The 144,179-nt window shown below is 40.3% G+C and overlaps 3 protein-coding genes across 10 annotated transcripts in view; 1 reads left to right on the top strand and 2 right to left on the bottom strand.

Moving 5' to 3' along the window:
- The window catches only part of Cnmd (chondromodulin), a 24,732-nt gene extending 1,384 nt beyond the window's left edge, over window positions 1–23,348 (top strand). The window contains exons 3-7 of one of the 2 annotated variants that reach the window (XM_060391491.1): window positions 4,201–4,341; window positions 10,225–10,335; window positions 15,044–15,197; window positions 18,937–19,100; window positions 22,863–23,348. In XM_060391491.1, coding sequence (XP_060247474.1) covers window positions 4,201–4,341; window positions 10,225–10,335; window positions 15,044–15,197; window positions 18,937–19,100; window positions 22,863–23,075 — 783 coding nt within the window. In that variant the 3' untranslated portion in view covers window positions 23,076–23,348. Of the gene's footprint in view, window positions 1–4,200; window positions 4,342–10,224; window positions 10,336–15,043; window positions 15,198–18,936; window positions 19,101–22,859 lie in introns of both variants that reach the window. The other variant, XM_021642813.2, reaches the window with a different exon arrangement.
- A 9,213-nt stretch (window positions 23,349–32,561) lies between these two features.
- Window positions 32,562–77,885, bottom strand: Sugt1 (SGT1 homolog, MIS12 kinetochore complex assembly cochaperone). Of its 2 annotated transcripts, XM_060391490.1 has the most exons (14): window positions 77,702–77,781; window positions 77,557–77,614; window positions 75,407–75,471; window positions 68,049–68,139; window positions 65,858–65,927; window positions 65,220–65,290; window positions 61,898–61,951; window positions 61,435–61,451; window positions 57,635–57,666; window positions 55,724–55,820; window positions 54,464–54,571; window positions 41,698–41,788; window positions 36,381–36,562; window positions 32,562–32,687 (listed from the first exon to the last, which is right to left on the bottom strand). In XM_060391490.1, exons 3-14 carry the CDS (start codon window positions 75,443–75,445, stop codon window positions 32,586–32,588), a joined length of 954 nt encoding a protein of 317 aa, XP_060247473.1. In that variant the 5' UTR covers window positions 75,446–75,471; window positions 77,557–77,614; window positions 77,702–77,781; the 3' UTR covers window positions 32,562–32,585. The 2 variants fall into 2 exon arrangements, with proteins under 2 accessions (XP_060247473.1, XP_021498485.1); XM_021642810.2 differs by lacking the exon at window positions 75,407–75,471 and having other exon boundaries at window positions 77,702–77,885.
- Window positions 77,886–82,484: 4,599 nt separating this feature from the next.
- On the bottom strand, window positions 82,485–142,905 carry Elf1 (E74 like ETS transcription factor 1). 6 transcript variants are annotated; one of them, XR_009594275.1, is made up of 10 exons: window positions 142,685–142,870; window positions 121,148–121,427; window positions 102,088–102,265; window positions 98,122–98,229; window positions 96,336–96,500; window positions 93,906–93,989; window positions 92,756–92,948; window positions 90,206–90,655; window positions 83,241–84,593; window positions 82,485–83,205 (listed from the first exon to the last, which is right to left on the bottom strand). XR_009594275.1 is itself a non-coding variant. In XM_060391487.1 (10 exons), the coding sequence occupies exons 3-10, from the start codon at window positions 105,688–105,690 to the stop codon at window positions 83,996–83,998; spliced, it is 1,800 nt and encodes a 599-aa protein (XP_060247470.1). In that variant the 5' UTR covers window positions 105,691–105,801; window positions 121,148–121,427; window positions 142,685–142,860; the 3' UTR covers window positions 82,485–83,995. The 6 variants fall into 6 exon arrangements, 5 of the variants coding, with proteins under 5 accessions (XP_060247470.1, XP_021498479.1, XP_021498474.1 ...); XM_060391487.1 differs by adding an exon at window positions 105,667–105,801 and having other exon boundaries at window positions 82,485–84,593; window positions 142,685–142,860; XM_021642804.2 differs by having other exon boundaries at window positions 82,485–84,590; window positions 142,685–142,895.
- Window positions 142,906–144,179: the final 1,274 nt, after the last annotated feature.

Raw genomic sequence — 144,179 nt, 5'->3', positions numbered from 1 at the left:
CTCTAAATACCTGACTGTGTCCACCTATGTAAAAGGGGCCATTTTATCTTGATGACCATTGCCACGCCAGGCGTAAGCTTATTTCAACTAATGGAAAAGAATTCCATCTCCAGGGTGCACACAAAGGGCTCTTTCTTAATCACTGTCCTCCGAGCCTCGCTGACTGCTGCTGTTTCCTCCTCTTCCCATGAAATTCAAAGCATGAACGAATTCCAGTACTTAGAGAAAATGGTGCTGAAAGCAATTCAACCATTTTACACATCACATCTTCTGCAGTCACTGCATAATTTGTATTTTTAACTCAAATGCCTAATGTAGATAAGCATGCCATTTAGCACTGAGTCTGTTTTAGAGAGACTATATCAAATTTACAAGCATCAATTTGTAAGATCAGAATTGCGCTGTATTTTGTGCGGATTTGAAAAGTGCCTTAATGTATTTGTGTTTTAAATATAGATGCTGGGCCAGATGCTCATACATGAAAGCAGGGAATCTGAACATGAGAATGTTTTCGATGTCTTCATCCTCCTTAGGAGCAGGGTTGAGATCGGCACCCTTTGGGAAATTTGATGGTGTTAGAATGTAAATGTCTTTTAGCTAACAAAATCTCAATAATGGAAGTCACCTGGAAACAAAAATAACTTTGCTTTTTAAGTTTTGGGTTGTTTTTTTTTTTTTTTTTTTTTTTTTTGGTAAATATTTTGGCCATGAAATGCATGAAAGCAATGCCATTTGGCATTTAATTATTCAAGATGAACATGGCTAGCCGACAAGCTTCTTAGAGAGAGTGAGCCATCGCACTGAAGAAGCGGGCTTCCTTTCCTCAGAGCTTTCATTTTACTGTAAGATGTTTGGTTGTCTGGTTCAAGAGCGCAGTATTAAATTCTAAGAATACAGAGGAATAGTGAATCACATTTTTATTGTCAACAATCAAAGTTATTGCTATTTCCTACGCAGACAGAACGATGAAGAAAATCATGGCAGTTCTTTTTTTTTTTCTGGAAAAAAAAAATTGTCTAATGCCCGTTCCATATTATTTAAGTCTGGGAAACAAATCACAAAATTTGAAGTAGAGTACATTTGGCACTGCCTATGCGCTGCACAGGCGCAGGCATGGGTCTGCTTTCTTTGAATAGAAGTCTAAATAACCCCAAGACCGCACAGTCAAAAAGGATAAGTCTCTATCAAACAGAAGCAATCATCAAACTAATGGACACTCCATTCTCTGGAGAGCTTCCTGTGCTTTCTGCATCAGTTTACAAAGGAGAGCCGGCTGGGAAGCCCCCGCCCCTCCCTTTCATATGGCTCAATCCCCAACCACAGGTATGCTGAAATTTAGCTGGAGGGCTACCAAGCACGGGGTACTAATAATGAGGGGATCACTGACTGAGCTCAAATATTGAGGCCATTTTTCATCCACATTATTGTAAATGGAACAAGGCACTGAAATATGGGAAATTCCCATCAGTGCCAGATAACTGACAAGTCTACTCCTTCAGTGAGGGAGGAGACAATTGCTTGGGGCCCTTTTCTTAGATTAATTTTTCCAGACATTTTCCCAAACAATATGTAATTAATCTTATAGAACCAAGGCCTTATTAAAAACTCATTAGCAAATATCCTTGGCCGTAAAAGGCACCATATTGAGCAGAATTTTGGCAAATAATAAACTTCATTGTACTAGGCGAGAAATAGCCTGAGGTGCCAACAGCTCCCTGGGCTTAGAGCAGTTAATGTAATCACTGCTCCAACAACTCAGCTTCCTGCCCTGCTCAGGGCCCAGAACTTTAAAAAGTGCAGACTGCCTTCTACCCTCCCCATCACTTCAAGAGGGCACAGGCATTTCCTGTAGCCACCATGATGAGCATGCAAGGTAGGCCAACTCTGTATTTAAGGGATGGAAGCTGTCGCTAAGGAGCCTTTGCTGAGGAAAAAAGTGGAAGTGATGGAAAGAGAAATTAGGACTGGAAGGGTCAAAGCCAGCCTGGCTACATAATATGATAAACCCAAGGCCACTTTGGGCTGCATATTGAGACAGAGAGAGGGAGAAGAGGGAGAAAGGGAGAAAAGGAGAAGAAGGGAAGGAAGAAGGGGTGGGAGGAGAGGGAGGGAGGAAGAAGAAGGCACTAACCAAAAAAGAATTTCTAAATGGTTAACTTCTTTGATGTTGCACTGCTTTAGTTTGTTGTCACCTGAGAGGAGGACAATGGTGCCAGCGAGAACTCACAGGCCAGGTTCCTCTGACAGTCATGGTTAACCCGTGTGTACAATGGTTGCTCTTAGCTCCTGGGGCAGAGCAGAGCCCTCTTTCTCAGCTGGGCTGTGTGTAGAAAGGCCTGGCTCCACCAAAAACAAAAAGCAAAACTCCAGGCTTCCCTAACTAGGCTGCTTCTAAGGGAGAAGGTGAAACAGGCTGTTGGGCTCCGCTCTATCTCTGCTAAGTCAGAATCCGACAGATAGCCCTGAGGTCAGGGCAGCAGCACAGGCAACTGGAGGTGTCTGAGTCCCTGGAAGGAGGCAAGTGGGACCAGGATGTGAGGTGGTGCTGACATTTCTTCTCTTACCAGACAAAGACGTGAAGAAGAGCGGGAGTGACAAAGCCATTTCCACATTTCTGATGATAAAGTAGGGCTCTACAGATCTAGTAATAACGAGCTTTCTTCAAGTGATGATCCAGTAACAACAGCTACGTTTACTAGTATTTATCCATGCAGTCGTCTCTCTTCGTAATGAGGGAGAAAAATCAGACTTGAATAAAATCACAGCTATTTGCAGTTCTGACTGGCCGACCCGGCACAAGGTGGAAACTCTTTCATCCATTCTCTGTCTTTTGCCTTTGAAGACTTGCACATATGTATTTGTGCAAGAGCATGCATACACATTATATGTCAGATGGATAGTAACTAGATAATGGACAATTAATGAAGACAGGTAGATAGAGAGCAAAAGTCCAAGAAAGGAAGAAAGAAAGGAAGGAAGAAAGAAAGGAAGGAAGGAAGGAAGAAAGAAAGAAAGAAAGAAAGAAAGAAAGAAAGAAAGAAAGAAAGAAAGAAAGAAAGACAAGCCCCACCACATACAGAAAGATCTAGCAGGACAGCAGCATGCTGGGTGGGAGCACTGTATAAATTATTTTAAGCTATTGTAGTGATAAGCTGTCCCAACCAAGAAAGCCCTTTGGAGTATGTAATTTAGTGATACAATTTTGTTTTGTTTTGTTTTTTGTTTTGTTTTGTTTTCAGAGATAGTTTCTCTATGTAGCCCTGAATATCCTGGAGTTTGCTATGTACATCAGGCTGGCCTTGAGCTCACAGGAATCTGCCTGCCTCTGCCTTCCAAGTGCTATTTTGTAAAAGACATATCCGTCCTGTCTGCAGTCCTTGCCATATGCTACTCTTTACATCTAATCTTAACCAATGAACTTTAAAAATCAATCTTCAAACAAAGACACCTTTTTTTTTTTTTCAGCGAAAGCCTTTCCGTCTCTCCGTGGTTGGTTCTCAGTCCATCTGCAAACAGAATTAAACTTTAGAAAACCAAAGATGGATGCTCAACTCCTAACTGCACAGGCTTTGGCTTAATTGGTCCAGAAATGGTTGCTTCTGATGTATAGCCAAGATCTGGTCTTTGAGCTATTTAAATAGCTATCAATACCACCAAAGATTTTACTTAGAACGTATTTTAAAACAAATCAGACTGGGGAGATGGCTCATTTGGAAAAGTGCTTGCAATGCAAACTTGAGAAACTGAATTTGATTTCCCAGAACTCACAGTGTAATCCTGTCACTGGGGAGGCCAAGACAGGCTTGCTGGCCAACCAGTCTAGTTGAACTGGTCAGTTCCAAGTTCAGTGAGACAACATGTCTCAAAAAAGTAAGGTGGTTAGTGATTAAGGAAGACACCTGACATTACTATCTGGCTTACGCACACACACACACACACACACACACACACACACATGTACATGCACACACACAGGGGGCATGCATTTATCCATGTACACAAATACATGCATACTTATACACACACACAAGAAATTATTGTATTAAGTGACTGGTGTATGAACAGAGTCCTCAAATGTATTGCAGTTAATGGTGTCTTCATGTATTTGTGAAAAGATGACCCACCTCACACATTTTGGGCTTAAAGATAAGCCCCAAATTGCTGGGAGAGTGCATCAATGACTCTTATGCTCACTTCTAGATTTACAATGTCCATTACACCATGAGTATCAACGGGAAATTACAAGATGGGTCAATGGAAATAGATGCTGCGAACAACTTGGAGACCTTTAAAATGGGAAGCGGGGCTGAAGAAGCGATTGAAGTGAACGATTTCCAGAATGTAAGTACATTTTACGCATTTAGAGAGTCTGGCAGGTGAGCCCTGGCTTTTCCGGTTGGAGGAGAAGCAGCAGCTCTCAAATGCACACAGTGGTGCCTGTTTTTCACAGCAGCTTCGGTGCCACCAACCCATCTGTATTGTGTAGCTGCTGCTCCTTGAGAAAGGGCCTGGCCTTGCCCTCCATGTTCTCAAGAGGAAAGAGAAACATGGGAGAATACACTAAACAACAAAACCCCCTTGGGTGCAGTAGGCCCCGCTGTTAGGGAGGATGACACAGGAGGACATCACTCGAGCCCAGGAGTTTGAAGCAGCCTGGGCGATATGAGAGTCCCATCTCTAAGCAAGAAAAAGGGGGGATTTAAAAAGGAAGCAAATAAGGCAAGACAAAACAGTTCATGCCCTGTGAGAACTGTTTGAAAAGTGAATTTATTTCTAGAAAATAAAAGATACATGAACTTGGAAGTCAAAACAAAGCTTAATTTTTTTTTTATGGGAAAACAATGTCATTGACAAGAACAGAGTCTTCTTGGAACTGCACAAAGTTCTCAAGAAGGACTCATGAAAACTATGTCACTCCGAGTGATCTTCTAGAACTTGGCATACAAAATGCTCAAATAATCTTCCAAGACAGTAAGGGCAAAACTTTGGATTTCTAAAGAATCAAGACATTTTAATGCCTAGATAGTTTGTCAACAACGATGAGTTCTACTTCCACATTTTTCTAATTTCCATTTAATCCAGAAAATAAGCATGGATGAATTCCTATTAACAGCCCAGGTTTTTCTGGCATGGCCTATTAGAAAAGAAACATTTGAGTCCCTTTTTTGTTTTGACCGAAATATAATTTACAGGCAATTTGAGACATGGGCCTGTTCACTGATGCTTCAGTGTGCATCTGCTAACAGAATTGTCACTCAGGCTGACAAAATCTCATTCTCTTATGTTCTGTGATGAGGAAGAAGCATCAGTATTTGCTAAATCTGCAGACGAAGGAGGTGAAGCTTCATAATGAAGGAGGGCTCTTGAAAATAATGTCTCTTCTGATAGTTTATTGGTCTACAAACATCTCATCAACCCATCTTTCTCTTGTTGATGAGACAAACGAAAGAAGCTTTTCATTTACACCAAAGCACTCCTCTTGTGGGAACCAAAACACGCTTCCCAGGTCTTTGTGAATTCCCAGCAGATGCTAGCGTTAGTGCTCTGAGCTGCTGAGCCTCGACGCTGACAAGGCCTGGCTGTGTCCATCGAGGGCCCTGCCCCGGGGACAGGCTCTGCAGCTCTGCGTGCACCCAGCTGCACTTTGTTTGGTCACCACACTGCAAATGGTTCTGGTCTGTGCACAAGTATAATTTCTCTGGACCTATTAAATGCTTTTACTGCAAAACCCAGGACAGGAAAAAAACATTTTTTTTCTCTGCACTACTCAATATAAACTCATAAAATGCGGCTCCACCACACGCATCATTCAGTCCAGAGCAAAATGGAATACCTATGCTGTGCCACAATGCCAAAATATGCAAAGAGGGCTGTGAGGATGAATCACAAAAGGCCCCTCACGCTGCAGAGGTCAATGTGTCAAGGACATTCTCTGAAAATATTTTAATCCCAAACCTATATATCTGTTTTATAATCCTTTGGTTCTTTCTAATAATGGTATTGATTGTGTTTTGTTCTCATAGACCAACAGGACCACAAATATTTTATAAACTGATCAATTCTCTTTGATAGCTTCTACATTTCTCTAAGTCAGAACTGGTGAGTGGAACATTTTTTTGATGGATAGTGCCTGTTATGGGTTTAAACAAGCCTGGACTTCTGAAAAGTCATGAATCAGCCTCTGTGGTCATCTAATATTACTTTTGCCTCTATTTTAAAACATCAGTCAAACAAAGGAAGTGTTGATTGAGGCTCACTGTATGTGGGGATGGTGTTAAGCACAAGGGATTCAAGATGACTGACGTTTATCCTTCAAGGACCTTCTGGTCCAGTCGAGAAGAAAGACGTACACCCAGACATGTCTTAGGTCAGCCCAGAAATGTGGCATGATGAACTATGGGCAGAGGGAGCTTGGTCCACACGCAAAGGCATCACTGCCAATTAGAGGCTTTGCACAGGCCTGGCAGAGGTGAAGACACAGTAATTGAATAACGTCCTGAGGAATGATTTGTGGTGCTGGGAACTGAAGCAAGGGCCTTTCTCATGCTAAACTGGCACTCTACCACTGAGCTATAGCCCCAGCCCTTTTGAGAAATGGCTTGAACTTTAACAGGGTGGGCTGGGAAGGATACTACGAAAGGATTAGCAGTCTGCCTCCCAATGCGGTCAGCTCGGTCAAGGATGGGAATGGAGATCGATGGAGGTGTGGGTGGGGCTAGATCGTGAACAGTTCTGAACCATGAATTGGTACCCAGGACCCCAGTTTTTTAACAGAGCTCAACAGAAACAGATGCTTTAAGAGAGAGGAGCACTGAAAAAACTAGTGCTCTAAACTTTGTTCCCTGAGACAAAAGCAAAACAAAACAAAAACAAAAAACAAGACAGGGGTTGATTCACAGTGCGTGATTTATATTCTAAAAGATTATGCCCTGACAAGCATCCATGCTATTGGCTAAAGCCAAGTTCCTCAGACCTGAAACCATATTTTAGTTAAAAAAAAAAAAAAAGGCCATGAGTAGAAACTAAAAATAGACAGTAGCAGTAAGTGAGTATGAGTATTCTGGGCTTTCAGAAAACAATTCTTTTAATATGTGGATATTTGAAATTTGTGATTTAAAAGCTAGAGGGGGAAAAATACAGCATAACGGTAGGCTATTGATTTCAAAAATCAATATAACCCTCAACTGTAATATAAAGGAACAGTAAGATGAAGGTAATTTATTGTGAAATATGGATTTCATATGTACATGCTCAGCCAGACACATTAGCTGACGTTAATAAAGTGAAGTACATGCCCTGGTCATTCAAGGACTGTCAGTGCCATGCCTGCAAATCAGATGGTCACACGTGTGCTTTGACAACTAAATGTTACGAATCTTTCTCAAGCAGTAGGGCTCAGTACTGAGCTCTGGATAGACATGGCTATGCATGCCTGCCATTCCGGAACTTGAGAAACTGAAATAGGATTGTGAATTTAAGACAAGCCCGAGAGCCTGTCTGGAAAATAAAACAAAGACTAATTTATTTCCACTTCTAAGCAACTGTTTACAGGAACCTCACTGTGCTGTGAGCTCTGCCCAGTCACTTTCATATGGAAAATGAAAAGGGCCTTCTGTGCCAGGGGGACACCTACAAACAGCTTCGTTTCCGAGGGCCCAAGACAGCTGGTTCTATGGGAATCCGGGGCTATAGGGCACCCACCAAGGCCAGAATACCCCAATCTTTATATCAGACTTTCCCAAAGATCTCTGAAATGCCTGTTTGTGGAGAGCAGGACTTCCTTCCCTCCTTGAAGTCCTCCCTTAGGAAGACAAGCCAGAGTGATTATCATGTGGCTCTTTTGATGAATAAGTGTTAGCTTTTTTGTTTTTTGTTCTTTTTTTTTTTTTTTTTAAATCTTCACTTGTTGCCTTTGTTAGCAAATCTCCTCATTATCACTGGCTTCTAGGGCCCTATATGCTTGCTAACACAGGCGGTCTGCTTGACTTTCTTGTACTTCTCCATATGTTTAATCTCTTACTATATCTGTCCACTTGTAAATTTGCAGCTAGGCAGGATGGCTAAGTGTGAATTTCTTTCCACTGGTCCCACCCTGTGGGCTGACCCGTGCAGTGTGTGCACCGTCGGAAGTAACTCAGTACTAGGTCCACTCTCAGTGTAGTTGATCTGCAGTAGATTCTGCTCTCTCCAGGCATGCTGGAATGATGTATGGTTTCCTCCCAACACATCTCATATTCAGAGAGCATGTGTATTTGAAGCTAGAAAGCATACCACATAGGTTCAAAACAAAAAACAAAAAAAAACATTCTCTCATTTTTTAGGCTGCAAGTCCTAGATTTCCATGCAGAGCAGGAGTGGCAGAACTTTGGGAAATAGCATAGCGGACACCAGATACCTCAAGCTGTATTATTTGAGGTAGCAGCAAGGCAGCCTCCGAGGGCTTGCTGCAAATACAAACTTCGGACACACTGAATCAGAAATCCTCCCCTGGGCTTGAGACCCAACCCTCTGGGTTTTGTCCCAGTAACTCTGGTACAAACAGATGTTTATGAGCCCCAGGTACAGGAGAAACTCGAGCTAAAAGACTGTTACAGTCATTTGAAAAACTACTCTGAACAAGTTTCCTTTGCCCTAAGCTGCTGGGCCTCAATTCTAGCTGTCCGTCATTGACATCTGGTAGGTTAAGAATACTCGGAGACGGAGCCCCACATTACAGTGCAATAAGACTCTCTTGGGACAGCCCAGCAGCTGGGTTCTGTTTTTAGGTTGCTTTAGCTTGTTTATTTTGACAAGATCTCATATACCCTAGGCTGGCCTACATACTCAACTATATAACCAAGGATGACCTTGAATTTTTAACCCTCCTGCCTCCACCTCCCCAGTGCTGTACTGCCAAGTCCGTTTTTGCCCACTATGTTCTTAAAATCTCTCCAGGGGACTTTGGTGCCCGAAGTAGACCTCTGTAGTCAGACATGCCTCTGGCCTGTGCAGGAGCTGGGTCAGGAGAAACAAGATAACAGGGCTTTTAATGGATATATGATCAAGCAGGCCTCAAGGCAAAGAATGGGCCATGCAGGAAGACTCATCTTCCTTCCTTTATTCCAAGTCAGCCTCTGTAGTTTTCAGGTCCTGAGTGCGACTATGGTTGGCCCCTGTGATTCTCCTCCAGCATGACTTCATTGGAGGTCAACTTCATTCTCTATTTAAGAATCCCGAGCCCACAGCACTGGATTTGTGCTTTCCTACTCCCACTCATTTGCATTGACTCAAACAGGTTCATCCTTGTCCTATACTGACCTCAACATGACAGGTGGCCATCAAGGTTCAGACACGTGGTGGAATCTACACTATTAAGTATACATTTTATGACCTTTAAGAATATTCAGATGCCTCTAATTCATCATGAGCGGACATCAGCAGAGTCAAAGCAATCGCTCTCACGTCCTCTGCAGGTGAAAGCAGTGCCCAGCCATCAACTCAAAAGGAGCTTGGTGCCAATGCGTCCCTTAAGGCTGGTCCCCAGCCAGGAGGAGACATTGTTTATATCTCAGAGGGGACAAAACAAAGCTCTAAGTCCTTGGGTAAGGGTTATCTCCTGGTGCTGTGTAAAGCTTTCCTGTTTACATCAGACTCAGCAACTTGGGAAAGCTCGGAATTAAGGGAATTCATTAATTTGACCAGCAGCTCATGAGAAGCTTTGCAGGATCACAGATGCGCACACGCACATGCACACACCGGATGCTGAGCTCAAGAAGTTTACAACTGAGAGCCGTAGATCAAGTGCCAAATGAAAGATGAAGCTTTGGAACAGTCAGAGATCAAGAACTCACCCAGGCCACGAGCTCAGAAAAGGCTGCGTGGACAGAGGGGCAGTTCATCCGAGCTTCGGGATGGATGGATGGAGTAAACTTGAAGCACGTGGCCCACATAGCACCCCCTCATAGCCACGCCTCCTGAGTGCGCTCTCTGAAGCACCCTCCTCTGCCTCTCCTAGCCTTTTCATCAGGCTTATTTTTCTCTACAACTCTTCTTTCTACCACAATTTATAGTTTCTTCTTATTGGAGAACAACACTAAAGGTTGTTGTTCTCATGGTAGATTCCATGAGAGTCAGGATTTCGTCTTATAAGTTTATCCCTATTCCCAACACCTGGGATGGTTGGCGTGTAAGACACATAATGAACCGAGTCAATAAGTGATGGACGGATATGCTTTTATCTCATAGGGTATCACCGGGATCCGATTTGCTGGAGGAGAGAAGTGCTACATCAAAGCACAGGTGAAGGCTCGCATCCCTGAGGTGGGCACTGTGACCAAGCAGAGCATCTCTGAACTGGTGGGTACCACCACACCTGACAGGCGGACACTGAAGACACCATCTTTTTCCTGGGCAGGTTCATGACTACAACCTACCTTTTATTTCTTGTCTGCCAGAAGAATGTAGCTGTCCTGCTGGCTCCAGGCCATCTTTCTGCCATGGTGCAGCATAGTTAAAGGTTGGGGAAAGCCATGTTTTAAAGTGCCTTAGGTATGACGGCTCAGTGAGTAAAGGCACTTGCTGCCAAGTGTTAATCCTGAAACTCAAGAGAGAAAAAAAACAGTTCCACAATTTTGAGCCAAATTTGAAGCAAGCTTTAATTAAATAGTGGCCACGTTGATGGACTCTGGTCAGGTCCATTCCTGCCTCTCAGGGAATGACCACAAGTCACATTTTGCATAGGCTTAAAAGAGGCAAAACCCACAATTCACCGCATTTCCCATCAGGTCCAATCTGGTCCAAGCTTACATCGTGATGTATTATTTCCTTCCTACAGACCTCCATCCTGTATCCACATCTGGTACAAAGAAACTTGTTTAGGAAAGCAAAAACAAGTGGCTTGGGCAAGCAGGGCTTACAGGTTAACTTTGTCTCTTACACAAGCCTGACAGCTTGAGCTGGATCCTGGAACCCACATGGTAGGAAAAAGAAACCAGCTCCCTCAAGTAGTTCTCCAAATGCCACTTGTGTGCTGTGGTCACACACACACACACACACACACACACACACACACACACCCGCGTGCGCGCGTGCACAGACACATGCACACACACATACATTCAAGTGCACACACACAAATAAACAAAAAAAAATGTTGAGGTGCATTAGGGCCTTGGCATTCAGATGGCCCTTATTTATCCAATGTTAAATGCTATCAAATCAGTGGTTAGAAGTCCAAAATAAGTAAATTTTAAAGTCCACAAGGGAAAATCTTCATTAAAGGGACTTTTAAGAAGTCCCCTGGCCTCAGCCCCACAAAATGTAGGAATTCTTCCCAATATTCTGCATAGCTGGTCATGCAGCCTCTTCCAGAAAGCTGGGGCAGAGCACTCTTTCATGGGTGTTTTGTCCAGCCCTGAAGCTGTACACACCCTGTGGGTTGTTTTTTTTTTTTTTTAGCAAGAAAATTGAATCAAAGGTCTTGCTAGCAGCGCCTAAGCTATATCCCCGTAAGTTTTTTTTTTTTTTTTTTACACACACAGGCTCTCACTAAGTCACACAGTGTCGAGGTTAGCCATGAAAGCTTAGGATCGGATAGAACTCACTACATAACCGAGGCTGACCTCAAACTCTCTACACATAAAAAGCACACTCCTCCCATTGGTTATGAGTAGCTTGCCTGGTGTTTTGTTGGTTTTGTGTCACTGGCAGTTGAACTTAAGGCCTCACTCATACTAGGTAACCACTCCGCAAGATACACACACACACACACACACACACACACACACACACACAGCAGTCCTAGACGCAGTTAATAATAAAGCTTCCCATCTTACACCTTTAGGGCTTACAGAGTAGTCACACCCAAGACTGTCTTTCTGAGCCGAGGCGGGGTGGTAAGAGGAAGACACACTTGGGCACCATCAAAACATCCAAACCCCAGCTCCGCCACCTGCTGCGAATGTGGCTGTAACTCTTTGAGCCTCAGTTTTGTCATCTTCAAACTGTTGCACACACACCGTGCGCATGGCCTTAGAACCAACTAGAAGGAGAATGAGAAGACTGCTGCTCATAATTGCTAATTTTATTATGATCATCTCTGAGCCTTCAGTATCCCAGAGAGGGAAGTGAACAGAGCTCAGATCCCTCAGGGCCACAAAGGGAAAAGGTGCCTGGAAACCACCTCATTGTTTGTTCCCATGGGAGCAGCAGCAGGTGATGTCAAAACAGAACAAAACATAAACTACAGACAAATCTGTGGCCTTTGAAAGAGGGCTGGGATGTCCCCTGTCACATCTCGTGTACACCCAGTTACCACAGTGTTCTCACTGTGAGATGGCAGCCGGACCTCCACTCTCTGTTCATTCTCCCTGTGAGCTGTGCTACTCAGAGTCAAAGGCCATGTGCTCAGTAAGAACTCACAAATGGCAGCCTAAAAATGGGTGGGAACCACCTTTGCCATAGCCCTGGCACTTCTTTTCATTGCCCTACATTACTGTGGAGTTCTGTGGCTCTGTTGCTATGACACTGTTTTTCTTATATGTGGATATGAATTCAGTCTCTCTCCTGCAAAGAATCAACTCTGCCAATTCTAGATTACTCAGTTTTGACCATAACTTCATAGCATGTAACTTTACACGTGTGTGTGTGTGTGTGTGTGTGTGTGTGTGTGTAACAGGACAACCTGTGGAGGCTGGTTTCCTTCTTCCACTATGTGGTCCTGGAGATTGCATTGAGATCATCAAGCTTGGTAGCAAGTGCCTTTACCCACAACATCAACTCAATATTAACCCACAACACCAAGCCAACATCAATAATTGGCTTTAATTATTTTCTCTTGAAATGTAAAACAATACTTGGATACTACAGAAACTTGATAAACCAGGCAGTGGGGGCATGTGCCTTTAATCCCAGGACTCAGGAGGCAGACGCAAGTTTGAGGCCAACCTGATCTACAAATCTAATTCCAGGACAACCAGGGCTAGACAGAGAAACCCTTGGTAAAAAATTGATAAATACATGAAAGTGTAGAGATGAATATCACAACTACATAATGTTAATAGTTGATGAATTTTGTGTTCCTGTATGTGTGGTAATCTCTTTAGAAATGAATTTAGGCTGTTACAAGAGTCTTTTGCTTTGTTTTGCTTTTCTGAGATTGGGGTTCTCATGTAGCCTTGGCTGTCCTGGACTCAATTTGTTGACCATGATGGCCTTAAACTCACAAAGATCCACCTGCCTCTGTCTCCCGAGTGCTGGGATTACAGGCATGCACCACTCCAACCAGTTAGATTACAATATTCGTATTTTCACCTTAGTTCTAAATTGAAGGTTATAATGTATAAATGATAGACCAGCATGTGATTATACTTGTTTGTTAGGCAGGTTCTCATCACTATATATATACATATGTATGTCTGTCTGTCTGTCTGTATGTATGTATGTATATATAATCAGAACTCACAGAGAGCTGCCTGTCTCAAAAGCTGGGTGTGAGCCACCATGCCCAGCTATTGTGCCACACACAACAGATCTGGAATAAAGAAATTTATTTGGGGGAAGGGGAGAGGAGAAGAGTTAGGGCCTAAGAGGGCCATGAGGGTAGAGAGGGAAAGAGATAGAGACAGTGAGAGAGCATAGGAAAAGAGAGAAAGGGATATGGGGTGAGGTGCCTCAGAGAGGGAGAGAAAACCAAAGCAGAGAGTGCAAGAGAGGAGAGAGACAGAGAAGTAAGGGGGGAGGGTGTCTTTTTCTCAGGCCCCTGGCAGGCGACAGCTGATGATGTCACAGGTTGCCAAGCAACCTAGAGTCATAATTGCCTACATGCTAACAGCTATGACTAGACTTTTGAAAGTCTTTTAGCCAAATATTTTGGGTACCCTCAATTTCAGATAATAGTACTTGAAAGTAATTATTCAACTATGGTAAATTTTTGTATTTTAATTTTTGCACTTGCTTCTTAGATGAGAGTAGATTGTCTCATCTTTTTGTCACTTACAGCATGCATGGTGAATCCTATGATAGATAAAAATAAATCCGCGAAGTACAGTGGGGTAAATCAGCCATGTTCGTGGCCCACATGCTCCAAGACTGACAGCACTCCTGGTTCACAGAATGCATCTGCGTGTAGCATCCAATCACCCCCATCTCCACACTCTTCAGGCTATGACGGGGCAAATTTATGTACCACTTGCTCTCATAAATTTTTCAGCAGTTTTGAATAACTTTAAAAGGTTCCTGTGCTCAAAGAGCATTCATTTCCTAGTTGGAGCCATTTAATTTAAGGTAAATAACTGGATTACCTGAGTGTTACCTTCCTCCAATAACTTCAAGTTGCTTAATGCAGCCCTATGCCTGAGGGAGAAAACACAAGTGAAGTGCTGCTTTTACCTCAAGTGAGGAGAAAATATTTTAATTTCTCCAACCTACTGTAAAGTAATAAATACATGAAAGGAACAACCTGGCAAAAATAAATTTGTCTCCTGGGTTATCAAGCAGTCCTCAGCATCTCGCCATAGAAGGAAATCTGAGGCTTAGCTTTGAAATCTCAGTGGCGCGCTTGATGTGAGGAACATCTGAGATGTTTTGCTATAGCTGGGAACCGGAGAAATGGTTTATGTTAAATAATACTTTGAACTGGAGACATTAAAGAACCAATCACTTGCTTTTTCCATTGTTGTTTGGAAGCTGCAGAACAAAACCCCCAAAAGATTTTCACTTCAAATGAAGGGTTCCTCTCTCCTTTATAGGATTTCAGACTCTGTTCAATTGCTTTTCCTCAAAAACATCTTTGATCGAAAACATCAGATTAACCTAAATCTCAAAGTTGGTATCAAGTAATTTTCACTTCGACTCTAAACACATCTATTCACACATTACAGCTGTCAGGAAGCAGGGTGTTGGGAGGTGTGCTGACTACTGGGAGAGAGCTAGACACTGGACCCCTAAAATGTGCACACACAGAATTGCCCCCGAGTTTGCACAAAGCAAAATAATCCTTCTGTAGTCTGATTCAACAAGCAGCACGCTCCACCGTCCTCTGCTCACATGCATTTTCTTTTTACAGGAAGGCAAGATCATGCCAGTTAAATATGAAGAAAACTCTCTCATCTGGGTGGCCATGGACCAGCCCGTGAAGGACGACAGCTTCTTGAGTTCTAAAATCCTTGAACTCTGTGGCAACCTGCCTATTTTCTGGCTTAAACCTATGTACCCAAAAGGTACGGTTTTACATAATAGTTTCCTGTATAACAGGGCTTGGAATTCTCCCTGTCACTATGGCTCTTGGAAGCCCCCTCCACCTGAGCATGGGACCAAAAAAAAGGGGGGGCAACCTGGAACATTTGTTGGCTGAGTGTTGGTAACAGACAAGAGAGATAAAAGAAAAATGATGGGGTGGGGATGAGGGAATGGGGATGGGACTGAAGGGGTGGGGTGGACTTGCAGTGTGGAAAGAAGCACAACGGGGTTCACAGGAGGCAAGGCAGGAAGACAGAGCACCTCTGTATACCTGCGGCTTTTATTTATGACACCCCTGCTTTTTCCTGCTCTGCCCCTTAATCTCAGCTGTTTGCACCTTCCAATTTTACATTTCTTTATTCTCAGAGTATAGCATCAGGGGACTAAGAAGCTGTCATGCTGCTGCTGCTTTATTATATTCGAACCTAGAATTATGGGACAGCCAAAAGCTGCTGTGGGTATAGGCTGAGATTCTTCAAGTTCAAGGCTTGAGCATCTGCTTCAAACCCAAAGAAAATAAGTGCAGGGTCCCCATGGTGTCAGGCTGAAGCACACCTTTGGGCCATTTCTGGGTGACAAAGGGCAGGTAAGCCCAGCGGGCCTTACTTTCTCTCATCCCCAAAGGGCCTCACACTTCATTTCTACCGTGGTCAACACACTGCTTTCCCCAAGGCCTACTTTGCAGCTGTGGCTCAGGTGGAGGGGGAGACCATTCTCCTTGCACATATGAGATAGGCTGTTTTCAGAAAGGTTTTATTAAATAGTAGAAGACAGCAATGAGGGAATGGGAAAATGCAGGCATTAAACCCATTACGCTTGGTAGGGCACTGTTTAAAGAAGAAAGAACCATATACCTTAAAAACAAACAAACAAACAAACAAAAAAAAAAACAACAAAACCAGCTCCCTGCATGGAGGGTGGTGATAGTTATATAGCAGTGCTGGTGAATGTGCTTAATGCCCTGAGCTATACAGCTAAAACTCACTAAAGTGAGCCAGGGCTGGTAGCACTGTTGTTAACCCTGGCTCTAGGAAGGCTGAGGCAGGATCCTCAGTTGGAGGCTATCCTCAGCTACACAGTGAGTGAGGCCAGCCTGTGCTATATGATACCCTGACCCTTGCTATGCTTGCTTTACCACAATCAGAATAATACCCTACCAGTCATAGAAAGTACAGATTTCTGATTCTACTATGATTGACTAACTTATGTTCACAAGTCTCACCTTGCTCCAAAGTGTAGAGAAGATGGCTACTCAAAGCCCACATCAAGTAGTACCACGTCACACCCGTCAGAGGGTAGAGAAAGACCCTGAGGTCACAGGCAAGGCTCAGTAAGAAACAATGGCCCAAGACTGTAGAGCTAAAGCAAGACCACAGAGTGCACTCGCTGCATTCCTGCCACCTCTGTCCATGTATCTCAATCCCATGACCACAGCCCGCTTGCCAGTCCCCACTACTGTGATCCAGTTGAGACTTTTTGCTTTCTACCACCCAGAAATATCATTTTCTCCATTCAAGGGCTAGCGTCTCCTACCCACTACCACGTAGAGCTCTTCATGATCTCAGGATGAGCCTCAGAACTACTTTGCGTTAGCTCACTCATTTACAAAGTGTAATTTACAGACTTACATTTATGAAGGCCTATCCTGTGCCATGTCACCTGTTCTAGGTACGAGATGCATCAGGGACCACAACAGAAAGCAATCTATACTCTCAAAGAGTTTCATGTTGCAGGGCTGGAAAGACAGTTCAGTGGATAAGGATCGTGGTGAGCACCAGGTCCCAGTAAGAAACCAATATTTAAGAAAATGCAAAAACAAAAAACAAGGTTGATGGCTCCTGAAGAACAAAGTTAACCTCTGACCTACACACATGCGAAAATATGTAGACTGTATAGTAACAGGAGACGCTAAGCAAAATACACTGCAAGCGACAGGGAGTGAAAATGGAGTCTGGACAAATGGCAGTACCAAGATGAACGATACCACCCCTAGAAACAAGCTTATTCCCCGTGTCTAAGATGCCCCTTTGACCCTTCTAGCATAAACACATGATAGGATCTTACACACTCAGTCAGTACAATATCTACACAAGATTTACTGAAGGTGAAGCCTGGAGGTGGAGAGCAGAGTACTTGCCTGGTTTGATACCCAGCACCATAAAAAATATACATGACAATGGAGACTTTATATAAAAATGCCTCAGATTAGCGAAGGACTAAGTAAATGTGCGCATGTGCATAAGAATATCACAGGCATTAAAATGAGCTTCCCCCAGTCAGTGATAAGTGCAGTTGTACTTTATGATAAAACGAAGAAATTAAATCTCTCCTCTGGGATGGCCATCTCCTGTCCGGTTCTAGTAAGTCTTGCAGCCCGAACGTTGTTGATGGCAACAGGTCATCAACATCACACTGATGGATAATCAAAGGTGGATGGTAGGTGGACACAGAGCAGAGATGGACAGCCAATGTCCTAGAGCAACACACTTTGTCCTCATTTATTCTTTACCAACAACTGCCGACACAACTACTCATAGACCCAAGATCCAGAAAAAAAGATACTGAGATGAAGAGGGACTAATTTGCCTGAGGTTCTTCAACTAGCTGAGGACGTGTGAGCTGAATTCAAGTCTGCTTGGTGTTTCTCCCATCAGGCTAGCTACGGCTTCAAAGCACAGCTAACTTCTCCAAAATAACAAACCATAGGAATGCTACCAAACATTTGTATGTTTATTACATGCCAAGACCCTTAGATATGGTTTTCTTTAGCCCTACTACCTATGAATGAGGTACTGTCTCCATTTTAAACAAAGAAATTAGGGCTCAGAGAAACTGCAGTACATGGACCTTTCCTCTCTGTTACTCACCTGTCAGCTGCACTGCAGGATATGTGCCGAGATGCTTAACCGGAGCACTGGGTTGGAAGCAAGGGTTCCCATCTAGTCCTTGCTGTCATTTAGTCTGTGATCTTGGCCAGCACCTTGATGTCTGCACCTTGCCGCCCTGATACATAAAAGCATCTGATTTTTCTATGCCATGGGATTTGTTTTTGAAGAATTAACCTAGACAATGTCTCATGAAAATGTACAGCTTTATATCTATGTAATTGAGTATATATATTCAATTAGGATTACATAAGGCTGCGGGTTATAGCATACTTGACCAGCATGATTTCAGCATTCAAGCTGTTTTGTATATTTATAACCCAAAGTCAGTAGATACAAGGTTTCTGGCATTGTGGCCACTCCATGACACCAGAAGTCTCCTTTTAGCTTACCATTTTGCTCTCTGTAGCATCTACCTTATCATCCTTGTGCTTATTTATCAACTCCCAATTCTAGATAGCACAGCTACACCCAGGAAAAACACACAAAAACAACTTTCTGTCCTCTTTTATCAAAAAAGCAAAAGCTTTCCCACACACGGCGCTAACCTATTCTGCTTATATCTTAGACTTAGAAATAGCTTGCTGGCTGCTCCTCGCTGCAAAGAATGCAGAGAAAATGGGTAATGTTTTATTTTCCCCTATAGCGAAGTGAGGAAAAGAAAGAGGGCTTGTAACAAAAGCCTGTCAAACAACCACCGGTGTCTGCTCCCATCGGTGTTACAGGGCTGAATGAGAAGCCAGTGTCTGGCTCATACTGCAGCTGTCACTGTATGACGCAGGTCTGACTGCCTTAATTGTTCATGTGAAGGAATAATTAATAGCAACTTTTGCAGAAACCCAGAGAGAGAGAAGAGAAGTAGTGAGAAACGTTCTCTCTACCACGAGGCGACCACAGAGTGAATCTCGAGGCAACCCAGGCCCTAGAAGACGGAATAATGAGACCAGGCCCAGTGTTCAGGACGACGCAGAACCTTTCAACCCGGACAACCCTTACCACGTGCGTACCGGTGTTTTCATGCTGTGGCCAGACAAATGCATTGCATGTGATGCTGAAAGGGCATTTCTAAGTGGATAGACATTCTCATGTATTTGGTGCAAATTCAAAGTTGTTTCCTGTGCCTTTTGGGAGGGGGGCGGAGGAGAAGGGTGTTGTTTGTTTTTATTTGGTTTGATTTTTTTTTTATCTGAAGGAAAATCCATGAAAATAAATACTACCAGGAATCTGATCATTTAAAAGTGTTCCCAAAAGTGTGCCCTAAGGCAACACACAGAATGAAAGTATTCTCTTTCCCTGCTTACATCCATTTTCTTCATCCACTCCACACACATTTGCGGATTTCCTGATCTTTCCCAGGCCCTGTGCCCAGAGTCGACTCCAACTTCTGCCCTCGGGGCTCTCAGTCCAGACAGGGGATAGACTCACACTGTAAAATACTCTAAGCTGAAGTGCTGAAAACTGGGGCTTGTAAGAATGGCACTAACGTATTAAAACCCCAAATCTTTTAAGAGATATTATTTCCCATTACTATACTTAGCAGAGAACAAAAATAGAATATTTATGTGTGTAGCTAGTTTTAAAACTAAGTATAAGCACACTTTAAAAAAACAGAATTAAAATATACAGTGAAATTGAGCTTCCAAAACCTTCTACCCCAGACATCTTCCCTACAACAGCTTATTAATGAGTATTTGTTCAATTTCTTTGCAGGAGTACACACAGAGAAAAGCACACCCTTTCAGTACAAAAATTCCCTTCTGTCTTTCAAGTAGAATATAGTATTTTTGAGAAGTCCTCTGTCCCGCGTATATTGTACCACACTCAGTTAATGGCTTTTATCCAGTTAGGAGCGTTCTAACAAAGAAACAGGCATGTGCTAAAACTTAACTCACTTGGCTTTAGTGGGCTAAAAGCCGCTCCTTCTCATTCGCTACTGCTAATGCTGTTGCAGAACACCTCTGCATAAGATCTGAGCGTAGAGACACTGTGATGGAATTATGTGGCTGGCACAAATACCAAAGCATAGTTCTGACACATACAAGTAGATGGCAGTTGTGGATATCGCTGGAGGCCTCCAAACTGTGTTCCAAGAGACACACCATCTATGTGTCTGTAGAAGGGAAGGGAAGGTCCCACTTCCTACCGACTTTCCTGGACAATGGCATAGCAGGGACTACTGAATCCAAGCATCTTGCTTGCTAAGTATAGGCCCTACCTCTGGCTCCGCTCCTCGTCCTATTACACCTTTGCCACTCTCTTGGGTATATAAATTATATCTTCTGCCTATTTATCTTGCCTGTCTTTAATTATATGTAAGGTTGAACATCTTTTTATACACCAAATCATTGGTTCTCAATCCATGGGTCAAGACCCCTTTGGAGCTGAATGACCTGTTCACAGGGGTCACCTAAGACAATTGGGAAACAAAGATATTTACATGATAATTCACAAGAGTAGCACAATTACAGTCATGAAGTAGCAATGGAAATAATTTTATGATTGGGGTCACCACAACACAAAGAACTGTATCAAAGGGCCTCAGCATTAGGAAGGTTGAGAACTGCCGCACTAAATCCTTTGTGTATTCTCTCCCTGCCCTAATAGTTTATTCAGTCCTACACTGCTTCGCATATTACAAACATATTTCTAGTTTATCATTTTAGACTAATGTATTTTAGAAGGATTTAGAGCAAAAGGCATTCTCTAAATAACCCAAGGCTTATCAGAAAATTCAGAACACCATAGTACTTTATTCCCTAAGCTCTGAAAATAACAGAAAGTATAATCTGAATAGGCAAACAAAATTTAATATCATCTATTCCCCAGGTAGCCAGGTAGATGGATTTGTTCCCGGTCTAAAGCTATCAGGCCTTTTCCAGAAGGGCAGGGTGTGACTCTGCCCTGGCTACTGATTTGAGTAATCCACATCCCTTAACAAACTCCCAACTACAACTACATCAGTTTCCTCCTTTATCACATGCTGAGTTTTAAGCAAAAATATTTCAAGCATTTTCCTCAAGATCTGTCCTTCATATGCTCCTCTAAGGAAAAACCCTAGAGCAACAGCTTGAGATTTCCTCCCAATTTTGTGAATCCTAATGAGCCTCCCTATGAGGAAACACCTCCATTACCACCTCCATCCCGCACCCCCAGAGGTCTACGATTAATCAGGGGCTGTCTGATTGAGCTCCTATTTCAGGAGGGAAAGTGGAAAGTGGTCCACAAAACTGACAAATGGTCCGAGGGAACCAAATAGGCATTCTGCAAGCAGTACCTGAACGGATGCCTCAGACAGTGCTTAGGAATTGCTCACTCTCTTGGGTGTGACAATGGCAGTGAAGTTGTGTAAAAACTATTCATTCCTTTTAGAAGTACTTACTTCTTCTACTTAGGATTGAAATGTCACGATGCCTTCAACCTTCCTTAAATTCATATCAGAACCCTCTTTACAGTACTTAAAAAAAAAAAAGCAAATAAACTTGATAACAGGTTAGCAGCTGTCAAAATAAGCAAGTGTACTGATGTTCCATAAAGCTTTTCCCACTTTCAAGAAAATTTTAACTTTCCTCAAATTGCCTAGACTTTAAACAACAAACCAATTCACAGGTTAAAGCCAGCTACCTCCAGGATGGGTAATTAAATAGAGAATTTAAAAAATAAGGATTTTTCTGAGTGTGGTACCCATATTATAGCCCAGACATTCAAGAGGTTGAAGCAAGGACTGCTCCAAGATCAAGGCCAACCTGGACTACAGACTAAGTTCAAGGCTAACGTGGGAGAATGTGAGATCCTGTATCACCCCATAAATGTTCCCTAGTAAATGGGAACAAGGGCTTCTTGCCAATATATTCAATGCATATTTAAAAACATATAGAAGCCTGACCCGTAGATCCTTGAAAGGATTAACCAGATATAAAATCGAGCAAAAGGCAAGTCCCTTCCAGTATTGTGATCTAACAATGTCAGGGGAGTTTTATTTCCATATGACCATGTTTGGACACATTGGAGGCCTCTTTTTCCCCATGTGCTCTTGCTGATATACAGACAGGAGGAAGTAAATGGCCCAGCAGTGTTCCGGGAGCAGTGGGGAGTGGAATTAAAATATAGTCTGGCAGCAGGGTGTGGTGGCACACACCTGTAATCCTAGCACTTGGGAAGGCAGGGGCAGGCAGGTCTCTTTGAGTTCAAGGCTAGCTGGTCTACTAAAGCGAGCCCAGGACAGCCAAGGCAAGGCTACACAGAGAAACCCTGTCTTGAAAAACCAAAAACCAACCTCCTCAAAAAAGAAAAAAAAAAAAAAAAAGAAAGAAAAAAAGAAAAAAAAAAATAAGAAAGAAAGAAAAAAAAAAGAAAAAGAAATTTAGCCTGGCCCCAGATCAGTGAGTTTAAAATGTGCACCCAGAAACCACTGGCCACTGCCTTACACTTAGCAGTTAGAATAATCCTTTTGATTATGCTTCCTTTTTGTGTTATTAAAACAAAATGAGCCACTACTGAGTGATAACCATGGCTTCTTACAGGCACAGAGGAACTTCAGGATATCATTAAAACACAGCACAACTTTCTGCTGGTGACAGCTTAAGTAGGCAAAGGTTCCTTGATGTCAGAAGGAATTCTGAGGGCTGTCAGGTTACAAGTTTGAAAACTTACAACTGATTGTGGTGATTTCTTGGGAACTCATTTTAAAATAACATGCATGATGTAACCTTAGTAGAAGGAAGAAAATAATAAAAAAAAAAATTGTCTTTCATTACACAGCAGCAGGAAGGAGAAAGCATGACATTCGACCCTAGACTGGACCATGAAGGCATCTGCTGTATAGAGTGCAGGCGGAGCTACACCCACTGCCAGAAGATCTGCGAGCCACTGGGAGGCTACTATCCATGGCCTTACAATTACCAAGGATGTCGTTCAGCCTGCAGAGTTGTCATGCCATGTAGCTGGTGGGTTGCCCGTATCTTGGGCATGGTGTAAAACCATTTCATCTATCAGGTACTGTCAATCATGAATTAACTTTAGAGTTGACAACCAAAGAAGTGTAAAGCATGTTCAGGCCAAGGGACCACAAAGTATTTTATATCAACCTGAATGATGCTATCGCAAGTGCTGCAACAGAACCTCTCTACTGTGTGTGCAAATATACTGAGAGGGTAGTTTAAATCTACAATTACTCTTTGCTTTGCTAATAAAGCCCACTGCAAGTCTTTAAGAGCTACTTTTGAAATAAACATGAAAAGTTATTTACAATTTGTCCCAGATCTGTCATATACTTGAATTCCTTTTAATCAAATCATGACTGAAATCATCCCAGTGGTTCTATTGTTTATATGAAGTTCAAACATTCTTAACCTTCATTGTACTGTTATTTTCAGTCATGCAAATATGCCCAGAATTCTGAGGTGGGGCCGAGAGAAAGAAAAAGAAATAAAAAAGGAAAAAAAGAAGAAGAAAATGAACTCAAATAAAAAGGGGAAAAGGGTGTAGAGACTGGAACTCACTTAAAAGCAAACACTGGAACCTTCAATGGGTACCTCATCTGGAATTATTACCTATAGTTCCCACTGGCAAGTGATTAACAAGAGGCAAAACTATGTTAAAAGCCACCTTCCAAGCTGGGTGGTGGTGGTGCACACCTTTGATCCCAGCACTCAGGAGGCAGAAGTGCAGGCAGCTCTGAGTTCAAGGCCAGCCTGGTCTACAGAGCGAGTTCCAGGACAGTCAAGGCTACATAGAGAAATGTCATCTTGAAAAAAAAAAGCAAAGAAAGAAAGAACAAATGAACATCACCCTGCAGAAAGGAAGCAATAGGATAAAGAACAACACACAAGAGGGTAAATGAGACACATGGGAAGGACTCAGCAACATTCTGAAAGCACATCTTCACACTCCTGTCGATCTGTTTTCAATGAGCAGCCAGAGTAAGCAGTGCCATGGTTTTACCACTGTAGTCCAATTACCAGGCAGTTACTCTCCTAGAGACGGGCCTGGGAGAGTGCAGCTGGAGAGGAACAGCTTAGAATGACACAACGGAAATCCCTCAGGAACAAGCACCGTCTTCAGATATTAGATCAGGAGGATACGGAAGAATCTTGTAATTGACATTTTAGTTTTGAATCCCATAGTTTGAGAGAAAAAAGAACAACTTGCCTGAGAGGAACTTTTACCCAAACAAAATTCTGAGATAATAGAAGGATCTTTTTTTAAAATATTTATTTATTGTATGTAATTGCTCTATCTGCATGTACATCAACATTCCAGAAGAGGACAACAGATGCCAGTATAGATGGTTGTAAACCACCATGTGGTTGCTGGGAATTGAACTCAGGACCTCTGGAAGAGCAGAGAGTGCTTTAACTGCTGAGCCATTTCTCCAGCCCCAATAGAAGGGTCTTAATGCTAACACATTCTGAACAAACCTTGTCTTTTTAGTGTCAATTAAAATCTGTAAGACACAGAAAATTTAAAGCCTAGTTATCAAATGCTTTTGGTTAATGGGATAATCAGATCAGTGCCTGAAGGAGGAAGAAGGAAGGGATACGTGTGTAATGGTGTCATGCTGTGCTCGGGCAGAAGTTACTGTCTGAAGTTCAATTTTTCAAGCCTAATCTTTAAGGTGGTTGCTTTCCTACTAACCACGCAAAACATGGGCCGTATAGTTCTACCCATGTTTGCACACCCACAGTGCCTCGCACTCGGTTCTAGAAACAAGATCAAAGAGATACAGACAGTCAGGATTCAAAACCCTGAAGATGGAGGCAATGGGATTCTTGGAGAATTCCTATGTGGAGGGTTTCACGTTAGCAAGAACTAGCCTATGAAGTGAGTGAGAGAGCGGGTATTCCAAGCAGAGGCAATACGTTGGGGGAAAGTAGGAGGTGTGACACCTTGTGGGACAAGCTGAAAATGGAGCACTTAGGCAGGAAATCTCAAGATGGAATAACAGCCAGAAGCTACACCTATGTCAGCTTGATACAGAATTGGGAACCAATCAGATTCCAGATAGGGAGATGGCTGGTTAGATTTGCATGTTCCGTGAATAGCCTGGGTAGCTTTCCTTTGAATGGGGGCAATCCAGAAGCCAAGGAGCAACTTAGCAAGGAGCACAGGTCACAAGACAAAGCTGTCTCCTGCAAGAGGCTTTCCTAGATGGAAATAGAGGTAGGTTGCTTATATTTATTTTTACAGATGAGGGATCATTGTTATAAAGTCACTGAATACAAAGGACATCAATAGTTGGAAAAAACAAAAACAAAACAACTGTTGGTTGGATGATAGGGAGACCCAAAGTGGTCTTTAGGGGAAAGGAAAAAAAAAATCTAAGTTCTGCTTTGAAAGAGAAGAGTCAAATGAGAAGAAACACGTTAAGAGAGGACACAAAAAGCAAAAGTTTCCCATGAATTTTTACTAATTCCCTATTGCCTCTAAGCATGCCAATCCCAAGCTGCAAACACAGCTGATATTTCCCATGTTGAATTTTGACTGAAACATATCAGTGCGTACAGATAAGACACTTGTATTGATATTAACATTTTAGACACTTACTTCTCAGTGGTGGTGTAGGCTGGTTTTCAAGGTCCTAATGTGACCCAGAATAGAACGGTGGGCTCACTCAGCCTTAGATGTGGTAGATGTCAATGGACACAAAGAAACGAAGGAAAGGCCCTGCTAGGTTTCAATCAGAATTGTGGTCATATTAACTTACATCACTGAAAGTACGCCAACATTCACCGCAGCCTGTTTAAAAACGCGTGGACCTCATCCCTACATTTCTTCTACCATCTCAAACAATTCTAACATTGAAAAGATACACTAAAATTATTCAATCCACTCAACCATTTATTTTACATCAGATTTTATTACAGTGAAATACAGTCTCCATTTTACAAAACACAAATGCTTTGAGTGGTTTCTGTATAAGCTGGCTATATTGATTAGTTCAACAGTGTGTACTTCATAGAAATGACCACACTTTTAAAGGGAGCTGATTTATCCGGGAGTAGGAAGGAAATGACAAAAAACCTACAAGCACTGCTGGTTTTGAAAGCGTATCACAAAGATGCAAATCTGAGCAATGACTAACCTTAGTAAAAAAACACTTACATGCAGAGTGCTTTGGTTGTGAAGGAAAGGTGAATTCCCTGTTTGTGTTTTGTGTGTGTATACACATGTATATGCATGCTCATATTCTACATGAATATGCAAGTGTATTTCATTTTGAAATAAAGATTTAGTATTAGAATCAAATTTACAAAACAAGTTAGTTTTAACTAACTGGAGGAATCACCATAGGTTTTATTTAAACTATGCATATTCAAAAGGACTTAATTTAGTTTTTAGATATTTAATGTGAGGAAATATACATATGTATATATATATACAAATATAGATTTTTGCATGTATAATCTAAGCTTAGCAAATAGTTAACAGTATTTCCCAAGACATTTATATCATTGAACCTTTTATACTTAGTTGTCTTTACATAAAAATATAGGAATCAGTCCCTTGTACAGTCCTATATGTTATCAACAAAAAGCAAAGATTATTAATGGGACTAGAAATAATATAACTATACTATGCTAAAATAAATCAATATTGAAAATGCCAAATTGAAAACTGGGAATGGGGGTGCACACTTTTAATCCCATCAGTGGAGGTAGAGGTAGTGTTGAGTTCAGGGCCAACCTGGTCTACACAGAGTTCCAGGACAGCCAGAGCTACAGGGCCTCAGGCAACAACAAATTTAGACATGGCTCAGGCAGGAATGAAGAACTTGCTATCCTTGCAAAGGACACTGTTTGGGTTCCAGGACTCACTTGGCAGCTAGTGACAACCCTGTCACTCCAGTTTCAGGGGGGATTTAACACTTTCTTCGGGTCTCCATAGGCACCAAGCATGCACATGGCACTTATGTATACATACATACAAGTATTCAGTCATGTAAAATCTTTAAAATAAGAACTTGAGTGGTTATGCCCCAATTGCTGCCAATTCACTAAAAACAATGTTTCCTATTTCTGCTCCCCTTTTGTGCCTGCTCCTCTGTAAATGTTTCCTTACCTATGATTTGTAACAATTGGTTTGGGAACCCCAAAAAACTAAGCCTTTTTTCCTACCCTCCTCTGTGGATAGCTATGGAACTTCCAAAAGCAACAAGGAAGTCTGGAATACCTTTTAACTGACCTGTATGCAACTTTACTTGCAAGTACTTTGCTTTTTGAAACATGGCTTTTGTGGCTTTCTATTATTCTGCTTTCCAAGTTGTAAATTATTTAATAGCTAAGAATTTTATTCTCCAAAGCCTATATCTTTACTTAGCCACACTCTTACCTATCTTTTTATGAGTCTAACTTACACTGACAGAGTCAAAGACCTGGAACAATTAGTCAAGCATGAAATTTCTCTTAGCAGGACATAATGTTACTAAATGTAACTAGTTTGTTTTCCGTTAATATCATACTCTAAAAACCAGGGATGACCCAATGTTCGTAATCACAGCAAGTGGGAGGCCAGGCAGGAAGACTGCTAAAAGTCTGATGCCAGCCTATTGCAGAGACCCTATCCCAAAATCCAAAACAAACCAAACACATTCTATTACTAAGGGACTATTAAAAAAATATAGTATATATATATGTGGAAAAGAGATCTCTGTAAGGTGCACACTACCATGCTACTAGCCCACTCAACCATCATTCACACATTAAAATAGTCACTCTGTCTGTACCTATGCAATAATGAGAGTTGGGAAGAAATAGTGCCTTGTTACAAATCAGTATCATGGCACGGCCATCTGCTGTTCTCTGCTCAATCTAAATACAAGACACTGATAAACTTCTGTCCTGCCCAAATGCAGAGGCAAGTTTCCTTTCACATGTAGTGCCAGACACCGACTCAGTGATTTCATCCTAAAGTCCCCAAAGATCAAAGTAACCACTGAGCAACTCTCCTCTGTCTTACAGGAACAACAAAAGCCCCTCAGTATCACTGGGAATTGAATCCAAGGCCTCAAACACTAGGGCAAGTATTCTACCAGTAACTTTTATCGTCAGCCCTTACTTATTTAATACATTTCCCTACCCGTGGGTATGTGCACTACATGAATGCCTGGTGCCAGGCAGGACAGAAGAGGACCTGGGTCCCCTGAAACTGGAGTTATAGCTGGTTGTTAGCTATCATGTGGATGCTGGGAATTGAACACAGGTACTCTCCAAGAGCGGTAAGTGCTCTTAATTCCTTAAGCGGTCTTCCTTGCCCCCCCCCGTCATTTCCATTAATTAGCCTGAGCCAAATTCTTCAAAGCTGTACTTTTTTACTCTCTTCTAAAATGGCCAGAAGGCCCTAGAGGTGATGAATGTGGCCTTTTTTTTTTTTAACCTTCTCCTTTACTAAGTGCTCTAAATGCCACTCTCATGGGCACCTGCTTCCAAATCCAATGACCCAAATCTTCAGGAGAGAAACCAAAGTGTACATTTCAAAATGAAACAAAACCTCTACGCTTTCCTGATGAACCCTATAGAAAATATTACGTGCAGCACCTTCCCAATGTCATAATTCCAACTGTCTGGTATTTTGAGAACTGTGACATCAGTTGATGATAGATGATAAGGTGAGTTACATTCAAGAACAGTTAGGAAGACAAGGCCATGACTGGGTGTGTGTGGAGGGCTGTGAAGGCATCTGTAAACAAAGGTTTGGACTAAACAGTATTTACGATCCACTCTAGCTCTAAAATTCTCCATCCGTTTTTCTTTTGTCTCTTCATCTTGACAGGCAGGGAATGCAAAATAGTTAAGGGAATGAAAGATTTCCAAACTACCTTTAGTCTTAGCAGATGGGCCATAAAAATGTGCTCTGCTGATATGGTTTTAACAAGACCTTTAAATATAAAATCCTATACCACACTTATCCTTACAGCCCTGCTCACAACCAGTCATTCTGTGTAATCCAATTCATCTCTGTATTTATTCTGTTACAATGGTACTTACACTGCAAAACAACTGCTTTTGTAAGCAAAGCCTACAATAATGTGATATTACTTGTCATTTGGTATGTAAGGAAGGGCAGAAATAAGATTCAGATTTCCCTGAAAATACACCATGAATTAACTTCTATACAATTAGGGTATTCAAGGCAGAGTAAAATCACACTTTAATTCCCGATAGATGTACAGATTCCAATTTTTATTCCACCTTTGCCACGTTAACATTTACTCTCATTCCCAACACTTCTTGTGTACCGACACTTGGGCAGGCATGCTTGTGTGCGTGTGTGCACTTGCACACAGGCTTGTGTATCATGAAATCTATGGGGCTCATTTTCCAGATTTGCTCACTATTACAGCTTCGTAGCTTCCTTAGCATGTGGCAAACACATCAGGCAACCTCCAGCTTTAGGACCTGCCAGGCAGGCTTTGAACTCCTAAATCCTGAGGCAGGACGGTTGCCTCACGTTCAAGGATAGGTTGGACTATGTTAATAGCAGGCTAGCCTGTACAACACACCAAGATCTGACCTGGGAGAGGAGAGGAAGAGCGAGCAAGCCTCACATCAGCATCATATATTCTACCACGAAGCTCTACCTCCAGCACCAATTCTGTTTACCTAAGCCACTGTCTTAGGTGTACAAATTATGTGTACAAATTATGTCTTCTGCCAATTATCTTGCCCGTCTTTAATTATGTATAAAGCTGAACATCTTTTCACAGGCTAAATCATTTGTGTGTTGCCTGGCCCCCACAGCTTATTCAGTCCTACCCTGCTTCACTATAAATATATTTTCTAGTTTATCATTTTAGACTGATGTATTTTAGGAGGATTTGGAGCAAAAAGTATTCTCTAAATGACTGAAAGCTTATCAGAAAATTCAGAACACTGTAGTAGTACTTTATTCCCTAAGCTCAGAGAGAGAAAAATGGAAAGAGAAAAGGTGTACAACAGATGTGGTAATACCAGCACTTGGAAGGTAGAAGCAAGTAGGATTGGAGTTCAAGGTCAATCCTGGTGACAGTATACTTGAGACTGATTTAAGACACTAAAAGAAGCAATACTTGAGAAATAAACAGGGAAATCTAAAAAGACAACAGTTTTTTTTTTTTTTTTTTAAAGGGGTATCAGTGAGAGATGCGTATTTAGAACTCTGTGGGAACTTAGAGGCTTCCATTATCTGAAACAGGAAAGGAGAAGCAGTACTCTGGGATGGGCATTTTTGGATAAGTCTGGCCCATTTCTCAAAATTCCTTTGATGGATAAATCTAATGTACTTAGGTACATTTTATAATGCTTTTAGTCATACATTAGGAAGTCCATTTACTCCAGCAAAATCCTGAATCTCAACAACATGAAGCAAATGTAGTTAATGGATAAGCATCTGTATATAATATAGCTTTAAAAATAAATGCAAAAATATTACTAGCTATTAAAAAAACCTCTTAAATGGTAAAACTGACATTTACAAATTTTTAATTAATTCTAAGATGCTGGATATTATTTAATAAAGGAATTAAAATTAACAGGCTTAAAATTGGGGCTGGAGAAATGGCTCAGGCCTTAAGAGCACTTGTTCTTGCAGAGAACCCAGGTTTGGTTACCAGCTCCAACACGGAGGCTCACAAGTGTCTATAACTCCATTTCCAGTGTATACTGTGCCCTCTTACGGCCTCTGTGGCACTGAGTGTGCACACATGCACAAATATACATACATTCACATGACACACATACACACAAAATAAAAATATCTTTTTTTGGGGGGGTTTTACTCTGTTGAAAATTATAAAGTGAAGCTGGGTGGTAGTGGCGCGCCCCTTTAATCTCAGTGCTCATGAGGCAGAGGCAGGTGGATCTTCTTGAGTTCCAGGACAGCCAGGGAAACACAGAGAAATCCTGCCTTGAAAAACCAAGGGAGAGAGAGAGGAGAGAGGGAGAGTGGGGGAGGAAGATTATGAAGTGAGAGAGATTTGGACTTCAGATTCTTGTACAGTGCTGGAGTTGTCCTGGCTTCATTGCCTCTGTAGCAAACGTCCTTTCCCCTTAGGATCAATAACACTGAGAAAATTTAACATCTAGAACATAACCCACTATCTTGTTTCCTGAAGCAGAGAATTCTTGAACTCCACTCAGCAAGAAGTCAATTTTACCTTTCCCTTTAAGGCTCAAAAACAAAGATGTTTCACTGCAGCTTTATGTGGGCAAAAGGACAGTTAGAACCCCAGCATGGACAACACTAATAAACAAAACAGATGGTGTGAATCTGAAATGCCAATACCAGCACTTGGCAGGCACTGGAAGGCAAGGCAAAAGAACCAGGAATTCAGAGACAAGCTCCAGTGTCCTTCCAGAAGCTGTTAACAAAGGGTCTGGGACCAGCTCACTGAACCTGTATGAACTCTCTAAATATGTCATACTGAAGGGTGAAGAGGAAGGAACTAAATTCCTACGCTTTCTACAGCTGAAATGCTTGCCATGTGTTTATCCTTCACTTCAGGATCAGCTCTGAGGTCACAAGGGAGTGCCTGGCCACAAAAATGATGCTGACTCTGCAAGTCACCCGTGATATGTGTAGTATTACAGAAATAATTCTAGTCACAGAATGCAGTTTTTGGTTTGTTATAAAAAATAAATTATTCTTTAGTCCAGCATTCAACCATTCCTTCTCTCAGCTGTTAAAAACTCTGAACTTAATGACATCTTTCCATTTTTGTTACCCTAGAAGTATCTACAGGTACTTTCATTATCTTTCAGGCACAAAATAGTAAATACATGCATATTGATTTACTCTTGAAATAGCTAAAAACCAAAGTATTGAAACCAGTACAAAGGTGGAATCAGTGGAGTTCGCTTCCCTAGAGCCTTCTTAGGCTCTGCTTAGATTACCGCCAGAAAGTTAAATCTGTGTGGTGTTAAACTCAAGGATCTATGCTTTATTCCACAATTTGGAAGGTAGAAGCAAAATCTCACTGCAATTACAAATACTCCTCATAAAAACTAAACGAAGGAATTCTCTGCAGTAAATTTCTCAAAGTTCTTAGTTAAAAACCTAAGAGAAAAAGTAAATAAAAGACCCTTCATAGAAAAATTTACAACACTCATTCAAAAGCAGCTCTTAAAAGTAAATACAACACTGAAGAGGAAAATTTTATGCCCACAAAAGTTGCCAGGTCTAATAAATTATTAACAGAACACCGCAACAAAAATAAGGCAATTATCCAAGATGTCATTAGAGATTTCTTCACTTCATAACTAGACAGAGCTGATCTATCTAGGAGCAAATGACATTTCATTCAGTTTCAGGACATATGAAATCCTTAAGGATAGAAATGATAATATGTGATCCTCACTCTTTAGAATATTTGCAGGAAAATCATTTCTAAAGCACAAAGAGGCAAGGAGGTTTAATCTTTCAGAAAGATACTGTTTGAAACTCAAGAGTGTGATAAAGCACACAATGGGCACTCGCGAACACACGCAATCCAGTGATAGCAAATAGATTTATTTAGTACTGTTTCCATTCCATGTCATCAGGAGGGTTGATTTCAACTTTTCTTTTACCTACATCAGACCAGTTGGTACTCAAGACTGTACCACCAGACTCCATCTGCAATTAAAAGAAAAAAAAGAAAGGTTCATTTCTGTATTACATATCAAAATACAATCTTTCCTTTAAATGAACCAAACATGCTCTCCCAAATATAGGCTACTAAAAATAACTCAGTATAAACAAAATACTTTTATTATCTTGGGCTTTCCAGAGAGGTCAACAAGTTTGAAGACACCTGGCTAAAGACAATCCTAGAGTAATTAGGTAGGCACAGCCTGTACACATACACTGCCATATTCAAGACCACATAGTCTTCTATTGGTAGAAGCATCATATGGAACATTTCCCTTTAATAGAAAACTAAATTCCTTTCCCCCCAAATTACATAATTTTATTTTGCTGGAAACAGTAAAAGCCAGGCAAAATAAACTTTTTATGCCAGTTAAACAGAACTTTAAGGATCTACACTTAATGCTCCCTCTTTGCCAAATACACTCTAGTGTACTCTGAATTTTAATCTTTTTAGTTAAGACACATACAAAAGAGATACGCAAAGCCAACACCTTGTGACCTGGTTATCTACTGACATTGCAGTGAATATACAACCCACCAATAATCCTTCGTGCATGTGCACGAAGCCATACCTTCCTTTAAACTGTTTTGGTCAACAATGAATTGTACTTACAATTGTGATGTCATAGGATTACAACAAACAGATGAAGAATTCTGGCTGCATAGTGATATTGTAGCCATTTATAATATCCATAATATAATACACAACTCTAGTGTCTATGGTGATGCTCATGTAGTCAAAATCATTGAACTGCTAAGCCATATATAAGAACAGCTTGTGCAATTATATACAGTACATAATAGGTGAAAACAAATATTATTAGTTTATTTACTAAACTATATTTTTTGTAATATTAAAATATACTTCTACACTTACAAAAAAGTCTACTGTCAAATAATATTCTGTTACAGTTGCTGTAGCCTCAAACATCTTATATTCACGAAAACTCTTGATGACATTGAAAAGTCACCTCAGGCTGTGGGTACAGATGAACACGACAGCACAAGCCTAGCCATGGGCAAACCCCAGCAACACACACAAAAGAGGCTACATCAAGTGACTGACCTATACTATCCAGATGTATGAACACACCCAATGGTGTTACCTAACAAGGAAAGCACCCAACAACAGAGTTCTCAGAACATGGCCAACTGTAAGCAATACCTAGCTGTGTCAAAGACTTGGACTGGAGAGCTAGTTCTGCTGTTAAAGGCTAAGGTTCACACTTCGAAAAAAGACAAAACTTCTATGTATTTGTGATAAGAATTCACTGATGTGGATCAAAGCAGAGTATAATGTGAATTCCTAAAACCTACAATCTTTTAATTACCTGTATTCTGACACATGCAGGAAGTTATTCACCCTTCTGAACTGGAACCTCAAGATAACCAATGCCTTTTGCAAAACTCCTTTGAGTTCCATTGCATGGGTCCTGGTTTTTAGACCTTATCTTCCCCGCATGAATGTCTGCACCTCTTGGTGGGCTTTGACTCTTATTTTTAAATTACATTTAGTTAGTGCATGTGCAAGTACACCTGTGTATGGGCCTGGGCATGCCACAGCACAAATGTAGAGGGCAGAGGACAACTGGTAGAAGTCAGCTCTTTCCCTCCAGCACAAGTGGACCCAGGAACCTTATCTGTTGAGCCATTTTCCCAGCCAACTTTCTTAAGATTCTTAACTACCAGGCTGTACTCCCAATATATCTGCTATATAACTACCATTAATATACATGGCACCTTTGCAATTTAAGGATTCCTCTCTCTCTCTCTCTCTCTCTCTCTCTTTCTTTTGAGTCTTGCTATGTAGCTCAGACTTGACTTTGAACTCAAAACCCTCCTGTCTCAGCATCCCAAGTGCTGGATTACTATCATATCCACTTAAGAGTTTGACTCTATATGTCTACTTCTCATTATTGACTAGAACAACAACAACAACAACAAAAAAAAAAAAACACAGTTCTTCAAAGGCATGAACTATATTTCACTAACATAAATATCCCTTGCTATCGACGGAGGATCCAGGCATATCTTCTTCCACATACAACACTGTCTGCAGATGCTACAAACCTCTTATATAAAATGGTTCAGAATTTTCATATAACCTAGGCACGGCTTTTCACTATGCTACAAATCATCACTAGAGCACCCATAATATCCAATGTTGTAGAACTATCATGTTGCTGACATATAGTGTTATTTGTGGAATGACAAGAAAAAAGTCTGTATAATAGGTACTCAATATGAATAAAACTCTTCCCCCTAACACTTTCAAATCACAAGTTAGTTGAACCCACAGATGTGGAATCCATGCAAAGAGCCGAATGTACTTACACTGCAGTCCTAATCATATGGCCAGGCACATAGCAGGCTTCAAATAAAATGACTGAATTAAACGTGACAAGTCTGTAAAATAAGCTACTCCTAAGAGGACTCTCAATTCTAAAACTCACAGAAGTGACTCTAGTTGATAATCTGGTCATATTTACTGATGACAATTTTCCTTTCTCTCTTTATAGAATTTAGCACCTCCTCATTATTTTGTATGTTGGTCTGACACAATTAGACTGAAGAAAGGACAGTCTTTTGTCTTCCCACAGAGACAGAAGCAAGCTCTGCATTTAAGGTCAATGTTGCCACACAGATGGCTTACTTTATGGATATATTTCACTCTCTTAACTATCAATTTTCTGTATGAAAATAGATGTGGATTCTGTAATGCATCTTTCGACCTGACATATGGTCATTTTCTCTGGCACACTTTTTAAAAGTCAATAGTAAGGGTAAGTTTCTTGCCTGGAAAGACATGAGTAGACAATAATGCTCCTGGTAAAATTCATGGTTATATCTTTAAGAAAAATAATTATTAGGTAAGATGGCCCATTGGTCCCTGGGAAATGGAGGCAGGGGATCAAGAGATCAAGGACATCTATAGCTATACAGCAAACTCAAGGCCAGCCTGGGCAACAGAAGGGTTCAGTTCCCAGTACCTAAACAGCAGCTAATAACTGCCTGAAATTCTAGTTTGAGTAGCTCCAATTCTCTTTTCTGACCTCCACAGGCACATACATAAACACAGACATGCATGTGCGCCAAACAAACACACAACCTTATGTCTAAATAAACAATTTATGCAGTGTAAGAACAGTCAATGGTCAAGACCTCAGAACTGGAGGCCTGAATCAGATGATAGTTAGGCTACTCTAGCAAAAGCCCAGATTCTCTTAATCAATTGAGAAATTAAGCCACTGAATAATAAATGGACACTTTCTACTAGGCCAATACTATTCTAGAAATTTCCATGCCAGAATGTTCTTCATTTTAAAGAAGAAAACATATGTATGATTCTAGAAGATAAAACAGAGGGAGCTCATTGAGCTACTGTGACAAATTCAACTAAACAGTAAATTTCCACCAATGCCCCAATCTTAGTATTTCTTTGCTTTCTAACTCCTAATGCACAAGCGAGTTAGAATAAGCCACTTGTTTCTCATCCCTTCTGTAAGTTTCGGACTTCTCCAACTACTACTTTTAAGTCTAGAACAAGAAAAAATAAATGTTCAGCCAAAGTCTATCAAAAAACTCTCCCAGGTATCTGGGTCATGCAGTTTGGCCACAAGCTCACTACTTGTTCTTACTTAAAATGTCTAAAGTTCACTCTTATAAACATATTCTTACAAATGATTTGTTCATGGCACGCTTCACTTCATCAGAACCATCTGAGTAGATCTGCTGAAATAACTTGTTTAAAGCTGCATCGCCCTCCAGCTTCTCATTTTTTTCTTCTTCTTTGATTTCACCAACCAATTTATCCCAGTTCCTGGTATAATGAGATGATGATGGATACAGGTTCTTTACATCTACAAAGTGAAAAGACAGAAGCGATTAGTCAGCAGGTTTGATTATGCCCAGAAATATGCAAATGCTGTGACCACGGTGTACAGCACATCTTAGCAAGTAGTTTCGGTCACTGAATTCCAAGTGTGCACTAAGTGCCTCTTTGCCATACACATCAATAACTAGATCTGCATTTCAAAAACAATCAGTTAGTACCCTACAAAATCTAGGACTTCCTCTAAGCAAAATAACAAAGTGGATGCTTTTGATACAATACACAAAGCTAGACTAAAAACACTCTGTATGCTAATCACAGGAGAAGCTGGGTTAAGAAGACAGAACTCCTTATATGAAAAGTTACTCAAGAAGCTGGAACAAGAAAATTGTAATGTAGTCAGCAGGCTGGGCTACATGATTAAGGTCAGACTGCACTTAATGAGAACTGTCTCAAGAAAAAGAGAGGGGAGAAAATTAAAGTTAAAAGCTGGTTGGAGATGGGTGAGGAGCCCCACAAGCCTAATAACCCAAGTTCAATCGCCAGAACCCATAAAAGACAGGGGACAATGGACTCTACAGTGTTGTCCTGTGACCCCCAACAAGTAACCTTTAAAAAAGAAGCAAAGGCTTGAAAATGGCAGCAAAGGGTGGCTCATAACCACTCATAACTATAGTTTCAAAGCCCACTTCTGACCTCTGGAAAAACCAGGCACACAAGGTGCACTGGCATACCTGTGAGCAAAACACATACATCAGATAAGCAAACCTTTTTTTAAAGGTTTAAAAGGTTTTTAAAATACCAGTGCGCACACACACCCTTTTAGGATGCTCCATATAAGAGGCTAGGGATGTTGGTCAATGGCAGAATGAATGCCTCCCATATGCAAAATACTTATGTCCATTCCAAATACTACCAAAAAGCTTACCTCATCTTAAAATGCCTAAAGCTTTTTGTAGAGAATTTTAATTCAGCAACATGGCTGCTTTGTTGGGAATACAGACATGCCTTTAATCTCAGGAGACAGAGGCAAGCAGATCCCTGAGTTTAAGGCCAGCCTGGTATAGGTCAAGTTTCAGGTAAAGAAAAGCTTAGGTCTAGGAGTGGTGGTGCACACCTTTAATCCAGCACTCAGGAGACACAGGCAAGCAGATCTCTGAGCTCTGTTCAGGGAGTTCGATTGAGTCTGTGAGTTGAAAGGCAGTGAGTGCAGTTGGAGGTGGGTTTGTGGCAGTTCAGATTGTGGAATTCAGAGACAGTTTTAACAGGACAGTTATACAAAGACAGGTTGAAGAGAGAACAAGCTAGACACAGGCAAAGACAGAATGAGCCAGAGAATAAGAATGAACCAGAAGATTAGAACAAATTTCTAGAATTAGTTTAAAGCCAAACAGAGCTATCAGTGAGAAACTGAGAGAAGCCAGTTTGAATCAGTCAGCTCAGAAAGGAGTTTAAGCCAGAACCGCTGAGTTGAAACTAACAGCCAGAGTTCAGAGAGAACTGGAAAGGGTGAGCTTATTCAGCAGTGAGTCTCAGGGGCTGAAACATTCCAGGACTAGATTAAATTGTACAGAGGTTAGAAGCTTCCAGGACGAGGCCTAGGCTAGTAAGCAAGCTAACAATTAAATCAAGTAAATAAAAGATATTTTTACAGCTTTTTTTTTTAAGGTTTATTTGTACCTGTGTATTACATATGTGCACCTTGTGTATGCAAGTGCCCTGAGCTAGAAGGTATCAGATGCCCTTAGAGTGTTGGGTACCAAACTTGGGTTTTGTATGAGAATAGCGAGTGGGCTAAACCACTAAACCGTTTCTCCAGTAAACCTCTCACGATTGTAACATTCAACATGTAGCTTTTCTATGAGATACTTAAGTATCTTCCAAAGCAGAAAAGCTCTAAAAATAAGTGTTACCACATATGGAGTTAATGCTCCCTCTCCTAAACATGCACACAGATCTTACATCAATAGAAAATATTAAGTAACTCTAGGAGGCTGGAGAAATGGCTCAGATGTTAAGTTGGCTGCTCTTCCATAGGACCCAAATTCGATTCCCAGCATCCACAGGCAGCTCACAACTGCCTGTAACTCCAGTTTCAGGGAATCCAATACCCTTACACAAACAAAAACGCAGGCAAAACACCACTGCCCATAAAATTAAAACTAAATACAAACAAGTAATGCAAGTAACTACTTAAAAGTAATTCACTTACTTGCACACATCTTCATACAGCATCTAAAAATAACCTATAAACTTATCTACATATATAGAAAACAACAGAATTTGTGTATCTACTTGGATAGAGGCTACTTTCATACAGAAGCTACTGGCCCAGCAACTCAAGGGATCCTCTAAGACTAAGGAAATAAAGATTTTGGCACATAAATAATTGGAAAACAGACAGACAAACAAACAAAATGACTAGGACGTCTAAGACTGCTCTGTTCTTAGAAACTACAGTAAAAGACAGAAATGTAATCCACATACACACAGGACTTAACAATTTTAGTACTGTGTTATTAAACGGAGCTGAGACAGTTTTACTTCACTTTAAAAATTACATGTATTGGGGATTGGAGCGATGGCTCAGCAGTTAACAGCAACTGCTGCTATTGCAAAGGACCAGGTTCAGTTCCTTGCACCCACCATGGCAGCTCACAACTGTCCTAAGTCCAGCTCCAGGGGATAAACCACTCTCCTGACCTCCACATGCAGCAAGCACAAACATGGCACACATACAAACATGCAGCCAAAACACAAAAAATGAAAAAAATAATTGTTTTTAAAAATTACATTTATAGCTGGGTGGTGGTGATACCTGCCTTTAATCCCAGCACTTGGGAGCCAGAGTCAGGCAGATCTCTGAGTCCAAAGGCCAACCTGGTCTTCATAGTTCCAGGATACTCAGGGCTACATGGAAAAACCCTGTCTCAGAATAACAAAACAAAACAAAAAAATTAAGTTGGTAGGTTTTTTTTATTTTGTTTTGTTTTTCCAAGACAGGGCCTTGGCTGTTCTGGACTTGTTTTGTAGACCAAGCTGGCCTCAAACTCACATAAAATAAAATTTTAAAGCTTCATTCATTCATTCATTCATGGGGGAGGGGTCCTTACACTCAAACTCCTGCCATTATCAATAAGCAACTGCTTACTTAATCATCACCAGGCCCTTAATGTGCTCTTTAAACCTAATAGAGCAAGAAAGAATAGTATTTCAACATAAAGTCAACCGGAAAATACTAAAACACATTATGCTCCTTTTTTTTATATATATACATCTTAAGAATTGGGTATGCATTTCACATCTCAATGCAGACTAATCCTCCTTCATATGGTCAATAGCCAAGTAGCTACAGTAGCAGACAGTGTTGCTTACAGAGCTTTAAAAAAAGAGAGAAAACAAAAAGCTGATTCTAAGTTTCCCTGTCACACTGGAACACACCTACACTAATCTAAATGTTCCTTCTTTCTATTTCCCTTTTCTAAAAATGATTGAGAAACTACTAAACAAACATATACCGCTTTTTCTTTACCCATCCTCCATCAAAATAAATTCCAGGAAGACCTGGTATAGTTTCACTCAGGATATACATATTGCTTTGAAGAGCTTAAATGTCACTTCCCACTACTGGAAATGCTATTTGTACATTTTACTGGTAGCCAAGGAAAACAAAAAATACATGACACGGTTTAGGAGCTGAGAACATGGATTTAATTAATTCTAATGCTGACTCCCAGGAAGAATGGGAATGAAGTTTTAATCTCTACTCCACAGATAAGAAAGCTGGCCCCGATAGGTTAAGTGACTTGCCCTTATCTACAGTTTCCAGCTTGCAGTACACAGGATCGGACAAGCATATTAATTCTTCACAAAACACAACAGGACAGGGAGTGCATCTTGAATTTCTAAAAGATTCAGTTTAGAAAAACTTTTACGTACGCACGCATCCACCTACACATGCGTGAACAACTTGAATAACTGGAGAAGGTAGGTGAGCTAGTGAGAGCAACCTACGCCTCTGTTCACTCACTTTTCAGACAACTGTGCCAGCAGAGATCACCTCTACTGTTGGAGAAGGTATGCCATAGGAAGCAGCAGCAGTTACCAGAACCACACCCACACTCTGTAACCCTGCATTCCAGTCCTCCACAAACCCACTAGGTGATCTGAGCCTATAAAAGGAAAGAGCTAATACTGGGCTGCCTTTTAATAAGAACACTGTATTATACAGCTGTTCACTATATAAACCTCAGCCCCAAACCACTAGGAATCAGTCCCAAGAGACGGCCTTAAAGCATTCACCCTTTGAAGGATCAACTAGAATCATCTTTGTTGTTTTCTCCTGGTTTTGCCAACTTTGCTGCTGATTAGTTAAGATGCTATCACTGGGTGTTTCAACTTCTATACAAAGATGAAATTCTGAGACATACACACATAGGAACTGTTAATAATCCACTTTCTAGAAGTTGTCACAAGCAAATGTGTTTTCTACTGTAACAAAAGGGTTAAAAATCTGAAAATGGCTGAAATGCAACATTGTTCCAGCCATCAACTCTGAGTATTAAATAACAAAAAGAACATTTTCCCTATTCAGCAATCAGGCAATCACAATACACTCTTAGGTTGCAATTCTAAGAGGGTCCTGCAGATTAATTATTCCACTAGTAAAAAGATGCTTAACTGCTGATTATATATGCCCAGAATGAACTTCAACACATAAAGGGCTGCAGAATCAACTCTATTTGTCTCTTCTTCTAGGCCCCCCTTCACTGGCTTGTATTAATAACAGAAATAGCTCAAATGCCCTACTCTGTGAAATCTTGAAATTCTAGGAACTCAGAGATGAGAAATCAGCTGGGAAAACAGAGAGGAATAAAGAAGGAATAGGAAGGGGTACATGAGCGATGCAAACCACCTCAGCATGGATCAGGAGTACAATAGGCAGCACAAACAACTCTCAGTGTAAAGTAACGGCAACAGGGCAATTCCAACGCTGGTGGGGCTTTACCACCATTTGTCTCTGTTCAAGCTTTGGAAAGGAGAATGACTTTCTTATGCTCAAAGCATCTTTTCTTCAGAAATAATGAAGTAGGGACAATGCTCATTATTATTTAATTTCAGCTGCACACTGAACTTAAACCCCAGCAAGGCCCAAATACAAACCTGCTGTGAACTGTTTTGGTGTGGGCACATCTCCTTGTCCCTCTAGCTTTTCCCATCTCACAGCCTCTGGCTTTTTCATTTTAATTTCAATCTGAAGGAAACACCAAATAAAATCCATTACTCAATATAAGATACATAAAACAGTAAAAAATGCAATTTTCTTAAGTCAAAGTTTTATAAGGATTAATAGTGTCTCTAACAGTTTGTCTAAATCATATAAAGTTAAATCTGAAGAATTATGAACATTGACTTTGTTTCTACTTTTAAAAATTTACCCCTCAAAGACAACACCCATATCATAAACTACAATCAACCGTCTTGAAATTCAGGCCGATGAAATTCAGGGGGAAAAGTCATGTGGCTAAGACTGACAATTCATGGAACCCATGCGGAGGAAGAAAGAATTGATTTCCAAGGTTGTCCTCTAACCTCTGTATGCATGTGTGTGTATGCTTGCTCTCTCCAAATAGTTTTTTAAGGGTCTTTATATCTAAATGTTTTATTTTTCTTCTACAAAGGTGTTCTTAAGCAGGAAGGAGTCTGCCATTCAAGGCACATTTGACAATAGCAATAGATACGATCTCTGCCCTAAGGTTGGTAAGTGGAAGGGGGTTACAGACACCCAATGAAGAGGCTAGGGAATCCTCCCAACCCTTGCAATAGATTCATACAGAGTAAAGTTGGCAATGCCATCCGAGACACTGCTCTGAGGCTTACAGTCACATTTCACTTGCTTTAAGGGAGCTTACTCCTTGTATAAAAACAGTACTACTAATGTTGACAACTGTATAATTAAACAGATCATTTCAAGCTGAGACTCTTATTTGTTGGAATATTTGGAAGTCTAGACTTTTTTTTTTTAAGATTTATTTATTATTATACAGTATTCTGTCTGGATTTATGCCTGCAGGCAACAAGAGGGCACCATATCTCATTATAGATGGTTTTGAGCTACCATGTGGTTGCTGGGAATTGAACTCAGGATCTTTAGAACAACAACCAGTGCTCTTAACCTCTCAGCCATCTCTCCAGCCCCAAATTTTGTACTTTTTTTTTTTTTAAGAGTTTTGCTTTTAAATAATATGTCTTAGGATTAGGGCAAAAGCTAAAACAGGTTCATTTATATTTCAGATAGATACACAGCTTGCCAATCATTTTATACAATATAGCTGGGCGTGGTGGTGCATGCCTTTAGTCCCAGCACTTGGAAGGCAGAGGTAGGTAAGTCTCTGTGAGTTTGAGGCCAGCATGCTTTACAAAATGAGTCCAGGACAGCCAAGGCTACACAGCGAAACTGTCTCAAAAAAACCAAAACAAACAGTTTATATAATAGTTTTAGGTATGCACCCTAAAACTATTGTATAAAACATTTTACTTTGATTTTTTAGTTTGTGTATATGATGTGTGTGTCTGTGTGTGCTCTGCGTGCACATGTACACCTGAAAAAGATAAAGGAGGGAGCCTAGTCCCCTGGAGCTGAAGTTATAAGCAGCTGTGAGCAGCCAGGTTGGGTCCTGGGTACCAGGTTGGGTGCAAGGCACAGAGGTTAAAAGCACTGGTTGCTCTTTTCTCTAATCAGATTAGGGTTGGGCCCTAGAACTCACCCCTTACTCCTTACACACTAAATGCTTCTAGGGAAACATACAGCAATTGACCTCAACCAGGGTCTTTCAAGAGACAAAAAGATTGCATACAAGTCTAGCTTGGTGAACTAACGACTCCCATCACGTTCATGTACATACTCATTAAAAAGTTCCTGTTTCACCTGAAAAACAGCACATATTAGCCCTCACATTTACTGAAAGCTACTGTAACCTGAGCATTTGTGCATTAAGAAAAAAGAGGCCTTATAAAGCCAAATCTCTTAGCAACAACCTGTTTCAACTGAAACAAGCTGACTTGAACTTGGAGGTATCCTTAATTCATTATGACAGAAGCAAGCATGCAACAAACCATTTAAGACTTTTTTTTTTAAAGTTTAAAAGGTGGGTAGAGCTGTGAATTCTTTTTTATTCAGAATTTTCAATTTGTACATGCTTTTAAAACTGAATTTTAAGTCTTGATGATTCTGGTAGAGACTTCTAGAATTACTTGCCCAGTTTCAGAAATATTTTCACTGTAACCATTAATAAACCAACTCATTTTTACTTAAGTAACATTTCCTTAAAAGTTTGAGAAGATGGCTCAGTTGGTAAAGTGACTGCAGGTGCCCCCACAGGCCTAAGGACCCGAGTTTAGATCCCCAGCACCCATGTACAAATCTGGGCATGGAAACATGTGCTTGTAACGGCAGAGGTAAGGAGATGGAGACAGGGGATCACTGAGCTCCAGGTTCAGTAAAAGCCCCCGTCTCAGCAAGTGAGATGAAGGAGACAGCAGATGTTGACCTTCATACACACACGTCCCACCCAACACAAATTATCTTTGGTAGTTTACGTAAATATTACTCTCAGGTGCACAGGAGGTTTTCCAGATAGCGTATCTCAGAGCAGTGTCTGCAAGCCATCTTTAAGAGCCCGCACTGCTGGGTCACCAGTTCTCAGATCTACACCACCATCCCCTTCTGAGGGCTCTCTCTGTATATGAGAATTTATTACTTTCTCCCAGAGGACAATTCCTCCACCACTACTCCTAAGTAAGCATAGCATTCAGACACTGCCTTCTTAAGAAGCTATAAGACCCCTCTCAGCAGCCAGTATAGACTGGTGGTAGAAGGCTCTTTCTCAGGGCCTGAAGAGCTGCGGCTATTTCCTGGCAAACTTTGCAAACCATTTGCTTCACAGTTGCATTTATCGACTGATTGTTAGTCTTCAGGAGAAGCCTTGCAAGCATTTTCTTACTGGTCCTTTACAGTTAAGTCCTTTGCTGTTAGAATTGTAGCTCAATTATCTACCTTTATTTTTAATATTGAATCAATTAATCTTTTTTTTTTTTTTTTTTACATTTTAGTTTAGCTTTCCATTTTTGTGTGTGGTAAGGTTTGCATAACCATGTACAGGTCAGAGGGCAATTTACAGAAAGATGGTTCTCCCCTCCTCTTCTAACTGCTTCACTCTAGTATTTACTAAATGCCAAGACAACTATCAGTTGTCTAAATGCCAGGGCAACCTATCAGTCACAGTACAAAGCTATCATCATATTCTTTCCTCCATTATACATTATGACTTAACACAAAATCCTTGTTTCATATTACTCTTCTTGAAGACTCTGCCTTACAGCAACGACATTCCAGTGCATATCATGCACACTGAGAAACAGCTGTTTTTAAAAAGAATGTATACCAAAATGTCATCAGGGACCACAGTATACGATAAGATGCAGATGTCTAGATAGAAGCATGCTAAAATGTCATTAGTGGTAAAAGGGGTTACCTTTCAGTGCTTTTGTATGCTTCTCTGCCTTTCTTAAGCTCTGCATGTACTATTCTGTAGCCTGAATATAAAAATCTGAATTATGAAGGTATATAGTATTTGTTGAACACTCAGTATGTCCTTAGTGCTTTACATATGCCAGCTTATTTAACAGAACCATCTAAGATTACTATCTACATTTTATTTGCACGCCAACATGGCGTGCGTGCGTGCGTGTAAAATGATATCAGGTGCCCTCCTCTATCATTCTCTACCTCTGTCTTCACTGAACCTAGAGTATGGCATTTGAGCTAGTCTGACAAGCCAGCTTACTCCCTACCTCCACCTCCTGTATACCGAGTCAAAAGCAGCCACCACACCCACCTGATTTAATGTAGGTTCTAGAAATCTGGTTCCTCACATGAGTGTGGAAGATCTTTACCCATGGAGTCACCTTCCTAGCACTAATGTACGAAACACTGCCTCCCTCTGCTGTTTGAAAAGGAAATAACCAAAGATTTCACCACATATTTCCCTACAGATACAAAATTACAATAAAATTTCAACTTGTTTTTTGTAGAACAGCAGTCTAATGATTATATATGCAAAATATTTTGATGCCAGAGTCAGAACACAGCTTCTTCTAAATGCAGGTCTCTCAAACCTGTATCCAGCTGTGTAACTGAATTCAGGAGCCACAAAAGCTTTGGCAATACAAATGCACAACAACCAAGTTAATTTAAAACCAAATGTGAAATGAGCCCAGGGCATTTGAGTACCCCTTGCCAATACTACTTTATACATATCACTGCAGCCTTGACTCTAAAACACAACATGCACACTGTCTGCCCTGTGCATACTGTCATTACATGCTACATCAACTGAATACTGCCTCAAACACTTCCGCTGAGATTCAAGACTAGTGTATGTTACAAACTGCAGTAATTTTACTACACACATATTTTTTCTTTTTCTTATTAGTTACATTTTGTTAACTCTGTATCCCAGCTGTATCCCGCTCCCTCATTCCCTCCCAATCCCATCCTCCCTTCCTCATCTCCTCTCTGCCCCTTTCCAAGTCCACTGATGGAGGGGACCTCCTCCCCATTCATCTGATCCTGTTTTATCAGGTATCTTCAGGACTGGCTGCAAAGTCCTGCTCTGTGGCCTAACAGGACTGCTCCTCCCTTGGGGGTGGGGAGGCCAAAGAGCCAGTCATTGAGTTCCTGTTAGAAATAGTCCTTGTTCCCCTCACTATGGGAAACCAATTGGTTACTGAGCTACTACGGGCTACATCCGAGCAGAGGTTCTAGGTTACATCCATACATGGGCCTTGGTTGGGTGTCTGTTTCAGAAAAGACCCTGTGCCCAGATATATTTGGTCCTTGTGGCGCTCCTATCTTTTCCATGTTATACTAATTCCCCCTTCTTTCATATGATTCCCTGCACTCTGCCGAAGGTTTGGTTATGAGTCTTAGTATCTGCTTTGATACACTGCTAGGTAGAGAATTTCAGATGCCTTCTGCAGTAGACTCCTGTCATACATTCAATGCACATCCCATTTGTCTTTCTAAGTGAGGATTGACCATCTTACCCTGTGTCCGCTTTCTAGATTATCTTCTTTAGGTGTATAGATTTCATTGTGTTTATCATATCTTGTAACACACATATTTTCTAATACTAAAAAAATGGTGTACTTACAAAAATCAAAGACTTTAACATACTCCTTCTATCATACCTCAGCATTAAAGTATCAAACTATCTATCCTTGGACTTTATTGTTACGTTTTATTGTTGTGTTTGAGTTGCCAACTTGAGCACCACTAAACAAACAAACAAATAGATGAATTTTGGCTTGGGATTAGAACAGAATTTCCAACACTTTCTGAAATGGCCCTAAAAGTACTTGTCATTTTGCACTATGTATCTATGTGAAGCAGCATTCTCAGAACTGACAATTACAACTTTTACAAAACATCTGAGACATTCTACACATCAAGTAACAACACAGTTTAGCTCTTCATGCAAAAACAAACAAGAACCTCAACCTTAAATTTGTTTTTATTTTAGTAAATGGCAAGGTTCTATGTATAACGAAAGAGTATTTTTTTAAATAAACTCCTTTAAACTTTATTATCAATAAATGCTTGAGTTATATGGCTATATATGCCCAGCACATTTCTCAAGCAAAATGGTTTAAAAAGCTGTAGCTCAATCTGGGCCAGAGGGGTAGGGTGCAGAGACTGATGAATCAACCAAGGACAATGCATGAAGAAGACCTAGACCCCATGCTCAGATGTAGCCCCTGGGCAGCTCAATCTCCCCATATGGGTTCCCTACTAAGGGGAGCAGGGGCAGTCACTGGTATGAACTCAGCTGTCTGCTCTCTGACCACCTCCCCCTGGCAAGGTGGCCTTACTAGTCCACAGGAAAGAGGATCCAGACAGTCTCGATGAAATTTAATAAGCTGGGGGTAGATAATAGGGGAAAAGGACATCCCCTATCACTGGACTAGAGGAGGGACACACACACACACACACACACACACGTATAAAGAAAAAAAGGAAGTTCTGCTTCAGAACACAACTTTGGAATCCTAAGTTCCATTTAGAACAAAGAAAACCTTAAAAATCACTGCCCATAGCTAGCAGTCAGAATTTAAATGTGCATCCTGGGCCAGCACAGACAACTGCTTATTGATTGGTTTCATTTGTTTGAAACTCGGTCTCTACATAGTCCAGCTGTCCTGAAACTCACTATGTAGGCCATGCTGGCCTCACACCAACAGAGAACTGCCTGCCTCAGCCTCCTGAGTGTTGGGATGCGTGTGTGCCACCATGCCCAATGAGCAATTATTCACTACAGTGTAAATTTGGGGAAAGCATTTAAAACCCACAAGGCTGTTTTCTTTCTCTATTTTGTAAAACTAATAGAACATTTACTCTATAAATCCACAGGGCTAATATCAGACTCCAATTCAGATTATCGCAAGAATACCATGTATATTGAAGGAGTATCATCAAGTTTAGCAAATAAAAATAAGTGTGAACATACTTAGAATAAAAAGTTATTTGGTTACTTGAAATACAAACTGCATTTGGGTGTTAAACATTACATGAAATACAACTTCTTAAATTATTCACCATCTCTCACAGAAATCAATTCTTTTGTTGTATTTATGTAGTGTTTATTAGAAACATGGGCCATACATACTGTCCACCTGTGGAATAAAAGGATATAAACAAATTAATTTTTGACACAGGGTTTCATGTACCCCAGGCTATCCTAGAGCTATGTGTGTAGAGAAGGATGACCTTGGACTGATGAGCCTCCCACTTCTATCTCTGAAGTGCTGGAATTCCACAGTGAGCAGCCACCATGCCCAGCAAACAGCTGTGAAGCTGGTATGTGAGCAGCAGTCTGTATGACTCTTAACTGTCTACGAGACTTAAAGACAGTCTTCAACTTGCCATTTAATATACTGAGACTTTTATTATAGTGATCACACCTTTTTTGGGCAATAGCATCTAATGTAGCACAGGCTGGCCTGAAGTTTTTGTCCATGGATAACCTTGAAATTCTGATCCTCCTGCTTCTACCTTTCTAAATTTTTATTACAATTTATTCACTTTCTATCCCCACTGCAGCCCCCTCTTGTCTCTGCCATGTCCTACCCACCCTTTTTTGCCCCTATGCCCTTTTCCTACACCGACAGGGGAGGAACCGTTTGACTAACGGTTTGTCTATCTTGTTTATTTTCTCAAAGAACCAGCTCTTGGTTTCACTGATTCTGTTTTGTTTCTAGTTTATTAATTTCAGCCCTGATTTTGATTATTTTCAGCTGTCTACTCCTCTTGGGTGTCTGTTTCCCCCCGACCCCCAGGGCTTTCGGGTGACCTGTTATGTTGCTTGTATGAGAGGTTTCGAATATCTTTATGAAGGCACTTGCTATGAACTTTTCTCTTAGCACTACTTTGTGTCCCATTAGTTTGTTGTGCCTTCATTTTCATTGAATTCTAGGAAGTCTTTATTTCTTCCCTGAACCAGCTGTCATTAAGTAGAATTGTTCAGTTTCCATGTGCATATGGGCTTTTTACTATTTCTGTTGGTGTTGAGGTCCAGCTTTAGTCCATGGTGGTTATGAAAGGATACAAGGGATTATTTCAATCTTCTCGCATATATTGAGGGAGGCTTGCTTTGTAACCAACTATATGGTCTATTTTGGAGAAGGTTCCACAGGGTGCTAAGAAGGTAAATTCTTTTGTTTGGGTGAAAGGTTCTATAGATGTCTATTAGGTACATTTGATTCATGACATCTGTTAGTGTCATTGTTTGTTTTGTTGATCTATCCTTTGTTTAGAGTGGGGTGTTGAAGTCTCCCACTATGAATGTGTGGGGATCTACATGTAGTTTAAGTTTTATTAATGTTTCTTTTACAAATGTGGGTGCTCTAGTATTTGGAACATAGATGTACAAAATTGTGATGCCTTCTTGGTGGAATTTTCCTTTGATGAGAATGAAGTACCCCCCATCTCTTTTTATTGGAGAGTTGAGTCCACTGATGTTGAGATTAATGGCCAGCGGCTGTTAGACCCTTTCATTTTGATGCTGGTTACAGTAGTATGTTCCTGTGCTTGGCTGCTTCTAGTTTTGCTCTAGTGAGGCCTGTGTTTTCCTGAATGTAGTTAGCTTTCTTGGGTTGTATTGTTCCTTCTATTATCTTCTTTAAGATTGGCTTTGTGGGTAGGTATTGTTTAAATTTTGTTGTTGTTGTTGAATATCTTGTTTTCTCCATCTATGATGACTGATTAAGTGGTGGGAGGATTTCTTTTCGGGTCTACTCTACTAGACCTCTTTATAGAGGGTTATAGGCCTCTCCTTTAAATTGGGAAAATTTTCTTCTATGATTTTATTAAAATATTTCCTGGGCCTTGGAGATGGGAATCTTCTTTTTCCTCTGTTCCTATCATTCTTAGGTTTTGTCTTTTCATGTTGTCTTGGACTTCTTGGTTTGTATCAGTAATTTTTTAGATTTAACATTATCTTTGACAGATACATCAATTCCTTCCATTGTTATCTTCCACACCTGAGCTCTTTCTTCCATCTTTTATAGTCTGTTGGTTATGCTTACCTCTGCAGTTCCTTTCTTCCCCAAGATCTTCCTCTCCATGATTTCTTCCATTTGTGTTTTCAATTTTTCCAATTCTACCTTCAGATCCTGAACTGTTTTTTTAATTTCTTTCACCTGTCTGACTGTATCTTCCTGCTTTTTCTCCAATTCCTTCACTTGTTTGTGTGAATATTCCTTTCTTTTATTTCTTTCAGTGATTTAATTATTTTCTCTAAAGGCCACTGTTTGGCTGCATCTTCCTGTATTTCTTTATGGATGGCCATAATCTGTTGGCCTTTAACTTCCTCCATTTCTTTACGGATGGCCATAGTCTGACTTTATCTTCCTCTATTTCTTTACAGATTTCGTTTCCTCCATTAGCCTCTTCATAAGCATAGATGTAAAGTCATCTCGAATTTCACTTACATTAGGGTGTCCAGGGCTACTTGCATCTGGATAAGTGGGTTCTGGAGATGCCATATTGCTTTGGCTTTTGTTGGTTGTGCTTTTATGCTGGCCTCTACCCATCTGGTTGTCTCAGGTGTTAGCTGTTAGTTTCTGGTGCCTACTGGAATCCTGGGGTGGGGAGAATCCCCCTGACAGGAAGTTAGTTGTTCCTGGAGGAGGCTTCCTCACCTTTTTGGATATGGTCACAGAATGGCTGGTGCTTCTCAGGGAACTGCCACAGCTCACCTCAGATTTATGGACCTGTGGATAACTGGGCATTGGTAGTCAGGGGGCTCTCCTCTCACCAGGAGAAGTCCTGGAGACAGCTGCCTTGCCTCTGGGTTTCTTGCTCTGAAATTAGTGAGCTGCTGCTGCTGCTGCTGCTGCTGCTCTTAACCTATGTTTGCTGGGCACAGCCCACTTGAAGAACCAGGAAGCATCATGGTTTGGTCAATTTAAGTAGAGACAGGTTACACCTTGAAGCAGTGTCTGGGGGCTGATCCCATGGATCCCAGGCTTCTGTAGATCTGAGGTTAGAGCTCTGTGCCATAGTACCCAAGCGTTAATCAGTGCCAAGTGAGCACAGCACTCAAGTGTGTGGTAAGAGGCTAGAGCCCAGAGCTTGTAAGAACCCAGGAACTTTTCCAGGGATTAACTGGGTGTTCTAAGGTTGGACCTGAAGTTTCCCTCTCCATGGGGTTTCCTCCCAACAGGGAAACCAGTCTACGCTGTTTTGGGATCTACAGTTCAGTCTGGGATGGTGAGTAGAGCACTCAGGTGCAGATGAGTAGCTCTGTGCTGGCAACTGGGTGTTTTCAGGAATCCAGGAACTTTTCCAGGGAACTTTTTGTGGTGGTGGTGGGGGTTCGGCCCTGAGGTCGAACCTGATTGTTTCCTTCACTGTGGGATTTCCTCCCAACAGGGAAACCCAGTCTCTGCTGCTTTGGGGCCCACAGTTCTGTCTGGGATGGTGAATTGGGAGCGCAGGTAGGTCTCTGGGCTGGCAGCTGAGCGCCAGGGCACGCGACCTTTTCCAGGGATTGTATAGGTGACCTGATTGCTTCCTTCCCTGTGGGGCCCATAGTTCAGTCTGGGATGGTGATCAGAGCACACTGGAGTGTGGTTCTGGGCTGGCGACTGAGTGCCTGTGAGGACACCCATGAACTCTTCCGGGTTTAGCTGGGTGGCCTGAGAATGGACCCGATTGCTTTCTACACTGTGGAGTTTCCTCTCACCTGGGAAACACAATCACTGGTGTTTTAGGGCCCAGAGTTCAGTCTGGGCCAACAGAGTTCTCTTGGTTGCTGTGCAGTCACTGCTGTCCTGCTCTTCAGATACAGTGTCCTCTCAGCCATCTTGGATAGCCCCAGAAATCAATTCTTATTTAAATTACTTCAAATGGACATGAGTAAGAACCTCTCGGGCTGGGAATATTCCTAAGTGTAGCGTATCTGTGACCTTGCACAAGGCCCTCAGTCCAATACCTAGCAATAGGAGGCAGGAGGAGGGAGACAATAACAAAGAACAGTATCTGAATTTCAGCATTCAAAAGGCCAATGCAGGAGAATGAGGAGTTAAGAGGGCAGTCTTTGACTTAAAAACCAAAACAAATAAAAAATGTTTAACAAAAAATACACAAAGCCAAACTCATCATTTCTTCACCTGCCTCAGTTTTGTGACTGACTGCTCAAAATTCTATTATTAAACAAATTTAACTCTATGTGGATAGGACTAGTAACTAAAAATGGTCAACCCTTTTTTTTTTTCACTCTGTATTATCCCACAGAGCGCTGTGTCATGTAGCTGCCCATAATTAACCACCTTTGTTCCTGACAAACCATAAGATTCTTTAAAGGGAAAAAAAAAAAAATTTTAAGTAAATGCAAACACTACTTCTAAGCTTTATTCTCCCCACTCCAACCCTCTGCCTCTGTTTTTTATGAATGAAGGTCATCATCCTAATTCAAGGAATAGAGAAGCTATGTTGGTTAATAACAGATTATATTGTAAAATGCCCACCTATACAGTTCCTTTTTCATTAACTCCTTTATGATATGCTTTTATTTACGATAAACTACTTCATAGTTTTACCTGAATATCTCAGGATGCATTTCACCCATATTTTTTATTTTCAGTTACACAAGTCACATGCTTTATATACACTGTATTTTTTTCTTCTTTTTTGGGGGGAGGGTCTCACTCTAACCCATGATGACCTGAAAATCACTCTGTAGCCCATGCTTGCCTCAAACTCATAGCAATCTTCTTACCTTAGTGTCTTGGATGCTGGGATTACAGGTATGGTCAACATATCCTATAGTTTTTATTTTTAATTTTATATTCTTTTCTAAATTATACTATCACTTACTTCTTTGGAATGACATTTAAAATACTGCAAAACTTATTCCATTGTGTATTCTTATTTTTTAAATATATAGGAATCTAAATTATATATTCAAACTACAATTCAAATATATTCATCATTTCCTCTTAATAAAATAGTCTAAAAGCCGGGTAGTGGTGGTGCATGCTTTTAATCTCAGTACTTGGGAGGCAGAGGCAAGCAGATCTCCGAGTTCAAGGCCAGCCTGATCTACAGAGAAGGTTCCAGGGCAGCCAAGGCTACACACAGAAACCCTGTCCTCAAAAGAACCAATAAATAAATAAAATAACCTAAAATAAGATTGACTAATAAAATAAAACAAAATGCAGATTTATCCTTATAGTACTTTGTTATAAACTGTGTGAGAGAGTATTCGTGTATCAAAACAGACCAATTTGTGAGTATCAAAACTTAAGAGGCTAGTTAGAACTGGCTCAGTGGGGTACATACTGTTCTTGCAGAGGTTTCTTTTCCAGAATCCATACTGGGTGACTCACAAATCCACTCTGGCCTCCTTAGGTTCCTGCACTCATATGCACGTACCCCAACACAAATACATACATGATTTTAAAAACACTAAAGTTTAAAGTGTTGGCTCTGCATGCATGGGGACATGAGCTTAGCTTCCCAGCACCCACAGAAAATGGAACTCTGTCATTTGTTCTTAACCCCAGAGCCTGCACGCCAGAAACAGGTAGATTCCAGGAGTTCACCGGGCTGTCAGTCTAAATAAAACAGAAAGCTATGGTACAGTCAAAGACCCTATGACAAAAGATAAGGTGAAGAGCAACAGAAAAAGAAACACAGGCATCCTTAACCACCATCCTTGTAGGCCAGGAAAGTATCATATGCACACGATAACTAAACAGGCTGGAGAATAGATCTACGTTAAATAGAAACCTTTTTGTAAAACTATTAATCTATGTTAACAGACACATCAACAATCACATAAGCTAACTGGATTGCTACATCCATTGCACTAAAATAACAACAGACAGCCACATCTAACACTCAAAAATAATTGTTCTTGGATCAGTGTGATGGCTCAGTCAGTAAAGGCACCTGCCACTAAGCCTAGCAACCCAAGATTGATCCCCTGGACACAAACGGTAGAAGAAGAGAACCAATTCCCACAAGTGTCCTCTACCCATGAATGCATTCATGTAACCACACATACACACACACTTATAGGCACACACACATTTAAAATTTTAAATGTAATTTTAAAATTTAGGGAAAAAAAATCCTTGTTCTTACCTACCCATTTTAACTTAATGGTATGTGTCTTAAAAGGAGACAAGGTCTGGGATGTAGACTCACGGCAGAGTGCTTGCCTAGTGCACACAGAGCTCTGGGTTTCATCCCTAACACACTGGGATAGGGGCAATAAGCCAATCATAATTTTATAATTTTGTCTACCAGTATTTGTTTTGCAGATGGTACCTTTTTCATATTGCAATTTTTCAGCTTGCTTACCTTTGTTGAAAGTACTTTAAATGTGCTCTGCTCTGGTATTATAGGGTGAAGCAGCCTCAGTTTCAAACTGTAATCTTCTCCAGAAGGAAGTTTCACCATAGCAGACAACTAAGGAAAATAAAGTTGGTTGTACTTTGTAAAGGTCTAGAAGGCTAAGCACTTAATATAAATACAAATTTAGGCAATGTTGCAAATTAAGGATTCTACATTGAAATCATATGTGTGGGGGGGTTGTCACATGACAGGTTTCAGGAGTCTGCTCTCTCTCCCTCTCCCCCCTGTGAAGCCCTGGCACTGAACTCAGATGGTGCGCCTCACCAGGCTCTACAATGTCAAGTGTAGGCACTTCAAAAGAATATTTTTTCTCCACATTTTATCTTCCATTTGAATCCTCATATACAGAACCAAATGGCAAGAAATAATGTTGCACAATATTAACTACTGATCTAATTACATATACTTAACATTCAAATCAAGAAAGTATAACACACAAGAACAAAGTTTATATAGCATATAGCTTTTTAACAGAGCATGTACATACAAGCCAGGAATGCTGGCCTAAGTAAGAGAGTGCACAGTGACATGTACTCCAGAGGCAGGAGAATTACAACAGGTGCTAGACCAGCCATGGCTACAGAGCAAGACCCTATCTCAAATCAAGTACAAGCAAGCACAACTAAAGGCAGCCTACGGCATACATGTTCTTAGCTCAAATTTTTTTTTTTTTACATACAGATTTTGATTTTTTTTTAATTTTTCATCAATTACACTTTATTCATTCTGCATCCCCCCATAAGCCCCTCCCTTCTCCCCTCCCAATCCCACCCTCCCTCCTCCCTCTGCTTGCATGCCACTCCCCAAGTCCCCTGCACAGATGTAGCCCAGGGCAGTTCAGAGTCCAATTGGGTTACATAGTAATGTGAAGAGGGACTGCCTCTGACATAATCTGATTGGCCTGCTCTTTGATCACCTCCCTCTGGGGGGGAGCAGCCTTACCAGGCCATAGTAGAGGACAATACAGCCACTTTTGATGTGAACTGACAGACTAAGATCAGAAAGGAGAGGAGAACCTCCCCTCTTAGCTCAAATTTTAAAATACTTCAAATGAAAAGCAATGCTTCTAATTCATTTAATATTTTCCATATTATCTCAAGAAGAAAACGAATTTATCTACTAGCCTGGTATAAGTTGTTCTGCAATATACTAAACTTACAAACAGTATTAAGTGTCTATATAATGTAAGGTTCAAAGACTAGTTACCTCTTTTTCTGAAAATTCCACATTTACATCATTCTTCTGAACATTCTTGATCATAAGCGTAATGATTACTTGAGATTCTGTTTGATACCAGTCATACCTATTTAAAGAAATATCTTAATATAATTTTTTTATTTTCTTAAAGTTGCTTGACAAATTAATAGTCTGATAAGCAGCAAGAGCACCACCTTGAGGAAGAAAATGACAAAGCAACTGTAAATAACTAGTATCACCAATACTGATAGTGCGCTCTAGGTAGCTGACATCAAACCTTTCCAGCAGGTGCAGCAAATCCCCATTTCCCTAACACTGCTGTGCTTAAGCCAAGCAGAAGATGAAAATTTAATAGCTACCAGTTATAGGTACCACCAACACTATCTTTACACCTAATGCTAAGATAAACACCGTCACCTTTTAACTCTTAAAATCAGATTTTTGAGAATGCTAGCTAAGACGAAGCTTCTGAATCAATCAGCAGCATTGATACAGCTGACACTGGTCAGACGAAGCTTCTGAATCAATCAGCAGCATTGATACAGCTGACACTGGTCAACCTGCATCAACACTCTTAAGCTCTGCTCACTGAAAATGGGAGCAAATATAAGGAGGAAAAAGACAAATGAGTACAAATTACATAGCTCTCCCACAGTGCCAACACATTATATATCGTTCCCTTTAATTCAAGTTATGAGGGAAGACAGCATGTCTAAAGAGATGTATTCTACATGTCCTCTCACAATGAAAAAAATGCGGCCACTCACCTCCAGACTATAATCTCACAGCAGGCAAAGCCGATTATCCTGCACTATTATATTTCTAAGAAGAGAAAGTGCCTGCTTCACAATATACTTAATGAACTGTTCTGAACTGCCTCTCACCTTCTTAGATTAAAATAAAAGCATCTTGATTAGAGAAATGCAATTCCAGAGTCTCAGCAAAGAGCTTCACAACTCAGCGATAGTCCAAATTCTATGCCAAACCATCTTGTGTTTCTGTTATAGTCTTAAGAATAAGTTGTTAAAAAAAAAAAAAAAGAATAAGTTGTTTACATGGCTAGTGAATAATTTGTGTCTGCTGTGTGCATGTATGCATGTGGACAAGTGTATATATGTTATGCATGTTGATCAGTGAATGGGGTGTCTTAATTGTTTCCTACCTCATTTTTTGAAACAGGAGTTTCTTACTGAATTTGGAGTTTACCAGATGTCTAATCAAGCTGGCTGGCCAGTAAGCTCGAGGGATCCATCTCTCTCTATCTACTCAGTACAAGGATTGCAGATGTGTGCTACCATGACCAGTCTGTTTGTCTGTTTTTATGTGGGTGACAGGAATCCAAACTCAGATCCTCAAGTTTGCAAGGCAAGCACTTTATTGACTAAGCTACAGTCAAAGCCTTCTTTTTCATTCATTACTGTAATTACAATACTAAGCGAACTCACAGACAACATTCCTAAGAAAAACTGATCCAAATTTAAGACGCAGGACAAGGGCAGAGGATAGAGCTCATCTACATGACATTTGCATGGGATGCATGAGGCCTTTGCTGGTTCAGTCCTCAGCACCTCTCTGTCATTCATGTGCTCACACACACACACACACACACACACACCAGTAGCATGGCAAATTTCAATTCTGTATAGCCTACTATTTCTTTACATATATGAGTATCAACTTTACAGGCAACATAATACAGAACCAAGCTAAGCAAGTTTAGAGATAACAGTTATTTGAATTCATTTAAATGTTAATACTAATTAGTAGACAGCCTTAAAGTTAAAATTTTCCAAGGACTGTAACACAATTTTTAAATTAGAAAATATTTAAAATCTCAGTTAAGGGGCAGCCTTCTATGAAACCAGAATTTTCTCCTCTTTAAGCACATTTACCACACACTGCTTTATAAGAAACACTTACTTGATTTTTGACTGAGTCCTCTGAGATGCAGACTGGTTTTAGCAAGTTGAAAGAGAAAAATTTTACATGTTAGTTTAGCAGCTATATTAAAAACTCGTGTATTATTAACTAAGGCCTACAGTTCTTTAATATGGAAAAAGCACAAAGTTATAACCCCAACACTTGGCAGGCTGCTTGGGAGGAGGAGTGGGGTTACAAGCCAGCCTCATGTACACAGTGAGCCTGCAACAACAAACAACAAAACTTTCCTCAAGAATGACAGGAAAAACGGACTTATGTAGTATAGCCAGTATTAAGACACAGAACTTAAAAACTGATCAGGTTAACATTCTGAGGAACATTTTTGGCAGTACACACCTATAATCCCAGCACTTGGGAGGTAGAGACAGGAGGAACAGGAGTTAAAGTTCATCCTCAGCGACAAGGCAAGTTCAAGACCAGCCCAGGTCACGTCACATGAGACTATCTCAAAAAGAAAAATCATTTTAAAAAGATGGATTATATATATATAATCTATCAGGATTAATCACAACTATCAAACACTGTTCTAGAAACTATAAAGGATCATTTCAAGGATTAGCTTCAGAAGAACATTTTACTGTTTAAATGTACCTCTGCAATAGTCTCACCATAAGATAAAAAGAAATGATTCTTATTTCTTGCAATTCTCACTCACAGCCTAGGCTGGCTAAATTCCTGATCCTCCTGCCTCTGCCAGCTAAGTACTGGAATTATAAGGATTAGATACCATTCCCCACCAGCAAAATGAGTCTTCCCTAAATCACACCCTGAAACTACATATTCACTAATTAAGGCTATATAAAGGTAAAGAAGATGCCCTGAGTCATGGGTTGCCCCTAACTTGTTCATAAATGAAGATGGAAGCGACCAAAGGAGTAAGCAATATCATTCCTTTTTTCATTTAAATTTTAATTTTTTATATTAGTTTATTCATTTTGTATCCCAGCTATACCCCCTCCCTCATTCCCTCGCACTCTCATCTCCTCCCATGCCCCTCTCCAAGTCCACTGATAGGGGAGGAAACCCTCCCCTTCTATCTGACCCTAGCTTATCAGTTCTCATCAAGACTGGTGATCAAAGAGCAGGCCAATCAGATTATGTCAGAGGCAGTCCCTCTTCCCATTACTATGTAACCCTCTTGGATACTGAGCTGCCATGGACTATATCTGTGCAGGGGTTCCAGGCCATCTCCATGAGTGGTCCTTGGTTGGAGTATCAGACTCAGGAGAGACCCCCCGGGCCCAGATTTTTTGGTTCTGTAAGCAATACTATTGTTGAGTTATGAAGCCAACTTGGAATTACTCTCCAGTATTAGTTCACAAGAAACAAGTGCAGACAATGACTAGAACAATTACAATTTAAGCTGGAACCCGGACAAAACTAGACTGTCAGGGCTAAAAGATGGCTCAGCAGTTAAGAGAACTGGCTACTCTCCAGAAGACCCAGGTTCAGTTTACAGCACCAACACACAGCTCACAACCATCTTTAATTCCAGTTCCAAGATATCCATCTGGCCTCTGAGGGTACCAGACACAAATGTAGTGTACCTACATGTACATTTAGGAAAACCACTCAGGCACATTAAAACATCTTAAAATATAGACTACCAGCCAGACAATGGTACATGTCTGTCATTCCAGCACTCAGAGAAGCAGAGGCAGGCAGATATCTGTGAGTTTGGGGTCAGCCTGGACTACAAAGCTAGTCCAGGACAGCCAAGGCTGCACAGAGAAATCCTGTCTCAAAAAACATATATATATACATATTGATAGATAGGCAGACAGACAGACCGATCTTCTGACCCACTGACCAAGCTACAACATGACAGAATGCACTAAAGCTATATATCCTTTATTACTGGACAAATAGAGTTTTAGTATCAAATGTCTGTTGTTTGCAGCCTTTTACAGTTTAAATATAAAGTATCTCCAGATCCCAAAGGTTACATATCCCAAAAGAGGTAGGGCCTGTCTGGAAGAAAGATGTCCCTGGGGATGAATGCCTTTGGAAGTTGTATTGGGTGCCCAGTCGGCTCCCCATCTTCTGTTTTCTGATCTCTTTAAGAAAATGAGCCAAAACAAACCTTTCTTCAATTAAATTGCTTTCCTTAGTTCACAGCCCTTACAAAGGCCCGGCCCATTCACAAACCTAGACTCGACCTCAAATATTCCAAAGCCTGAACAGAAAACTGTATTAACAGGTAAGTTACAAAGTCAACCTGTAAAGACCTCTCCCATAAATTCATTTACCACCCAGTCACCTAGGAATAAAGGCAAGTATGGATATGGAGATGGTTGAACAGGCCTTCAATTCTGGAAGCTGTTTAAATTTTCCCTATACATATGCATTGCCCAATGCTCCCTAGAAATCTGTCTGAAGCAGATCAGCTCTGTTAGCTGCAGTTTTTGTTGTTGATGATCATTTGTTTTGTTGTCGTTGAGGTTTTTGTTTGTTTGGGTTTGGTATGGTTTGGTTTTGGTTTTTCAAGACAAGGTTTTTCTGTGTAGCCTTGGCTAGCAGCTATCTGCCTGCCTCTGCCTCCCAAGTGCTAGAATTAAGGATGTGGGACACCACTGTCCTCCTGGAAATCTTTCTTAACAGATGAATGAGAAGGGCTGGAGAGATGGCTCAGTGGTTAAGAGCACTGTCTATCTTCCAGACGACCTGATTTCAATTCCCAGCAACCCACATGGTGGCTCACAACCATCTATACAGGGATCTGATGTCCTCTTCTGGCCTGCAGGTGTACATGAAGACAGAGTACTCACACAAATAAATAAATCTAAAACTGAATGAGCATCTCACAAAGGTAACAGACTAAATACACAGTTCCCAACTCACTGTGATTTTTTTTTCCTTGACTATGTATGTGACAACTACTACTAAAACAGTAGCTCTATAATATAAAAGTCTAAACTGATAAAAAATTAAGTTGACCCTGGGGTTAGAGAGATGGCTCAGCAGTTAAAAACACTGGCTGCTCTTCCAAAGGACCCAGCATCCACATGGTAGCTCACAACCATATGCCAACTCCAGATCCAAAGATCTGATGCCCTCTTCTGACTCCCACAGGTATCACACACATATATGGCACACATGCATACACACAGCAAAAGTCATACCCATAAAAGAAATTTTCAAAATTAAATTCATCAAATATTTTAAGTTACTTTTCCTTACAATTTCACCATAGTTTTTAAAAGATTTATTCAAATTCTATTTCTGTTATATGTGCATGCATAACTGTTCACCACTTGAGAATAGATGTCAAATATCCTGGAACTACTAGATTTACAGGTGGTTGTGAGCCATTTGAAGATACTGGGAACTGAACCCGAGTCCTCTAGAAGAGCAGCAAGTGCTTTTAACTACTAAGCCAGCTCTGCAGCCTTGGCACTGTAATTTGTAACAATGTTTTGGACATGAAAATCCTTAACTATTAACAAACATTATGAATTAACAAAAAAGAAGCAATTTACTTTCAGCCTACTGTAAAAAAGCTCTACATGATGACACCTATTTAATTTAATAGGTGTAGATACTGGTAAAAAAAAAAAAAGATAGGAAATAATCACTTTGATGATTCTAAAATACAGTCAGCTTAAATTAAACACTAATAAATCTGTAGCTTTTACTTCAACAAAATGATTTCAGAAAACTAATATTTAAATGAAATTGTTTAATATTTATAAGAGCTCATTCCCAAGCACTTGCTTAAATATATCTGATTCATTAAGTTTAACGTGACTAAATAAACCGTAAAGGATGAGAGGACTTACCGCTTCAGATTCTGATCCTATAAAACACAGAATAGAAAGCATTTTCAGATAACAGAATGTGTACAGGCAAAGCTACAGACACGATTTCTATAGCAAACACATCAATCAAGAAAACTAATTCTTTATATATTTAAAATGAAGAGAACTGTTTCCATTGTGGATTCAGGGGTTACTCTTTTAGATTCCTTGATCATCTTTAACTGGTAATAACAGTATCTTGGCAAAGCTATAACTTTTTCTGACTAACACAAGCCTGAAAACAAGGGCCAATCGGGAACAGTCTATTCCTGGGGCTAGAGTGTAACTTAGTGGCAGAACAACCATTTGCGCGGCATGTACAAGGCCACAGGTTTGATCTTCAGAACCAAGAAAGATTAAAGATAAAATTTCTTTAAACCAAAAATCTTGAAATGTTTATTTTAAAACAATAGACTATGTAAGCCTACCTAACAAACATACTTACCATTCTGAATCTCTTGGCACCTCTTAATCCAGATGGCAAAATTTGCACCTGCACCTAGAACAACAACAAAACTTACTATATAATCCCTAATGTGCACAATGTAGCATATTAATTCAACAAAATATTACTGGCCACCCATGCCCAAAGTAGCGCAGCACTGTGTATTCAGCAGTCAATAAAATAGAAATTACCTACCCAAACAGAGATTACAGCAGCCACAGTGGTAAGTACGTATGCTCTAATGTAATAATGGAGTGCCACTGATCCGTTCATCCTAGAAAACTCTACAACCGCAGCTACCAACTGTCTACAATTTCCTGAGATTTTTGTCTATTTTCATACCTTATGAAAATGTTCTATCTCCAACATCTGAGAAAATGAACATAGTGAGCTGCATATTTAGAGAACAATGAGAATGAATCAACAAATCATTTACCTCTGAAGACCTAGCACAATAGCTAAGTAGTTAATATGCCTAGTAAAAGGTGTTAACTATTAAATGAGCAAAAGAAAAGCTTACTAAATAATCTGAAAATACAACGTTGTAAATTGTCTGATTTATAAAATTTATCTATTTATGCCTTATAAAATGTTAGGTGCGCATGCACTGTATTCTCCTAGGGAACCATTGTATTAAAACACTAGTCTTAAATAACCTATTATTCACACATCCAGTAAAAGCCTTTTACCATACAAGAGGAAGAAGGGACAAGGCAAATGCAGAATACAGAATGCCTCCCGTCACAGAATTAGAAAACAAGATTCTTTACATTTACAAAGAGCGATATTCTGACTTCTTAAATGAACAGCTAAAGAATTCATGTGCCTAAACTGGGATATACAAATTTAATTAAAGACTACTGCTACCTAGAGATCTACCCTTCCTAAGTCATTGCTTCTATTTCCGTGTTGGGGACAGCTCCTTAGTTCTGAGAAAACAAGTAGCAAAAGAGCAGTGATAACGCATTACAGGGTAAAACTTGAAAACATGCAGCACTTTAGGGGCAGAGTGTCAATTCATTAACAAAGATACTCCTCTGTGGGAACACTCATGTGCACTAGAGGACGCAACTCACAAACTCATCAGGAGCCCCTTTCTTAGGTCATGACTAGTCAAAAACCTCTTCAGACACTGGCAAAAGTCTTCCTCACTCACCCACCCCCGGAGCAAAGCTGTTTCCAGTTAAAAACCACTGCTGTGGTAACTTCTACCATAGGAAAAAGATAAACTAATACAACTTGGAAGTTTCCTATAATTTCATACAAGATTAATCTACCTTTTAGCAGTTTTCTCGCTCTCATTATTTCTCTATGTAAGTAGATCCTGGCATTATGAGAATGTTCAGACACACTTAAAACCACAGCAATCTGGAGAAAGCATAATACTCTCAAAGCAATTTTTGCCTAAGATATAAGCTGAGTAGAGTGGTGCCTGCCAGCAATCCTAGCAGGCCAGAGGCAATAGCAGGAAGGTCACAAGATCAAGGTCATCCTCAGCTCCATAATGAGCTCAAACGCTTGACTCTGTCTTAAAGTTTCCATTTTCTTCTGTATCTCAAGATTTTCAAGCGTAATAATTGACTTCATAAAAAGACAGTGGGACAAAATCTTTTAGCAATCTGAGTAACTTAAAATGAACAAACATTTAAATTCTTTTTATTTTATTATTTATGTATGATGCAAGTATCTGCCTGTAGTATGTCTGTACACCTTGTTTGTATCTGGTGCTCTCACAGGCCAGGGTACAGAATCTCCTGGAACTGGGGCTACACATAATTGTGAGCTACCATGTCAATGCTGAGAATCAAACCTGGGTCCTCTGGAAGAAGAGCCAGAGCTCTTGACCTCTGAGCCATCTCTCCAGCCCTATTAACTGACTTTAGAACAAGAAAGCAATTTAAAATTTCACTTTCTCAGTAACAGAAATACAGCCGGATTCTGGAGGTATAACTCAACTTGGAAAGTGTTTGCCCTACAATCAGAAGGACCTCCATGTGACCCCCCCCAGGGCCCATGTAAAAAGCCAGGTGTCCTGTTGTGAGCTAGGAATCCCAGCACTGGGAAACACGTAGAGACACGGAGATCCGGCAGCTGGCTGGCAAGGCAGCCTAGCCTAATACAGCAAGCCCAGGTCATATCTCAAAAATCAAAGACAGTTCCTAAGCAACGTCACCTAAGGTTAACCTCTGTTGATACATGCACTCAACAAATATTCATGTACAAGAACACATGGGGGTGGGAAATCCACAGCTAGATCAATAAGAAAAGAAAACATACTCATTGTTTACCTGAGTTTTTTGGCTTCTTTCCTTCCTTTCCCTTTCTTTGTTTTGTGTGTGTGGGTAGTATGCCAGACCATGTATGTGCATATTTAGAGGTCTGAGGTGATGTCAGCATTGTGGAGAATGTCAAGGAAAGCCTTTTTTAGAAGCCCATACGGCATGGTGAAACAGTGAGTGAAGCATATGCAACTCCTATGGCTCCCTGAAAGGTCCCAATCCACTGCACACAGTGATGATCTACTAGGGATTCCCAGCACACTAGTGAAGCCTCAAAATGGATCCGCTAGGGCGGTGACTATTCCCCCCTTCTTTACGGAAGCCTCCTAAGGAGACCTTTCCCCCTCACCCTAGATTTCCCTCATTTCCTTATAGTTGCACCCACCTACTGATTGTTACTGGTACTTGAGGCTAGCATGGAATGGCCTGATTAGCCTTTCAATCATTTAAAGGCTACACTAGACAATAAAGTTAGATCTGCACCATTCAGTCTGGTCTCTGGAATTTGATTCATGGAATTCTGCGTGGGCTCCATCACCACTCACCCCCCCCTTCCCCTCAGTTCCTAATTCACACACAGCATCTTTCTCAACTGCTTTTCCACCTATTCTTTGAGGCAAGATCTTTCAATTAAACACAGAGCTCACTGATTTGGCTAGTCTAGATGTCCAATTTGCTCCAGAAACCCTCTGCCCCAACCACGCCAGGCTGGAATTACAGGCAAGCTACCAGCCCCACCTGACATTGAAAGGTCCTAGGGATCTGAACTCCAGTCCTCTTGCTTGCACAATACGTGCTTTAACAGCTAACCCATTCCCCAGACACTAATTTTGGTTTCTAATGGCAAAGCTTATCTGCGGTTTATTTAAATGCTAAAGTAAGGTTAAACTCTAAGTGAATTCAAATTCTAAAATCAACACAAAATGATGTTAAAAGAAAAGGGGTATTGGATTTCTGGGACACTGAGATTTCAACAAAATTTAACTATGCTATTTACAATCTAGAAGGTATATTTATTATGAAAATGTAACTCTAATACTTACTATCTAATTTCTGTCCTTCAGCAAAAGTTTCTAAAGCAGAAGCATAGTCTTTTTCATGGTATTCACATATCCTGTGTGAGAATATTAAGGATAAGTTAATACACACACAAATTTGTAGAAAATACCCTCCTTTCTAAATAAAATATTTCACTTCTATATGCTGAAAATTTATTTCAAGTATATATTTAAAAAGCCAGAATTTTTTTCTTATATATTGTAACTTTTAGTGTAATGGTCATTAAAACTCAGCTTTAATACTCAGTTCAGAGGAATCTGATAATAACTGTATAAATATATTGATATCTATTTCAAAACAATTATGCAAAAGAATCGGTTTCTCAGTTCAGTTTATCAGTGATAATAAATAGTGCTTAACAAATACAAACAAAATAAACTTAAGTTTTTCATTATTAAATGCAGCTATCCAGCTTTGCTGACCGAGAGCATCCATCAATTTCATCCACTTTGCAGCTATTTCAATCATCACTACTTTAAAATCACACATCTATATTCGATTCTTCAGTTAATATAGTAACTAAGTTAGTATCGCATGGTTACAACATGAATAAATAGCTCACAGTAAATTACTCAGGAGATAACACCCACTAACTATAGTCCAAATCCAACACAATACATACCCTTTCCTTAGGAGAGCAGTAGAATTATTTGGATTGAGTTCAAGAGACTTCTTTACATCAGCAATACCATCTATACATATATATAAAAAGGTAAGATTATCTAGTCAGATATTTACAGATCCAGCACATACTACACACAAAATTTGAATCAAGGTCAGCATAAGGGTTCAGCTGTTAAATGTGACAACCTCAACTCGTTGCCCAGAACTCACCTGGCAGAATGAGAATGGACTCCCTTAAGTTCTCCTCTGCCCTCCCTGTATGTTCTGTGGCACATAAAGGTGGCACACAGACACACATAAAATAATGTAAGACAAATGAGTTAGTACTCTACTTTTAACCTTTCAAATTGGTGAAAGGCCAAATGGTTTTAAATTAGGAGAAATCAATCCAAGAGAAAATTTAAGTATTATTATTATTATTATTATTTGGTTTTTTGAGACAGGGTTTCTATGTGTAGCACTGGCTGTCCTGGGCTCCCTTTGTAGACCAGGCTGGCCTTGAACTATCGGAGATCCGATGGCCTCTGCCTCCCCATGTGCTGGGATTACAGATGTGTACCACCATGCCTGGCTTAAGTATTACTTTCATATTTTCCTTTTGGTCTAATATTTGGTTTCCTTTTCAAAAATAAAACAAAACCAAACCCAAAAAAACGTACTTTTTAAATTGTGCGCGCCTGTCTGTCTGTCCACAGAGTGCAGGTCCCAGGGAAACCAGAGAAGGGTGTCAGACCCACTGGGGCTGGAGTTCCCAGCAGCTGTGCGCTCTAACACGGGTCCTCTCTCAAGAGCAACACCCACTCTTTCAACCGCCAAGGCCTCTTTCCAGCCCCCTTGAGCTTTTTTTAAGTTCATCTGTCCTTAGTAAATGAAGCTGCATCCCAGAGCTCATCTCTTTTTCTTTTCTTTCTTTTTTGCGAGGGTCTCTCTGTGTAGTCTTCTTGGCTGTGCAGAACTCTCTCTGCAGGCAAGGCTGGCCTGGGATTAAAGGCGTGTGCCACCACCGCCCAGCTTCATCTCTTTTTCTCATTAACAATATTTATATAATTTAACATAAGGGCACATTTTTGCCCACACAGATACTCAATTTTTTAAAGTCACACAACTTAAATACATCCCTTTTTATTATAAATTGCTACCAAAAGAATTACGATTTACATGCTGTATTAATAAAGTATTATTTATTAGTGAATACAGCCACTATGAATTACATCTCCTGTAGAAAAGGTATCAGTAGAAAAGACATCTGTTAAATCAATGTTACCCGGCATGCTTCTCTCATGACAAACCATGCTAAAAATCCTCAAAGCTGGCGATGGGGAGATGACTCGGCAGGGAAGAAGGCCGATATTTGCAGTCCCCAGCACCTCTATTAAGAAGTCACCAGGTATGGTGACTTCTCCCTGGGGCTCACTGGCTAGCAGTCTAGCCTAACTGGTAAGCTCTAGGCCCATGAGCTGTCTTAAAAGAGACTGACAGCATTCCTGAGTGGACCCAAAGTTTTCCTCTGGCTTTCACACACTATGCAAGTGTACGAACATGCACACTCATGCACACATCCACACACACACACATTCACAAAGACTCTATTTTGACATTCTGACTTGGGGAAAAATTTATATGTAACCTATAAAAAGACAAGACAGCTTGAAAGAAAAGTTATCATGTAGAAGTGTCCTTCACACACTGTATTAAGGTCTCTGTATATTCAGTTGTTAATTGCTGAAGCTGACAGAGAGCTAAATGCTAACAGATTCTAGTATTGTCATTATCATTGAAGAATCTCCTGTCTCAATGCTGTATAAAAATTGTTCTCCATCATCCCAGATTGGTTAATAAAGAGCAAGCAGGAGAATCAAGGTAGGACTTGGAATCTCGTGGGGGAGGGAGGGGAGGTAGATCCAAGTAAAGAAGAGAGAAAGAGGAGGAGAGGAAAAAAAATGAAGAGAGAAAGAGGAGGAGAGGAAAAAAAATAAAGTCTCCAGGAGGACAGAGATGGAGCAGGAGTGGTCAGGTTAAGACTGCAGGGCATGTGGCTGGGAAGTAGGCCAAGACAGCATATATGGGTTAGAGTAGAGAATCTGCCCTGCTATAGTTCTTTAAGCTTATTATAGAAATGTAACAGGTCTCTGTCTCATTATTTGGAAGCTAGAGTGGACATAGAAAAAAAAACTTTAGTTCAACATTACCACAGTATTTCCCAAGAAGAATGTGACAATAAGCTCTCTGACAGTAATACTGTGCGGCATCTGGATTCTGTTCCAAAGCTTTAGTCAGCTCCTACAAATACAAACATGTGGAATATCAGTAAATAATGTTTAAAACCATCAAATTCTCATTAAAAAAAAAAAACTTAAAATCAAATAACCTATTGAAGATAAGAAGGAAACAAGTATAAAGCTTGTCATTTAAAGAGGATCATTATTTCTTCCTTCCCCTTCACCAGGCTCAAAATGTAATACTTATGGAAAGCACTCAGCAGTTCTTAGTCCATTGTAAAAGCTCAATAAATTGCAGTTATTATGATCTCATTTATTCTATAGAACTCTGTTGATAAGACATAGACCAGCTCAGAATTCCTCATTTGGAGAAGGCCAAAATACCAGGTAGAATTTGAGGAGCCTAGAAAATGTAAAGCTAGTTGGGCAGTGGTGGCACACAACTTTAATCCCAACACTTTGGAAGCAGAGACAGGTAGCTCTCTTGAGTTCAAGTGACTTCCAGGACAGCCAGGGCTGTTACACAAAAAACCCTGCCTTGAAAAACCAAACCAAACAACAACAACAAAAACAAAAACAAAAAAACAAGAAAATATAAAGCTATCCAATTTAAAAGCAAGTAGAAACAGCTGGGCGAGATGGTGCAAGGCCTGTAATCCCAGCACATGGGAAGGCAGAGGTAGGTGGATCTCTGTTAGAGACCAGAATGGTCTACAAAGTGAGTCCAGGACAGCCAAAGGCTACATAGAAAAACCCTATCAAAAAGCAAAAAAAAAAAAACAACAAAAAAAAAAACACACAAATAGAAACAAAATTTTAAAAACAAAATGACAACAATAACAACAACAAAAAAAACATCTTAGAAATTAAATCTATAGTTCATGGAGGTTAACAGGAGTGAATGTACAATTACCTAGGTAGTTATCAATTCCAGAAAACCAAAATAGATCACAACATTCAGCTCAAGCTGGGATAGGTAACTGATTAAGAGTTAGTATTGGAGATGAAAACATTCACTACGCTGGGTAGTCACTATTCACGCAGCAGTTGGACCATTAACTGTAAAAAGAACTTTTATTTGTTTCAATTGCTGTCTCAGAGGATTACTTCCTCTGTCTGCTAACCTAGGCCTAGCCCTGGAAGCTTCTAGCCTCTACATAATCTAACTTAAACCTAGAATGTTTTCATCCTCCAAGACTTACTGCTTCATAAGCTCACCCTCTCTTGTTCTGAGCTCACACCTGGCTGGCTCAAACTCCTCTCCCAGCTAACTTACTCAATCTGGCTATTCTCTCAGCCCCTGAATTGCTCTGCTTGGCCTCAATCTCCAGACATCAGCCCTAATATTCTGGTTCCTTCTCATTCTCTGGCTCGTTCTGTCTTCACCTATGTTCTTCTCTGCAAACCTGTCTCTATTACTGTCCCCGTAAAACTGTCTCCTCTCTTCTCTGCATTGCTCCTTAAGTAACTTCCCTTTCCTCTTTCTTCCCATGAAGATTGGACATTCCTATTCTGTTAAATCTTTCCTGTTCACTTGTTCTGCTATTCAATTAGATATCACTTTCAAACATGGGTGCTTCCTTCTATAAACTAACTTTACCTTCATTGTTTGGGATTAAAGGCATGTACCACCTTCTATAAACTAACTTTACCTTCATTGTTTGGGATTAAAGGCATGTACCACCACACCTGGACCTACACTTTTCTTTGCCTGAAATTTGTTCTATACTAGGCTGGCCTTGAACTTGAATCTGCTGAGGGAAAAGGATGGAAGTACCATAGATGTCCTCTGAAAAACTCCTCCCAACAAGGGATTGAAACAGATGCTGAGACTCACAGCCGAACTTTAGGCAGAATGCAGAGAATTTTATGAAGAGTGGGGGCATAGAAAAACCCAGGGCAGGGGGAACACAGGTGCTCCACAAAGAGACCAACAGAGCCAACAAATCTGGCCCAGGGGCCCCTGCAGAGACTGATGCACCAAGCACCATGCATGGAGAGGACCTAGATCCCCTGCCCAGATATAGCCTACAGGCAGCTCAGTCCCCTTGTGGGTTCCCTAGTAAAGGGGAGCAGGGGCTATCTCTGACATGGACTCCATTATCCACTCTTTGATCAATTCCCCTGGCAGGCTGCCTTGCCAGGCCACAGAAGAGGAGGATCCAGGCAGTCCTGATGAGAATTGATAGGCTGGGGCCAGTTGATAGGAAAGGAGGGCTCCCCTTTCTGAGGACTAGGGTAGGGTAATGGGGGGGGGGGGTAGTGGGAGGTGGGATAGGACTGGAAGGAGGTGAGGGAGAGGGCTACAATCCAGAATTAAAAATAAATTTAAATTAAAAAAAAAAAAAAAGAAAACAAAGATCTGCTTGCCTCTGTCTCTTGGAATAAAGGCATGTTTGTATTCCAGCTGGATCACACAGACCTAGAAAGTCTTTGGATGTGATCTCTTGCCAGAGTAGCCATGTTCTGAATCAAAATTCTTCTATAATTAACAACACAAGAAAACATCACATGTCAATAAGGCCAATGCCAAGTGCAGACAAAGGACGGATTCTCTGCTCAATGAACCCATACAATCGTAGTTATAAAAAGATATATTTAAACAGGCACTCACCACTGATTTTGTTTAATTCTAACGATTCTCAAAACCAATGTATACCAGATAACCAAAACAGACCTAAAGCCAAGATGGGCAATAGCTTAAGTTCATAGAGTGCTTGCTTAACACGTACAAAGCCTTGGGATTTAACCCTAGGCACCTACAAAACTGGATATGGTGACATATGCCTGTAATCCCAGTACTGAGAGTTCAATTCAAGGTCATCCTCAGATACACAGCAAATTCCATATCAACCTGGGTTACATGAAACCCTTATCTGTAAAAAAAATTAAACAAATTCTACCAAAACATACCTATAATCAACGACTTCAAAAGCACTAAATATGTAGTACAACCAGGAACTTCAAAACCCTTTACTGTGTCTCTGCATAAAGCTGTCCAGCTGATGCCAAGCAAAAATCTAGGTCCTTCCAAAAGGCTCTTAACAGCCTACATCTCTGGCTAACACTGTGTCACTCTTCCCCCCAGCTCATGTCCAACCACAACCATCTAGAAGTTCCTCAAAACCTGTTGCTTCATCTGGCTACAACAGCAATTCTCAACCTATGGGTCGCAGACCCTTTTACAGGGGTCACCTAAGACCACTGGAAAACACAAATATTTACATTACGATTCATTGCAGTAGCAAAATTACAGTTATAAAGTAGCAACAAAAATAATTTCATGGTTGGGTTGTCACCACAACATGAGGAACTGTATTAAGGGGCACAGCATTAGGAAGGTTGAAAAGCACTAGACTAGAATGTTCTCTTTCCAGAAGGGTACAGGAAATTCATTCTTCCTTCTTTAGAGACTAGATCCAAATCCAGGTCTGTCAAGTCCCAGAGTAGTACTTACACAAAACAGCAGCACCTCTCGGCTCATTTTACTCCAAGGAACTCTCACCATCTCACTGTATTGATGTTTTCTAGTGTTGTGTAATCTGTAGATTAAGTAAATCTTACACCTAATTTTAAAAACAATTTGAAAATAGCAAATAAGCTGGGCATAGTGGCCCACACCTTTAATCTCAGTACAGAGGCAGAGGCAAGGGATCTCTGAGCTTGAGACCAGCCTGGTCTACATAGAGAATTCCAGGATATCCAGGGCTACATAGAGATCTTGTCTCAAAATGAAAAAAAGAAAGGTAAAAGAAAACAGGATTATGACCAAAAAGGTTATTACAGATTATACTGATGTCAAGAGCATCAAATTCAAAAGTATTTTTAGAAACATTATATAAGACATAAACCAGATACCAGTTGGAGGGGAAAAATATTTTTAATATACTTTTTCCCCCCCGGCTAAGTATGTGGCTCAGTAGGCAGAGTGCTTCCACACTGAATACAAAACCCTTTCTTTTTTTTCCCTCTTAAGAAAAAAATTCCAGCCAGGTGTGGTGGCACATGCCTGTGTAATCCTAGCACTCAGGGAGGCAGAGAAGCATGTGGATCTCTGTGAGTTTTAGGCCAGCCTGGTCTACAAAGTGTCCAGGACAGCCAAAGCTACACAGAAAAACCCTGTCCGAAAAAAATTTTAAAATTTTTTCCGTATGTTTTGATCATGATTTTAAGCTTCCCACACCCTTCCACCTCCCTACTCATCCAACTTTTTAATCTCTAGACAAATAACTTTTGTGTTAACTGAGTGATCACTCCTGGGCACAGGGCTTGCCCTGGAGGGTATATAATACACACAGGGACTCCATTGGAGAAAACTCACTTTCCTTCACCTACAGGTATCAAGTGCAAACAAGTTTCTTGCTTGGGAGTTGGACCTCACATCCATTTCTTCTCAGTGCTAGGAGCCCATTTGTCTTAAACCTGTGTAGGTCTTGTGCACGCTACTACAATCTGAGTTCTTATGTGATTTGTCCAGTTGTGTCCCTGGAGTGCCTCCATCACCTCTGGCCTATCTTTCAGCCTCCTTTTCTCCCTAGATCCCCCATCCCAAGCTTTTCAGAAAGGGGCTGGATAAATATATCCCACTTGGGACTGAGTGCTCCAATGTCTCTCACTCTTTACACATTGTCCAGTTGTGGGTCTCTAACAAAAGCCCTTTTCAATACCCCAAATTATGTAAAAAACAGGTAGGTATGGTGGTATAAGACTGTAAGAATATAACCTCAACAACAGAAAAGGAGAGGCGGAAGATCTTTAGTTCAAAACCATTCTTGACTACATAATGAGTGCAGGGTCAACCTGGCTTCTGTGTTTTGGTTTTGGTTTTGGGCTTCTGTGTTTTAAACTAAAATTAAAACACACACATCCTAAGAGAAACTGAAAAACAAGAATAAAAATGTTACTACTATGTAATTATGTATATAGTGACTACTTATAGCTTCAAACTCGCAGTCCCCCTCCTTCAGGCCCCTTGAGTGCTGACATTAAAAAGTCAAGTAAAAGCTCAGTATTTCAAAACACTTGTAAATGACCTTTAAAACCACTAATCATTTGTTAGTTAAGGAAAACAAGTTTCTGTTCAGTTTCATAAATCTCCAACTGACTTGGTAAGGCTGTTACTAAAAATAACTTTCCAAAACAATCATACAAACAAACAAAAAAACAATAACAGCCAAACTTAAAAGAATGACAAATTTACAAATGGTTAAAACATGATTTGTGAATAAGCAAATTATAATAAAGCCTGAAACAAATCCAGTTAAGATAATGATTTGTGGTCTTAACTACATGTATCTAAAAGTATGCTTTTTAATGCACCATTGTTTTTGAAAAGTTGCTGCCTATAGAGAAGCCTGGTAGTCAATGGAAGCACCTGAGGAGACAACATGTCTTCTGTGCCAACACTGGAGTCACAGCAGCAAAAGGCTATTAATAAGTGCAGACCTAAGCCAAGCACATTGTAAACATGCCCAAAATTACACCTGCAGAAAATGAATTCTGTGGGTTCGGTGGCAGGGTACTTGAATAGCATCTATCCCACCACACAAAGAAAAAAGCAAGCAAAAACCACAGTGAGAGGTATGCCACTAACCAGAACAATAATAAGTAGAAAAAGTGGAAGACATTAAAATTATGACTTTAGACAGGTTGGGGATGGAGCTCAGTTGGTAGAATGCTTGCTTAGCATACATGAAGCCCTGGGTTTGTTTCCTAGCACACATCATAAAACTGGGCACAGTGACAAGGCCTGTATACCAAGGCATATGAGGGTCAGAAGTTCAAAGTCATCCTCAGCTACATATGAGTTGAGGGTAGCTTGGGATATGTGAAACCCTGACTCAACAAATACAACTTTATAACTGGAGATGTAGGAGGCATGGTGATAGATCATCCACTTTTCCTGCATGAAGACCAGGGTTCAAACCCCAGCAAGGCTTCTAAAAAATTTTTTTAATTAAGAGTAGCTCTTAATAAATTAATTTTGTTTTGTTTTGTTTTGTTTTTGTAACCTTGGCTGTCCTGGACTTGGTTTTGTAGACCAGGCAGGTCTGGAACTCACAGCTATCCACCTGCCTCTGCCTTTTTTAATGCAGCATTAAAGGCATTCACATGGGCAGGCTAGGTATTTAAATTTAAGCCCTTTAAAAATGCTAATTAAGGGGAAAAAAGCTAATTAAGGATCAAAGAACACATGATTTCTCTTCTTTTCCTTACCTAACTAAGGTCTAAGCACAGAAATATCAATCCATTTGTTTAAAACCATTTAGCACTGCTGAACAGAAAAACATCAGAACTGATTGCCTCTACACATTAATCTCAGTTGTGCTCTCAACAAAGTGACTTCCAAGTCAGCTACTAGTAGCTATATCATATAGCTCCAGTCCCTCCCTACCAGGTGACCTTAATCCCTTGAAACTAGAAACCTGTTGCTCCCAAGGTTCTTTGCTTTGAGCAAGTTAACCTTATTACTCTTTACTTCAACTCCCTACTGAGTAAAATGTAGACAAGTGTTACAAGAATTCAGTAGAACTTGCCCATCAAGTGTACCAAGTGCTTCACTGAGGACGCCAGTAATCAAGATAGACAAAACCCATGCTATCTTGAAGCTACTTTCAGGCCCAACTTAGATTTAAACAGAAACCTAGTTCCTTTGGACAGGAATCATTTCCCATGAAATCTAAAGAAATAGACACCCCCAAGTCAAATGAGATATAGGCCACGTGTATTTTGGGCAAAAGAAGCAGAACTGAGCTAGAAGTTGTCAAAACAGTGTACCTCTATAGAGAAAAAAGGAAGTCCCAAGATGTCCACAGCACCAGGCACTCCTTACACACCCGCTAAGGAGTTTGGATCTTCAGTGAGGGAAGGACATGCAAAATTTTATAGGAAAGTGATATGCTCCAACTGTCATTCTGGCTACTAGATCATTAATACAGTAAAACAAAGCAGGGCCAAAAACAGTATCAGTCCCCCAAGAAATCCCTTTTCCCAAAATCCAGCACTTAGACAAAAGCAGTGTTCTTTCAGGGGCCTGAATATAGTTCCCACTTGCTAAATGAAGTTTCCTCCCCAACTCTGGAAAAAGGAAAATACGGATCTTCCACTAACATACAACAGTGGCGCCCACTAGCAAGGTCAACGATAGCCTCTCACTCCCTCATTCCCTACTCACAAGGCCCTTACCACAACTCACAAGCTCCCTTTATCCCAGGTACCACTTTTCAAAAAACCCAGCAGATGCGGTGCATACATTCCCATCACTTCTCTCTCCTATCCTCTGAGAAAGCCTTGGCAGTTTGGAATAAACTTTTACCCTTTTCACTCACAATTGGTTGGTTGGTTGCTTTTACTGTGCCCATTTTCATTCAAACAGAAGAAAGTCCACAATAAGCTGGAAGTTAAAGAGTATTACATGAAATACATTAGAAGGAGCAGTAATACATTAGAAGGAGCAGTATCTGTCAACCATCCTGGGACTGGGGAGGGGGCTGCCTGGATCTATATCCAGCACTCAGTAAGCTTTCAATGATTATTCATTTCCTCCTCCTTTCTCAGTCCTCCTCATATGCTCCATTTTGCCTTTATTTCCTTTGGCAGAAAACATAAAAACATTTGCCTCTGTAGTCGTAATCTCAGTCACTAATGCCTTGGCTTTTGTTTTGTTTTCTGTGTGTAGAACTAGCCGTCCTGGAACTCACTCAGTAACGCCAGGCTGGCCTCCAACTAAAAAGATCCACCTGTCTCTGTCTCCCAAGCACTGGGATTAACGGCGTGTGGCCGCAACCAGGACACTCACTGATGCACTGCTACAGAACCTAATCATCTGTCTGACCTGATAATCACTCTGGTCCTAACACAAAACTGAGCTTCAAACGCCCAAGCAACAAAGTAGCTCTACTAGCCTGCTAACCTCTAGAAGAGTGGTTTCTCCAAGGCTCAGAATGTAAAAATGTTTCCTTTTCAGAGGCCCTCTTGCTTAGCTGCTTTAGCTGTACAGATTTTCCCTATAAAGGGAAGCGGCTGTCTCTGACATGAACTCAGTGGCTGGCTCTTTGATCACTTCTCCTGAAAGGGGTGGGGGGGGGGTGTGGAGTGCAGCCTTACCAGGCCACAGAGGAAGACAATGCAGCCAGTCCTGATGATACCTGATAGGCTAGGGTCAGAGGGAAGGGATGAGGACCTCACCCTTCCCTCAGGGAGGGCCTCAGGGAAGGGCATGGGAGAAGAGGAAGTGAGGGTGGGATTGGGAGGGGACCAGGGAAGGGGCTATAGCTAGGTTACAAAGTGAACAAATTGTAATAAATAAATAAAATAAATAAATACAAAGGAAAAAAAAGTTTCCTTTTTCCAGGGTGATTCTTTGGGCTCTGAAACTTCAGGCAGAGTTTCACAGATCCAAGGCTAGCTAGCCTGAACGCACTATGTGGCTCCAGATGACCTTGAGTTTCTGACCCTCATGCACTAACCTCTTGAGTACTAGCATTACAGGCCTGTGCCACCATACCTGATAGGTACTGACCACTCTCTGTGGAGTCCAGCCAGCGCCCCTAAGCAACAACCATACAAAGCTAGTTTATTCTAAACTTCACCTAAAAAGGCCCAAAAGCAACTTATCTAATATTTAAGATGTAGGCAGGGCCTACTGGTCCATTCCGTGCACTCAAGGGATCCAAAGTTTGAGGCTAGGTTAAATATAAAACACGTTTTTTACAAACAATTGTATAAAGAACAAGCATGGTATTCCATACAGTTTCAAGAACAGAAGGGAAAATGTTAGTTTGTTCGTTGTTGTTGAGACAAGGTTTCTCTGTTGTCCTGGACTCTGTAAATCAGCCTGCCTCTGCCTCCTGAGTGCTGGGATTAAAGGTGTGTGCCATCACGGTCAATTTTGTTGTTTTTCGAGACAGGGCTTTTCTGCGCAGCCCTGGCCGTCCTGGACTCAATTTGTAGACCAGATTGGGCCTGGAACTCACAGATTCACCTGCCTCTGCCTCCCGAGTGCTGGGATTAAAGGCATGCGCCACTAAACCCAGCTGGGAAAATAACTTTTTAGTAAACTTAACTAAGGAAACTTGGCAACACCTGGCATAAAAGGGCAACCGTACCTGTCAAAGTAAAAAAAGGGTACATTAAGCCCTATTTTCGCTTTTTCCTTGATCATAAACGCCATTAAAAAAAAAAAATAGTCGTTTCAGGCCAACACAATTTATTTCTTGGCAACTAGGCGTCTAAGAAATAAATCGGAGGGAGGTGCCCTCACCAGGAGCTTGTGGAGTGCCTAAATCTGGGGAGTGGAAGGGCAAGATCTGTGGCAAAAGGGTCACTAGGGGACAAAGAAATGGATCTCAGGGTCTTAATTTTGGGACTGAGACATCTTCGTGGATTTTTGAGCCAACGAAGGTACTGCTGGGAAGAGGCAGGGTCTGTAGGAACCGAACAGTCCCAGTGCGAATGGAGCAGAAATAAGCTCACTCACCTCTAACGCCGCCTGAGGGTCCTCGTCGATCAGAGCATCTGAAAAGCTCTGGAAAAACCTGCCAGGAAAACAACGACTTCAGCAGGGCTCACTAACCAAGGAAAGAAAAGCAAGACAAACAGCAAAGGTGAAGAAAATCACGCACCGCTGGGACGTTGCAGGTCCTGCTGCAGCTGCCGCCATCCTAAAGAGCCACTAAAGCTTCTCTGCCCGAGCGTTTTCTACCTTGGTTACCAGCCCCGCCGCCGCCGCCCAGGGGGGGAAACTTCTGAAGAAACACCAACAGAGCTTCCGTCCCCGGCAGCCAATCAGCAGTCGCGCAGCACGCGGCCGCGGAAAAGGAGGCGAAGGGCGGGCAGGTGGGCGCGGGGCCCGCTGGGAAAGAGGAGGAAACGCTCTCCGGCCCCGCCCTCTCCCCGTGACGCGCGCAAGGCCCCGCCCCGAGGGCGTGGCCGGGAGGCCTGCCCCCGCCGCCTGCCGGTGGGCGCTCCCGGGCGGCTCGCAGGTTTTCTGACACTGGCTCAGAGTCCCCGCTGGAAGGTTCCGGGATGGTTCGGGGGAGCTCGCGCATCTGTTAAGGCGTGCCGCGTTAAGCCCCGTTTTCTCTGGTTTTCATCATGGCTGCCGCGGGCGGCCGAGCTGCGCGTGACGTCATTCGTGGCTGCCAGGTCTTTTCCGGCGGTAGAGCCGGGTGTGGCGCGTCGTCGGTTCGCGGACCAGGCCGTGGAGAGCCCGGACGGGCTGGCTCGCCGGAAGTCGTGTGACCGGCCTGGAGAATGGAGTTTCCCGAAGGCGCTGCCAGGTCGCAGCCGTCCACACCCGGAGCTTCCTTCCTGGTCGACTTTCCAAACCAAGAAAAGCCCGTCCTGGAGGCTTTGTCTTGGTGCTGCCTCGTGAATCTAACTAACCGGCCAGGCCTTCCCTCCCACCCCCGCTGTCCTTAGAACCAAACAGCAGGCTGGAAAGCTTCCCGCGAGTTCTTTGAGATTAAGTGGTAAGGGTCAACCGGGAGGAGTGGAAATGAGAGGCTCTGCAGAGCGAGTAACAGGATTAAAGTATCCGCTGCATCCAGACTGTACACCAAACTTGATTTAAAAGCTGTTAATACGCTCAGAAGGTCATTTTTACCAAACCCATTCCAGCAGATGAAGAGGTGGTCAATGCCTTCCTCAAACATGACATAAGACCTCAATCTGGAAACATGAGACTGAACGGAGAAAAATAAATTAAGAGTTGATTTGCTTACATATCCTCACTGTTAAGCTCGACCACTTTGCTGAATTTTAACTTTAAAAGGCCTAACTTTTATCTTCCCCACCTTTGTAGCACTTCCCCCCCCCCATACAGGCCAAAATCCTCAGTTTGCTTTTCCCATGTCTTAGAATTCTCACTTTTTGTTAAAACTCCTAACCACTTAGCCCATGCAGCTGAAAAAAAAAAAAAAAAAAAGGGCGGGGGGAGGAGAGAACTACAAAGAAACTTGAGCCCATATTTAAATTGGAGAAACAGAAGGTACAAGGATTAAATGTCATCAAGAGAGGTGTGAAATACTTCAAAGTTTAAAATGTTACATACTTGCATCCTGTACCATAGCCCGTCTACAATGTAAATAGACGGTTAGAGAGGGAGAAGAGAAGGGCTGATACAAGATAGCAGGTCCGAGAAAGGAATCTGAGTCCACTGATTGTAGGAATGGAGGTGAGAGACAGACTTAAGGCAGAACAAGGCCATTTGAACACTAAACTCAGAGATGCAGGTTTCTGGTTTGAGTGATTGCTGACAAGACAACAGCTGAACTAGAAAACTGAAGCTATTGAGAGGGAATGAGGGAGGGGGTTACAGCTGAGATACAAAGCGAATAAAATGTAATTAATGTAAAAAATAAAAATTTAATTAAAAAATAAAACTACTTTCCATTGCAGAGAAAACTGAAGCTAAGGGGATTTTTTAAGGGAAGGCACAGAGTTTCAATTTGGATCTTTAAGGTTTTCTACATTTTTGTGTACCCAGCAGACACGCAAATATAAAAGAACAGATGCATACAGATGAAGGTTGTCTTCTGCATAAAGATCTTTAAAACAAATGTCAGTTTTTTTTCTGTTTGCAGGGTTTTTTTTGTTTGGTTGTTTTTTTTTTTTTTTTTGGTTTTTTGTTTGTTTTTGTTCGTTTCTCTGTGCATCATTGGCTGTCCTGAACATGCACATGTGTCTCACAGTAAAGATTTGGTTTAGCTTGGCTTTGTAACACACTCTTTTAGTCTCTAATTATGAATCTGAAGCAGGAGGATTGCCAAGAGTGCAAGGTCACCTTGGGCTATGTATTGAGTTCAAGGTCAGACAGAGCTATATATTGAGACCCTCTCTTGGAAAAAAAAAAAGTTTTCTGCAGGTTGTTTATAGTATACTAATATTATATGCCTATAAAATGTAGTACACTGGAGAGATGGCTCAGAGGTTAAAAGCACTGGCCCTTCTCCCAGGGAATCAGAAGTTCAATTCCTAGCACCCACATGGTGGCTCACAACAATCTGTAATTCTAGTCTCAGAGTCTCCAACACCTCTCTGCATAAACAGGTAGGTAGATAGGTAGGTAGGTAGATAGATACATGTAGTCTGAGAATGGCTGCCATAAACTCATAGATTTGAATGTTTAGTCATCAAGAAGTGGCACTATTTAAAAAAAAAAAAAATAGGAATAGGAGATGTGGCCTTGTTAGAGGAAGTGTGTTGCTGGGGTTGAGTTTTGATGTTTTAAGGACCCAAGCCAGGGCCAGTCTCTTTTCTTCCTGCTGCCTTCCAGTCTGCCTTTATGTTGCCATGTTCCCCACCATGAGGATAATAGACTAAACCTCTGAAACTGTAAGCAAGCTGCAATCAAATGCTTTCTTTTGATTATGGGGTCTCTTCACAGCAATAGAACACTTAAGACACACATACACATCAAATAATGATGTAAAGGATATGTATTAGTACTGACACATGCCTTAAATCCCAACACTTGGGAGGCAAAAGCAGGTGATTCCTCTGAATTCAAGGCTAACCAGAGTTACACCAAACACATATATTTAAAGATTTTTTCAGTATTCTGCTTGCATGTGTGCCTGCAGGCCAGAAGAGGGCACCCTACCTCGTCATAGATGGTTATGAGCCACCATATGGTTGCTGGGAGTTGAACTCAAGAGCAGCCAGTGCTCTTAAGCTCTGAGCCATCTCTCCTAGCCCAGACTCTGGTAGTGTTAAGCATCACGTGTTCTGATGTTTTATAAATATTGTTCTCTATCCCCTTCTGATTGGTTGAATTAAGAACTGAGCAGCCTATAGCAAAGGCAGGAGGAGAATAGGCAGGGAACTCTGGGAAAGAAAGAGGCATGATTCACCTATAAGACAAGGAAGAAATCAGACTGTGAAACTGAGGAGAGGGAAAGAACCATGTGTAGGAACATAGGTTAAACGTAGGTTCTAAGAGCGAGGTTGGGAACAGTATAAACTAAGGCCTAAAACTCCATGTCATTTTTCAGAGCTGTGGGGTGGATATAGAAAGTCCTTATGGTTTTACACTCACACACACACAAATGGGTACTAATTTGTGAAAGTTACTAAGCTTACCAGTGAGTAGGGGTCCAGCACATTATAGAAATTTTTGTTTTCTTGAAGTTTTCTTTTTCCAAGTTTAGCAATTAATTGACCGTGTTTCTAATAAGAAAGCCCGTTTTAGGGCTGCGGAAATGGCTCAGTGGAAATAGCCATTGTGTAAGCATGGGGACCCGAGATCAGATCCCCAGGAGGCAGGTAAAAGCTGGAACAGGATCTGTAGGACCTAACTCAGACCCAGTGGATGGCGAGCACAGATACCAGGTTGTTCTCTCATCTCTACATTCTTGTACGTGCCCTCAAACATTTAAAAAAAACCGTACTTGCAGCCACAGCCTCACACACCAGAAGTTTATTTTTAATTTGGCTTTCTGAGACAGACTGTCATTTAACCCATGCTGGTCTCACACTCACCATAAAGCTGAGGGTGATCCTGAATTGCTGATCCTCCTGCCTCTGTGTCCTTGAGTACTGAGATTATAGGTCTGTACAATCACAACCACTATGTGAAAAGCCTTATAAAAGCTGTATATTAACACCTCTAAATTAGATCAATTAGCAAGTCTTGCCTCACATCCTAGGACCACCTGCCTGGGAATGGCACCACCTCAGAAGGCTGAGCTCTCTCACACCAATCATTAATCAAGAAAATAGCCTACAGACCAATCTGATGGAGGCATTTTCTCAGCTGATGATCCTTCTTCCCAGATGATTCTAGCTGTTGACAAAACCTAACCAGCAAAAGAGGTGTTTGGGCCATAAGAGCAGAGTCATCACTTGAGCAACTGGCATAATTTTGGAAGTAGGTTTGTTATCGATAGTCTTCTCTTGCTTACCTGCTCTTTTGCCAACACCTTACTGTCAATCACAAAGTGGACACCATTAGTATTCTATCATGTGACGTCTAGAAACTGTCGTATGGCATGGCAAAAAGGAAAAGGAAAGATAGCCCCCTGCAACTTTGACTAGGAGTCTTACAGAAACATTCAGTACCAATGCAAATACTAGTAACGTGTTTGTGTGTGTTCTTCAAGAAACATTTACCAGGGCTGATGTGATGCTTAGTGGGTAACAGCACTCGCTGTAAGCCTGAAAACCTGGGAGTCCATGGTGGAAGAAAAGAACCAAACCTCAAATGTTGTCCTCTACGTTCACACTCAGGCACGCACATGGATGTGCACACAGTACGAGAACACATGCTAGGGATGGCTGCATGGGCTGGCACTCAGGAGTCTGGAGCATGATGGTCACTAGTTCCAGGACAACACAGTGTGTCTAGGGAAGCCGTGTGTCAAAAAGTGAAAGAAATAATGACAAACATTTATTTCAAACCGGAAATATTGAGAACTTTTACATGATTTAATAATAAACAATTAAAGATACAAAAACATTTAGAGGATTCCAAAATTTAAATTTTTGTTTAAATACAAATTCATTTTATAATATGAAAACATATAATATTAGACCTCTAAACATGATTTTTCTTCTACAAAAATTTCTCTACTAGAAAATTTGCAGAAAAGCTTCTTGTGACGTTAAATGTACATTATTTACAGTTAAAAATAATCTAAGAACTCTACATCAGAAACTTGGATATATATCTTTGTATGCAACTTCCCCCCCTTCACCCACCGTAAAAAAATTGTTCAAATAAAAAGCAATTATGCTTTTATAATAACTGACTCAGCTATGTTAGCTCAGGACTCAGCTTGCTGTTTTGGCCCTTGGAGCCCTGACTCTCTCAGAACCAGCAGCCTGTCACTTAGCACTCAGCACTTAAGTTTACTAATAAGCCACAATACATGGTGGTCTAAGAATCAATGAACAAAGAACTTAGAGAGAATTTATGGCAGATCTTACTGATAATAGAATAATTTTGAGAGAAAAACCTTTTTAAGCAGTGTTTTACTCATATTTACATTAGGAAATAATCTGGTAATATTCTGAATAATTTTAAAGCACAGGTACTAAAATCATAAAATTTGTAGTAAGAAGGAAACTTGGAGATCATTTTGTCTAGTCCAATGTGTCCCTTCATTTTCCCAAAATGGTAAAGACTCTAGCAGGTGAAGTGACCCGCACAGGGTCACACACCAAGCTAGTGGAAGTGTCACTCACAGGCCGCCGCCTTTATAATATCACATTCTGAAACTCGGGTTCAGATGTTGTCATAGGCACACTTGAATTTTTTTGTTATTGTTTTTTAAAAAAGGTTTCCTGTAGCCCAGGCTGGCTTCAAAACCCACTAGGTAGCTAAGGCTGACCTTGAACTCCTGATTATGCTTCATCCACCTCCCGAGTGCTAGGATTACAAGTATGCACCAATACACTAGGCTTACATTTCAGTTTATGTTATTTTACAAATTCATAGTATAATACACAGTGCAGTGAACTAAAGTCAAACTAAGTGACATCATAATAATTTTTATAGTAGAAAATAAGTTTCTTGTATCTGAAAGAGTCAAGACTTAAATTATACAAGTGGAATGAAAATATTTCCTATATAAATTCCCTGTTACCCTTTATTTAGTTAGTATTTACAAATGATCAGGAAGCTAATACAGTGTCAAGTTAGAAAAGAAACTTTAAAAATACTTATAGAAACTGAAATAAATCAAGAATTTCTTCATCGTATAAAATTCCTGCTCCTTCACAACTGAGTTCTGAAACACTTAGAGAAGAGAAACACTTGAGTTTCCTCCTCGTTTAGCAGAGTCAAAAGTAACTATTTTAACAATGATAAAATTAAGACCTTCTATGGACTTAGGAAAAAAAAATCATGTTATGTTTGGACAACCGAAAAATGAGCTCATTAAAAAAAATAACCTATAATTCCTTTGGTGTATTAATTAAAAAGAGTTGGGCTCTAGCAGTTCATTCTGTTTGATGGCTACCTGAGAGGGAAACCCGTTTGTACTGGATACCACCATCACATAAGGCTGTGCCTGCTCTTCAGTTTTCTCAGTGTCTTCAATCAAATGATCTTCCACCTTTTTCTCTACCTCTTGTTTAAGAGTCTTTGTTTCCTGAGCTTTGATAACAGAAGTGATCACAGTGGCAGGTGGGTGTGCAACCAGCTGGGAACTTCGAGAAAAGGTCACCACAGGTGTGGCACTGAAGGATGGAGAGGAGTCCATACTGACAGCTCCATTGCAAATAGACTGAACATTGCTTGTAAGGACCTGCTGTACATGGGTAGGGCTAAAGACAATCGAAGGGGGAGAGCCCGGCTTCTGTGACTGTAGCACGACGTTTTCTTTCAGTACTGTCATAGGCTGTGATGACGGAATGGCTTGTAAAATAAATTTCTGTGACCCAGCACCTGATGACGGGTCTGTGCTGGCTATGACCGTGGTGAGTGGCACTGTCTGGAGTGTTACCGTATGCAGCTGCTGGTTGCCAGGAGACACGACTACTGGAACCTGGGTTGAAGCCTGTATGCTCCTGCTGAGATCAACAAATAGAAGTGAGACCATTAGAGAATGGAACATCTTTTAACACTTCAGTACTCCACAGTTATTCTTAAAAGTATGACAGACATTCCCATTGCTGCTTCCCCTACTTTTATCACTGCATAAGTAACATCATGCCAAGCCTTGTTTTAAACATTTTAACAGGCTGGCTGTGGTAACAGCACCCACCTGTAATTACCAAACTCAAGAGGCAGAGGCAGCTCAAAACCAACCCAGCTACAAAGCGAGAGTGTCTCAAATGAAATATCTATAAATACTGCCACATTAATACAAGTGAGTAAAGTCTCAACACACCAAGAAAGGAATTTATGAATGGGCTACTCTAAAGAAAAATATGATTTAAAAGCAGATCTGTGAGTTCACTGTGCTCACTCCTAAAAAATACCAAACATCACGTAATTGTTTGCAATCTTTTATATATATATATATATATATATATATATATATATATATATGAGAAAAAATGCTTGATTAACATTTTAAAAAATCCTAACAGTTTTTAATGGAGTTACTAAGATTTTAGTAGCTCATACTTAGTATCAGATCAACATCAGGAAAGTCATGACTATAATTCCTACAAGTTTTAAGCCAACTGAGACCAAAATTAATGCCAAACTTTGGTGAAATAAAATACACATATATTTACCAATTTTAGAGGCCAAAATAATTGTCACAGTGATTTTTAAATACAGTGTCTTTCTATGCTGTCCACACTACCTCTGAACCTACCCACCAGCAGTTAGAATTACAGATATGGGCCACCCCACCCAGCATAAAACTACAATTTAACATAAAAGATTTTAGTGTACAATCCAGTTTATGGAACTAACTGAAATAATGAGCTAATCTCATTATTAAATAAGGTAGATAGTTCATTAGTGATGTTATGACTCAACATAATTGTAAAAGTTCGCACTTGTGAAGTTTACAGGGTTGTTAAGTTATTTGTCTTTTGGAGATCTAAGTCTCAGAGCCTAGGCTAGCCTTTTCACCAGGTCCTGTGTCTATCTCCCCACTGCTAGGATGACAGGCACACACCATTGCACACAGCTTGACATTTATAGTCATGGTTACTGTTATTGTAAGTCAGTTTGTGAAAACTCTATCTTGAGTTCAACTGTCCTCTCTGAATTTGGTAAAGTTGTTTTTGTGAAAGTTATACATCAAATGGCTCAGTGCTAAATTAATCACAAGTAGCAAATTATTAAATATAAATTTTATTGTGCTATATGTGAGCACATATGAAGAGATAAAATGGAGCAAGTATAACTTCAAAAGGAGTGGGAAGACACAGGATGACTCATCCCTGTGGGATGCTAAATCTCAAGTTCAGACTGCCACCTAAGTCACCACCAGTCTGCGGGAGAAGAATACCTGCTTTTTCTTTTTTTCTTCTCTCTTTTAATTTTGGAAACAGGGTCTTTGCTGTATAGCTCTGGCTGGCCTAGAACCTATGCTGACTAGGCTGGCTTCAAATCTACCAACCCTCCTGAATGTTGAGATTACAGGCATGTTACCGCCATGCCCAGTTCTAACAGCTTTCGAGAAGGGCAGAGAGCAGGAGTTAAGTAATAAAGATTTAATAGGTGGGAGGAGTATGACTCATAATAAAGGTGTGGCAGTATTAGGCAAACAGTGAATTGAAAAAAACAAAACAAAACAAAACAAAAAAAAAAACCTTAGGGACCAGGCTTATCCAAAATATACTATCTCCCCTGTGCTTCCCATGTAAGGAAGGTTATCTCTGGGGAAATCGGAGTTTGAGTAGATACCTGACCTGGCCAATTTTCTTCTTTTAAATATATACTTACTGGATGTGTGTGTACGTATGTATGTATATGTGTGTGTGTGCGTGTGCACGAGCATGAGTGCATACATGTCACACAGCACACCTCTCGATGTCAGAAAACAGCTTGTATCCAGGCAGTTCTCTCTTTGCACCATGCGCGTCCCATAAATCAAAACTTAGATGACTGAAGCAAATGCCTTTACCCGCTGAGCCATTCCACTGGCCATACATTTTCTTTTTTACTTGTTTGCAGACAGGGTCTTACTGTAATAAGGCCACAAAATTATGATCCTTCTCCTTCAGTATCCCCAGCGATGAGTCTGTAGCTGTGCACTACTGAAACAGGAAGGCACAGGGACGGCTCAGCAGCCTGGGGACCCTCACCTGTATCAAGCTGCACACATACTGCATGTCAAAGATTGGAATGCGTTGTTCCTCTCTTAGCAACCCTTGGGGACTCCTGTATTGTGGTTAGTTCCCATTCAACTGTGTCTCCGAATATATCCACACAAGAGTCTTGATCCCCAACCTAAGTGAACTCATTTTAGGTACATCTGCAGTAAGGCAAACTGTGTCCTCCCAGTCCCCTATTTACTACCTTATGTCTATGCACAATGTCATACAAGACGAAAATGAAATGCATCGTGACATGCATAGTAAGCAAAGCCTCATACAACCCTAGAAATGAACTCCCTTTCCTGGAACCCACAAGAAAGCCATAGCCAGGCATGGTGGTGCACACCTATAATCCCAGTACTCAGGGAGGCAGAGGCAGGAGAATCTCTGTGAGTGCAAGGCCAGCTTGGTCTACAAAGTGAGTCCAGGACAGCCAAGGTTTACACAGAAAAACCCTATATTGAAAAAGCAAAACAAACAAACAAACAAAACAAAACAAAACAAGAAAGCCCTGAACATTAACTACTGTTCTGGGGCACCCCACCCCAAGTAGTCAGTCCTCTACTCCCTTGCAGCATTTCATGTGTTGTCTCTTTAAGGAAAAACGTTTTGCTACTTTACCATGTGTGTGTTTTTACCAACACCATCACTATATCCAAGGAGACACCACTTTTAAAAAGAAAGTCGTAAGACCTTCCCATACCAAGCACTTACATAAATCTATAGATGAAGGAGCATTTGTCATTTGTCACAGAAGTCTGTAAATATGTATGACCTTGCCACCTTGTAAAAGCAAAGATCCTCGTTTTACATGGGAACGCTTTATTGCAGAGGCTGACGACTTCCTTAAGGGAAACAGATAAGGTAGCCGTCTTCAGGGCCTGTGTGCCTAACCATGATAACACACACTTCTTCTTAAGTGCTGAGTAACACCAGCTGAAGATATTTATCATTTTAGTTTTTAACTTTCTGACACACACATATATATGAATTTTTGTGATTCCCACCCTATCCCATGAATACCATTATATGCTTATTTCTTCACTATGTGCTGTCCTCATTCCTTTACCTTCTCTGCAGTATAGCACAGTGCTCTTTGAAATCTGCATATTGCTAATTAGAGCTATCTGTAGTTGTCAATTATTTTGTCCAATTTAAAAAAAAAAAAACAGCCTTTTCATGATAAGATTGCTGTTTCGCAGGAAACATATTACTACCTACAGTATACACATAGTGACTTGTGTAAATTATAGAGCGATTCTTGCTATAAACATTTTTGTACATTATAATTGCGCAGGCTTGAAATCAGAACACATGGGAGGCCGAGGCGAGAGGATTGCACACCCTGCCTCAGCTGCATATGAAGGCTTTGTCTCAAAACCAACCAAAAACTGGGTACGTGGCGGACTCCTATAATCTCAGCACTCAGGAGAAAGAGGCAGGAAGACTGAAGGTTCAAGGCCATCCTCTACATATCAAATCTGAGGCCATCCTGGGCTGCAGGATATCATGTCAAAGAAAGTGTAGGTATTAAAACATAAAGACACCATGAAGTCCCTGCAGCCATGGGAATTTCCAAACATTTTTCCTTATAATTAAGTCATCAGTTGCATCCAATTGCATTGTATCAGTTTTTTTCACCTTAACTACTTTCTAAAACTCCTAAGTGGCTTGTAACTAAGAGGTATCATATTGCTGACTTATGATTCATCAGAATTTCTGAGAATTTTCTCATTATATAACATTTAGCTTGTGTTGAAAATTGACTCAGGTGTCAAGAAGTGTCATTTAATTGTCACAACCACCTGTACTGTTAAATACCAGTTGGTTTTGTTTTCTAATGAAAAAATATTCCTAGTAGTCAATTGAGCTGTACATTTAATAACTGGCAGGGCTGGAGGGCTGAAAAAGGGTTGGCAGACATTCTTCCTACTGTGTTACCTTACTGTTAAGGTAAACCTACAGTGTTAGGTATTTTTCTGAGGATAATTTTAAAGACCTTAAGACAAACTATTAGTGCCTGGGTAAGTATTAACAAAAATGGACTGCCCCATTTACCAGAGACAATCCTCAGAAAATACTCTACCAGGGCTTTACTTTGTTATCCCTTGACTAGTATGAAGACAAAGCCAAATTATAACATTTAAAAACTGAGTGCATACATTTTAAATTGACTCAAAGGAAAAACTGAGATGTTGATGATAATTCCTGTGATTTACATAAATTTACATAAACCCTTTCCTCCCCATCTTGCTCATGGTCATGGTGTTTCATCAGAGCAATAGTAACCCAAATTAAAGAGGCAGTGCCTCTCCCAGGCCCAATAAAATTCAACTTCTAGCTCATGTTCTGGAAACTCACGGGAGGATAAAGGAAGGAACCCTGTGCTGGCTGGTTGTATGTCAACTTTACACAAGCTACAGCCATCTAAGAGGAGGAAACCCCAACCGAGAAAATTCCTGAGAGCAAACTGTAGAGCATATTCTTAATTAGTGTGGGGTGGGGAGCTGCCTACTGTGGGTGGGGCCATCCCTGGACTGGTGGTCCTGGGTGCTCTAAGAAAGTAGGCTAAGCAAGCTATGAGGAGCAAGCCAGTGAGCAGCACTCCTCCATGGCCTCTGCATCAGTGCCTGCCTCCAGGTTCTCACCTTGTTTGAGTTCCTGTCTCGACTTCCTTCAGTGATGGGCTATGATGTGTAAGTATAAGCAAAATAAAACCTTTCTGCCCCAACGAACTTTGGGTCATGATGTTTCTTCACAGCAATAGTAATCCAAACTAAGACAAACCCCAAGAACTATAAACATCCATTTAATTTTGGCCTATTATCTCTTGCCTTATTCTAAAATCAAATGAGAACAGACCTAAATTTTTCAGAAGCCCAATCTAAAGACAGGATTTTCTTAGTCAATTAGACGCTTAGAACTTTTCACCATCTGGCACATTAACGCCTGAAGAAGAGAACCTGGCTCCTGACCTTCCCACTTGGGTTTCAGAAGTGTTCTGACACAGGGTTTCCCAGGTGATAACATGTATTCAGTGAATCCTGAATGTCTCAGTTGTGAAAGATGAGTCAGTGTAGGAGCCTGTACTACAGAGGACAGAAATTCAATTTCCAACACACACACCCAGCAACTCACAACTGTTTATAACTCCAGCTCCAAAGGATCTAGTATATCAGGCATTCACAGGCACCTGAAGTCAGGTACACAAATCCCCCCATACATATACACATAATTAAAAAAAGGGAACCACTGATAGAATTGGAGAACTGATATAATTTTGCTCCTGAAACAATCTGTTGACCAAGAATTCTATCCTCTGAGTCCTGACCCACTAACAAACAGTGCCTTCTCTGAGAATATTCCACGGGCGATGCACTCTGGTCACTTTGTTGCCTCACCTAATACTCTGAACTGAAGAATTCGCTGTTTCTTCCTGTATGGTGCTGGTTATGGTGGCTTCTGCTTCTGGGACAGCTTGTACTGGCTGTACTACATGAACAGTCCGGAAGAACTGGGTAGGAAAAGGAGACTGTGAGGGCTGCACTGTCCTCAAAACCTCTGATGACTGTCCACCTTCCATGGGATCTTTGGGTTTTGTAGCTTTAGGATTCCCTGTTTTTAGAATTGTCGTGGGCCCTCCTTTTATTCCCGGACTTGAAGATGCTCTTGATCGGCTTGCTTGGTTGCGACTTAATGTGGTTGTAGATGATAAGGGCTGATCTGAAGACTCTATGCTGGAACTCGGATCCTCCTCATCTATGTATATGAGGTCTTTTGGCATTTCTTTAAACTGATACACCAAGCGCTGACCTTCCACTTTTGCAAGAATACCTCTTTGGTAATAGTACCTAGTCAAAGCAGACAATTTCAACATCTTATTAGGTCATTTAAATATAAGTTAAAATGACATTAAACAAAATCCATTTTTCCTAAACATAAAATTTTAGGGCTGAAGTTTAAAAGTGAAGAAATTAGTTGCTCGTGGGTTTTTATTTACATATATATATATATTTTTTTAAATTTTATACACAGATTAAACCCTTATGAAGGACTGAAAAGATGACTTAATAAAGTCCCTGCTTGCTTAAGACCCTCAGCTCCAATCCCAAGGATCCTTGCAAGGGCTGGGCTCAGTAGACACATCTGTAGTTCTGTGCTGAGGAGAGAGAGAGGCAGAGCTCTCCAGTTTGCTAACCAAGCAGCCTAGCTGAAGAAATGAGCTCCGGCCTCAGTGAGGGACCTATATCAAAATACAATGTGGAGAGTGATCAAGGAAGATACCCAAACAATGACCTCAAACCTCCACCACAGGCACCATGCGCATGCCCACAAACACCACATGCAAGCCCTCATTAACAAGCAAATCTAGGATGAATTCTGAGTAGGGAACTTTGAAGAAGGACTAGACCTTTGCTTTCCTTTTTTCCTTTATACATACACTGCTGCTAATTTGCTAGAATAATCAAATCTACTACAAACTTCAAGACATCATTTCCCACCACTCTCTGCCTTACTAGCATGAAATCATAAATGTTTAACTTAATTACGCAAAATTTAGTGATTCAAATGTTAGTGGTTTTAATAAAATCAAGGACATTTATGACTTTTGTGTATAATGTCCTTTCCCTAAGTTTCTCTCTCCTCAAATGTTGGTCCTTAACTCTACGTTAAAACCTTTCCTTAGGGCTGGAGAGATGACTCAGCAGCTAAGAACACTTGTTCTTGAAGCGGACCCAGCATCCACATAATGTCTGTAACTCCAATTTCAAGGGATCCAATGCCTTCTTCTGACCTCTGTAGGCATCAGGCGCCCACACAATGCACAGACATATAGGCCAACAAAATATTCATATGTATAACAAATCTTTAAAAAAAAAACTGAGTAAGTTCTAACTCTGAAGAAGAAGAGGACAAGACGGAAGGAGTAAAAAGAAGAGGAGGGATAAGAAGAAGAGGAGAATAAAAGAAGAAGAAGAAGAAGAAGAAGAAGAAGAAGAAGAAGAAGAAGAAGAAGAAGAAGCATCATTAAACAATTTAAGGTAATTAAAGACAAATGAAGTTGAAGCCAGGCACACCTTTAATCCTAGAGAGTGCACACCTTTAATCCTAGCACTCTCAAGATAGAAGCAGGTGAACTCTGTGAGTTCAAGGCCAGCATGGTTTACATAGTGCAAGCCTGTTTCAAAAAAGAGGAGGAAAAAGAAGAAAAAGGAAGGAGGAAAAGGAAGAATTCTAATTTAAGATCACCAAGCCATACATCTCCTAATCATTTCTATTTCAAGTCTTTCTCAAACAACGCATATTGGGAATAACTAAATGATATAGTCATAGAGAAGCAAAACAAAAATGGGCTTAAATTTCTTTTATCTAATATCAATATTGAAGTATTCATTATTCTACCATAAGATTCAACATGTTAACATTTTATACACTTTCTGATATTTTTATAAGGAAAACACAGGTTGAGTAAGTAATTTCTGAAATGCTTAGAATCAAGGTTTTGGAGGAGCTTTTGAATTACTTTTAAATATTTGCATAGATCTTACCAGTTGAACATCCAAACTTGGAAATGCCCTCAACTCCAAACTTCCTAACTCTCTTATTGTTGCTTAAAAGCTTCAGAATCTGGATTCCTGACTTTCACACCAGAGTCTGCTATTTGCATGATTATTTGTAGAAGAAAAGTATTTTCCTCAATCGGAGTAAGCTTTAACTTTACAAGCATGCTGGCTTGTGTGAGTACTGTGACCTTCCGTAAATACTATTCACAGGCTGGGGACACAGCTCAGTGGTAGAGTGCTTGTCTAGCATGCACAGAGCCCTGGGTTCATGCCCCAGCCTACAAAAGCAAGCAGCATGAATACGATCACAGTCTTTAAGTTTTGAAAAGTCCCCTGTTTTTCGACACCTGGAAGTGATATGCCGAGCATAACAAAAACTCTGTGTACCTGAGTGCCCTTCCCATGGTTTCATAGTTCATGTCAGGCTTGTTTTTGTGCTTCCCCCACAATTTAGACACGGCTTTAGAATCAACCAGTTTAAAGATGCCCTTTTCTCGCTGTGTCCACTTGATGTATTTAGGGCAGGTAGCTTTGTCCTGAAGCAGAGCCAGTAGAAACTCCCAAAGGTAAATTGTGTTTCCTGAAACAAAATCAATTTCTTTTAAAACAGCGCAAACAGACAAACCATAGGACTAGAAGTCTTAAAAGGTCCATCTTTATCCACACAAAAATATCACCTCACTCAATTAGCAGATGCAATCCCTCAGTATACGGTCATAATTCTTAGGGTCTAGTAGAAACCTTACTAATCCCATAAATGATGTATCTATGGCAATCTTGTCAACTGTATTCATGATGACCTAAGGGAAAAAACTGAGATCATTTCTGTCTGCTCTTTAAAAACCATCACACAGAGAAAACATCAAAAGTAATCAAAAACAAAAAACATTTCAACAGTTGTTCTCTGTGTATCAGAAGCAGCAGACCAATGACGACAGTGTTCTTCAAAATGGAGCAAGAGTTGTGAAAACACTAGAACTCCAACACACCACAGTTAAGGCTCTACAAAGAGAAACTGCAGACTAGCTAAACTGCTGCAAGACTTTGCTGAATGCATTAATGAATTATTTTTACAGAAAAATGAAAGTAACTGAAATGGTTCTGTAGGCTACTTTCTTACCTACAGAAATCGATGTAACCAGAAATTTCTGGTTACAGAAATTGATGACAGTATCTTATAAGCTCTGGGCAACAGCATGCTCTATCTGGCTACAAGAAGAAAAGTCATGAGCTGGGTTTGGTGGTGTGACACCTGTAATCTTAGCAGTTCAAGATCACCCTCAGCTGCTAGGGAGTTCAAAACCCACCCAGACTACAAGGTTTAACACACCCAAGGTAGTCATTCATTTGTTACACATGTCACACTCTTCTCTTTCACACACACACACACACACACGGAAGCACACACACATGTGCTCCGCACACATACACACACACTTAAAAGTAAGCCAAAAAGAGTAACAAGGGTAGAATACAGAGAAGAATAGAGGAAGGAGAGGGCACTAGCCCTGTACGATAAAGATATCTGAGCACTTACCCTTCCCATCTTTATTTTTCTTCTTCACAGATATATTTGGTGTAGTGGCTGGGGAATCTGGTCGTGGTGGTTTTGTCTTTCTTCCTGAAATCAGAATATCTCTGTATAAGTTTTTGCCCTCAAAATTGAAAGAAAATTTCTTTTCATTAAAAGTTCTACTATCTTGTTGTTTATTAATAGTTTCAAGTTCCAAACTTTCATACAGGAGTCATACAAACTAGTCTCTGAAAATGCTACCTAAAAGAAAAATAACTTCAGTAAAAATTAAACATTAAGTAAGTTAGATCACAAATAATTGCTTATATATGAAATTATACTTCAGGGCTAAAGACACAGTTCAACATCAGAGTGATTGCCTAGCATTCACAAGCCTGGAGTTTAGTCCCTAGGATGGGAGTGGAGTTGGTAAAAAAAAAAAAAAAAAAAAAAAAAAAGCAGAAATTACTCTTTGGCTCACCTGTCAAAAGAAAATGAGGTTAAATTTCAAATACTGGATTTTCTTTGAGACTGCCACACTAGTGCTTTCTCTTAAAATTTTGAATATTCCTTTTTTAATTAAATTTTTATTTTTTTACATTAATTACTTTTTATTCACTTTGTATCCCAGCTGTAACCCCCTCCCTTATTCCCTCCCAATTGCACCCTCCCTCCCTCATCTCCTCCCTGACCCTTTACAACTCCACTGATAGGGAAGGTCCTCCTCTCCTTCTATCTGACTCTAGCTTATCAGGTCTCATCATGACTGGCTGCAATGTCCTCCTCTATGGCCTAGCAAGAATGTTCCTCCTTCCAGGGTGGGGTGGGGTGGTCAAAGAGCCAGCCACTGAGTTCATGTCAGAGACAGACTCTATTCCCCTTACTAGGAAAGCTACTTGGATACTGAGCTGCCATGGGTTACCTCTGAGCAGGGGTTCTAGGAATGGACCTTGGTCCTTGGTTGAAGTATCAGTCTCACAAAAGACCCCTGTGCCCAGATAATTTGGTTCTGTTGCTCTCCTTGTGGCGCTCCTGTCCTCTCCAGGTCTAACTAACTCCCCCTTCTTTCATATGATTCCCTGCACTCTGCCCAAAGTTTGGCTATGAGTCTCAGCATCTGATTTGATACACTGCTAGGGAGAGTCTTTCAGAGGCATTGTGGTAGGCTCCTGTCCTGTTACTTGTTTTCTCCTTCTTCCAATGTTCATCCCATTTGTCTTTCTAAGTGAGGATTGATCATCTTACCCAGGATCCTCCTTTTTGTTTAGCTTCTTTAGGTAGAGATTTTAGTATGTTTATCCTATATTATAGGTCTACTACCCACTTATAAGTGAGTATATACCACGTATGTCTTTCTGCTTCTGGGATAGCTCACTCAGGATGATCTTTTCTAGATCCCACTATTTGCCTGCAAATTTCATGATTCCATTGTGTAAATGTACCACAATCTCTGTATCCATTCCTCTGTTGAGAGACATCTGGGACATTCTTTTATTTCTCAAAACAGATGAACAGGCTGGAGAGATGGCTCAGTTATTAAGAATACTCGCTGCTCCTGCAGAGCACTGGGGTTCTCTTCCCAGCACCCACATGACACCTATGTGGGCAGCCACACACACATGTGCACACACATAATTAAAAGAATAAAAGATAAATCTTGTAGGATATAAATAAAATAATAAAACAAAGAATAATGAAAGAAAAGGAAGGCCACCAACTATGCCCTCAAAGCAAAGCTAACCATACCCACAGACCTTTTTTGTCTTATTGGGTTGAAGAGAAGGACAGAAGTGTTGGATAAAAGAATTCCGATAAACTGCTGTAATCCTAGCACCCAGGGAGGCAGAAGCAGGCAGATCTCTGTGAGTTCGAGGCCAGCCTGGTCTACAAGGCGAGTCCAGGACAGGCAAGGTACACAGAGAAACCATGTCTCGAAAAAACAAAGTGATAATAACAACAATAAGAATTGAATTTAGATACAAACTTGAGGCTTTAATAATTGAAAAATCTGGGCTGGCAAGTTGGCTCATTTGCCACCAAGCTTGCCAACCTGAGTTAGAGCCCATGGTCACACATGGTAAAAGGAGAGAATAAACTCCATACAAGTTGTTCTCTGACCTCCACACATGCTCCATGGCACATAGACACCTACATACATACATACATTCACACACACATGCTTTCTCTCTCGTGCCTCTCAATCATACACATTTGAACATAAATGTAATAAATGACAAAGAGCTGGAAAATCTTCTTTCAGATCAAGTGAGATAGATCAACTATTTTAAGTGCCTAAGATATTTTAATGACTTATATTAAGAACTACTTCAATTTGTTTTGCGTTTCATGTTTTTCTTACATATCTTAACTGGTGGAGAAACACCCTCTAATAAAAAGTTTATCTGGATTCCACATCAGTACTGACTGTGTGACCTAAGTAAGTTAGACACTCACCTTTCTTTCTTTTAGGCTGTTCTGGGGAGGAGGCTCCTGGGGAGTCTGTATTTGTCTCTTGTACTTGCTGAGTTTCCATCACTTCAGGAATCCCATCTAATGTGACAGACACATGAGTGATGGGGGCAGCAATGTCATCTTCAGAGGAACTAAATATATTATTATCTAATGGAAATGAAATAAATTATAATCAGTTGTGTATTATAAACAAAATCATTTACTGTTTCTATAAACTCTCACTTTGTATTTCCTCTGCCATAAATCAAGGATCCTAAAGCACACCAGGCATGGCTTCCTACCACAGTCTATCTTACCCTCCTTCCCCTCGTCTGCTCTCTGGAACTCAGTTTCTGTCATTAGACTGCCATACAAATGCTTTGTTCTCTAAAAACAATAAAAATCATAGCAAAAAAAAAATCTCCCTAAAATTTACCGACAAAAAACAGAACAAATAACCCAAACTGTACAGCATGCCCCTCAACATCTCTACAATCTAAACCAAACCTCCCTTTCCACCTCCTTTCCCACTCATATGAAGCTTCACACTTTCGCCATAAGAACGAAAACATCTCTCAAAAAATATTTTACAACTTAGTGTTCAGATCTATTCCTTCTCAGTTGAATACTCACTCCTCTCTCTTCTAGTTAATGAAGTGTGATTGTAATTCGGTTAAAACATTCTCTCCTGAAAGCTAGAGTGCCACTGCCTCCAGAACACTATGCTATCACTTCTGTGGTCTTTGTTTCTGGCTTTTATACTTATTTACACACATGAATGACTTAGAAATTAGGCTGCAAGATTGAAGAAGGAAGTAACAGGTATTCGTTTTCTACTATGCCATTGCCTAACATGCTGCTGTGTGCAGCACGTTCAATAAGTATCTTGAAGTGACTTAGTAACTATGCTTTTAAGTTTCAGTTCCCCCTTGTCAGAAAGGCCCAAAGGAGAAGTACATTAAAAAATAAGTTAATAATCTAGCAATGAATTTTATACAACAAATGGTTAGGAAATTTGTCAATAAGTTTTTGCCTCTACTACAGTTAGAGTAGAGATGGCTATACACTAGTCTGAGTTCAAAACCAATGTGAGGGTGACAGGATGGCTCGGCAATTAGGAGCGGTCAGGGCTCTTCCAGAAGACCGGGGGTCAGGTTCTAGCACCCACATCATGACTCACAACCCTCTACTGCCCATTTCGAGGATAGGAAGCTCCCTCTCTGGCCTCTCCTGACACTACACTCATGCAGTGCACATGTAGACTTGCAGGCAAAAACACTGATGCACATAAAGTTTTTAAAAATTAAATAATCCCAGAACTCAGGAGGCAGAGGCAGAAGGATCTCTGTGAGTTCTAGGTTAGCCTGCTCTACAAAGCGAGTCTAGGAGAGCCTGGACTACACAGAGAAACCCTGTCTTGAAAAGCCAAAAACAAACAAAACAAAACAACAACAAAAACAGGTGGAGAGTTTGAAAGTGTGATGAGGCACATTCTATGAAACTCCCAAATAAATAATAAAAATACTATGTTGGGGAAACTTTGCATAATCTGGATTTCATAAAGGACAAATTACTTTTTATTCTAAAAAGTTCATCAAATATTAAATCAGTAAAGCAGCACTTTTAACAAAGGTACCACACCTGGAATTTGTCTCTTACAATGTGCTCTGGACCTACAGAAGAAAAGAAGAAAGACAGCCTCTTCTGTTCCCTTGATGTTTACTATCTAATGGAGATGGCAAGAACAGCTTTGCAATATATACAGATATGAGCAATCTTTAGCACTCACTTATTCGTTTGTCATCCAGTATAGGACTGGGAGAATCCATATTGAGGAGTGCCTCAGCAGCCTCAATGGTCTCGATTGTTTCATCTCCATTATGACAAGAAGCCTCAACTACAATAAAGAAAAACATAATATTAGCTACTTTGAAATAGTATATGCTGCTCTGAAATTTGTTCACAGTGTTCATCTCCTGAATCAGGATATACCACTTAACATTGAGCTTGTAGCTTGTATGCATATAAACTATAAAATACAGAACATATATCATACTACCAAATCTGAGGCGGGTGTATCAAAGGTCTCACACTATGCTAACTAGCTTTTTGTTTGTTTTATTTACTTTATTATTTTTATTGGTATGTAGGTAGGTATATAGGTATGTATATATGTATGTATTGATTTTTGTCAATTTGACAAAGGCTTGAGTCATCTAGGAAGAAGAAACCTCAATTAAAAAAATGTTCCCATCAGATTAGCCTGGACTGATGGAGTGCCTAGCCCACTATGGGTGGTACCACCTATAAGAAAGCAGGTGCCGGTGAGGGTCTAGAGAGATGGTTCAGTGGTTAAGGGCATTTGCTGCTCCTGAAAAGAATTGGGATTTGTTTTCCAGCACCTGTATGGCAGCTCACAGCCACCCTTAACTCGAGCTCCAGGTGGCCAACAGCATCTTCTGTCCTCCTCAGGCACCTGGAGGCATGTGGTGCACTCTTACGTTATACGGAGACAAATACACATGCACATAAAATAAAGAATCAATTTGTCTAAAAAGGCAGGCTGAACAACCATGGAGAGCAAGCCGGCGAGCAGCATTCCTCCACGGCCTCTGCTTCAGTCCCTGCCTCTAGGTTCTGCCCTGACCTCCCTAAATGATGAAGTGTGGTGTGGAAGTGTAAGGCAAATAAACCCTTTCTTTTCCAAGCTCTTTTGGGCATGGTGCCTGCCACAGCAATGAAGAAGCAAACTGAGACATACTCTGTAGCTTAGGCTAGACTCCCTCTTGCAGAAATACTGCTGCCTCACCCTCCCAAGTGCCAGATGTCCGCCACCAGATAACTGCCTTTTTATTTTGTTTTGTTTCGAGGACAGGGGTTAAAATTATTACCATCTTGTATATGCCTATGTATGCGTGATATGTATATGGACCACGCCACAAAGTGTGTATGGAGGTCAGAAGACACGTTTATGGAGTTATTTCTTTCCTTCCCCCATTACATAGGTTCTGAGGATTGAATATAAGTTGTTATGCCTTCACAGTAAGAGCCTTCTCACCAGCTCCTCTTTGGCTGTTAGTGACTGTGTCTATGTTATACAGCCCTTGCTGGACCAAAACAAATGATGTAAGACCAGACTGGCTTCAGACATACAGTGATCCTCCTGCTTCTCCCTTTTGAGTTGTGAGATCACAGGCATTTGCCACCATAAAGTAATTAATCATTACAGGAGTAGAATTTTGAACAAAATCAATTTTATAAGACATAATTCAACAAAGCCCTCTGTGTCCATTCACAGCTTCAAACACAATAAACAAGTGGTTAATCTTTCACCTATGCCCTCCCATCATCCCCACGCTCTTACTTCCTACAAGAGATCACTGTGAAGGAATCCAAGGCTCCCTTTTTATTCATTTGTTCAGTTGTTGTTTTGTTCATTATTTTTGTAATCTTTTACATTTATCTATCTGTATGATGTGCATTCATGCTATAAACATAGAGGTCAGAGGGCAAGCTGAAGGAGTTGGCTCTTTCTGGCCACCATGTGGGTCCTTGGGATCAAACTCAAGTCACCAGGCATTTATCACCAAGTGCCTTTACTCACTGAGCTGTTTTCACCCCAGCTCTTTTTTTTTTTTTTTTTTTAGTTTTAATAGAAGACCTTACTATAGCCCATGCTGGCTTCAAACTCACTAGGTAGCTGAGGCTGGTCTAGAATAGCTGATCCTTCTGTCTCTGCCTCCCATGTCTTAGAACTACAAATCTGGGCCTGCTCCTCTGTATTTTATCTATAAGTATTTTAGCACATATTTCTAAAAGATAAGGAGTCTAACACAATGATGTTATCATGTATTAAAAATTAACATTAAATAATTACATAATTCCATTAGCATCTCTCAAAATTCCTTTCAGGTGGTGATGGAGCACAGAGGGAGCGCACTCCCTTACACACACAAGGCCCTGGATTCCATCCCTAGTACCAGGAACAACCATTACTACAACCAAAACAAACAACAGACGCCACAGAAGGTGTGTAGACAGGGTTTTAAAGAGTCCAGCTAAAATGAGGTCGTCACAGTAGACTGAATCATTATTCTGTCAACCCTCAAGGAAATCTGGACTTGGCCAGTGGTCAGAAAGACTCTGTGAAGACAGGGGAGAAGACAGTCATCAGCAAGCATGGGAGAAAGACACCAGTAGGCCAGAACTTTAACCCACAAGGAAATGTTTTTCTGTCAGGTAGTTGGTGGTAGACTGTGCCACACTAGCCCCAGCAAACAAGGCTCTGCCCATGTCATTCCCGGCCTTCCCCACAGCTTCTCACAGGCTTAGCACTGCCTTGCCTTCTCTTCCTCTTCTCATCACATGGCTTAGCTGAGCACAGGGGATCTAAAGGCTTGAGTGGTGAGAAGAGAAAGGAAGGGAGGAGACACAAGCTACAAATATTCTGGCTTTAAGGTCTGGCTTGCTTTCTGAACCCAGGACTTTTCTGTTTTCTAGGAAGGCACCTGTCTGTATCTTGTCATTTGCTGTCTTCAGCTCTAAATGCAAAGGAATAATTCTCTAAAGGAAACAGTTCCTTTTTCTAAAGATCCTTGGCCTGCTTTCCTACTTTCAATTTCTTCTTTGGGGATCAATGTTCTCTATTGATGACTAAACGCAGAAATAAGCACCCTTTCAGAAGACATTGGTTTCCAACTAACACCAAATAGAGCTCAACTCTAAGGCTTGAAGTTACATAGGAATACACTGCAAAACCTGTCAGTCTAGTTAAGTCACAGCAGACACATAACGGCAGCAGTCATCACAAAATCATTCTGAGCACAGCCAGCAATAAACACAAACTTGAATCTGACCAACCCTGCTTGCTTACTGGTAAAGGAGAAGCAAGTTTAACCACCAAAAAGCATTCATCAATTTGTTCGAACCAAAGAAGAAAAAGTGAATCTAAACGCTGGAAGAACAGCTCAGTCAGTGATGAAGCTCAGGCCTAGCACGCTTGAGGTAACCATAACCACGGTGTTCACTAAGAAAATACTAAAATTGAGGGACATTCTACAGAACACATACCTAGTATACCTCCAATGTATGAAGGTTATGACAGAGGGACGGTGACAAACTGCTGAGTCTAAGTAATGAGAGAATGGCACATAACAGTACAGATAGGTATCCTAGACAGAAAGCAACGTGTACAACTGGTAAAATGTAAGTAGGACTTGGGGTTGGTTAATGATATTACAACCAATGATCATTTCCTCTTCTTAACAAATGTATACTATTTAGGTAAGATGATAGCAGGAGGATTAAGATAAGGAATACTTGCAAGCACAGTAAGGCTAAACTGTGACTGCCAGTAATTTTTAGAGAGCTCTTCTGACTATTCATAATTGGACATGCATATAATTGAAACCACATGCATCACAGGGTGGGGAACGCATGATAGAAGAAAACAATGATATAACCTAATCTATCAATGAAAATAGCCACACAAACTATACATTTCAGTAGCCAGCCCTTCCTCCTGCTAAATGGCATTTAAAAAAGACCCTAAGTTTTGTCCTGGGGCCCTTGGATAATCTCATGCTTTGGACCACTGTCAATCTTGATTCTCTGTTATTGCTCTGCTTTTAATAAAGTTACCTTATTTATTTTGCAAATATGTGTGAAACGTTATTTTCAAATCTTTGGGTAAAAGGTCAAAAACCTAGACACATCTGGCCCAGATCCTGACCACCTATAATAGAAACCCACACACCTGTAAGGGTGATGTCATCATCGTCGTCTACGATTTCCTCTTCAGCAACATCCAGTGAACTCTCAGTAATCATGTCATTAGGCTCTTCCACACAGGCTAGGCCAGCATAGCTATTGAGAATATCAGCGCCAGGAACATGTTCCACAATGACAGCAGGGAATATAGCAGGGTCACCAAGCTGCAGGGATGGAAGGGGAAGATAAACGTTTTGCTTTTGTTGGATACAATCCAAAAACATTTTAGTTACTTTTTCAAAAAACACTTGACAACTCATCTTTATTTGTTTGTATTTTCTTAAGTGAAGACTTTACCCAGGGACTAATGTAAGCTAGGCAAAACTTCAACCACTGATCTACACCAAACCCTTTTTACAGTTTACAGCAATTTAGTCCCTATATCATCGTGTGTGTGTGTGTGTGTGTGTGTGTGTGTGTGTGTGTTTCAGCTTTTTGAGACAGAATCTCTATATAGCTGATCTTAACTCACTCTCCTAAACTCTGGGATTACAAGTATATGCCACCATACCTAGCTCCACTACTTATATTTTAGCAATCTTTTTATAAAACCTAATTTTAATGATTAATCTTGTCTCGTGTTTGAGGAGACAGGGTCTTGTGCATCCCAGGCTGGCCTGCTCGCTGTTTACAAGATGATCTTGAACTCCTGATGCACCTGCCTGCCTCCACCTCCCAAGTGTTAACAATTACAGGTGTGCCTGCCATGCTTGATTCTTCATCTTAAAAAGCCAAGTTTTCACTCATAATTTTTCCTTTCTTTCTTCCTTTCTTTTTTTCATTCATTCATTTATTTATTGATTTTTTTGAGACAGGGTTTCTCTGTGTAGCCTTGGACTCACTGTGTAAGCCAGGCTAGCCTTAAACTCACAGATGTATGCTTGCCTCTGCCTTCCCAAATGCTGGGATTACAGGTGTGCATGACCACACCTGGCTTTAAAAATACATTTTTAAAATGGCATTACATTAAGAAAAAATAGGATCTACTTTAAAATTACACGAAAGCATGAACCGGGAAGTGGAATACAATGGAATGTATAATTAAGTAAGCTCTTACTGAAGTTTCTTTCACAGAAGAAATGTCAGCTTAGTATCTCTTACACTGTTGCTTGACATGGAAGCCTTGATTTTAACACCCTTCGACTCACGTGAAAACAATTAACTTTCATTTTCTATTATTGTCCTCTTTAAGGACTGTATCAAGCTTAAGAATTTTCTCCGACTAATGGCTGTGTATAGAAGTACAGGGTTCTAGGGTAGGTGCTGTGGCACACACCTTTAAACCCAGCGCTCCAAAAGACAGAAGTTGTTGCAGCGCTATGTGTTTGGGCCAGTCCGATCTACGCACTGAGTTCCAGCCCAACCAAACCTATACAGAAAGACCCTGTCTCAAAAATAACATCAAAGATTATAAAACTTCAGAACCGAAATTACAACCTCACTTAGCAACTTCATTTTAACATTGAGAAACTGCCCCAAGAGGTTTTCAACGACATAGTAAAAGTCAATTCAGCTACTTTCCTGCTATGCTTTGTTTCATTACTTATGTAGCTAGCCTGGAACTCACAATGTAGTCCAGAGTAGCCTTGAACTCATGGCATTCCTCTGCCTCAGGTTCCCAAGTGCAAGGATAACAGGTATAAACTACTATGCCTGGCATTCTTTAAATTTCTTATTTTGAAATGATCGCTGACCTAGAAAAATTGCAAAATAACTTCTAAGAATTTTCATATAACCTTAGCTCATGTCCCTCTAATTCTAACACTTAAGCACTTCTACTACTGTTTTTGTTTTGTTTCTTTCTTTGATTTAAATAGGGTTTCTTTGTGTAGCCTTGGCTGTCTTTGTAGACCAGGCTGGCCGTGCACTCACAGAGATCTGCTAGGATTACAGGCATGTGTCACTGCGCCCAGCAATCATTTCTATTATTGTTGTCTGACTTTTTTTTCTGGTTTGTTTAAAGTGGTAGTAGACATACCTCCTGTTTTAAAAATGTTTATGGGTGTTTTATGTGCATGTATGTCTGGGCACCACTGTGTGCAGTAGCAGAGTATTGGACCCCCTTAAACTGAAGTATGGGAGTTGCAGACAGTTGTGAGCTACCATGTGGTGCTGGGAATTGAATCTGAATCCTCTGGAAGAGCAGCCAGAGCTCTTACCTACTGAGCTATCTCTTCAGCCGTCTCCCCACTATCACTTTAACCCAAAATATTGTCTTATTTCCTAAATGCATTGTCTTTTATAAAGATAGACAATTGTCAAAAGCAGGAAATGAGTACTGTACTATTAACTAATCTTCAAATCTGATTTAAATTCCCTGAATCATCTCACTAATGATCACAGAGGAATATATCAAAAGAAGTGAAAAAATCAGGAATTAGTAGGATCAGAGGCTTCATTTAGTAAGCACCCTATTTATTTCATTGTTTTGTTTGAAATAGAATCTTAATATGTATCCCACATTTGTCTCCCACCCGAATTAATTCTCCTAACAGCCTCCTGAGTCCTCGGTATACATAATCATGCCTGTCTAATTGTAGTATTTTTGAAAAAGTACAGATTATTTGTTATATAGACTAGCCCAAATTTTGTCTTTGGTTGTTTCCTTGTGTGTAGATCCCGTTTGCATTTTGACAAGAATGAAAAAGAAGTACTGTTGTATCCCTTAAAATATAACAGATCATGTCAAGGGCCCCTAAATACTCATTTATCCCAGCACTGGGAATACTTTGACCACTTTTTTAAAGGATATATGTCAGGTTTCCCCATTATAAAATTAATATTCCTCTTTAATATGATAAGGACTTTGTGAGAACATTCTTCTTAAGCATTTCCTCATAAACACATCCTAGTAAAGTGGGAAAAGGTTCCTGTTTATAGGAAATACATCAGATCCTTTGACATTTTCTTCTGGAGAATGAACTATACTGGAATTACTTATGGCTTTGCTATATACTAAACAGTGCCCACCTTTTAAAGTCAGTGTTCACACATCTGCAGAGTAAGGTCAGATAGTACTTGTAACAAAAAAAATTTAATTGCTAAAAGTTATATATCATGGGTGTGTTAAACAGTAAGTTTCCTTACCTTCAAGAATGGTAAGCAATGAAATTTATAGGTAATGATCTTAAGGCACATTTCGTTTTACTTCAAAATGTTTCTTCCTATTTGAAAAAGTTAGCCAGAACTAGCTGGCTTTTCAAACTCTAAAACCAGTTTTGAAACTGAAACTAGGGGCTCAAGAATTTAGATTGTGAAACACATAAACACATACATAAACAGTTAAAAAAAACATTTAATTTCCAAAGCAAAACATAAACATTTGACTTTCCTTTCCTCTGTAAAGCAGGACACCTGTCTGTAAGTCGGAGGACAAAGGCAGGGTTGGTTCTCTCCTTTCAAGTCAGTCCCAGGGGTCAAACTTGGGTCAACAGGCATAATAGCAAGTGCTTTTATTTTTTTTGAGCCACTTCATGGACCCTCCCTTTCTTTTTCTTGAGAGGTGATCACTTCACATAATGCAACCTAGTATGAACATATTCACGTGCTAAAAAAAACACTTCACCTTCTCTTCTCTTAGGAGTTCCATTTCAGGCCACTTCTAAAGGGGCTGAGCCCAATGTTCGGCAAATTTTCACATGACTTCACTTTATTTAGTACAACCAGATGTACAAGGTAAGAACAGAGCTCATCATCCCATCTATTGACAGATAAAGAATTGGGTTAAGAATGTACCCAAGGTCAACCACTAAGTCCAAGGAAGAGGCATGTCAAATGCCACTCACAGGTGCACAACCTACTCAAATAAAACGAGACTATTCCTCCCAGGACAAACCTACCTGGTTCTTGCAATTTAAACAGAGACGGGCAAAAACATAAATATTACAAGAAACACCTGGACAATTTTATCTGCATCTAGGGGTTTGGAAGGAAGAAAGGGAGAAATGACGTAATTATAATCTCAAAAGTAAATGAAGTAATAAATTTTTAAAAAGAAAGAAAACACTATCAGCTGTCAGGGTGGCATACACCTGTCAATACCAGCACTGAGGTGGAGAAGACTCCCAGAGAGCACTAGAGAAACTGGGAATGTCCAATAGGAGGCCTTCCTCTTCCATGGAGGGAATCACGCCTGTTTCCACCCAGAAAGCTGGGACTGGATGTAGTTAATAACCTGGTGATCTTTGCCTCACCAGAATCCCCCAAACTACTGTGTTTATCCCAGACTCTTCCGAGACTCCTGAGCATTGTCTCTCAGTCAGTAGAATCCACTGTTATGAGAGAAGTTCTGTGTACTTTGCAAACCCCCACCCAGCTAATAGAACCCATCTTTACCTAAGAGGTCACAGGTACTTTGCAAAAGACATGTACTTTATAAAGAAGTTTCAATGTACTCATGACTTAAGTTTTATTGTGATCACTGTCACCAGGAAGCCGTTCCCCAAAGTTGTACTGTCAAATATGTCAAAAATAAAACTGCTAGGAGTCAAACTCTAGAAGTATGAACCAACACCAGCTGACCAGTTCTCCTTCATTACTAGAGGTTCATTACTCTGCCAGCAGCATTTTCAAGGATCACTCACACACTCTCCACACACACACACACACACACACACACACCTCAGGAGGCTAAAGCAGGAGATCACACATTTGAAGTTTGCTTCCTTAACACAGATCCAGGTCAACATGAGCTACAGAAGGAGATTCACGTCAAAAAACAGAGAGACAAAACAATATGAAGCAGGAGAGGAGGAAGTTGTGGAAAGGGAAGGGGGGAAAGGGACAGAACAGGAAAGAAAAAACTAAAGTTAGGCATAAAGCTCAATGGTAGACTGTACAAGCCCCAGTTGCAATGCTCAACCACATTAGGAAAAAATAAAATCAGATACAAAAAAGGAAAGAAAAATACTTCCTTTGACCCAGAAGTTTATTTAACTATGAATAATACCTTTAATGATAGCATTGGGGAGACAGAGGTGGTGTGTCTCAGAGTTCAAGGCCAGCCAGTCGTGACTGTATCAAAGAGAAAACAAAGAAATGTACAGGAGAAAAAGAGAGGCACTGGCACTGTGATTAGGAAGGCAGTGTCATGTAATAAGCAAAGAAAGTATGAGTCACGAGACCCGGTGCTTTCTCCAACACTGACATGTTAGACAAAGGAAAGCAGAAATGAGAGTAAGCGAAATACCACCGATTTAACCAACTGCAGATTAAAATATTCTTAAAATATTCATGGGGCTCAGAAGATGGCTCAGTGGATAAAGCACTTGCTATATAAGCATGATGACTGGAGATCAGACCCCCAGCACTCCTGCGGATGTCAAGTGGGGGGGCCCGCCTCTAATTCCAATGCTGGGAAGGTAAAGACAGTGGACCCCTTGGGTGAGCTGGCTAGCTACGACTATCTAAATGGGCAAACTCTGGCTTCAAGTGTCAGACCCTGCTTTAGTAGAATGAAGTGGACAGCAGTTGAGAAAGATACTTAGTGTCAACCTTTGATATATAGAGGCAGACACCCCCCTCCCCCCCCCGCAGGAACAGTCATGTGACACACACACACAAATAAATTGTGCTTATAATGAACATGCTTAGACTTATTATTATTTCCAAAATAGTCTAACAAATGTTTGCATAAGATTTACAGTATATAAATATAATTAATCTAGAAATGAGTTTAAGTATATGGGAGGGCTTATATGGGTTATAAGCAAATACTATACTGTTTCAAATAAGCTTTTGCAGACTTTGGAATCCAGAAGTCCTGGAATTCCCCCTCAGATATGAGGAACAACTGTACTTTACCTCATCACATAACTGACAAGTAACTGAGCTCTAACTTGAACTGACTCTAGGGTTCATGCTGTTCATCTGTATCTTACATAGTCAATTTCAAAATGATGGCTTTACAGAACTGAGTACCTATCTACCTGGCTGTTTAGAAATGCAATGGATATAACATTTGAGTGGTGGTGGTGGCTTCAACATCATCATCACTAGGGTTTCATCAGTCTGCTATAAACTTGCTCGGCACTGTACTTCCTCTCAGGATCACTCCTGATTTATACATAGTCCTCTCTTGCTAAGGTAACTTGTTGTAGTTAATAAAAAATGACTGTTGGGCTATATAATGTTTATTATTAGCCCTAAGATTATCATGGTGGTATTATGTAACCCACTATCACAAATAATAAGACAAAGACACCTGTTAGATTTTACAGTTGCCTTACTGACTTTGGGCTGGGCAGTTAATTCACCTATGCTGGCTCAGTAACCTCACCATCTGTCTTAATCCTCCTCATGGTCTACCTTCCATCCATAACCCTTAGATGCTTGCCTGTCTTCTTCATCTGGGGCTTTTTAAGCCATTATTGGAGTCCTTGCTCTTGCCTCACATGGTTCTTTTCCCCACACTAACTCATCATGGGGTCCTCCTTCCTCCTCTCTTCCTGTCAGTCTGACTCCTGTGATTCTCCTGTAAGGGAAAACTGGGAACCTCAGCCACACCTACCTCGTTCTGCCCTGCCCAGGTATAGGCTGCTCAATCAACCAATCAACCAATCAGATATAATGACTTAGACAGGTTTACACAACATGGATAGGTTTACACAACAAGGATAGATTTACACAACAAGGACTAACCAGATCTTGAGGGCTGACATCAGAACAATCCCCAACAGTAGCTTGAGTGTCTCACTAAAATCACGAACATCAATAATCCCTAACAACAGTCTATAAACATTTGCCCTTACACCCATAGATAAGTGTGGTGTCCACCCTCATCAATAGACAGAAACCACTACCGAAAACCACAACCAATCAAAATGCAGAGTTGTGGAGGGCAGTCCCAGGGCATACATCTATAAATACTCCTGGCACCTAAGGCCCAGGAAATGTTACAGAAGAAAGGGCAGAAAGAATGTAAGAGCCAGAGGATCAGGGCGTTTGCTGTGATAATATGTCTCCTTGTAATTTCAGAAGCTACACCCATAAAGTCTCACCACATGACTGTCCAAAGATGAGCTGAATAAGGACGGCACCAATAGACATGCCGAAGTGGACAGGGGAAAAGCCCACGAGGCCTCAATCCTACACAAAGAACTGTAGACAACTGAAGAAATCTGGGAGTCTGAGAGGTCTTCCCAGGGAAAAGCATACCAACTGGTGTCTAGTGCCAAATGGTCAGTCCTAAAACCATATATCCGAGTAAGAAAATACATACTGAGCAGGCTATACTTCGGAATACATATATGTTTGAGCATATATTCATGCAATAACAAGTAGTGAAAAAATAGAGGCAACGGATTTGAAGGTGAGGCAGGATGGGTATATGAAAGGGTTTGGAGAGAGGAAAAGGAAAGGATAAATGTTGAAACTGTATCTTAATCTCAAATTTTTTTTTAAAAATGAGCTTATTTAAAAGTTGTTCACCTCCCATTTCCTCAGGGCACTATCAATTTACATAAAATAAACTCATATGTTCATAATACAAGGGGCTGGAGTGATAACTCACTGGTTATGAGAACTGGCTACTCTTCCAGAGGACCTGAATTTGATTCCCAGCATCCACAAGGTAGCTCACAACTACTATAACTCCAGTCCCAGAGATACAATGTCCTTTTCTGGCCTCCATGGCAAGCAAACATATGCTACAGAGACATGCACATGCATGCCAGCAAAACACACACACGTGCACGCACGCACACACACACACTGTGTATATATATATATATACGTGTATATATATATATATATATATATATACACACACACACACAAGAAGTAAACTAAGAAGCCTGAAACTACAGAAAACATTTTCAATGACTACAAGGTATTGGCCTCTACTACCATAAATGGAAGAAAAAAGAACACTCCAGTAACTCCAGCTGTTGATCTGGACTCAAGATAAATAGCCTTTTATCTGAATTGACTAGCAACTGACTAAAGTATAAGTCATCTAGAATCCAATCCTTTAAAACCACACACTGTAAAACTCCTCACAGGGTTATCCCTGCACTCTACAGAGGCAGAGACAGGAGGACTGCTGAAAATTCAAGCCAGAGGCATTAAGGGAAGACGATATGAACAAGCACTTAAATTTCACTCGTTAAATTATCAATGATTGACTGTCTCTGACATGAACTCAATGGCTGGCTCTTTGACACTCCACCTCTGGAGGGAGGAGCAGCCTTGCTAGGCCACAGAAGAGGACAATGCAGCCAGTCCTGAAGAGACCTGATAAGCTTGGGTCAGATGGAAGGGGAGGAGGACCTCCCCTATCAGTGGACTTAGAAAGGTGCAGGGAGGAGATAAGGGATGGAGGGTGGGATTGGGAGGGAATGAGGGAGGGGGCTACAGCTGAGATACAAAGTGAATAAACTATTATATAAAAAATTTAAAAATAAAAATTTAATTAAAAAATTATCTATGACTTAGGTTTTTTCTCCCCTTATCAAGACAGGGTTTCTCTGTAAAGATAGCTGTCCTGGAATTCTATGTAGACCAAGATGGCCTCAAACTCACAGAGATCTGCCTGCTTCTGCCTCCCAAATACTGAGATTAAAAGTGTGTACAACCACACCTGGCAAGATTTATATTTTTTTAAAGTAAGTTAAAAAAAAAAATCCTGATTTGTATCCATCTGTGTGTTTGGACTGCCATAAAAAGTACCAAACCTAAGTGCTCTCAACAACAGAAATGTATTCTCACAGTTCTGACGATGATGTCTAAAGTACAGGTATTAATGTATGGCTGGTTCCTTCTGCAGAGCTACTCAATTCTCCTTGACTTGTATTGGCTGCCTTAATGTTCACATGACATCCTCACCATGTTTGTCTGAGCTTCTTCCCTCTATAAGAAGCCACCTATAAAAGGGACACGCTCCATTCATTCTAATTAATCACATCTACAATGATCCTATTTGCAAATAAGGTCACATTCTGTGGTAACACAGGCTAGGACTTCAATAGATAAAGAGGGGAGTAAGTTAGACAAATTCCACCCCTAACAAGACTCAATTTAAATTAGCTTTAGGTGTACTGTTTGAACACTGGTTCCTGTAAATATTGTTGTTGTTGTTTTGTTTTGTTTCCCTCAGATGAAGGGAAGAGATGACAGCTAAACTAAAACTTTACTAATACATGGCTTGGGCTGATCCCTAGACCTAGGCTTGGAAGCTTCTAGCCTCCGTACAATCTAATCTTCTGCAGGATCTGACCTTGAAGGCTTTAGCTTCCAGCCTCTATCTGCTAACCGAGGCCTAGAATGTTTGCAGCCTCTTTGAGACTCACTGCTAAATAAGCTCATCCTTTCTCATTCTTTCTGAACTCTGGCTGGCTGGTTCAGCTCAGCTGTTGTTGCTCAAAACTTCTCTCCAAGATGATTAATTCCAACCAGCTCCTCTCCCCTTCTCACTGAATTGCTCTGCTTGGAAAAACTGCCTCTGAACTCCAAGAACTGAATGTACTGACTGCACTGAGCTGTACTGTCTTCAGGAACTCTCCTGTTCTGTCTCTGAGCTGCTCTTAAGTAAGTAGCTTCTCTTTCCTGTCTGTTCTTGTGAAAGTAGTGTATATCCTCTGACTCATTCTGTCAGCTCTTTCTCTGATTCATTACTCTGTCTACCCTTCAAGTAGATGTTATTGTTTGAGATTAAAGGTGTGAGGTGTGTACTAAATTCCACCTAGAGGGATGAAGGGTGTATTGATATTCCAGATGGATCACACAGACCTAGGTGTTTGGAGGTGATCACTAGCTAGACAGCCACGGCGCTGGACTGAGATTCCTCTACAGGTTCCCTCTATCCTAACACCAAAAGCTTATGAAAATAAAATACAGACATATATACATTTACAGATGGTTTTAAATTAAGAGTAGACATTATTCTTCAGATTTTAACTCATGTTTTTCCTACATTGTTTAAATCTAACTCCTCCCCAGATTGATTTTAAAAAAGAGCTTCAAAAGGTCAGAGCATTGAGTATACAGCAGCATGCCCCGGTAGTCCCAGACACCAGGAAAACTAAGACTGAATACTACTACTTGACCACCATAGTTTGAGGGCAATTTATATAATACCAACTCAAAAAATAAACTGAAATTTTAAGTTATTTATAAAATAATGAAAATCTGTAGTTTCTTGTGTAAAATTTCTACTTTTATTATTTATTACTTTTTTGTTGTCTTTAAGCATTCAGGCAAGTGTTATACCTCAGCCATACCCCTAGTCCTGATTTTTCCTTAAAGAAACAAAGTGACAACCTATTTTGGACACTGTTCTATTGTTGTGAAGACACCATAACCAAGACAACTTTCATAAAAGAAAGCATTTAACTGGGGGCTTGCTTCCAATTGCAGAGGTTTAGTGCGTGCCATCATGGTAGGAGCATGATAGCATTCATGATGGTGTTAGAGCAGTAGCTGAGAGCTATATCCCGAGCCACAGGCTGAAAGAAACTATGAGAGAAGAGAGAGAGGAGGCCTGGCAGGGGCTTTTGAAACCTCAGAACCCACCCAGTGACACACTTCCTCAAAAAGGCCACACCTCCTAATCCTTCTAATCCTGCTTGAGCCACTCCCTGGTGACTAAGCACTCAAATATATGAGGCTATGGAGGTCATTCTTATCCAAAGTACTGCACAGCAGTTTTCTAGCCTGCCATAAATAACTAAATAAATAAGCAAATAAATAAGAAAATAAATAAATGAGCAAATAAATAAATAGATAAATGAATAAATAAATAAGCAAATAAATAAATGAATGAAATTTTATTTATCCGTTACTCCAGATAAATAAAGGGTGTCCTTAAATCAAGGGCATCCTTATACCTATGACAAGCTTTAGGCTAGCCTGTGCTATATAAGCTCCTTTCTCAAAAACAAAAGAACTGTAAGTACTCTGCAAACATGTTTAAAGGCTTTCCTCATTTAAGTAATTAAATCAATTACCTTCCCCCCCCCCCTTTTAAACCCAGCCCTATCCTTGGAAATCTGAAGAGAACACTCAGGGCCTCACACATGTTAAGCAGGTATTGTACCAGTGAGCCATATAGCAGTGCTACCTGTGGTTTGAGAAAGAACTTCACTAAATTCTAATGTTACTTCACCTTCTCTGTACACTGGGAAACATTTTAATACTCCAATTAAGTATGAGATGATTCAGATTATCTAGGGATATAGCCAGGGCCTATAAATAAACTTCCTCAAGTGAGTCCAATTTGTACTCAGGATCTAGGACCACTGATATAAAGAATTATTCAAAACTGCACTTGCCTGAATTGGGTCAACTCTTATTATTCATGCAAATCTCTGGATACTAGAAATCTAAACATATATTACTGGGTCTTTTGCTATTTGGCATTTGTAGATGATTTTCACTTTGTTTGTGAAACAGAACCAAAGCAAACCACAAACCCTGGAGACCAGGAAAGAAAGATTTCCTGGAACCAAAAGCCTATCAAATTAGTCTTTGAAAACATCTGCTTCTAAATTTCACTATAGTGAGAAAAACTGACTTTGATAGGTTTTCTAACTTTACTGGAAGTCTTAGTAGCTCAAAAGGAAAAAAAATATTATGTACAGGTTAAGTCCTAGAGCATATGTTGAAAGCAAAAATTCAGCCAACACTTTAGCAGCAATAATAAAAATCAAACAAAGGACAGTTCCTCAGAGTTCAACACGGTCCCTTGTAGTTTCCCTTGGTCCACCCCATGTAGTTTCTCGTGGTTGTGGTTCATCACATATGTTAAGAGCCAATACTATCGCCTAAAAGGAGATGTGACGGAAGCAATGGAAACAGCACAACATGTGCTTCTGCTAAGAAGCTTGTTTCGTTCCCTCACTAGAGCAGGTCCCGCAGTCCTAGATGGTGACTTAAAAACTACAGAAGACTACCGCAGTACTGTTAGGCAAGTTTAAGTTTTCAACATGCTTTCAGATATTAAAAAAAAAAAAAAAAAAAAACACTCACAGAACTTGTTTGCCAAGTTTCCCTAACAGCAGCAGCTCTCAATCTGTTCCATGGTGATTGTGAAACATCCTGCCACAGCCCTCCAGAAAACAGCTCACGGCCAAAGAGCAAAACATTTTCCTCAAACAAAAAGCAGGGTAGAAAGTCTTGTAAAATGCCCTCAGTGCAGGCACTTCTTTTCAAAAACAAGTACAAGATAAGCATGCTTTCAAGGAGTTAATACATTGTCATACCAAGACAGACAGATGGACAGACAGATGGACAGACAGGCACACAACACATTCCAGCCAGACTGGTGCCTCATTCCTCCCATCATCTTCAAAATCTCCTAGACTCTAAGAATTCTCCAGTAAACATACAAGCCAAACATAGCACACTTTAAGACAAATTGCCCTGCTTTCCAATCAGACTGAGCTCAGCTCCAGCTTTCAGCCTCCGAAGACACCGCTCTGAAGACCTGTGATTTATTCTTGAAATGACTTCCCTTACAACTCCCATTTTGAAAAAAAAAAAAAAAAAGAATGGTTACAACTTCATCCTATCACAACACCCTCTGACAGTATTTTGCTTTGTGCCAACTGTACAACTTATATACACGTGACAAAATGGTACAGCAGTGAATATTCCATCTCTAACTGGGTATTTGAACATATTGGGTGAAAAACAGTTTGTCTAAGGGTGTTCAAATTAGTCAGGCTTTCTAAGCTTTATTTTCGATATCTATTTAAAAAATACACTTAAGACTATCTTTGAAAATTACTATAAAAATTAAATAACATGGAGCCAAGTAACTTTTTATATTGAAGGGCATACTGTAAGTAATCAAGAACATATACCAATGAAGTTGTTCAATATTTTACCTAAACAGAAACAGGAATCCTCTGGTTTATGTTTTTCTCCTGTGGCTCTCTGGGAATTAGGGGCCTCTTGTATGTTAAGCAAGCACTCAGCCACTGAGCTATATTCCTAGGCCTAAATAAACAGGGGTGGGGGTGTAGAAGAAGGGAATGTATGTGCGCTCACACACCCCAGCCTGGTCCTGAACTCAACAGTGATCATCATCACCATACTGGCAACTCCCACATTCTGAAATTATAGGCACACACTGCTGAAATAAGCAAGCTCAATAACTGGCTTAGGAGATACATGGAGATACATGGCTTCCTGGGTAAAGGTCCCTGCCACCAAGTCTAACAACCTGAGTTTCATCCTCAAGACCCATATGGTGAAAAGAGACAGCCAATTTTTATAAAATGTCCTCAGACCTCCATATTTGCTCCAGGATGCCTACACACTAGATACATACATACATATGTTCCTACAAACATATGTACATATAAACATACATACATAAATGTAGGTATGTAGATAGGCAATAAATAGATACATGGTAGATTGATAGATACATGATCTTTGGTTTTGATTCCCTATGTTTGTGTGGATCTCTCTCTCTCTCTCTCTCTCTCTCTGTGTCTCTGTGTGTATGTGTGTGTGTGTGTGTGTTAAAGCCAAAAGTCAGCCTTGGGTGTTTCTCCTTCAGTGCTGTCCACCTTGTTATTGTTGCTGTTCTGTACTTTTTTTCAAGAGAAAATGAGCTTCATTACATCAAGTAATAGATACATCCAAAGGTGTAAAAGCGTTCGTCATTCCTCTCCAAGTGCAGTCACAGTGTTTCTACGCCTTATTCCTCCTTCAGCCTCTGCTGAGACGCTTCACTCTGAAAACGTTCCTTCTTCATATGGGAAGAAGAGCAAGCTACTGATAATGATGTTGACACTTGAGAAAAATGATTGACACGTTCAAGGTGGGAAGGGTCAGAGACAGCAATGCCTGCTCTTAGTATTGTACTCAAGCAAGGTATGTAATTAGGGTGCGGTTGATTGTCCACCTGTGTGTATGAACAATTTGCCAGCTTTGAATATCAGTGTTACATTCACTTTGTAAAAAAGGATTTAAGATGGGGGCTGGAGAGATGGCTCAGCGGTTAAGAGCACTGTCTGCTCTTCCAGATGGTCCTGAGCTCAAATCCCAGCAACTGCATGGTGGCTCCCAGCCATCTATACCGGGATCTGATGCCCTTTTCTAGCATGCAGATGACCTGCTGGTAAAGCACTCTTATATTTATATGCAAAATAAATAAATTTTCAAAATGATTTCAGAAACTCCAAATGGAAACTGTTTAAGTAATTCATGAAAGTTTAAAATCACTCACCATGAAATTATTTGGGCCTATACATGTTACATATGTGGAGATTATTCACTGGTAATTTCCTTTCTTTTGTTGCTGCTTAGATATTTTCATTTTAAGCAAAATATCAAATCTAGATTCCTACTGTTCTAAAAACACAAAGCATACATCAATGCAGTATCCCAGAGGCTGTATCAAAGCCACATAGCCCTGCACCACTCATCAGACTTTAACAGACTTTAATCAAACAAACCAAGTGCAGTGTTGCCAAAATTACTAAGGAAACAGGTGAGCAGCTAATAAAACAAATTCCCCCCAACAGGTAGTCTAAAAGAATGCTCATAAATCAAAACAGGAATCCAAGCATATGCTGAGCACGATGGTAAAGAGTGGCGGTTCTGGGAGCCTTTCAACCTTGCCTATACGGTCTACTAAAGGTGAGCAATTGTAGGTCTCCGAGTTACCAAGTAACATGTTTTAACATTATCCTACAGGAAATCAGGGGACTGGGCCATCTCTGCAGCCCCTCTAGTCTCCATCTCTGAAAGCAGTTTAAAAGGGTGCTCCCAACAAAGTCCTGGGGAAAGCAGCTGCCACACTCAAGACTTCCGATGGCTCACACCACGGAAGCTCCACAGCTCTGCGCCACACTCACTAGTCAAGCAGCCCAGAAGCAGCAGGCCCGAGGTCTAAATCCAGACAACAGGACTACACCTTGCTCCGTCAGCAAGGTTGGCCAGCCGTCCCCGTAAGCAGTCTCATGGAAGTTAAAGCTTGGGTAGATGTGTAGATGGCTGTCTTCATAACGAGCACCGTATTTAGAACCACAGCAAACTGAGCTCATTTTACATCTGCTGGCTCTAGTGGTGGGGTGCTTCTGAAGACACTTGGCTTTGCACAGTACCAGCATAACCCAAAAGTCTAAGAAAACTGTCTTTTCACTAAACTTATCCAAGATAGCATTTAAAATTCCACTGTGAGCTGGGCTTGGTAGTGCACAACTGTAACCCAGCACTCAGGGAGGCAGAGGCAGGCAGACCTCTGTGAGTTTGAGGCCAGCCTGGGCTGCAAAGTGAATCTAGCCAAGGCTACACAGAGAAACCCTGTCGCACCACACACACACACACTCCACTGTAAATCCCTGTCAGATTTGAGGTTGTTTAAATATTGTTTAATCTTATTGGAATTTCTTTTCTTTTCTTTTTCATTTAACATTTGAAATTCCACTGTAAATCTCTATGAGGTTATTTAAACATAGTCTAATCTTATTGGGCTTTCTTAATATTTCCCCATTCATAATTACAGTATTTCCCTCTTCCCTTTCTTCCCTTCAAGCCCTCCAATAACACTCTTCCTTGCTCTCTGAAAACATACATACTAGTAACATTATATAAATTAACATTAGATAGATTCAGCATTATCTAGCTTAAGGTGTATTTATGTATTTAGGAACGTATACATGCATGTATGTGTTGGTTTGACTGAGAATGGCCCAAATAGGTTCACAGATTTGAATGCTTGGCCACTAGGGAGCATTTGAAAGGACTTGGGGTTGTGGCTTTGCTGGAGGAAATGTGTCACTGAAAATGGGCTTTGAGGTTTTCAAAACCCCAATGGCTTTCTCTTCTGCCAATCCAGATGTAGAACCCTCAGCTACTCCTCTAGCGCCGTGTCTGCCTGCACGCCACCACGCCACCTACCGTGATAATGAACTAAACTTCTGAGACTGTATGCGAGCTCTGGTTAAATGCTTTCTTTTATAAGAGTTGCTGTGGCCATGGTGTCTCTTCACAGCAACAGAACACTGACTAAGATAAGACCCATGTATGGACGCAACAACAAGTAATAAAAAACAGAGGCCATGAACTTGAAAGAGGAAAAAAGGTTTTCTTTTCTCAGTCGGGAAAAATTGTAATTTGGCCATGCGTCCCTAAAAGTAAGGCTCAACAAAGATTATCTTAATGTTTTTGTTTTGTTTTTTTTCCTTTTGAGGGATAAGTGTTGTTGCTATTTGTAGTGTAATTCATGGACAACAGAGATGAATATGCTTAAAGGCTGGGGCTATAGCCCTAGGTTTAATTCCCAGTATAGGACAGGGTGAAAAATGGAAACATACATAAAAAATGTATGTCATGGTTCCATTTATATAAAATGCTTGTAATTTGTGGTTTCCAGGGATGAAAGTAGCTAGAAATAGAACACCACCCTTTGAAGAGGGAATTAGCTTATCATATATCAAATTTATAAAAGTGACAATGAAATGAATGTGATATGGGCATGATATAAAAATAGTTCAGTTAAACAATAATTAGCAAGTATTCATCAAAATGTATATCTGTACTTAATGTAATTCAATATATATAAGTAAAATTGATAATTTTAGGATGAAAAAAATATTTTTAAAAATTAATAAAAACTCCCACTGTGGAGGAGGGAGATTTATCAGATCACTGTAGCACCTCCCACATAAAAGAAGGCACTTCAGATGAGCTGAAAAGCTAAATATGTGAAACATAACAGAAGAAAAAAAGTAATATTAGTGTTAAGAAAAGTTCTCCTAAGCAGAAGTTAAGGGTGGAAAAATGTTCAAAATTGATAATATTTTGATTGAATTTTTTAAATTTCTATAGGGCATATAATTAATACCTGGTAATAGATTGGAAGGAAATGTCAAAAGAAAAGACAAAATTACCCATTCTAATGATAAAAGTGATTACTAAGAAGACAAATACTACATTATAAAGAAGTGCTAGGTAACAGGATACTAAGTAATTCAAAGGAAGTTCACATGATCAATAGACAAACTTTAAAAACAATAAGATACTTCATTACTAGTATTTCCGTAGATGCAAATTAAAATAGTAAAATGTCATTTTCAACCAACAGATGATTCATAAAAGAAAAAGGGTGATTAGTGTTGGAAACAATGTGAGAAATACATTGCTAGTAGACACTGTCACCACCTTTGAGAGGGACGTTTTTATTATTCTGTAAGTAAACTCAGTAATTCCTTTTTGTTTGCTTTCTGTTTTGTGTTGTTTTTTGGGAAAGATTCTCACTATGAAGACTGACTTGGAACTGTGTAAGTATACCTGGCTGAGCTCAGACTCACTGGGGTCCCCCTGCCTCCTCCTCATGAGTGCCGGGATTGAAAGCATATGCCACTGCACTGGTTCCATCTTTACTGATTTTCAGATGTCCTCACACAGCTACATAAAGACACACTGTATAGACACATAGATGAGCTGACAAAATGATACTTGCTCCTGTTCTGTGCTGGGAATGGTTCTTAGACACTAAAACAACAACTCATTTAGACCTCATATCAGTCCTACAGTTTAGGTCCCTTAATTTTCATTCTTACTATGCAGGTGAGGAAACCAACACACAAAGAATTGAGTAATTTCTAAATTCCTCAGTAGTAAATTAAGCAACAGAGCCAGTATTCAACCCACGAGCTCTGATTTCTGTATCTCAGTTCTTAACCATCACTGCCACTCCAGATGGTATGACTATTCCTAAACAAGGATTTTCACTACCATACTATATATAATAAGCCAAAATACTGGTAATGATCATGGCTAAGGAGTGGTAGCGTAAATAATGTGCCACTCAAATATAGAAAAACAAATACTATAGAACCTACACACACCATTTTATGCATTTTCTTCCTTTCTTCCTTCCTTCCTTCCTTCCTTCCTTCCTTCCTTCCTTCCTTCGTTCCTTTCTTTCTTTCTTTTTTTAAGGTAGGGTCTCAGACTGGCCTCAACCTCACTTTGTAGCAGAGGCTGGTATTGAACTCCTCCTAATCCTCCTGCCTCAGGCATCTGAGTGGTAGGATTACAGTTATGAGCTGCAACATCAGACATATTTTATGAGTTTTGTAGTATGTGATTTTAAACTGGCAAGTCATTACTTTACAGTGAAACTACAAATCTAATTAAGCCAGTTATGGTGGCACCAGCCAACAACATTAATACCAGCACTGAGAAGATGTCTCAAAAACAAACAAACAAACAAAAACCTTAAGCATGCCCAATACAGTAGAAAGCATACAGGCATTGTTTTACCAGATGCCCTTCAGTCTACGTGTACACATATAAGAAGACGGAAATATAATGTAAAATGGACTTCTCGTGGTCAGAGAGTGAGAGCCAGTGCACTAGAGCACGAGGTGAGCAGCTCAGTGCTCTATCCTCTTGAGCCCCATCAGACCTCACCACATCAAGCCTGGGGCCTATCACAAACCTTTTATCTGAAAGGGGGCATACTCAGCACACTATTTTTCAAGCTTTAGTATGTACACAAACATCCTGTCTCAGAACAATTAAAAAACACCTTTTCCTCTGAAAATATCTCTTCTATTGTCTCTAAGATTAAATTCCTATCAATGTTAATGTTTTCAGTTGTGGCCTTTCTCCAGCTGACTCTAATCTTGATTTTTAAGGCTGGTTAATCCAAATCCTCACCTTTCGTGGGTGCATTTACAGATTCTGTGCACTTCAGTACAAAACACAAAACAGCCAGAAACTACACTGTCCTGTCAAAACTGAGAATCAGTTTTATTATTTGTAGTAACTGTTTCTAGAATAAAAAACCGACATCTGAGTTGATCTGCTCTAAGTTTTGGGGAGCAGGCTATAAATCAGCCTTCATCAGCACACTTTAACCTGCTGCTTCTCAAGAGACTCTTAGCAAACCAACTCTGCTCCACACATCAGCTCCCCACACCACCACATCCTTGCACAGCTTGTCTTCACACTGGAGAGGGTCAGAGCTGAGTTTAGATCCTTTACCTCAGTATCTCTTGAGACCATATTCATGTGACGCAGTAAATGATCAGAGTTAGTGAAAACTCCTGAGAAATACTAAAACCCATTTTTTTCTGGCTTACCTGCTGTTCATCCTCCATGACGCTACTTGCAAATTCAAACACTAGGTCGTTCTGTTGGACCACAGTAGCCATAGTAAAGCATTCCTCTTAGATCCACATGAGAAAAGTCCGAGTCAGGTTCAAGTCTAGACCAGGAGGGTACAGTGTAAAGGTCAGTCTGTGGATTGACTGCAGACCAAGGTGCTCTTCAGTGACAGCAATGCTTCAAAGTTTCTTGGTTCTTTGACATTCTAAGCAAATCTGCACTTTTTCTGAAATAATTCACTTGGTCTTCCTGTTCCTGAAAAACAAAAGCTGAAGTGAGTGGTGAAAAGGTAATCACCTAGCTAAAATGTAACAACTGAGACAGCCTTGTACCCCCAAGTGCCATTGTTACTCTAGGTAAAATCAACAGGGTTAGTAAATACAGGCTTTTGTGTTTTAAGATACACTTTCCTTGAAGACTTCATTCCAAAGATAAACTCTCCCCTTATTACCTTTTCTTTCTTGCAGAAGCCAGGCATGAGTTAAAGCACTGGGTGGGGGGTGGGGGAATGGAGGGAGGTCCGGCAACATTAAATACCAGCAGAGGATATATAAACAACTTCATTCTTTCCACTAGCCCAGCAAATCACCTACATGCACATTAACTACTACTCTCTCTAAATTTCATAAGACTCATTTGTCCTTATCAGCAATGTGCAACCACCTTGCCCAATCATACAAATCTAAAGGAAGACAGTTAAAGGTTGTAAATGCTGTTTTAATAGCTTTTCAAAGTGAGCAGAAATTAAAGCCTACTTTTCTGTCCCTGAAAGGGCCTGCCTGAGTAAAGAGATGCTAGGCATTACCATGCTGAGCCTGTCTCCAGGGACTTTTTGACCAAACTAAAATGTAGCCTTATCTCTAACACAAGCAACAGGAAGGAAACTGCACTTGACCACGTCACGGCAAGTGAGAACATGCAAAGGGCTGCACTTTACAATAGTAGAAAAACAGACATGCGACTTAGGAGCAAAAAAAAAAAGACTGCCAAACAAGTTCGTATATTAGTGTTTTTAAAAGGTAGGTTAGCACTAACAAAGGTAATGTAGGTGTTTGTTACAGTATTAAATATTAAATGTTTATGGCCATAAATGTGCCATGAAAAGTTAAGGTAGTTAAGTAGTCATGTTTTTAAAATCTAGCTATTTGAAACATCTTTTTATAATATCAATATAGATATTTCAAAAGTATGGCAAGTTTAAGTAATGGATGGTGTACACCACGAGTTTGGCAATGAAGAGACACGGTGAGTCAGTCTCCTGGAAATCTGACATAAACAGGAGCTAGCCAGGTTAAGTACACTATTTCCTAATTTCAGTCAAGCCAATTCTCTGTAGGTTCCAGGTTTTAGAAATCGACATAGATCACTGTAATTTCCATAACTGGTAATTAAATTGGGGTTAGGTATTCAAGCTACATTATTACTCACTAAACTCAGTTCCAAGCCAGTAGTGTTCAATTCTGACCTAACCCAACCCTTTTTAACTGGGATTTAACTATAACATTAAGAAAGTACTTTTAACACAGTCTGGTCATTTTTTCAGCCTAGGAAGGCCAAATTTTTTCATTTTGTTCATTTTTTTTTTCATGAGCACAGATAAATCAACATAGATATATAACTGGCCTTGCATAAACATTCCTTATTTTTTACCCTTAAATTACATAACCCAGTTCCTCTATAGTAGCTCTACTTTATAGGTACAAGATAGCTTTGTTTTTGTCTCCCTTCTCACCTTCCATTATTTCCATTCCTGGAATGTCCCCTCCCACCTCTCAATCTTATCTTCCCAAACTAAAATGTTTAAGTCAGTTTTTGTTTTTGTTTTTGTTTTTTGAGAGAGGATCTCAAGTAGCCCAGGTGAGCCTCAAACTGGCTATGTAGCCAAGAGTAACTTTGAACTATTGCTCCAACTGCCTCTACCTCCCAAGTTCCTTCATAAAGTCTTCCAACTTCATATCTCAAACTGTAAGGACTGTTCCCTTCACAATTACAGCACTTAGAGATTGTAGTAGCAACTTAGCAGTGGCCACAATGTTTTAAAGTGTTGCTCACGTAATCCAACTGAATAAATGTGTCAGTGCTTGTTGCCTGAAAACCAGAATATAGGAATAAGAAATAAATGGCCCAAAAATCTCTTCTGGGAGCCGGGCGTGATGACACACTCCTTTGATCCCAGCACTCAGGGAAACAGAGGCAGGTCGTCAGCCTGGTCTACAAAGCAAGTCCAAGACAGCCAGGGCTATACAGAGAAAGTCTGTCTCAATGCCCACCCCCTCCAAACAAAACAAAATCTCTCCTGGGCAAAGAACCAACCAGAATTTCAAATTTCTTCTGTACCCACCAAACCTGTGTGCCCATACTAATGGTAAGAGTCATGTTAATGACAGAAGATGTTTTAAATGTCTACACTGAATATGCAAGCTATTTCTACATATATTCTGTTTATAGCCATGACGTTCTTATGCTAAAGAGGAAATGACTGTCACCTTCAACCTCCAGAGCAAATGTGTCTACACACACATACACAGAGGGGAGTTTTTCTGTAAATGGTTAGGTTCGAGGGTACACTGAAACCTGGTGTTCAGAGGACACATGGGAATGATGTATCTAAAGTTACAAAGGGTACTTTTTCTCAGCAGCATCTCCACAAAGCTACTCTGCTTTACTAACCGGCCTTCGGAAACTTCGAAAGTAAGGACAAGCAATGAAAATACCCTGACCTTCACAACCCATGATTGACAACCTGTAAAAATAACCCAAAATGGCTGCCCCGAATCACCATTAGCCAGCTGCAGGGGTAGGTAAAGATAACTGAGCTCTGACACACAGTTTCAGTTCACATGTGTAGGGAAATTCATTAACCCAAAACATTAAGGAAGGCTTCTTTTCTTTTCTTTTCTTTTCTTTTTTTTTTTTTTTCTGGTTTAATTAGACCTCTGACGCTCTGTGCCTTCCTCCTTCTCATCCTCTTTCCTGTTTAGGTATCCTGTGGCTAAATGTGGTGAGAGAGAGAGCAAGAGAGAGAAACCTTTCTAATTCTTAAACCAAATGTAACTTCTGAAATAAGATGGCTCAGCTGTATTAATTTTACTTAGTAACAGACAAGTCTGTGTTTCAGACTTTTGTTGACTAAGCGGAGGTGGCCAGACTCTGGGGTCTGTAAGTACAATGCAGCTAACACTGCAGCCTCAGTTCCTAAATCAAATCTCAGCTACTGCAGCACACAGCCTTGCTTCTGGATCCACCCAGACCTTTGTGCTATTACAGTTTGAAACACAGATTTAAGGAAGTGTAAATACCAAATTTAAGGGGGAACTCCACTCTCAGTGTTCTCCAAACCCAGCCCTACACTATCAGTCAAGTCCACCTCAGAGGCTCCAAACAGGTTGTCATGATGCTCCCTAAAGTTATTCCTGTACATGAGAAAACATGGGTGTAAGGCTGAAACAAAGAAATCTGATCCACCTAACACAATCTAAGATCCTCAGTAAGTTTTAAACTTGTTTGGCTCTAGGCATGGTGACACAAGCCTGTAATAGCAGGGGGAATTGAGGCCAGCCTGGGGTGCCGAACCAGCCCTTACCTAAAGCAGTCAAACAATAATGCCAAACTTGTTTAAATTTACCCACTAGTGAGCTATGTATCCAGGAACACTGCTTCTGTTAACAGTTCTCAAGCATATGTTTTTACAACACTATAAAGCAACAAGGGAAAGGAGAAAACTCTTCATTTACCACAGTCACACGCTGCTACCCTAGTTATACATTTCTGAGAAGTAACCCCGTTGGGCATCCAAACAACTCTCAGACTGTCTCTGATGACCTCTTCCTTTGGAGAGCTACACCACAGAAATGCTGAGAATTAAGATTCCTAGGCTCTCGGCACCAATCTTCACACCTGAGGTAAAGTCATAAAACAAAACCATTTCCATCCGCAGACCACTTGGGTTTCCACTGTGAGGTGGAGCCCTGAGCAAGGTCTCCGTACATTCTGCGTAAGCCTCCAGTGTTCTCCTTCTGTTAAATGAGCATAACAGCAACAAGACCCAGAGCCGTGAAGGTCGTCTGTGACACCCTTGTGCCGATAGCTGGGACTGCAGGTCAGTGGCGGAGCACTTGCCTAGGTACTCGCGAAGACACTGGCTTCAGCCCTGTTTAATGAAAAGCCAAATACGTGTGCAGAAAGCCTGGTACAGAAACTGCACTAATAAATATTAGCTTAATTACAGCTCCGAGTACACTGCGAAAAATATGCAACAGGTGCACGCTAGAGCCTAATTATTTCTATAATCACTGAGAGTCTCTCACCACACTGCTGGCGAGGCTCCAACACCACAGCCCATTAGCAACAAAATCTAAGTTGACTCCAATGCCTTGCACTTTGGTATCCTTTTACTAAATGCAGTTGTATAAAGATTAGGTCATTAGAACTTCACATATGGGGCTAGAGAGATGCCTCAGCGGTTGAGAGCACTAGCTGCTATTAGAAAGGAACTAGGTTCAATTCTCAGCACTCACCTGTTGGCTGACAACCATCTATAACTCCCCTCCCAGGATGACACCCTCACCAAGCTGGTGCACAGATACACATGCAGGCGAAACAACCATACATAGAAAATAAATAAATTTTTAAAAATTTAAAACTTCATTTAACAGTGTCCAGTCCCAAACACTGCAACTTTATCAATTTTAAACACAAAACACTATTTCACATTAATGACTACAACTCAATTCAAATTCTTTTGTATAATTTGTTATAAAGTATTTCAAACATAAGAAAAAATATGAATTGTAACGTGCCAAATTCCTTGTTAAATATAAAGCATAAAATGTAGTATTTGAGAAGCATTTCAGACACAAAAATATGAACAATCCATTAAGATTTTTAACATTAAAACTTATTATTTGTTACTTTTATTTGCATTTGTATTTGCATTTGTCAGTTTTCAATAATACAAAGTAGAGACAAATAGTAACACCCCATGAAATCGTGAGTCCCCATTTCCTTTCCCTCAAATAGTCCCCCTCATACCTTATAAAGCCCTGACCTAAAGAGAATACTTAATACATCAAGAGGTTTTTGTTGTTGTTGTTGTTGTTGTTATTGTTGTTGTTCTTTAGCCAGGCAACCTTGGGGCACACTCCTGCAATCCCAGCACATGGGAGGCGGAAGCAGGCAGGTCTCTGAGTTTAAGGTCAACCTGGTCTACAAAGAACTCCATGATAGCCAGGGCTACCCAGAGAGATCTGTCTCAAAAAAAAAAAAAAAAAAAAAAAAACCAAACCAAAAACCAAAAAACAAAAGTTTTTTTTTTTAATCTTTTGTTGGAAATTACTATAGTACAAACACATTTTGTGGAAAATTATAAATAAGGAGATGAAAACAAAAGGTTTTAGACTAGTTCATCCTAGCTCAAGAAGGTAAAAGGTAAAGAGGAATGGGTTAATTGAAAGGCTAACCAATTATTTGGATGACACTTGTTTTATATGCACAAGCCAGAAGGGCAGTGATACCATAGCAAGCAGAATTCTCTAATAATTATACAATAAATACCTGAACAGGAAGTATTCTTAATCAAGTGGTATCTAATAAAGAGACTTTTGCAAAATCAACTTAAAATAATCTAAGAAAAGCAAGGCTATTTGGAAAAAAAAAAACTATTAGAAGAAGTGCATCAGGAATTAAAGAACACATGATGAAAAAGAAAAGCTCGACATAAACCTTAGAAATCAGGTGTGGTAGATCCACAGATTGTGATGAATGGAATTTTTTTGTGTGGTGGACCACAATTGGACTTTTTTCTAATTGGTTTTCAACATGTTAAAATGATAGGCAACAGAAATGAAATCAAGTCCATGGTTATCAAACTAAAATGCACAACCTTCCAACTGTCTACCCATTATCAATCTAAAAAACTTTGTAGACTTACAGGTTTTAGAGTTGAAAAAACACTTAGGGATAACTGAGGACTACCAGTTCATAGAAAAAGAATTTGGAGCCTGAAGCAACCTGCCTAAAGAAACAGCCAAGAGCATCAAAGGGAGCACGAGAGCCCAGTCTCCTCCTGCCCCTCTATCTACTCTAGTAGGACTTCATGTTTTTATCAGCGGAGTACCAGGGCTGGGGACACAACACAGTGACCGAGTACTAGCCATGCATGCACAGGGCCCTAAGTTTAGTCCCCAGCACCATCAAATACAAGCATGTGTGGCCAAAGTACATGACCACACTCCAGTATAGCTATTAGTTGAAATGTCTTGGGAAAATATTTCAAGTATCTTCTTGATACTTGGGATAAACCACTTCTAACCATATTTTTAGGTGGAACTGAAAGGAAGTTTTGCAGATTTCTTTTTTACTGCTTTAAGCCTTAGTTTTACTATTATTGTCCATCCCCAAGTCTGCCACATCACATTCTTACTTTAGAGCCTCATTCAGCCTTAAAAGTCTGGAATAAAAAATAAAATAAAATAAAAACTTGTAAGCCAGCCAGGTGGTGGTGGCACACAACTTTAAACCCAGCACTTGGAAGGCAGAGACAGGTGGCTCTCTGAGTTTGAGGCCAGCCTAATCTACAGAGTGAGTCTAAGACAGCCAAGGATACAACAGAGAATCTCTGCCTCAAAAAAACCAAAAAATTAAATAAACATCACTATAAAGAGCTCTCTAAGCCATGTGCCATATATATAAAATGGGTAGAGAGAGCGCAGGAGTTACTGCTTAAAATAAATCATTTCTCACTGCATTAAGGCCTTTCATAATTTAATTTTAAAAAATATATCAGGTATGTAGCAGAGAGGTCTTTAACCCAGCACTTGAGAGGCACAGGCAATCAGATCTATAAGAATTCAAGGCCTGCTAGGTCTACATAGCAAGCTCCAGGCTAGCCAGGGCTACATAATAAGAACCTATCTCAAAAAAAAGCAATAATAAACAAACAAATAAGCATTAGATAGATAGATAGATAGATAGATAGATAGATAGATAGATAGATAGATAGATGCTTGGAGCTGGAGAGATTAGAAGTGACTCATGAGTTACAAATGCTCACTGCTGTCCTAAGAGGACCAAAGTTCACTTCCGGGCACTAACATGTATATTCACATACATTCACATACACAAAAAGTAAACATTTCTTTAAAATGTTGGGTTTCAGACCTGAGACAAGCAGCTAAGGTGCCTTTTGAAGCAAGGCAGACCTGACCTCCAGGTTCTCCCAGCATCCTTCAGAGTCCCTACCTGCTGCAAGGTGTGGCTGGCATACCCCACCCTCTACCTGAGTGCTGCAGCCCAGCCTAACCCCCCTAGAGGCTCTTCACTATATTCCAGACATTTTGGTCCCCTCCTCTTCCTCTCTCTGTTTCTTCTCTCTCTCTCCCTCTCTCTCTCTTTCTTTCTCTCTGCTCTTCTCCTTCTCTCCCTCTCTCTACAAGCACACTTTTCTGTCTCCCCCCCTGCACGGCGGCTTCTCTGGCCTTGTCTTTAGGACTAGTAAGAACTTCGCACAATAAACCTGCACTTATATACTTTAACTTGTCTTGAATTAGCTCATTTTGCTGAAGAATAATAAGCAAGACAAGGTTGGTATTTGTCTCTAAACCCACGTTTGGGAAGGAGAGGCAGGAGACCCTTTTCTAGCCTAGCTTAGACCACAAAGCAAAAGCAAAAACCAAACTTTTGATATCCTGATCTTTTTTAAAAAAATTAGCCTTTTAATTTTTCTCATATACTCAATGAAATACAAAATTGTCTCTGTGGTTGGAGTTGTGTCTTAGAAAAATTGAAGGAATAAAACCAAGTTTCTGTAATACTTAACCACACCAATAAATAACCACAAGCTTGGTTCTGTTTGTTTCTTGGAGACAATGTTTTCCTTCATAGCCCAGACTGCCCTTCAACTTAGGGGCATTCTTATCCTTTGCACCTGCCTCTGAAGTGCCAGGACTTCAGGTGTACACAATCACACTCGATTCCTGTGTCTTTGAAGTAGCTAGCTATTCAGTATGGCACCTTCGTATTTTGCATTTGTCAACTTAAATTAACTGTTTTTACATTAGGTATTACTTAATTAAGAAAAGCTAACAATAGATATTCTTAAAGTGAAGGACAGCACAGGGGAGCAGCAATCCTAACTTTATGGAAGCGTCTTTGACTCTCATACAAATAAAACACAAATGGTGGTGCCACATGTAATACCTCAGACAAGTCCCCAGCTTTGCCTGGTAACCTAGGCAAAGCTGAAGCAGGACTGTTCCCAATCAAACTCCCCTTAGCTTCAACAACGTTAACCTTAAAAAGCTGTCAGTATGACCAAACCAACCAGGCTGACTTTCTCTACTTTTCCTTTTTGCTGACACCCAGAGGAACTGTTCCAGGACTCTGAGGGAGGCTGCAATTACTCCCCACACCTGAAATTCCAGTTCTTTCACATACTTCTCCACTTTCCAGTACCGGCACCCAGCTTACCTGGTGTCAGGTTACATTCAGGCAGCATTTATTGCACCTGAAAAGCCAACAGATCTCATACCAAGGCCTGTTTCTACCTGTGGTTTCAGGATTTCTTTCTAAACCTGTTCTGAAAACATGAAAATTTAAAACTAAAAGAGAATCAGTGAATGACAATCATATATTCAGTCATGAAAAAATACTTAATTCTTTTCTCCAAAAGGCTAAAAACTGTCATCATCAAAATATTAGCATATGCTGCATTTTGCAAATTAACCATCTATGGAAATTTCTTCTTCTGACCAGTACCCAAAACTTGAACTCTGACAAAAACATCTACCCAGCGGGCGCAAACATGCTAAAACATCCTTATCAGTAAAACCTGTTCAGGCAACTAAACATTTTTCTCTACAACAAACAAGAATTCACTTGCAGGAAATTTGTGTTTCATTTCTGTGGCTGTTTATTCCTCTGGTTAATATTTTCATTTTAGGAAAAACGGGCTCTAACACCATGGTTTTCCATCTGAGAGAATAGCTAGCTGGTTCCCATCACTTAGGCTTTGGCACTGACTGACTCAGTGTTTAACCTTCAGGGTCAGGTGCTGTTCCACAATAATGCCAACATTTGCCAACCGCAGACCAAACCCAGCGTACTTTTTGAGACCCTTTCTTTAAATCAGTTGGGGAGTGACTCAGTCAGTGATCTGAGTTCAGTCTCCAGAACCCACAGGTGTGGTGATGCCTGAATGTAATGCTGGTGCTGAGGAGACAGGGAGGAGGATCCTGGTGCCAGGCGGCCAGTCTCACCTAATTGAGTTCCAGGCCAATGAGAGACCCTGTCTTATGACTGGGGATCCTTATAACCATCCTCCTGACTAACGGGCATCTCAACTTCTAAACTCAGGGAAAATAAAGCACCAGCATTACCTAGACCACAAAGATGGGAGATGGGAAAGTAGAAGGCGTGGGCTTAGTAGTACAAGATACACACTTAAAACACTGAGTGTTTAAAGAGTGTGCATGTAACTATATTTTCCTATTTATAAAATTTAAAAACAAACTTCTTTGTAAATGATCTGAAGATTTGTGACATATGAGCTAAATGTTTACGGTTTTCATCTTTTAAAATAGAAGATCTCAAATTTCACATCATCTGAATCCACTTCAGCTACATTAATTAAAGCTCAGGTCCTTAAACTGTGGAGTCCAGTGACAGAGGTTTATAAACATTTTGCAATGGTACGAGGTTTCTTCTGTGTGTGTGTGTGTGTGTGTGTGTGTGTTGGAGACAAGGTTTCAGTGTGTAATCCATGCAGGCCTTGAACTCCAGAGTGCTGAGTTTAAAGGTGTGTACCACCACTACGGGAATAAAGATTCCTGGATACACAGTGACAAAAAATCTAATTCAAAATCAAATATGAAATGAAGTATACTGATGTGTTTCTCAAGGCACACATCCATGGGACCTCACTGCACACAACATGGTTATTTATGTTGCACTGTGCATGTCGCTACACTAGGAAATGCTGTGAGCACTGCCTGAAACCTCAGCTCAGACTCGAGATTACTATATGTTATGAACTACAATGTTTTTTATTATACATGTTTTCTGTTCTTATAGAAATGTAGTTTTAACTATGAAAACAAAGACTTTTAGTATTTTCCTACCAGCATCTTTGGTAATTAAGTATCAAATTAATGCATGTTGGGTTTGGTTGTTTGAGAATGTCTGATTTTTAAAAATAGCTCCTTGGGTTGATGAACTGAATGTCATTAAAAAACAAACAAACAAACAAACAAACAACAACAAAATTGCTCAGTGAGGTCAAGGACACTGCTCAGCAGGTAAAAAAACTTGCTATCAAATCTGTGACAACCTTTAATCCCGAAACTTACAGGTAGATAGAACCAACTCCTGCAAATTGTCCTCACACCTCCACACATAAGCCATGGCACACTCAAATGCACATGCATATACACACAAATAAAATGTTTTAATGTAAAAAAAAAAAAGTTTCAGTGAATTTTATCTTGTAATTGAGAAAGAATTTCCAACAATTTTGAAATAGCCCTAAACATACTTCAGTCATTTTTGTACCACGTATTTATATGAAGCAGCATTCACAGCTTTGTTAACTATAAAATCAAATGTCAATCAACTCTGAAAAATGTCAAAGATGTTTTACATTCCACAGCACCAAATATTCAGCCAAGTTTTAATTATTTTATATGAAAACAAACAATCCTCATTATTATATAAATATGTTTGACTTTTAATAGATGATAAATTATATGTATACAAAAGAATTGTTTTATTCCATATTTTATATTCAGTGTGTGTGTGTGTGTGTGTGTGTGTGTGTGTGTGTGTGGTTGGCATGTGTCATTCATTGTACCACATACACGACCACCACCAGCTTGGTTTTGCTTGTTTCTTGGAGACACTGTTTTCTTACATAGCCCAGGTTGCCCTTGAACTCAGTGTCCTTCTTGTCCTTTGCATATGTCTCTGAAGTGCAGTGAACAACTTTGCAGGAGTTGGTTCTCCACTTCACCATGTGGGTCCTGTGGAATGAACTCAGGCTGGTAAGCTTGGCAGCAAGCACCTCTATTCACTGAACCTTACAAAGCAATCCCATGATTTACCATCAGTAAATGTTTGCTTTGTACATCTGTTTTATGCGTGTACATAACCAGGGGTCAAAATCTCTCATCAGAAAAGCAGCCATATTCAGAAAAGTTCCAAGAAGCCCTAAAGTGCATCAATGACACTGGATGAGGTTTTCTCCGGTAGGAAATATACTTCTTTGATGTCGATTTAAAGGTAATTAACAGATCTCAAGAATGAGAGGCAACTCTACTATTGACAGTGAGGAACTCAAGAATATTTACTGAATTTACCTAAGCGCGGTACTATGGAAAATACAGAAGATCAATCATGCTTGGTCCTTGACCCATGAAGTTTACAGTATACTTCAGTAAATACGATGAAGACAGTTCAAGCCCAGAAGGCAGTATTTAATTGTTAGTAAGGCAGGCCTGTGATGCATCCTTTCAGCAAGTCCAGGGGTTTTCAAGTAGGTTCTAACAGCAGAGTGTGGTCCCTATGCTCAAAAAGCCCAATGCAAGTGCCACTAATCTGGGACTACTGTTCAAAAATGACAAGAATAGCTGTGTCAAGCATTGCACAGATGATGGCGACACTGACAGCTTCCATTCAATGAAGTGTAAGCTAGTCTCCTTCAACTCTTGGTTGATGGAATAGATACTCTCAACGAAGTGCTCAACCTCTGGCAAATAAAATAAACAAAACTCATTGACGAACTGTGTTTTTGCTCTCTGTCTAAGGATTAGAAGGGAAGAAACAGAGGAAATCCAGCACCAGAAAGGCAGAGGCACAAGGAGGCAAATACAAGGGCAGCTTCAACCACATAATGAGTTCCTGTCTCAAAAATAAAATAAGCCAGGTATGATGGCACAGTCCTACTATCCAAGCCTAGGCCAGCCTATGCTGCAGAGAGTTGAAAGCCATCCTAACTTGTATACTTAGACCTTATCTCAAATAAGAAAAGAAAAGAAAAGGAAAGGAAAGGAAAGGAAAAGGAAAAGGAAAAGGAAAAGGAAAAGGAAAAGGAAAAGGAAAAGGAAAAGGAAAGGAAAGGAAAGGAAAGAAAAGAAAAGAAAAGAAAAGAAAAGAAAAGAAAAGAAAAGAAAAGAAAAGAAAAGAAAAGAAAAGCTATGCAGGTGGTGTTGGCCTGTCATCCAAGGTATTCAGCAGCCTGGAAAGAAGATAGAGAGCTCAAGCTGGAATGACAAAGCGAGGTCAAGGCCAGAGTGATATTAGAAGTGATATTCATGGGGAAATGGTTATTTTGACCAAGTTGCATTCAGATTGGAGGCATTTTCTACTTTGTGGCTTTTTCTTACAAAGTTTTTTTCTTACAAACTATTCCATGTTGGGGGTTGGGGGGGCATGTGCATGTGTGCAGCTGTGCATGTGGAGGCTCTGTCACAGTCTGTCTGTTCCCTTGAAACAGGGTTTCTCATTGAACCAAGACCTACACTGGCAAGTGGAGATCCTTCTGTCTCCACCCCCACAGAGATGAGGTTACACGTGCACATGGACATAAAGGCCCAGCTGGGAACTGAAACTCAGATCTTCGTGCTCCTACAGCAAGCACTGCTAACCACTTGGCCATCTTTTACAGCAGGGTATCATGTAGACCAGGCTAGTCTCAGACTCTCTCTGAAGCAGGAGACTGGGCTTGAACTCTTGATCCTCCTGTCTCCCACATCCAAAGTGCTGGAATTACAGGCCTGCATCACTACATCCAGTATATAAGGTCCTGGGACCACAATCAGGGCCTCATACACGCTAGGCAAGAATTCTACCAACTAAGCTACAAGCCCAATTCTCCTGGATCTTTTAAAAGCAGTTTTCAAGCTAGGAATGGTGGCTGAGACAGGAGGATTCCAAGTGAGGCCAGACTAGGAAACACTGTGAGCTATATAGTGCGCCCGTGTTCTGATGCATGGACAAATAAAAGAATAAGTGAATGAGATATGACTTCTTAATTATCTCAATTTTAATTTTTCCCAACCTCCATCAAATTTCAAGTAAAAAAACTTAATAAGCAAACTTTAGTCACAGAAGCACATAAGACTTAGTGACAACAGGAAATACAAATGGACAAAAATATTATAAAATTATTCATTTATTCTGTGCAGAAATTGGGACCGTAAAGAACCAGACACACTGTCTACCAGTCTAAAGGGGCTCTGAGCTCAGAAATCTAATACAACTATACTGTACTCAGCCACAATTCTCGCTGGACCAATATATTACTACTTCTAAGTAACACAGAAATTAATATCATTAAGATACTTGATTTTCACAAATGTAAGGCCCAAACAGATAATGTTGAGTTATTCAATAAAGAAAGATGATATCCATGACAGATTCAAATTTCTTCACTACTTAATACAGCTTGCTATTACCAGCATGCCTAGGGACACAGCTCAGCGAAGGATGGTTTGGATCCACATATCCCAGAAAAAAACAAAAGAGAAGGAAGCAAAGAGAAGAAAGGCAGAAGAAAGCAAGCACTCACTTTAATTATTTTTCACAAAGAAACCATAAGAGCAACTTGCAAAGAAGACACATGTTGGTTCCAGAATGGAGGTATTAGGTGTGTATATATGCACCTATGCTTGTATTTATGTACAACCTAGGTACAAAAACAAAACAATACAAAAACAAAAGCAATTGAATCATGACCTTTGTTCTTTAAGTGGTTTGGTTCCTAAGAAAAACTGGTATCTGATAACTAAATGTAAATAAATCTATCAACCAAATGATGGGGAGGGGAGGGGAAAGGATTAAATATTTGTGAGGTGGAGAACGTGATACCAAGTGGCATGGGAGCTATCTCATTAGTGACAGCCCCCATCTGATCTTCCTGAGTTCACAAACTGTGAGGAAGGAGGAGCAAAGGTGACACCGACATTTAAATCTAAAAACCAGGTAGGGCAGCCTAGTAGAAAACAAACTTTTCCACCGTGGAAATGAAACTGTCTCACCTCCTCAGCTATCTTCAGCACTTTGTGTGAGTGTAGATAGATTTTCCACATTCAACACACGGTAGAAGCCAAGAAAATATTAAAAGGCATACAGACGAAAATACAGCCATCTACTCTGCCATCCTAAGACCACAAAACACATTGGGTTTTTTATTTCATTTTCTTTTTTTTTTAATATTTCCTTCCATTGTTTAAAATACTTGACAAGGTTGGTCTTGGTGAATACTAAAGGTGAATACCTTTATTCTACAGGGGCAAGTGGACTTCTGTGAGTTTGAAGCCAGTCTGGTCTACACAGTGAGTTCCAGGAGAGACACAGCTATATAACAGAGACCCTGTTTCAAAACATTAAATTAAAGAAATAAATGCACTGCAAATGATGGCGCTGTGGTGCAGGGCTTCTAGCGCAGTGGTAAGGAACATGCCATGCTAGCCCTGGCTTTAGTTCCCAGCTCCAAAACTAAAAAAAAGCTTGCCTCCTAGTCACACCAAGAGTGACTGCTAGCCAACCTGTACACCTCACACGCATGTGCATACGCATGAACTTATATGCACGCATACACAAAGTGAACAGTTCCTGAGGAGAACCACCTCTGCTCCTAACGAGTGCCACCCAAGGTTGGCCCCTGGCATCCGCATGCATGCATGCATGCACACACACACACACACACACACACACACACACACTCATACTAAGATACACTTGAGTTTATTGTGGTAATACATGCCTATAATCCCAGCACTGAGGAGGCTAAGTCAAGAGGATCACAAGTTCAATGACAGTGTAAGTACATATGGACATTCTCAAAGAGCAAAACAAAATCACAAAAGAAAACACCTTTTAAACGTGTAAAACTTGTATTTTCTTATTAAGTCCCATAGCTAATCTCAAATCGCTACCACATATCCATACAAACCATGTAACACCAAGAAGTCGACCATACCCCTGAAATCAACAAGTATGAACATTTAATGAAACAAGCTTTCTGCTTAACTGGACTCCCTGACGGGAAATTAAAGCAGCAACTGCACATCTGTGTCTCTGTTCCTCTCTTCGTGGTTTAACTGACAGGAAGCAGAGAGAAAGATAGGGCATACAAATGTCAAGTATTTCCTGCCTCCTCTGCCGCATCTTATTGTATAAATAGTTCAATTGCCTGTGTGAAAATATAGTGAGGCATGATATCAGAAACACAGAAATGAAGAGAGACATTAAAAGTATTTTGTTGTTGAGATCTAAGATTCAGTATGCTCACAAAAGAACAATGTTCAAGTCCTTTGAAGTATTCCTAGGAATGAACAGCAAAGATTTGACAAAACACTGTTGCTATGCATGGTGGCACAGGCCTGTGATCCCAGCCACTCCAGAGCCTGACATGGGGAGACTGCTATAGAGCAAGATAAGAAAACTCAGCCAATTTAGTAAAACCCTAGTCTCAAAGAAAAAAAGAAAAAACACAAAGAGGGCTGGAGCTATAAACAGTAAAGTACTTGTCTAGCATGCAAAAGGCCCTGAGCACAAGAGGTAGAAGAACAAAAAAACAAAACAAAACAAACAAAAACCCCACACATGTATAAAATAGTAGAACATGCCCTCAAACTATTATACCTGTTTTAAGAGTTTGCCTTTTTTAAGAGTAACATTTGGTATCCTCCCCAACCTTAGCTTTACATTTCAAAGCAAATAGGAGAGGCAGAGGCAGCTGGCCTCTGAATTTGAGGCCAGCTGATCTACATAAAGCATTCTAGGCCAGCCAGAGCTACACAATGAGCATCTTTAAACAAATAAGTAGGTAAGCATGTAGCTCAGTGGTACAGCGAGTGGCTGAGCACATCAAAAGAGATACCACCGCGTCCCCCCCCACACACACACAAAAAAAAGACTCAATAACACAGAACTAATTAATTTGCCAGTTTGATCTTCAGGGTTGGGTTGTTTGTTCTGTGATAGGTTCTCATAAAATCCAGACTGTTCTTCAACTCGCTATGTAACTGAAGGATGACCTTGAACTTGAGATCCTCTAGTCTTCATCTTCAGACATGATGTATATTACATAGGAACTTTATCAACTAAACTAAGCCCAAATTGTTGGTTATTTTTATATAGCCTTTTGGATTACTCTTTGTCCCCAACCCCCAACAAACTACCTCTACTTTCTCTTATGTCTAAAACTTGGTTCAAATAATTTATTTATATGTCTACCATAAATAGGTACTCAATTGCTCATCATGCCTTCCAATCTGATAACCTTTATAAATGATCACAACATTACTCACGCCTCTTATATTCTAAATAAAAATGGGTAAGCAGAGTGAAGCCATCTTCTCTACTAATAGTGCTCAATTCTTACCTAGCTATAAATGTAATCTACCCCAGCTATAATTTTATCAGGCTTTAGCCCCTATCAGGCTTTAGAAAGTGCTATTCTCAGTCAAAAATAACATTGTCCAAAATAACACTGTTCATATCACATAAGCCCATGTGGGCATCCTGTGGCTCTTTTTCCTACACAGAATTTTCTTATGCACTTACTATTTGGGTTTAAGTAAGGCTCTATGTTCCTAAAGTACAAAATCTTACATGACAGCTTGAATATAAAGTTTCATTTTTGCCTAATATTTTCAAATGAAAGGCTATATTAACAATTATTAGAACTTTAATGTTAATTAATTCTAATTAATATTTCCAATTTAAACCTAAAATATTGGGCTGGAAGCACAGCTTAGTACTATACCATTTACTTAGCTTATGTAAGGCTCAGAGGTGTGGGATGGAGTCAGGGAGAAGGAGAGGGAAAAGGAGAGAGGGAAGGAGACTGTAAGAGCTAAGGATGTAGCTCAGTGATGGAGTAACTTGCCTACAATGTTTAAGGCTCTAGGATTGATTCCCAATCAATACAAATAAATAATAAATAAGTATAATCATATATATATTCTTCCAACATTTTCTGACAAGCTTAAGAAAAAAATTAAATAAATACAATGCATACATAATCTCGAAGCATCAAATATTCTGCTTAGAAACAGCCAAATTATAATTCCCAGCTTTCATTACAACACAGATATTTCAGATGCACAAAAGGGCTCTACTTTATGCAGAATAAAGATACAATACACTTCCTATGGAGGTTTTAACAGAAGCACTAGAGTCTAAATGCAACCTTCTCAAAATACTTCTTTAATTCAAACTGAAACTCTTTTTTTCTTGTGTTAAGCACTGAAGCAGACCACCTGCACTGTAGGCGCGCAGTCTACCATAGAGCTGTACCCCTGGCCTCTCCAGTCTGAAACTCTATACAGCAACTCAAAGCTCTTCAACACAATAAGGAAGTGTCAACCGGCCATGATGGTGCTTGCCTGTAATCCCAGGACTGGGAACCCAAGAGGCTGGACAATTCAAGGCCAGTCCGGTCTAACGAGGGAGATCCTGTCTCAAATGTGAGAGAGAGAAACAAAAGTAGGGAGGAGGCTTGGGAGATGACTCAAAGGCTGAGAGCACTCCTGCTCCTCCAGAAGACTGAGCTCTGTTCTCAGCACCCACATTAGGTGTCTTACAGCCACCAGTAACCAGCTCCAGAGGTATGGGACACCTCTTTTTATAAAGAGGAGAAAGAATTTTAAGAGCAAGAAAAACTTAAAATGTAATGAGAACTGAATCTATTAGAAAATAATTTAAAGGCACATTTCACCTATTGCTACAAAACACATAAAAATGACTGCTGACTCCTTGGCTGTGAAAATTAAAGCTACTGTACAAGAGCCCCTTCCCAGTAAAGAGGCAGCAGCTTCCTTTGGCCTGGAAGCTTCCCTTGTCTCAAGGCAAAGGCTTGAGTGAGACAGGCACACAGACCTCGATCCAATACTTTCACTTTCTTTGAGAAAGGCTAATTTCTTCATCGGGTCCCCAAAATGCAAGAATAACCCATTAAGTCATCTCTGGCATAGTTTAATTAAATTTCTGCCACATAATTTTATGGATATTGCACCATCCCTAATTTCTGAACAATTGGGTCATTTCCAATGTTGCAGGTTGGCAGTGATTCTAAAAACGTAGTTCTCTAAGCCGGTTCAGTGGCACACGCTTGTAATCCCAGCACTCAGGGAGGCAAAGTCAGGCAGATCTCTGAGTTCAAGGCCAGCCCAGCCTACAAACTGAGTCCAGGACAGCCAAGGTTACATAGAGAAACCCTGTCATGAAAAACCAAAAAAAAAAAAAAAAAAGGAGTTCTCAGACCCACAAGGGACCTGGAAACTTTTTCAGCACTTCGTAGCTCAAAGTGCTCCTCATTATGTAACCTGAGTGTCAGTCAGATCTTCTCCAGTCACTGTCTTGAGTGTTGGTGCAGGGACAGACAGCTGGAGCTTGCCTGCCTTGGCATATGGCAAGGCTACACAGACAAACCGGCCTACTTGTATTTTTACCAACTAGCACTGACAGTTTAAACATGTTCATTATTTTATGTGTGATGGGTGCTTTTGTTTGCATGTATGTCTATGTACGACATGTTTGCCTGGTGCCAGCGGGATCCAGAGGGAGTCAAATCTCTTAGAGCTGCATTAGAAATAGTTGTGAGCTGCCAAGTGGGTGCTGGGAATAAGATCCAAGTACTTTGGAAGAGCAGCCACCTCTCCAGTCCCAGCACTGACACTGCTTAAAGGCAACTTCACTTAATGTCCTTGATGAGCATTAAAAGCTTATTTATTTTCTTCAATTATCTATTCCCTCAGTCTTTGAAAAGTCTGCACACATCTCAATAAGAAGAGTTACGTTATTGAAAGTGCATAAAAGAATATTTCCAAAGTACAAGTAAGCTAGTGTCATTAACAAAAGCCAGTAAATACGCTGGTAGAGAAAGAGAAGGCAAAGATATGCAGTAGGGAGATTAACTTCATTAAGTTGAATGAAATAAGCAAATCACTACAGAAAAAGTGTGATTCTATTTACCTAAAGTTCAAAGGTATAAAACTATAAAAAAGATTATCCCAAAAGTCAGAAGAGTCAATTAAAAGGGAAGAGATATAGCTAATAGACATACTATACTTGCTAACAGGTTAATGTGAATGGGCAAAAGTTGCTCGCTTTGTGCACTTTGCCATATGCATATTGAATATTAAAAATGAGTGGCCTAATTATAATTCACCTCTGTTAAGTGTTTTGATACCCAAAAATGCTCATAGACATACTAAAAAGATACACCTTTTTAGAGTTTTACTTTAAAATGCTACATTTTTATTCTAAACCCAGAAAATAGCTACCTTTAATTACATTTAAACTGTACCAACCAGCTTTGCACAAATATGATTACTTTGTGACTAAGCATCCAGAATATAGTTGATGCATCATGTAAAGCTACCTTTCTATCTTGAAAATTTCAAATTTACAGTACATAAGATTATATATACCAAGAACACACAAAGTTAAAAAAAAATATGGGTGTGGAGGAGGTTGAGATACTCTACAGAGCCCTGACTATCCTAGAACTCGCTTTGTGTCTCCACTTGGCCAAAAAAAAAAAAAAAAAAACCAAACCCGAAAAAAGAAAAAAATGAAACTATGGCCCTTGTCAGTAATTAAGGAAGTAGAGTGCCAGGAGGGTCAAGAGTTCAAGGTCATCTGATTCTCTACTACCTAGTGAGTTCAAGACCAATCTGTCACCAGTGTCAGCACCTACTTAAGCCATAAATGAGGCAGTTGAACCCTCTCCAATCAGTAATACTAAATTTTAATTCTTATGGCTCAATTTAAACTTCCCTTCAACCTTTTGGAAAGAGAGCAGCAGGGATAAGTACATAATTAGGCTCCCAGGCCTCCCTGGACCCTCCCTCTCTGCCATTCTCCTTAAGCCCTACTTTTTAATCATAGTACAACAGTGGCAACCAAGCAAGGTAGCACATGCCTGCAATCCCAGCCCTTGAAAGTGGAGGCAGACTAGAGTTCAAGACCAGCAGCCTAGCAAGACCCTATCTCAAAACACCCATGAAAAGAAACAGATACATGACCAACGTCTACTTTATTTCAAATGCAGCAACTTCTCAATATAAAGAAATCAAATTCTTCTGTTTAGTAAACATGCTCTTAGTTTGCTTGCTTGTGTCCTCCTTGATTTTTCTCTTATGGATCACTAATCTTAAAAAGAAAAAAAAAGTAAGAAGATGTCATTTTTTTTTTCAGTCCAAACTTAAGCAAATACAGCCTTTGCTTAGTCAAAAGCCAACCAAACCTGCAATATGCAAACAAGGATGAGGAAGGGTTCACAGCTGAACTGGCATAAATGTCTGCGTTTCTTACCTTCCTTATAAGACCACAACACTGAAATCTACTAATACCAAGAAATTTCAAAAGAGCAAGAAGTAACACCACCCTTTTTGCCTTCCCTTTCCAATCTACCAGGACTCATGCACTCAGAAAGCTAGAGCCAGTTCTCCCCAAACTAGCCAGAAACCATTCTGGTCAACAATAAATGATAGCAAACTTCATTTCAAAAACTTCTTCCTAATCATTATATACTCAGAGTTTCCTTTTACCCAAATGTCGGGTTCACAAGTGTTTCAGAAGTAAAACACTGCTGTACAGTGAACATATACTTGCCAACCAAATATAACAGCTTCAGTGACGACAAATAATTCAGGAAAAGACTGAGCTACCTCCTCGTAACAAAAGGTTTTTAGCTACTTCTTTAATTTAAAAAAAAAAAAAAACATCAAAAGTTGACACTAATAATAAGAGGAAGGCCAGCACTTTACTGTCCTTCACACAAACTGAAGTAGCACACAATTCCTTCTGAAGCAGTTTCACTTGGAAAGTGGATCTCCTCAGCAGGCTTCTGTGACCCAGAAGGCTTCGCTTCCCTGGAACACTGAATGAATTAGTCCAGACCTGCTTCCCCTGACCATAGAGCTCTTGTTCACTTTAGACAGCCTCCATTTAGTTTTTAAGCCTCTCTTTGCTCTTCAAAGTAAAATATCTTGCATAATTTATTAACTTTAAAAAAATAACAACAAAGCATAGACTGGTCTGTGAGCAATACTTATGACTAAATTGACCCAAGATTTCAGCCTTAATTAAAATGTTGTAACAAAGCCATTGTTTCTGAATTTTTTTTCCAACATCCGAATCTCATGAGTAATGCAATTTAATAAAGAGTCACTCTCAGCCAGCCCCACAAAAACAGTTAGGTTTATTTTAATTAAAACTTGGTCAAGTTTGCTTTGCGGGGGTGGGGGGCTCTCCTTATCTGAAGTTAGGAGAGGAAAAAATACCAAGCACATAAATATACAAAATGCGTTAGGGGTTAGAGCTAGGACTTTTCAGCGTTTGAATGCTTTGTTGCCTGTGGCTGTGAAGGGCAATCGGGCATGTGACTCACTACATGTATTTTACCAGAGTTAAAGAATACATTCGGCTACATTCTGTCACAGGTAAGAACCACGTCCATTTATCAGCCCCAAAATAGCCAGAAGCAAACACACAAAATCACAAGTTACCTTTAAACTTTGTCTTCAGGTTTCGTCCTCTGGGCTTGAAACTAAAAAGCAACCGGGCGAGTTTTGTGCTGTTAAAATGGCTCCTGTAGATTGGGGAAGTGGTGTCTGCTTCAGCTTATGACTCACACATGAAACTAAGTGTTTCTAAGGGAGGCACGCCCATGTTGCTGTGGACCCAATTATTCTGCTAGGTCAAACATGCAAATGCACAGGTAAAAGGAAGGAGGCATAGGACAGGAGAGAGACAGGAGCAAGATCTACCCCGTTTAAACTCTCACTAACTCATGCTAATTGCCATATTTTAAAATTAACAGTATAAAATAGACAAGCTACAAGAAAGTAAAATTAACACATCAAATAAATACAACTATAAAAGAAAAAAAGTGAGAGGAGATGAAAGAGAGAATAAACTGTCTCTTACCACAGCAATTGACAGGTGCGTCTAACCTAGCTACTCATTAACCCCTATATGAAGGGATATATGGCTATGTAATCTGGAAAAGCTAGCAAACTGTAATAGCAGATACAGACTTACAGGTTCTCTAAACAGATAAAATTCACTAGGAAACCCAAAGTTCAGTGGAAAAATAAGTGTCAATTAATGTGGCTAAAAGAACTTTTAAAGATTCATGCTTTAAAGTCCAACACAGCAAAACAATTCTAAGTAGAATTGAAAGGTTGATAAATACTCCCCTTTTAAAAGTTACCAAGGCAATCATAGTTCACAACACTTTCATTTTCAAGGGGGAACCACAGCTCTGCCGGTGGAACAAAACTATCTGCATGTATCACGAGCCTGCAGTGCCAGGCTCCCTTCACCAACACTGCGGCACTGAACACAGGCTAATCCAAAGGGTGAACCACGACAGCAATGCCCTCCAGATCACCGTCTACAAGGCACTCAAGCCACCAAAACATTACCACAACTGTTTACCCTGGCCCCTCCGTGAGCAGATTTTAATTTATTTGACAAAACTAATGAATCATGGCTATTTATTCTATTTCACTGAAGAGTTCCTTTTTACTAAAATAATCTCTGGGGCTCAGTAAATTAATTTTCAACAATGCAAAAAAAAAAAAGAATAAATTGATTTTGACTGTCAAATGTCCTGTTTAGCTCACTTAACGTAGAATAAATATTCAGCACCCACACACCAAGGAACAAGCTTCACCGACAGGCAATGGAAGTCCACTGATTACCAGCAAGCTCACCAACTCATTTTCCACAGCTGAATTTTTTATAAGCTAATTAAAAAAGAAATTATAAAAATAAAAAGTAAAAGGATGACCTAAAAATAAACAAATGGCAACTGATTTTTAAAATTACAAACAAACAAACAAAAAACCAAGTTGGAGCAGGGGGCTGGGAAGACAGCTGTTAGTGGAGTACTAGCAAGCATGAAAGCTTGAATGTGGTAGCCATCACAGTGTGACCACTTGGGCCAGGGTTAGGATGTAGTCAAGTGCTTGCCTGACAAGAATAATGTCTGGATTT

The sequence above is a fragment of the Meriones unguiculatus genome, chromosome 9 (genome assembly GCF_030254825.1).
Source record: "Meriones unguiculatus strain TT.TT164.6M chromosome 9, Bangor_MerUng_6.1, whole genome shotgun sequence".
NCBI lineage: Eukaryota > Metazoa > Chordata > Mammalia > Rodentia > Muridae > Meriones > Meriones unguiculatus.
This window is presented reverse-complemented; position numbering and strand designations above follow the sequence as displayed.

Bases quoted from the DNA above. Each gene is read 5' to 3' on its own strand.
- Sugt1 (XM_021642810.2), bottom strand. From the start codon at position 77,739: ATGGCGGCAGCTGCAGCAGGACCTGCAACGTCCCAGCG. The intron at 54,572-55,723 runs GTAACTAGTCTT...TATTTTCCTTAG, and splicing joins TGGAATTTTCAGAAAAAGAG to TTGTCTGCTATGGTGAAACT. The intron at 41,789-54,463 runs GTAAGCAAGCTG...TGTTTCCTTCAG, and splicing joins TTAAAGTACTTTCAACAAAG to ATTGAAATTAAAATGAAAAA.
- Elf1 (XM_021642799.2), bottom strand. From the start codon at position 121,219: ATGGCTACTGTGGTCCAACAGAACGACCTAGTGTTTGAATTTGCAAGT. The intron at 102,266-121,147 runs GTAAGCCAGAAA...CCATCCCTGCAG, and splicing joins TCATGGAGGATGAACAGCAG to CTTGGTGACCCTGCTATATT. The intron at 90,656-92,755 runs GTACACAGAGTT...TGCTTTGACTAG, and splicing joins ACCATGGGAAGGGCACTCAG to GTACTATTACCAAAGAGGTA.